Consider the following 126,403-nt stretch of genomic DNA (forward strand, 5'->3'; position numbering starts at 1 on the left):
TTCAAGGCCAGCCTGGTCTACATAGTGAGTTCAACCTCTCAAAAAAAGTCTTCATTAATTTATTAATTACACATAGTACTGGGCTTCAATTTATTATTTCAATATATGTATTTAAAATATTTTTAATTGCTTTGTATGGAGATGTTCCCCTTTTTTTCTTTCTTTCTTTCTTTCTTTCTTTCTTTCTTTCTTTCTTTCTTTCTTTCTTTTTTTTTGAGACAGGGTCTCACTGTATAGACTTGGCTAGCCCAGAATAGAAATCTGCCTGCCTCTGCCTCCTGAATGCTGTGACTAAAGGTGTGGGCCACCATACCTGATTTAATTATACTTTTTTATCTGGGTGTGTCTGCACATGGAAGTGAGAAGGTAACGTTCAGGAGCTGGTTTTCTATTCACATGGGCCCAGGGGATGATGGAACTCAGGTCATCAGGCTTGGTGGCAAGCACCTTTCCCTGTGAACTCACCGACCCAACGTTGCATTTTGATCATATTCATTGATTACCCTTTAGTGTCCCTTCCCACTGCTCACTGCTGATCCCTTCCTCTTCACAGCTATCCCTCCTTCTATGCTCATGTCTTTTCTGGTGTATGTGATCCGGTGAGTTTCACTGGGTTGCTTACAGGAACACGGACACCTTACCAGTGGCTAGCGACTGAGCAAAATGACCCTCCCTCCCCCAACCACCATTAACCACCCACAGATCCTCAAGCAAGCTTAGGCCCTCCTCAGTCCCTCCATCTTCCATAACAGTACGTTGATGGTTCTAGTCTTGTGAAGACCTTGAGCAGCTAGCTAATCATAGAGGCTCAAGTGGGGAAGGCCATATCTTGGGACTGGAGAGACGGCCTCAAATGCACAGGGATCCACCTGCCTCTGCCCCCTGAGTGCTAGATTAAAGATGTGCACCGTCATGACTGGCCTCTTATTATTTTTTTTTTTAAATTATGCCAAATTGTAATGCCACCCTATTCTTTTTGTTTGTTTGTTTGTTTGTTTGTTTTTTGGTTTTTTGGTTTTTCGAGACAGGGTTTCTCTGTGTAGTTTTGGTGCCTGTCCTGGATCTCACTCTGTAGACCAGGCTGACCTCGAACTCCACCTGGCTCTGCCTCCCGAGTGTTGGGATTAAAGGCATGCATCACCACCACCTGACTCACCCTATTGTTATATTGTTCCTTGATGTTCCCACAGCCATGGAGGGAATTAAGCGGTCTTGATGTGTGATCTGGTTGATACTGTCTCGGTTCTGTTTCTGCAAGAAGATTGAAGTCCTTATTGTTGAAAGGGACCATTCCCACAGCTAGATCCTTCCTGCTTAGGAGGCAGAACTTGTGGGAAACTCTGGGGATGCTAGAATCCAAGCTGACTGCTGGCTTAGGATAATGCCTGGAAACCTTCAGGATCCTTTTAGGGGTCTGGACCGGGAATTGTAGACCCTGACAGGAAGATGCCTTGGTGGGGATACTTTTACCGGTGCACTCTCAGCCTTGAAGAGGATGAGGTAGTTGGGTGTTTCCGGTGTTTAGACACCCTTACAATAGTTATCATGTCCGCGTGCAACTAAGCGGGTGATAGATCCAAAAGTAAGAGAGATGGACGTACGAGGAGGCAGGCTTTACCCCTGCTTTTTGTTACCTCTTGTGCCCAGGTGAGAAGTTAGAGCTTTGGAGCGGAAGCAGCTTCTAGGTGCCTGTTACCCAAATGCACACAGACCAGCTTCAGTGAAGAATCAGTGTCCGGGTGGCATGGACAGGTGATCTGAGGAACCGCCAGCCCAAGTTCCTGTTGAAACTTCAGGGCTGGGCTCCTTGTAAGGGACAGTGACATCCTGTCTCAAAAACAAACAAACTAGAACCTCATGGGCCCTCATTCACCAGAAGTTCCCTAAAAGGGACCTTATTTTTGCTAGGGGATGGAGGCTTCCCAGGTTAAGTAACTTACCCCAATCACAGGGCTGGCACTCAGCCAGTTATGTGTTGGCTTTGTTGTGAAATGAACAGGTTGGGCTAAGGGACTCGTAAAGGTCATTCTTGTAAAATCAAACATGTTCAGAATGTACAGAGGCGATATGCAACATAGATGCCTCTGAGCTCAGGGGCTGGGGCTCTTTTGTCACAGGAAGAAAACACTAATTAAGGCCTGAGCCCTGGCTCACTGATTTTTTTTTCTTCTTTCTGTCTGCCCTGCAGGGTTCAAACAAAGCACAGCCGTGGTTTAGCAGCTGCGGAATAGGTCAATAGTAAGATACCAACTGCAAATACCTCAGCCATCTCCCCGCCCCCACCCTGCATTAAACAAAGGGCAGGTCCTCAGGCCTGCTGTTAAGGCTCAACCAGGTGGGTGGATGGAGTATACAAGCTGGGTAGATGTTTCTAGGCAGATGGTTTCCGGCCCCCAGGAGCTCCCCATGCTGCCTCCACAGTGGAGCAGCCCCTTACCCAGACCACATGCAACCCTGCTTGCTTCTGCTGCTCCATTAGTTCTTGGTTTTTCCTGACTAGACACTTCTAGAGTGTCCTCCCACTGAACACAGCCCCAGGAAAATTGATAATGACAATCATTTGACTCTGTGCTAAGAAGCTTTGTCAACTAATCTCTTTTCATCTTATTTGTACCGTGGCAAAGTGGATGTGATATAAAATTTACCATTGTAACCTTTTCTTTTTTGCATGGTGTGGTAGTGTGAATGTAAATTGGCCTCATAATCTCATAGCGAGTGGCACTATTCAGAGGTGTGGCTTTGTTGGAGTAGGCTTGGTCTTGTTGGAAGAAGTGTGTCACTGTGGGGGCAGGCTTTGAGGTTTCCTAGGCTCAGGATACCACCCAGTGTCTCGGTCCACTTCCTGTTGCCTGCAAGATGTAGGATTCTCAGTTCCAGCTCCAGCACCACATCTGCCTTCATGTCGATATTCTCCTTGCCAGGATGATAATGGACTGAATATCTGAACTGTAAGCGAGCCACCCCAATGACATGTTTTCCTTCAGAAGAGTTGCCGTGGGGCTGGAGAGATGCCTCAGCAGTTAAGAGCACTGACTGCTCTTTCAGAGGACCCGGGTTTAATTCCCAGCACTGACACAGCAGCTCACAACTGTCTGTAACTCCAGTTCCAGGAGATCTGACACCTTCACACCAGTGCACATAAAATAAAAATAAAAATAAAATAAGAGTTGCTGTGGTCATGGTAGCTCTTCCCAGCAATAGAAACCCTAAGACACGTGGTACCAGGGACTGAACCCAGGGCCTTGTGAATGCTAGTTCTGTGCTCTACCATAAGTGTTAGGATCCTGCCCTCACTCCTGCTATATGCGCAGCTCAGGGTCTTGCATCTTACATCATCAGGGGGTGCTGGTGACTATGTATGTGCGGCGTGGTCGCGCAATCTGCACCTTAAAAAAGCCGGACTCGGACCCCACTCTCTCTCTGCTCTCTGCTCTGCTCCTGCCGTCTCTCTCTCTCCCCGGGCTCTCCTCCCTCCTATCCTCTCCCTCCTTCTAGTAAAGCTCTCTGTAACTCTGCTAGTCATGGCCGTGGCTCATGACTTTTCCGCCGGTAACCAGGGCTGCCACCAGCACTGTTCATCCTTTCAATAAGTACTCTCCAACCTTTTTTTTTTCCGCTTCATTTCTGTGTGTGAGTGAGAGAGAGAGGACTTTTGAGAATCATTTCCTGTGTTCTACCTTGTTGAGGTAGAGTGTCACTTGTTTATGGTGCTGGGCTGTGTTTGCTACACCAGCTGGCTCTAGACCACAGCATCTATGCTCTTCCATCTGCTTCCCATCTCCCCTTCGCCTGGTTTCACTTGAGTTCTGGGAATTCCAACTCAAATTTTCTTTTTTTTTTCTTTTCTTTTTTTTTGTTTTTTTTTTTGTTTTTCGAGACAGGGTTTTCTGTGTAGCTTTGCGCCTTTCCTGGAATTCGCTTTGGAGACCAGGCTGGCCTTGAACTCACAGAGATCCGCCTGGCTCTGCCTCCTGAGTGCAGGGATTAAAGGCGTGCACCACCACCGCCCGGCTTCCAACTCAAATTCTAACTCAGGTCCTCATGCTTGAAGAGCAGCTGCCTACTCACCGAGCCAGCTCTCCAATCCCTAGCTTTTTATTTGAGACGGGATCTCACCAAGTTGCCCAGGTTAGCTTTGGACTCACGCTGTATTCCAGGCAGGACTTGAACTTTTATATCCTTCTGAATCAGTCCCTAGTAGTTGGGATCCACCGGCCTGTCTCATTTTGACCATTTTGAAGTGTACAATTCAGTGGTATTAGGTACATTCATGTTACTGTACAATCAGCTACTGGTGGCTTTCTATCTTGTGAAGTTGCCTCTTGCAGGTACCTGTTTTTTTTTTTGTTTGTTGTTTGTTTTTGTTTTTGTTTTGCTACTTGTTTTGAAACAAGGTCTCGTGCATCCCAGGCTAGCCTAAAACTTAAACCCCTCCTGCCTCAGCCTTCCAAGTGGATTGCTAGAATCACAAGCATGCACCAACCTGATAACCTTGAGCTCCAGACCCTCTATCTTCCTCCTCTCGAGTGCTGGGTTTCTAGGCACTCACCACAGTGCCTGACTCTCCCCTGTGGTTTGCATATCTGTGCAAAATCGAAGCGCACCATCCCAAAGCCCAAGCCATTCTAACACTACAAAGTGTTGTGGGTTTAAGCACTGAATGAAGCCAAATGAAGGGCTATGAAGCAGGGCAGCTGTCTGTCCTTTCAGAATTTACAGTCTAGGTGAGGGGAAGAAAGACATTAAGCAGCTAACTCCACAGAGGCATTCAGTTATAGCTGTGGCGAGTGCTTCCTTAGATCTTCCCTGGGTTCCCCCACAGCTGACCACCAAGCCCTAGAGCTGCCCTACAGCTCTCAAATCCCAAGGCTGCATCCACCAGGAGGCTCTCCAAATGCGTCTCAGATCTAGTAGTATCTTTCCAGCTTATTCTTCCCACCCAGCCACCCTGCTGCTGATTTGATTGAGAATTCTCAGTGTCTGCCTGAAGGCCTCGAGGAAACGTGTAAAATGGTTCACATGTTCCTGCTGCCTTTCATCTCTCCATGGTGGTCAGAATGAAGCCTGGGACTTACAGATCCCCATTACAGGCTCTACCCAGGGGTTCTCTGCCCTAATGCTATGTACATTTGGGTAGCATCTGAAGCACAGCGCTGCTCTGTGTACTGTGAGGTGTCCTGCTGGACACGGGGTATCATGCCTGTGACTGTACACTGATCATGAGTTTGAGGCCAGCCTGGACTACGTATCAAGTGTTTCTAAAAGCAACCAGAACAGTCTTGAGGATAACTGTGAGCCCTACTTGGCTGGGAGGGACAATGCTATAACTGATCAGCAGTGTTGGCCTCAGCAGTTGATTATGGGGAGTGCAGTAGCCTTACTGCTCCTGGGCTGACACGCTTAGTCCTCCAGCATCATCGGCTGGAATCACTGTGGAGGGCAACTCAACTGAGTCCCTCTGCAGGATTTGTTCTTAACTGGACAGAGTTGACATGCCTGTGCATGAGAGAGAGGCTCTTCAGTTGGAGAAAACTCAGCACAGGCTCCCCAGGGACTTTTCTTACAACTACAGAGAAATTCAACTTTTCCCTCTCTGCTCAGTCCTGTTTCCTCTCCTCCCTAGAGCTGGTTTGTTTGAGTTTGGTTTTGTGTTGCATAGGGTCTCCTGTAGCTCAGGCTGGCCAAGGATGACCTTGACTCCTGATTCTCCTTCCTGCACCTGCCACACGCTGGGATTTCAGGCCGGATGTGACAACAAGGGGCACTCCTGGGGTTCAAACCCTTCCTTTCTTCCTTGCTTCCTCCTTCCCTTTGTCTTGTTCCACTGGAAGCCGTGCCTCAGCCTCCCTCCTCCCTGAGTGCTAGGAATCAAACTCTGGTCTTCTGCAAGAGCAGGGCTCTCTCTTTAACTGGTTGTCAGGTCCAAAGGGAACTCCAATTTCCCAAACTCCAAAAACCAGTCCGTATAACCAGAAATGAACTCAACCTGGATTATAAGAGGATTTCTGGGGGTTACATACAAGCCAGCCTTCCTCGGGAACTTGTGAAACCTGTTCTCATCTGCCAAGGAGTCACTTCCCTTCCCTGTGGCAGAAGGGACATATGGTAACCTGTGGCACCTATCGGCACATCAAAGCTCTTGCTGGTCTCCAAGCTCCCTCAGTGTCACAAATACCTGTTATACATTTTAAAGTCCACACTAGCATCCCAGCCCTTCTCACCTTACTAGGCTTCTCCCAGATAGCAATTTGTTTTCATTATGATGGCAAGATTCCCCTCTCACCCCCTCACCCCCTCACCCCCTCACCCCCTCACCCCACCCCTGCTCTGGCTGTTCTCACTATGCTTTCTCTGTTCTCTAGCTATGGCTACTCTCTTTTCTCTTACAGATAGCCCTGGCCATGTCCAGGCTGTTTCTCTTTCTCTCTCTGCTCTGGACTCTTCCAGATGCCTCTGGCCATTCTCTGTCTCTGTCTCTCTCTCATGTCTACAATAAAAACCTTGCTGGTAGTTTTTTTAATTGTGCCCCCTCTCATACTCTGGTGAGCTATCTCTCTAGCCCTTGACTTTTTTTCTCTTATTTTGAGGGGTTTGTGGTTTGTTTTTGTTGTTGTTGTTGTTTGTTTGTTTGTTTTGTTTTGTTTTTTCTTGTTTTTTGGTTGTTGTTTTTTTTTGAGACAAGAACTTATGTAGCCCAGGCTAACCTCAAACTTGCTGTGTAGACAAAGGCTGGCTGTGAACTCTTGTTCTTCCTATCTCTGTTTTGAATTATGAACATGCAATTACAGGCATGTGCCTTCACACCTGGCTCTCTTTCTGTGTGTGTGTGTGTGTGTGTGTGTGTGTGTGTGTGTGTGTGTGCACATACACATGGGGGGGTGGGGTGGGGTTGCATAACTAGAGACTGAATTTAGAGCTTTGACATGCTAGGCAAATCTTCTACCACTGGACTATATCCCCAGTGTGCTCTCTCTCTCTCTCTCTCTCTCTCTCTCTCTCTCTCTCTCTCTCTCTCTCTCTCTCCCCTGTATGGGCATATGCACATGCGTGGAGGCCAGAGGACAAACTCAGGTATTATTGTCACTCCTCGAGAGCCCTTTATTTATTTATTTATTTTTGAGAGAGTCCCTCAGTGGCCTATAAATCAACAAATAGTCTAGAGTGGATGGCTAGCAAAGTTGTAGGTTCCATCTTTCTCTGCCTTCCTCATGCTGGGTTTACAAACCCCTGTCACTACACCTGACTCTTTTTTTTTTCTTTTGTAACTTGGGTTCTGAGGTATGAGTCTTTCTCTGACCTGCTAGCCAGCTCCCAAATAAAGACATGGAGACTTCTTATTATGAAAGCTCGGCCTTAGCTTAGGCTTGTTTCTGACTAGCTCTTATAGTTTAAATTAACTCATTTCTGTTAATTTACTTTCTGCCTCGTGGCTTTATTCCCTCATTCATCTCTATACTGCTCACCCTGCTTGCTCTGAGTCCCCTGCATCTCTGTCTTCTTCTTCTCGGCATCCTCTCTGCCAAGAAATCCTGTCTAGCTATTGGCCATTCAGCTTTTTATTAAACCAATCAGATTGACACATCTTCATAGTGTACAAAAAGATTACTCCACAACACTGAGGATTGAAATCAGGAAACTGTTCTTATGGGGCAAGGACTACTCATGTAGTCCAGGTTGGTTTTGAAGTCATGTAGCCTGGACAGGATTTGAACTATGATTTTTGGCTTTAGGCTCCCTAATAGCTGGTATTATAGGTTGGTGCCACCAGGTCTGGTTAGTGCTCATGTTTTTTTTTTTTTAATTTATTTATTTATGTATATGAGTGTTCTATTTGCATGTATGCCTGCATGGCAGAAGAGGGCATCAAATCCCATTATAGATGATTGTGAAATCCCATTATAGATGGTTGTGAGCCACCATGTGGTTGCTAGGAATTGAACTTCGGACCTCTGGAAGAACAGTCAGTGCCCTTAACCACTGAGCCATCTCTCCAGCCCCCATGTCCATGTTCTTATAGCTCCCATTTCTATTCTGATTACAAGCCTAGAGGTTCAGAAGTAACCCAGAACAGAGTTGGGTAGGCCTTAGAAACAAACCAATTCAGACATATGGCTAGAAGATGCTACTTTGTAAGTACTACTTTGGATCTCGTGGTGGTAGACTATGAGAACTATGAGTTCAAAGGGACGCTGAGGCTGGTTACAGCATCAATAAGTGATACCCACTGTGGTAGGGATATGGGTGTTAGAATGCTTCAGACATCTCAGAACATCCGTATGTATCACTTCACAGGTAGAAAAACCAAAGCCCCCCCCCCAAAAAAAATGGGTCCCAAGTAAGATACAGAGTTGGCTGGTAGTGCCGAACCAGGACCAGTGCAGGACTCCAGTGCAGTGATCCTCTTTTTGTCCACCCCAATCTGACTCAGATCCTGGTGCCAGGGCAGCTAGCTGACTTAAGCTCAGCCATACTTAGTGGTTAGGAGTTAGACTGATTCCCTAATAGGCAGGCAGATATGGAGAGGGCCACGACTAGGTACTTAATGAAGATGGTGAACTTCCAAGATTCCTGCCTTTTCCCACCTTCCTGATCTGAGGCCAAAGCCTGGAAGTTTAAAACACAGGCCTTGTGGGCTTTTTCTCCTACAAGTAGGGTCCCCTGACAATGAACGGGCTTAGCAAGTTCAAAGCCAGACCAGGGCATATTCACACTACAGCTGCAGGCCAACCGCCATCCTGTCTTTCCGCAAACCCAAAATTAGGGAGGAAGACCCTTCAAAGACTTTAAAACACCCAGACCTCAAGGAGAGGCATGATTTCAGCTTCTGGAGTGCTCCCTCTACTTTGTGGACAGTCTTTCTCTCCATGTGTTCGCTGTATATGTGTGTTTCCTCACCCCCAGTAAAAAGTCTTTTTAATTTTTTTCTCTTTGTTTTTATTTATTTATTTATTGAAAATAGATTCTGCCCATGGGTGGTGGTAGTGCGTGTCTTTAAGGCCAGCACTTGGGAGGCGGAGGCAGGCAGATCTCTGTGAGTTTGAAGCCAGCCTGGTCTACACAGCTAGTTCCAGAACGGCCAAGGCTACACAAAGAAACCTTGTCTTGAGCCCCACCCCTACCCCAACAAAAGAAAGAAAATAGATTCTTCTCTCATCCAATACATCCCAACCACAGATTCCCCTCCTTCTCCTCCCAGCCCCCGCCCCATTCCCCCCCATCCCCCCCTTCCCCAGATCCATTCCCCCTCGGTTTCCCTTGAGAAAAGAGCAGGCTTCCTTCCAAGAGACAACCAAACTCAACAACCCAAGATGCAACACCAGCTGATTGTATGTGCTGCTGTCCACTGTGTTTGAGATTCCTCACCCCCACCCCTGCTGGTACCTGTCACGCTCGAGATTTGTCCTGCCTTTGAGTTCTTCAGCTGGCAGAGAAAACAAACCTGATCAAGACCCCTAGACGGTAACAATCCCCTCCTCTGGTGGCCTTCAGATTGGTAGTGAGCTCTTGGGAGGTGGGTGTCCCCAAGCCCCCTGTGTCGCCTTGATTGCTGGCTCCGCTGCTGAGGAGTTCCTCAGAGGGAAAGCCATACACCTATGAAGAGACTCAAGGGACCTTCTACATGCAGCGTGACTTCCCTCCAGCCCCATCAATGAGCAATTTTATTTCTCATCTATCAGTCAGGTAGATATAGAATGTTGTATGGGAAACTCCCAGGGATTTGGGCCAAAACTATCTATTTAGTTCATGGCTCTATGAGGAAACAGATATGTCTATCTGCAACTGATGAATTGACTGCTTCATTGCCGCGAGGGGAAACGGTATTTACTCTCCATCCCACCCATCAGAAAGATAAAGGGGAGATAGCAAGAAGAAGTTTCACAAATCGCCCACATGGGCAAGGAATAATGTGATGATATAGGCAATAACTACTCTGAAAGTTGGGGCTGGGGGACCACAAGTTCAAGGCCTGCCTAGATAACGTAATGAGACCCTGTCTCAAAATAGAAAGTAAGAAGTAAGAAGGTGGCTGGCGTTGTAGCTAGGAGCTGACTGGCTCCGAAGAGGCTGCTGTTCACTGTCTCCACATCTCTCCCAGTCTTAGGCCCCCACCCAACTGCTTTCCATCTCAGTGGATTTACATAGACAGAACATTCATTTGAATGGTGCAGTCAACCCATCCATTGTGGGTTTTTTTTTTTTTTTTTTTTTTTTTTTGGCTGTTGTTCTACAGCCATCCAGTAGGTATACTGTCTCCTTGTAATTTTCATTTGTATTTAACTGGCGGCTAAAAAAGATACAAGTATCCTTTTGTATTCTCCTGGCACTAGTGTTACCTTCTGCTTATGGCAGATCAGGCACCCCCTCCCCACCCCCGAAGTCTTTTAAATTAAAAAAAATAAAATCCACCTCTAAAAAGGAATCTTTGAACTTCTTTTTCCTTGAGATGTGTTTGTCACCCCCTCAGTTGTTCTATTTGTTCCTGGCTGTCCTGACATAAAGGAAGACCTTGGGGTGGGTTTGGTCTGACAGTAGGCTGAGTAGGATGCAGATCAGTCACCTCCCTCCCCTGCAGTTACAGGAAGAAACCACTTTCAACTCTTCCAATAATAGAAACCACTTTAAATCCACTTCCCAATGCTGATTTACACACACATCTTTACGTGATCTCCCCAGTCGCCTTAGGAAGCTCGTTCTGCTGGTCTCAGGAAAGTTAAATAACTTGTGTAATGTCATACAGCAAGGAAATAACCACATCAGCCTAGAGAATCCAAAGTCACTGCCTGGATGAGTAAGCTACCGAGACACTCCTCATCATTAGTGAAGAATGGCACCACAGCCCATTGTGATCATGGGAGTGGGAGTCTGAGGAAGGAGTACCAGGAGTTCAAAGCCAGCCTGGGTTACGGGCGATACTTCTCTCAAAAACCAAATGAACAAACAAACAAACAAAACAAAACAACAACAACAACAATAGCCTTAGGCTAGGCCTAATGGCCTGTAATCCTACCACCCAGGAAGGCAGAGGCAAGACAAAAGGATTTCAAGTTTGAGGCCAGCCTGGGCTACATAAGAAGACTGTCAGGAAGAAAAAAACATATTGTGAAAAAGCCTTACAATACTTCTTTTTCATCCCCCAAAGTGTGTGTGTGTGTGTGTGTGTGTGTGTGTGTGTGTGTGTGTATTGTTAAAGATGTGTGATTCCCATTTGTTCCTGACTCCAAATCTCGAGTTTTGTTTTGCGTCTTTTGTCTGTTTGTTCGTTTTTTTTTTTTTTTGGTTTTTTCGAGACAGGGTTTCTCTGTGTAGCTTTGTGCCTTTCCTGGAACTCACTTGGTAGTCCAGGCTGGCCTCGAACTCACAGAGATCCGCCTGGCTCTGCCTCCCGAGTGCTGGGATTAAAGGCGTGCGCCACCACCGCCCGGCCTGTTTTTGTTTTTCTGTGGCTATGTCTCAGAGTGTTCTTTTACATGTGGACACATGTGCAGATATGTGTGAGCATGTGCCTATGGAGGCCCAAGGTTGATCTCTGGAGTCTTCATTGATTGCTTTCTACCTTATTCATCAAGACAGGGTCTCTCAGTTGAACTCAGAGCTCACAGATACTTTAGCTAGCCAGCTTGCTCTGGGGAATCCTTGTCTCTACCTCCTGAGCCCTTAAGTGGGCATTTAAGTGGGTTCTGGAGATCCAAACTCTCACAGGCAAAATGCTTTGACTGCCGAGTCATTGCTTCAGTTTATATATTTTCTTTTTGTTTAAAATTTTAAGATTTCTTTTTTAAGTGTGTGTGTGTGTGTGTGTGTGTGTGTGTGTGTGTGTATGCTTATGAAGGCTAGAAGCATCTGGGCCTCCTGGAGCCACCTGATAATGGGTGCTGGGAATCAAACACAAGTCCTCTAGAGGAGCAGCACTATGCTCTTAAATACTGAGCCATCTCTCCAGCCCTCACACCCACCTACTTCTGAGACAGGGTCTCATGTATCCGAAGCTGCCTCCACCTCAGTAGCTGAGGATGACCTTGAATTTTTAATCCTCCTAAACCTCCCTAATGTTGAGATTACAGGCTTGACCTGCATCTTGACCCACGGTGACATACAGTTAGTTTTCTCATTTTAAAAGAACATTATCATTTTTAGAATTAAATGAGCTAATTCACTTGCAAATTTGTGTCAGATGTGTGGGTCTTTGGCTACAGAAGTTCTAGTTTAGGCCATGAATGAAAGGCTTATGATCTGATTGCCACCAACTTCAGTGATAATCCTGGTAAGTATGAGCCCAGCTTGGCACAGAAGGCCAAGAGCCAGGCAATCTGCAGGGTCCTGTGCGTCCATGGTGACCAAATGCAATGAGAAGTAGGCCAGGGCTCAGGGCTTCTGCTTCAAACCTGGCTGTGCCAGAGCTGAAAGCCTTGTAACAGTCCACTTTTCCTCTAAACGGAGGGGCTGGGGGACCCAGAGGCAGGTGAATTCCCTGCCAGCTCTGACCTTTTCCCCTCTGCCCAGTAGAGGACCGCCTTATCCTCCTGGACCCACACTGCTTACAGGCCCCATTGCATTAGTCTCCTGTCTTCCAACGCCTCTGGTACTCGCTTCCCCAGTGGGCGGAGAACTCAGGGGTGGTCTTATTATGAATGAATATGAAGCAATAGCAGCAGGGTTGCGGCTTCAGAATGAAGTCACTATGGTGACCAAAGCTGAACGAAAGAGTACAGCTCCAACAGCTCTCCAAGGTCTCGTCTCTTTCATTCCAGAACTCTGCAAAGCTCCCCATGATAGCTCTGCTGAGTTAACTGCCTCAAGGTCAAGGAAACGTTTAAATCTGATTGTCTGTTCCTGGCTTCCTCGGCATCCACGGATTGGGGAGGGCTAGTCCCCGTCTGGAAAGAATATGCATTTTGATACAAGAATGCAAGGGCCAGTTTCTCGAGAAAGGGGTTTGCATCTGAAGGATCCAGGGGGTAGGAGAGAGGCAGTCTCCACAGCAGCCTGAAAGAGACAGTCAAGACCCAAGCCTTGCCTCTGCAGGAAGGGAAATGCTCTTTATGAATCATTTAGAGTCCTTGCGAAGCTATTCTGGGACATGCTTCTCTCCTTCCTCCAGCAAACATACCACAGCAGGGAATGTATTGTGAAGCCCAGAAATGCAAGGGCAGGCTGCTGGAGCCCTGGGCTTCTCAGATAGGGTCTTATGTTTCTCAGCCATCAGATCAAGGAGGTTCTGGGAATCCAGTCACCCTACCCGGAGCTCTGTACTTCTTATTCAGGGACCAGGTTTGGTATCCTCCACTATAGTTGACCTCAATGCCTCCCCCGCACCCCTCACCTTTGTTTTTGAGACAGGGTCTCTTGTAGCCAGGGCTGGCCTTGATCCTCCTACTTGTAACTCCCAAGTGCTGGGGTTTCAGGCAAACCTAGCCCAGGCCCAATTTTCTCCACTTATTTTACTTTTTCCTCACATCCTCCCAATCTTCTCTCCCCTCTCTTTGTTTCTCCATCTCTCCCTTCTTTCCTGCCTTGCTTCCTATGGGAACCAGGGCCAGAAGCACACCAGGTAAATTCTCCACCACAGAGCCACGCCCCAAGCTTTCTCTGTATTTTCTCCCTAAGAGATCCATGTTCACTGTAGAACAGTTAGAAAATTAGGATAACTGGGACATGGATCTGGACAGAAAGAAAGCCCACAGTGATATACTACCTAGAAATAATTATTCATTTATTCAGTCAATTGTTAATGCTATAAATGTGTTTTTTTTTTTTTTTTTTTTCTCAAAAGCTTCCTGTTTGCCAGCCAGGCTCTCTACTGCCTGCAAGGGGTGCAGTGGTGACCAAGACAGATTTCACAGGACTTTTTTCCTTTAAATAAAATTTACAGTTTATGCTTAAAGTTCCAGGGAACTCTTTTTCTTTAAAATTTCATTCTATTTAGTTTGTGTGTGTGTATGAACATGCATGCATGAGCATATACATGTTGTAAGTCAGATGATAACTTTCAGTTATCATCTCTCCTTCCGCCATGGCTTCTGGGGATGGAACACAGGTCCTTAGGCTTGTGAAGCAAGTACTGTCATCCAGTAATCCACCCTACTGGCTACACAGGGATCTTTGTAGAACTGTTTGCATATAGTTTTTTTGTTTGTTTGTTTGTTGTTGTTTTGTTTTGTTTTCGAGACAGGGTTTCTCCTTGTAGCTTTGGAGCCTGTCCTGGAACTCACTCTGTAGCCCAGGCTGGCCTCGAACTCACAGAGATCCGCCTGCCTCTGCCTCCCGAGTGCTGGGATTAAAGGCGTGTGCCACCACCGCCTGGCACATATAGCTTTTTATTTATTTAATTTCTTTCCTTTTCTGAGACGGGATCTCATTTAATCCATGATGGCCTCACACTAAGTAGCTGAGGTTAGTCTTAAAACTCCTGCCTCCATCTACTTCCTGAGTGCTGGGATTACACACATGGGCCACCAACAATTCCATTTATCTGTCTGACTGTCTAATCTTGGTAGTACTAGAGAATAAACCTAAGGCCTCATGTGTGCTAGGTATTTTCTACCACTAAGCTACAGCCCCAGTCAACAGCATCTCAGGCAAACCAAGTGGGCCAGTAGAGACACCAGCCCCCCAGAGTAGGACCTTTGTTGTCATACAAGAATAAAACACTACTCTCACTTCAAAGAGGGTAAGAAATAGTTTATTATGAAGCCAAGTATGAGTGGCTACAGTGTGGGAACATAGATTATGGTCACCCTAGATTCCATGTTCCAACATGGTAATAGTTTGATGAAGGTTTTATAGTAGCTGAAGGGAAAGTCATGCATCTGGGCACTTTACAAATCCATCGGTGGTAGTTTCTCTGGTGGTCTAGTGGTTAGGGTGCAGCACGGTCATAAATACGTTGGTAGAAACATTAAGTAGGTGGGTTATAACACAGCAGGGACATCTCAGCCATAGGTTTCTGTTGTTGGTTGTTTTATCTCTTTTGGGGGCCCAACACCCAGCTCCCAAGTAAATCACACACGGAGGCTATTCTTAATTATAAATGCCCGGCCTTAGCTTGACTCATTTCTTGCCAGTTTTTCTTAACTGAAATTATGCTCTCTATCTTTGGCCTGGGGCTTTTATCTTTCTTTATTCCTGTATACCTTTTCTTTCCTTCTTACTCTGTGTGTGGCTGGGTGGTTGGGCCCTAGCATCCTCCTCTCCTTGTTCTCTTGTTCTTTCTTCTTTCTTCCACATTTCTCCTTCTATTTCTTCTCTCTGCCTGCCAGCCCCGCCTATTCTTTCTTCTGCCTCACCATTGGCCATTCAGCTCCTTATTAGACCATCGGGTGTTTTAGACAGTCAAAGTAACACAACTTCACAGAGTTAAACAAATGTAACATAACAAAAGTAAAATAATATTCCCCAACAGGTTTCAGATGCTGTCCTATGGCATTCTTAGCTTTTTGGCTGATGGAAACTAGGGTTAAGTTAATACATTCTAAAAGGTTTTATCTGTTAGTCATATGTATTTTAGGTTAGATACAGAGGTAGGCAAGGGAAGTCTATTTAGGGGGCCAAAAACAGCTCAAGATAAATTGTAATTAAGTCTCTAGACTTGCAACATTCCAACCTCTCCACAATCATTTAAGTTTGTCATTTAAAAAATATTTGTTTACTTCTGTTTATGTGAATGAGTGTTTTGTCTGCATGTATATGTATATGTACCACCTGTGTGTCTGTCTCCCAAAGAGGCCAGAAGACAGTGTGAGATCCCCAGAACTAGAGTTATAGATGATAACTGTAGAGAGTTACCATGTGGGTTGTGGGAACTGAACCCAGGTCCTTTCTGTAAGTAGCTAGTGCTCTTAACTGCTGTCATCTCCTCAATGCCATCATTGAAGTTTTAATCAGTTAATCAGCCTTTTAGAAGGTTCACTGGAAGGTACAGCTTCTTTCCAAAACTTCTGTTCAAAAAGTCAAGTTTAGCCGGGCGGTGGTGGCGCACGCCTTTAATCCCAGCACTCGGGAGGCAGAGCCAGGCGGATCTCTGTGAGTCCGAGGCCAGCCTGGGCTACCAAGTGAGTCCCAGGAAAGGCGCAAAGCTACACAGAGAAACCCTGTCTCGAAAAACCAAAAAAAGAAAAAAAGAAAAAAAAAAAAGTCAAGTTTAAAGCATCTGCAGGTGAGGGCTGGAGAGATGGCTCAGCGGTTGAGAGCATTGATTGCTCTTGCAGAAGATTTAGGTTCAATTCCCAGCACCCACATGGCATCTCATAACTGTCTGTAACTCCAGTTCCAGGGATCTGAGACCCTCACACAGATAAACACGCAGGCAAGACACCAATGCACTTTAACAACAAACAAACAGACCAAAAATTAAACAAACAAAAAACCCCAACAAACTATTATTTGCTGGGTGTGGTGGAGTATGCCTTTAATCTCAACACTGGGGAGGCAGAGATAGGCAGATCTCTGTGAGTTCGAGGACAGCCTGGTCTACAGGGCAACACAGAGAAACCCTGTCTCGAAAACCAAAAACCAACCAACCAACCAAAAACCAACCAAACAACAACAAAAAAGATCTGTCGGCGAAAACACTCATATACACAAATTTAGGTAAATCTAAAAGCAAGCAAACAAAAACTGCATGAGGGGATGTAAAGGTGCCTGTTGACAAGCCTCAGCCCGAACTAAATCCCCATGCAACACAGGATGGAATGAAAGAACCTACTCTTGCAGGCTGTCCTATGACCTCTGTACAGGCAGCATGGCATGCATCAGCTCCCCCTTCGCACATGTGCACACCCACTCACACACCCACCCACCCACCCCCCCCCACACACACACACAAATAATGTGGTGTTTAAAATAAAAAGTTATGTTGACACAGCAGTCACACTGAGTATGGTGGCGAATGCCTACAGACTTAGTTGAACCCAGAAATTTGAGATGAGCCCGGGTCACACAGGAGATTACAAAAGTACATGTGTGTGTGTGTGTGTGCATGCGTGTGCGCACACAGACAAAGCGGGGCGGGGGGGGGGAGCAGGAGGAAAGAACACCTATGAAGGAAGATGTCTCAGGAGAGTGCCTACAGTTTAAGGTGCTTGAGTCCCCAAGCTCACCTGGTTACTGCCTCTGCCTGGCACCCCACCGTTATGGAGAGTGTTGTCAGTTTCCTATGGGGTTAGTCTTTGCATTGTGTTGGCCCTTTTCCAGCCGCTGGTCTGAGTGGGGCTCTTAGCGTAAGCAGAGGTTTGGGAAGAGGGCACTCAGAGGAGCAGCAGCTCCTAACAGTCTGCAGAGGTTTGTGTGGGGGAAGGGAACTGGACATAGCCTTCCTCATGTTGTTTAGACCTTAAGCCAGGCAGCATTTGCTTCTGAAGGGATCTTGGTGAGCTCTGCCCTGTGCTCTCACACGGTCCCTTGTGAGATCCTCTCCCCTCTCCTGGGACTCTGGGACTAAAGTGACAGGCTTGTGAGACAAGGGTACGAAAACGTGGCTTCTCTGTTACTCACATCTCTTTGTTAGCCCTCTCAGCTCGGTCTTATGAAGCAAGCTCTCACTTTAAACTGTCCTGTGGGGCAGACTTCTGTGGTCATTAGCGGAGAGCTGCCTCTGGGCATCACCAGGGAAAAGGATGCAGTCAGTATTCGTGTTAGCTTGCAAGTGTCTGCATTAGTCAGAATTCTCAAGGGGAATGGGACTGATTTGGGCTTGGTGGTTCATGTCTATATCCCCAGCATTGACACTGAGGTAGCAGGATCACCAAGAGGTGGAGGACAGCCTGGGCTACATAGTGAGCCTAGGCCACAGAGTGAGACTCTGTTTCAAAAAGATAAAACGGGGGGGGGGGGGGGGGGGCTGGTGATATGGCTCATCAGGTAAAGCTCTCGCTTAGCAAGACCGACAGCCTGTTCAATTCCCAGAACCCACATAATATTTGGAGGGCACCAACTCCATGAAATTGTCCTCAGACCACTACATCCACATGATGGTACCCAGGCACACATACAAACAGTAACAATAATGACGATAATGACAAAGACAGTACAAACTGGGCATGGTGGTGAACTTCTGCAATCCCGGTTTGGGAAGTAGAGGCAGTAGGACTAAGGGGTTTGGAGTCATTCTTTGCTCTATAAGGAATTTGAGGCCAGTCTGGGCTACATGAAATCTTTTAAAGAAAAAGATAGCTTGTTTGATTTTGAGGTGAAAAAGTCACCCTTGCCGGACAGTAGTGACAGCTCATTCTTTTAATCCCAGCACTCAGGAGGCAGAGGTAGGTAGATCTCTGGGAATTGCAGGCCAGCCTGGTCTACAGAGCGAGTTCCAGGACAGCCAGGGTTACACAATGAAACACTGTCTCAAAAAACAAAAGCAAAACAAAACCAAAAAAGTCACCCTGACCTGCTGTCTGTAAGCTGGAGACTTAGAAAAGGCAGTACTGTTTGTACACCAAAGGCCTGTACACCAAGGAGGGAGCCGCCAGTGTAAATGCCGCCAGCCCAAGGGCTGAAGAAGACTGGCATCTCAGTTCCAGCAAGCAGGCAAGCAGCAGAAGGGTGGGTTCTTCCTCTCTTTGCCCATGGAGCCTTTGAAGGACGAGGTGATACCCAGCCACACCAGGGAAGGCTGTCTTCTGATGCTAATCCCTTCTGGAAACATACTCACTGACACATCAGAAATGTTGTTCAATCTGGGCTCCCTGTGGCTCAGTGACACATAAATTAACCACCACATGGCTTCTTCCCTAGCCGAGCTTTCAGAAAGGACCACAGTCCCTGCTGATGCCTCGCTAGCAGCTCTGTGCAAGAGGACCCAGTTAAGTCATGTCTGGGTCCTGACTTAAGTCATAAAATACATGACTGTTGCTTAAGAAGTGATGGCACTGGTAGTTATAGGCAATACAATTTACCTACAGAAGCGTACACAGGGAAGCAAAGCTGGCATTAAAAAAAGGCGAACATACCTGTGTAACCAGTATCCAGGCCAAGGTACAGAGACCAGGCTTGGGAATGGCCACTCACATTTCCTGTTAGTGCCTTGGCCTCCCAAGCTCTGGGATTACAAGTGTGAATGCCTGGCTTTGCTGTTTCTATCTTATCTTAAATGGGTTCATACCATGTGTGCAAAACAGCTTTTGCAGACTCTCTGATTCCAAAGTGCACTGAGAATCACCGAGACACAAAGAGAACCAGTGCCTGACAAATTTGCCAGGAGTTAACCTTTACTGACTCCATCTGGGAGCAGGCAGACTAATTCTAGAACAGAAATCCTGGCTCCTAGACAGAAATTGTCCCAGAACAGGAAGAACACCTCATTTGACTCTTATGTCCCACGAGTCTTTAAAGCCACCCCCCTTACCCTAGTCTAGGGTTTGGGCTTTTGTTTTCAGAAGTCTTTCGAAGGTTTCATTATTAGGGGTCAGTAGCAACCAAGTATGATTAATACAAGACACAGCAATCAGACTGAGTTTCTGGACCTAGTTGCTAATAACTTAGTACTCTTGAAAACAACTCTTACTATGATTGGAGGTCTATGTTATACATGTAATACAAGTTATGTAGCCAGGCGTGGTAGGATAGTTCTGGGATCCCAGCACTTGGGAGGCAGAGGCAGAAGGATCACCAAAAGTTTCAGTTTGGCCTGGATTACATGGTACATTCCAGAGTACTTTGCCTCAAAAAGTCAAAAGAAAATATATTTGTTATGTCATTTAAAAAACAAAACAAATAATCATAACAAAAATCAACTCCTATAGGGCTGGAAAAATGAGTTGGTGTTCAAGAGCACTTGCTCTTGAAGAGGATCTAGGATCAGTTAGTTCCTCAGTTCCCAGCATCCCTATGGTAGCTCACACTCAAACCACCTATAACTACAGCATCGGGGGATCAGATGCCCTTCTCTGACCTCTGCAGGCTCCAATACTTCCACTCTCTCTTGATCTCTGCATGCTCGTGGTGCACAAATAGACACACAGACACACACACAGAGACACACAGACGCACACAGACACACAGACACACACACACACACACAAAGTAAATAAATAAACTTAAAAAGAGTCCCCAAGCCAAATTCTCTTGGTAGGTAGTTACTATATGAGATTAAACAAAACATACAGGGGCTGGAGAGATGGCTCAGTGGTTAAGAGCACTTGCTGTTCTTCCAGAGGTCCTGAATTACATTCCTAGCACTTGTGTCAGGACAGTTTCTAATTCCAGCTCCAGAGGATCCAGTGCCTCTGGCTAAACACACATGCCAAAACATAATTTAAAATAAGTCTTTAAAACAAAACAGTATTTAGTGGGGTGTGGTGGTGTATGCCTTTATTTGTTTTATTTTTGGTTTTTCAAGACAAGGTTTCTCTGTGTAACAGCCCTGGCTAATCCCAGCACAGAGGCAGGCAGATCTCTGTTGAGTTTGAGGCCAGCCTAGGCTACAAATTGAGTTCTAGGACAGTGAAGGCTGTTACACAGAGAAAACTTGTCTCAAAAACAAAACAAAACAATAACAAAACAAAAAACCCAGTATTTATAACTGAAGAAACAGAAGTTAAATGATTTAGCTGACATCATGGAAGTTTTGTACAGCTGGAGAGAGAGGCTGACTGGAAGCAGACACAGATTTAGTCTGGAGGTTTAAACATTCTTGAGGCTTGTCCATTATTGTAGCACCCTGAAGAGCTTGAAACTAAAGTCTGTGACAGTCAGGACCACGTGGGGTGCCAGGCAGAGCTTTTTCCCCTCTCTGACATGGGGTCTCACCCTGGACCCTAGCTTAGCCTGGATTTCAAACTTGTTGAAATCCTCGTGTCTTTGTCTCCTGAGAGCTGGTATTACAGATGGGAGCTATGAGGCCCTGTTCTATCTATCTGGGCCTTCTTTTTGCTTTTTATCCTATACAGGGCCTTATATATTACAAGTTGGCCTTGAACTCTGACCTTCTGATCTTTCTGCTTCTACCTCCTGAGTGTTGTGTGTGTCACCGGGCCAGGCTGGTTTCTCTTTCTTTTTCTTTTCTTTTTTTGAGAAAGGGTCTCATGCTTGACATGCTGGCCTTGAACCCAACATGAAGTGAAAGAGGACCTTGACTTCCTGATTGCACTGCTTCTAGCTCTGGTATGATAGGCATGAGCCACCATGCTCAGCTCCAGTTCTCTCTCTGTCTCTCTGTCTCTCTCTGCAATAGCAAGGATTCTTATTGTGAATACAGGAGATAACACAGCTAGATAAATTTTGATGACAACTGTGGACTCCAGCACTTCTCTGTGAGAAGGTTAGCCCATTATGTAAATAGACTACTGCCCAAAACAGAATCCAGCATTCAGGACAGTGTTCAAGATGGTGGACTGTGCATGGTGAGGAAAAAGAAAAAAGGCATTTCCTTGCTCTCTCTCCTCAGTACGATGTGTACAGCATGCAGCTCATCGGGTGGAAAATGTTTTCATTACAGAGAAGATGTGAATTTTTCCTCTTCCTCTCAGACACCAAAATCCCAGGCCTTGACCTGAACAAGGAAATCCAAATAAGGTGATTTCAAGTGAACCTCAAGTCTACATACTTATCTGCCATGTTTACTCTTGAAAACACATATCCAGTAACCAGATGTGGAGCTTCGTGAGCCCATACCTAGCATGAATGAGGCCCTGGTTTGAGCTCTAGTAATGGGAAAGACAAAACCGCAACAAGCCCATTTAGGATGCATTTACCAATATGAATTTAGTAGGCTTGGTTGTCTCCTGGAGGACGTTTTTGACCAAACTGGAGTTGAGCTAATTTCACTTGCAAGAGAGGCCCTGCGAGACTAGTATTTGCCCTGTGACATTTAGTAGCGAGGTGGCCCTCCAACTGCAGAGGCTCATTAGGCTAATACAAAACACATAGTCTCTAGCTTCAGTGTGGAGAGCCGGGGTCCTCCCAAGTCTGGCTGTTAGCTGTACCCAGCCCTCAGACAGGTTCAGCCCTGCTGACAAGGCTAGAAAATGTCAGGAGGTCACAGTTTTCCAGGTTAGTGGGTGCACATCTCTATTTGTCAATGCTTATGTTGGTCACGGGGAAAGAAGCAAGGAGCCGAGGTTTGGGAATTGCTTAAGCGTTATTTACTCAGGAAGCAAGGATCAAAGTCTTTCTCTAGCACAAAGGATACAAAAATAGGTCACGAGGTCCCCCAATCAGCACAGCTAACATTTTTTAGCTAACATCCAACTTTAAAGCGGTGCTTTAAAGCAGAAGTTTCTTTCACAGAAAGATAATCGCTGAACTAAATGTCACTCAAGCCTCCACTTAAAAATACCACGTCCGGGCTGGAGAGATGGCTCAGAGGTTAAGAACACCAGCTGCTCTTCCAGAGGTCCTGAGTTCAACTCCTAGCACCCACATGGTGGCTCACAACCACCTGTAATGAGATCTGGCACCCTCTTCTGTGTACATAATAAATAAATAAATCTAAAAAAAAAAATACCACGTCCTTATTTCAGAGCCAGGATTAAAGAACAGGGTCCCTGGGACTCCTCGAAGCATTCTAGAAGGCAATGGGCATGAACGTGTTCAAGTCACGGGGTCTGAGCTTATGGGTTCATGGTGTTTGCTTTTTCCCTGCTAACTGGGACATCCATCTTGGGCAACTTGAAGGTGGCTGGATCTTTACCTACTTGGGTGGCCGGGACAAGTCTTAGCCCCTGAGAGAGAGCTCTGGGCTCTTTTGTAGGGCTAGATGGCAACACCTCCAAAATAGACCTACGGATCAGTCTTGGTCCAAAGAGGCTCCACTTACCTGCTGAGTTCTTTTCAGTCCCACTTCCACGGCCCATGGTGTTAGGATTTGGGCCAGGTAAAGTTGTGAAGGAAACAGATGTGAAGCAGCCTGTGGGTATCTGCTTATTGGATGAGTGAGAGGGTGTTCTCTGTGCTGGGGTGAACATTTTGCAGCTTTAACTTCTGGACTGCTTCAGCCACTCAGAGGTACCTAGTCTCTTCAGAGGGAAGGCCCTTGCGGCATGTGTAGGCAGCATCTCTCAGTCCTGCCTCTTCCTCAAAATGCCAGATGCTCTCCTAGGTCCATTTGGTGGTGAGGGAATTCGTGATGACATGGGAAGCTCTAGCTTTCACCGTAGGAATTTTGTCCAGTGTCAGTAGCTACTGATGGAGTCTCACTGTAGGGAGGTGACAACTGGCTTCTCCTCACTCTGCTTGATGAAGTGCTGATATGTGCATTCTGGAATCTCTGGCTTCCAGGGGATGCTGCTCATGTCTAGTGGAGAAGGAGTCATGGGTGCAGGGTCCTCGAGGCCATCATCATACCTGGATGCCTGACAACATAGCTCCATGGGTAGAGGCATCTTGTCTAGATGCTCATTGGGCCCAAGAACATAGTGAAATGATGTTAGACTATGCTGATGGATGTTACATGGGGAACACTATCCAGTGCCGCACATTAACAAAGCTTCCATTTAGAGGTTCTGCACACCTGCTGCAATCTGGCTACCAACCAGGCCAACCAGGCTGGAAGATCCAGATCTCCATTAGGGGCAGCACAGAGCCAAGCCATTATGAAAGTACAACATCCACAGTCCACACTACCCCTCTGGAGCAGTGCTGGATTTCTTATTCTTCCCATCCATACATGTATCCAACCCTCCAACTGTCCATCCATCCTGCCACCTCACCAGACCCATATATCACATGGCTATCAATGGTCTCTCCATGTCAATCCCATGCCAGAAGGAACCTAATGGTGGAAGTACCTAGGGTACAGCAGTAAATATAAGAGCCAGGTTCTCTACTAGATCTGGGGTTCCTGGAGGGAGAATCTCTCACTAAGCATGATTTAGGTCCTGTTTTCCTTTCCAATCTCATTTTACCTACTCATTCTCTTGCTCCTTGTCTTCAACCACCAATGGTCTTCCTTCTCTTTTTGATCAAGCCACGCCCTCTTTGGCCTCAGGACTTTAAGCAACTGCTGTTCTTTTGTGACTTGAATGTTCAGCCAGCAATGTAAATAGCTGGCTCTATCTGTTCCTTCGCATCCTAAAGAGTCCTGTCTTCAGAAGGGCCTTTCTATACCCACCTTCTTTAAAGGGTGCATTCTTCTGCCCTGCCCATTTACTGTATTACCTCACTCTGTTTATTTCTCTTATAGAATTGCTCAGAATCTTTCATCATCTTATTATTTTATAACTCACCAATTAGAAAAAGTAGGCCCAAGTGGGCAGTTACCAAATCTTTTATATTCTTTATGGCATGCCTTCTGCTTGTTTCAATGACTGATCACAGTTACTGATGCATAGTAGTCCTTCAATGTTTGTTGAATGGATGAGAGAAAGGTGCATGAGTAGACTTTCCTAATATTAGAGAGATTGAATATTGGTAGAGAATAGACTCTGGAAGATAGGACAGGATTAGAGAGTCTTGACAGCAAAGCAGAAGAGCTGACTTAATGTGAACCCAGGATGAGTAGAGTCTCTTGAGCGGCACAAGGAAAACAGTGGCTTAGGAGGATGCCTTGTTATGTAGGCCGCCATCTGTGATAAATTAGAAATTTAAACTACTCACTGCAGAATTTTGTAATTATCTTGAGAAGTAATGAGGTCCCAGAACCCAAGGTATATTTTCCTCCCTGTGGGAATTATACAGCATGGGAATCCAGAGTGCCATGGCTTTATAGACTATATGTTATTGTTTAATTAGCTGATTATGGTAAACTATAGACATAGTGTCATAATGAAAATTCTGTAAGGCAAGACCCATATATGTTCAATGTAAGCATATAGCCCATAAGAGAGTTTTTTTTTTTTTTTTTTTTTGGCTTTTTTACTATGCCAGGTATCAAAACCAATGGTGTTTGCATGTTAGCAAGCACAGACTTTTTGAAGAAGGCTCAGTTTCTTCATCTGTAAAAGAAAGCTAAAACATAACAGTGAGTTTTAAAAACTGACTATTGAGATAGGGTCTTATTATGATAGATGCCCTGGCTGGTCTAGAACTTGCTATATAGACCAAGATGGCCTTGAACTCATACAGATCCACCTGCCTCTGTCTCCTCTATTAAAAGCATGGACCACCATGCCTGACTTTTACTATTTTTAGTTATTTATGTATGTGTGTGTGGGTTTGTGTACAAGGAGGCTAGAGGGCATTGAATCCCCTGGAGCTGGAGTTCAGGCTGGTGAGAGCCACCTGATCTTGGTACTGGAACCAAACTGGCATCCTCTGCAATAGCAGTACATGCTCTTCACTGCTAAGCCACCTCTCCAACATCTATAATAGGTTTTTAAATGAGAGGTTATGGGAAAAATCAGCAGTACATAGTGATCACTATGTGAACTCACCCCCACTCGTTATCCTTAAAGGAAGATTCTGAATTCTCCTTGACTGGCATCTTCTATTAGACTTTTAAATTGATGATGATGATGATGATGTTTTTTGAGACAGGGTTTCTCTGTGTAACAGCTCTGGCTGTCCTGGAACTAGCTCTGTAGACCAAGCTGGCCTAGAAACTCACAGAGATGCGTCTGCCTCTGCCTCCTGAGTGCTAGGATTAAAGGCATGTGCCACCACCATCTGGCCTTCTATTGGACTTTTATTTTCCTGAGAGTTGCTAGACTTGAAATAGACAGATCATTGGTTAATATTTGCTTATTGCCATGTTCTGTTTTCTGTGAAGAAGCTGTGTAATTTACTAGCTACATGACTTTAGAAACCTCTTTTTGTCTCAGTTTTCAAATAAAATGGATACAATAGTACTTGTCTTCTTGCAAAGATCATGTGTTGTGGAATAATCTTTCTGTACACTGTGAAGATGTGTCATTCTCATTGGTTTAATAAAAAGCTGAATGGCCAATTCAGGCACATAGGAAACTGGGGAGAAGAAAGGAGGAGTTGCCAGACAGACAGAGAGGAAGCAGCATGGGCAGTACAGAGTAAAGGTAATAAAGCCATGAGACAAAAGTAGATTGATAAAAATGGGTAAATTTAAACTGTAAGAGCTAGTTAGTAACAAGCCTAAGTCATTGGCCAAGTTCTCATAATTAACAAGAGGTCTCTGTGTGGTTATTTGGGAGCTGGCAGGCGGGGGGAAAAAACTGCCTACAATCATGTAAGATTGTACTAGGGACTGGCACATGGCATTCAATTAGTCTTCAGAATTTCATTCTTCCCGCCACATTGGAACTTGCCTTCTTTCTCTGTAGGTGTCTGATCTCTCCTATAGGAAAGGGCTGACTGAGGAACAATATGGAAGAAATGGGTTCAGTAGCTCCTTCTAGACTTAACGAGAAATTTAAAATACTTTAGCTGTTAAAAGAGCAAAACAAAACACCCAAAAGAGAAAAACAAGAACATTAGGATACTGGAGAGACACCCTTCACCACCACCCCACCACCCGCCTCTTAATTTTTTGCCTTGAGACAGGGTCTCATTCTGTAGCTCAGGCTGTCTTGAAACTCAGAATGAAGCCTTTGTTGGCCTAGAATTTTTGCCATTTCTGCCTATGCCTCCCAAGTGCTGGGATTACCCCATGGACAGCTATGCTTGGATTGAGGTTTTTCCTATACACAGAAGGCTAGGAATGAAAAAGGCTTCAACAGTGAACTCTTTCCAGTGGATCTAAGGGGAATAAGTAACGTGGCCGGACTTCACTCATCCTAGCACGCCAGTTGTCTTTCTTCTCATTAGAATTTTCCTTCTTTGAAATTAACAGGTCTCTAGAAAGCAGAGATTAGTCCTTTGTTTCTAAAAAGTGAAGCCAAGGAAAACACTCTTCGTGCACATGCTGGAGTTCCTGTCATGTGGTTATGGAGAATGTCTTGTCTGTCTTTCCTATTCCCAGCACCTCCTAAGTTGACTAGGAGCATAGGCACCCAAAAAGTGTTCCAGAATTATTTTAGAAGTTTAGTTATCTTTCCCACAGAAGCCGGTGGTGCCCACACTCGGCCACAAACAAGTCCAGGCCTAGAAATAACATTCATTCTAAGGATCTCTGCGCAAAGGTTCTTGGGAAGCGGTTCCCAGTCTGCATTCTCCCGCTATTCCTCCCTTGGGTCGTCTTTGAAAGAACTGGCACGACTCGCGTTTCCTTCCCTTCTCCCACCTCCGAAGAAGCGGCCGAGAATGGGCAGGAGCACAGACCAATCATAAAGCTGTATTTTTCTTCCCAACCAATAGATACAGGCGGCAAGTCTAGAGCTCCGCTTTTGCCACCCTTCATCCCGCCCCTCTCACCTCCTTTTAGATTCGACACTTGACAACTCATCCCACCAATGGGAAGTTCCTACTGTGAGCGAGGGGGCGGAACCAAGCCCGCGACAGACGTCTCCTGCCGACCAATGGGCTGACAGAAGTGCGGGAGGGGTGGAAGGCGGAGCCAATGGCGCGGTGCCAATCACGAGCATCAGGGAAAGGGCGGGACGACAGTGTTAGCGGGAGGGAGGGGAAGGCCTCGGGAACCCAGCCGCGCTGCCGCCGCCGCCGCCGCCGCCGCCGCAGCCCGAGTCGGAGGAGGGAGAGACCAGTGAGAAAATGGCGGCCGTGGCTGCTGAGGCGGCGGCGACCGCGGCGTCCCCCGGGGACGGGGGCGCCGGCGAGGCTGAGCCGGAGCTGGAGCCCATCCCCGGCAGCGAGGCCGGCACCCCCCTCCCGGTCACGGCCACCGAGGCGGCGGTGCCGGACGGCGAGGCCGACGGGCGCCAGTCCGCCCCTCAGGCCGACGAGCAGCCGCTGCCGCCGCCGCCGCCGCCGCCGCCTCCGGGGGAGCTGGCGGGTAGCCCCGAGGCTGAGGCGAAGCCTCCCGAGCCCGCGGCCGCCCCGGCCCCGCCGCCCGAGCAGCCCCCGGCCGCCCCCGAGCCGTCCGAGGACGTGCCGCGGCCGCCGCTAGCTCCGGCGCTCGTGCCGCCGGCGGGCGGGGACTCGGCGGTGTCGCAGCTCATCCCCGGCTCGGAGGTGCGGGTCACGCTGGACCACATCATCGAGGACGCGCTCGTCGTGTCGTTCCGCCTCGGGGAGAAGCTCTTCTCCGGGGTCCTCATGGACCTGTCGAAAAGGTACCGCCGGCCCCCCGACAGCACGCCGTCCGCTCCGCCGCGACGGAGAGCGCGAACCCCGGCTGCTCCCGCCCCGCCCTCGGGTCCTGCGCGCCGCTCGCTGGCTCGCTCGCTCCGTGGGGCGCGCTCCGCGTGGGGCAGACGCGCGCGCGGCCCCGGAGGGCGGGCCCCGACCCCAGGTGTGCGGCTGGGGACGCGCGCGGGTGCAGATGGCTGGCGTACCCCGCCTCCTCCTCCTCCTCATCTCCGGCCCTCTGCGACCCTGGCTCGCACACTGGGGCAGATGGGTTAATGCAAAATGCAGATGGATCCCCCCCCCCCCCCCGGAGGAGGACCGGGTGCCGGGCGGGGGAGAGGTGCTGCTGAGGCACTTGTCTGTCCTCAAATCAACCTTTAACTTTAGCGGGGTTGAAGAAAGGGGTGTGTGCATTGGGCTTCCCTAAAGGTTACCTGTCACTTGTTAAAGAGAGGAAGAAGAGCCTGGAATTAATGAACCTTTTTTTACTGTTATTCTCACTGCTGGAAGTAGTTCCCCGGAGGGTAACTCTTCAAAAAGGAGGCACATTTTGCTAATTTTACTTACAGCTTAAAGAAATATGTGAAGATGGGATGAGACCCTTGTTTTTTAAACCTTTAATTTCAAAGTGGTGGGTTTGAATGACTGTTTCTTTGACAAGTGCTAGGGATTGACTCTCAAATGACTTCTGAGACTATATTTACATTTACATTTATGTTTTGATTGGAAGGTTGAATTCACCTACAAACCTCTGTCTTAACCAGTATATTTTCGTCTTTTGTATAAAATATTCTGGGCACTGCTTTAAACAAGTAAAGAAGATAATCTGTTCTCAGTTTTAGAGTTAACCTTTTTATTCTCTTCTTTTGCAGATAGGAAGTGCAGAGACTCCCATTCATGGCTCTCCATTCTGTTTCCTGCAACAGCACACACACTCTGGTGTCTCACCTGTTTGGAAATGGTTTATTAGTGTGCTTGGTGTGTTACGTATTTATTTGATTTCTGTCGCTGTACTGGGGATCGAACCCAGAGCCTCCTGCATGCCAGGCAAGCATCTTGCCATTGAGCCACACACACCCCAGCCTTCTCCCGCCTGTCTTTCTTTTATTTTTGAGACATGGTCTGGGTTAAGTTGTCCATGCTTGCCTCAAACTTGCAATCTTTCTGACTCAGCCTCTCCCAAGTACTGGTATGACAGGCATTTCCCATCATACCCCATATCTTGGCTTATGCTTTACTTTTAATTCCTTGACCTCCCGTCAAGACACAGGAATCGTTTTTTCCATTTGGGAACAACTTTTAAATTCATACTGGAATATGGTGGTTTGGTGGGGGGCAATGGGCACCTGTTCTGTCAGTCTGTACACTTTGCTAGTCTTCAGGGGTTTTGTTTTGTTTTTATTTTATTATTATTATTATTATTTTTGTAATTTTGGGTTAGTGCTTTCGTTAGTGCTTTAGTTTTCATAGTTAGAAAGCTGCTTAAGACAGTGCTTTCTGCTGGTGTTTTTAATAGCAAGAGAGACACTCTAATGTGTATGCTATTGAATCAAACAGAAGAAGAGGCCAGTGATTGTGTGAGAATCTGAATTTCAAATCTGCAAAAGAAAGGTGCAAAAAGGTAAGTTTTTGGCAATAGAGTGGCTTGTCTTTTCTCATGTCCAGGTGCTCATTGTATCAGTTTTAGAAAGTTGGAATTCCGAGTTTTGGTCTAATTTGCTAATAGCACTTCTTATAGTCATTTCTTTTCCTGGAGGAGCTGTTTTCCCTTTTGAAAGGTGCAGAGTCTTAGTCTCTCTGTTTTGACCTCTTGGGTTCAAGCTGATCCTCTTGTCTCAATTTCCTCCTGCCTCAGCAGCCACAGTAGCTGGGACTGCAGTCTGTGTCCCACTTTTGAGCTATATATCCAGCCCAGGAGATACTTTTTATCCACTGTGCTCAGGCCATGGCTACACTGTATTCAACAGACACTTTAAAAATAATTTGTATCTTATTTGAATTGGCCACTGAATTATACTTCCTGATGAAAATAGCAAGAGCTCCCAATTGGATGGCAGACATTGTATCACATAAGTTAGAGTCTTTTTAACTCTAATGGTGGCATTTCATTTATATGGGAGGCAATTGAGGCTTACTTAGTTTGGCCAGTTAGCTTATGAGTGGCAAAGTAAAGATTTAAATGTAAGTGAAAAGTTGGATGGGGTAGCAAGTTTTCTTTTAAGCAGGAAGTAAAGAATTGTATATTTTTAAAGAGTCAGTGCTTTCTTAATTTTTAGTGGCTGTGCAGAGTGATGCAAAGGAATCCCGGGTGTTGAAGCCAAGCAGAGTACTCCGTTAATAGGCTGCTGCTCTGGAGTCTTTACTTCCTTCCTTTGAATATAGGAGAGCACGTATAATAATTTCTGAAGCTGGAGTTCCTGCTTATCCAGTGAGAAAACTGGGAATGTGTCAGTGTGCTTTTGTTTAGTCTTCAGGAGGGTTAGTTACTGCATTTATTTAGTTTTTTTGGATTGAATAAGGGTTAACTCCAAGGCCTCAAACATTCTAAACATGGCTTCTACCCCTATAGTTCTTTTGAGGGTCATTTGTTTGTGGCCAGTTGACATGAATACAGACAAGCATAATGCATATAAATGCATAAGCTGGTGTCAGCTTACCAGAAAGGACAGACCATATTGTTAACCAACTGTTCTTTTGATGAGGACTTTATCATCCTGTGACTTCATAGTTCTCTAGTTTGTAAAGTGTAAACTATGATGTTTTCAACAATGGCATTCCTCAGAATTTACCCTTCCTATAAGCAACACATCAGTTGTACTGCCCCTTATTTCTCGAGATCTTAGCCATAAATGACATATTTAGCCTAAAATGAGGGTAGTTTGAATATCTAGTTAAAAACAAATTTTGTTGATTATAGCTTAAAAAAATATTGAATACCTCTAAGTGAAGCATACAGTTTACAGTTCATTTACTCTAGCTGTTGTTTTTATACCCAGCCCCCTTAGCTTGTTTAAATTACTTGTCTATTGCTGAGGTCATTAGCATTGTCTAATGACAAAGCAATTAGCCTTACACATGAATTTTATTTTTTTCTTATTTTCCTCATCAATCTCAGTTTTTCTAATTTTGGCATATAATAAGCATCCTTTAGTAAACTGATTATTTTAGACAATAATAAATACTGATGTACTTTTTATCATGGGGTATGTCTGTATGTATACACTGCCCTGCTTCAACATTTATTACAGTTTAGCTCTTGGAAAAGATACGGGTTTTAAAAAATAACCATACTATCACTGTCATTCCCAGAGTTCTAGCATTTCCTTTATATTGATTCAAATCTCTGGTCAGTGAATGTTGTCATGAAAATCTCAGGATTGTTTTGTTCAAATTGGACTACAAATAAAGTTTATACCTGCACATAATTAATTTTCCAGGCTTCTGTTCATCTGTGGTTCTGCCATTATATTTACCCTTGCGATTTGTTTATTCTGGATCTTTTTCTGATTGATACAGTTTTGTTACCTTTTTTAGTAATTTAACCTTTATAACAGATTGAAGGGCAACATTTTCGTTCGGGTCTCCTCAGGACCCTTTTTATGTACCTGGTTATCTTTTACTTCCCTGTAGCCTTTCTCAGTCCATACATGAAGGAACATTTTCTATGCAAGTTTTTGTTTTTGAAACACAGTCTTATGTAGCCCAAGTTGGCTTTGAACTCTGGATCTTCCTGCTTCTACTTCTCTAGTGCTGGAATTACAGGCTGAGCCACCACATCTGGCTTTTCTTTTCATTTTTTTAAAAGAAGAGGTCCTGTGTGTAGCCTCGACTGGCCTTGGACTAGTTGTGTAGCTCCTCCTTTTGACTCCTGTTAGGACTCTAGGAGTGTGCCATGTCCAGGGGATTATTTTATTCATTATTATCTTAAAAATAATTATAAAGCTACTTTGAAACCCTGAAAAATATTTCTGAATCCCTGAATTAAGGAATCGTGAAATAAGCATTGGTACTTAAAAAGGCTTGCATATTTTAACTTTATGGCACATGCATATTACTGTATTTTTACAAGTATAATATTCTGTGTATGGGGGGCTGTTTATTAAAAATTGAAATGATTTCTTTTGAAAACTTTAGCATTTACTGTTTAGGATCTTAAATTTGTAGAACATTTGTTTTTAAAGGAAATATAAACCAAGACAATGATTTCTTTTCTTTACAGAGACCATGAACGTATGGTGCAATAGCCCTACTTTTGGTGGGAAAAATATACAGCCATTCTGGTGGAGCAGTGAGTAGTGGTGTCAGTAGTGTGTCCTAAAGCTTGGAGGTTGAGGACCTAGGCCCTCTAGTAGTATGTGTGAAGGCTGGGTTGAGCTGTACATTCTGAATTTATTGGTGATTATATCTTATCTTGAAAGGTGCTAGAGGGCTTGTAAGAAGAGTAACAGAGGCAAGTGCCAATCCCTTCCTGATCCAGACAACTTCTGGGATGCTCACTACTGTACTGAGTTCCTCCATTGTATGTTGCTCCAATCTGATTGTTTGGTTGGCACAGATACTTAGTTGTTGGCAAATAAAAATCTAGTTTGAATCTGAAAACAAAGAATTGTGGTAATTTTTTGCTTTGAGACAGGATTTTACTGTGTAGCTCTGGCTGGCCTGGGGTTTGCAATCTTTCTGCCTTAGCCTCCTTAGTCCTGGGATTACAGGGATGTGATTGCCTAGCCCCCAAATAATTTTTATCAATTTTATTAGATGTATTTTTATATTATATATAACACTCCCCCCCCCCCCCCCCCAAAAAAAAAAAAAAAAGTCTCTTTGGACAGGCTTCCCTATACCCATGCTGGTCCTGAACTCAGATGTTCTTGCCTCAGCTTTCTGAGTGCTGGAATAACAAGCCCGTGTCACCACATCGAGTTATAAATATTGTATCTTAGGTAATTGGACGTATTATACATACACTATTCCAGACATGCTTTATTGCACTTGAAGCTTTTCTTTCTTTGAGACAGGTTCTTCTTATTCTGTGGCCCAGGTAGGCTTTAAACTGTCTATGATCTTTTCTGTCTTAGCTTTTGAGTGCTGGGATTACAGGCAAGGCCATGCTTGGTGGGAGTTTCTAATAAGGTTAATTTTCAGCTTTTTACATGTAAATAAGACCATACTTTACTGTGTGCTGTTTTAAAGTCATGATAAAACTATGGGATGGTAAGGCAACTTTTTTGGGGGCTGCTGTTAAGTAGCTTGAGTGTTAATGTTTATCTTCACTGTTATAACTGATTTCAGATTGTAAAAGGTGAAAGATGTTCTTAGTTATTTGGCCTGCCAAGTAAGTACATATGTAATTTCTTAGTAGCTTAGTTCTCCCTAAACTCCTACATTAAGATGCACATCACCAGAAAGAAGCTTGCTGTAGTGGCCGGCAGATAGAGAAGTAAGTGAAGATTTTGTTAAATTTTGCCTGGATTTAATGCAGAATAACTTTGCTAAATACAGTTTAGTCAGTGGTTCTCAAAAGTGTATAGATTTCTGGGGTTGCAGAGAGGGCTTAGCTCTTCCAGAAGATATGGGTTCAGTTCCCAACACATACAAGGCAGCTCATAACTGTCTGACTCCTGCTCCAAGTGATCCAACCCTACTGACCCCCAAAGGTGCCGCACACATGTAGTTTGCATAAATGCATGCAGGCAAAACACCCATACATATAAAATATTTTTGAAAATACATAGGTTTCCTGCCCCATCAATTTGATTTTCACTCTGGTTCCGGAGCAGTTAGGAGATAGTTTAGCTCAAACAGAATTACTTAGAATGGACTATAATTGCAAATTAAGCAATGCATTTGGAGAATGTACAACTTGAGTAGCAGATCCAGATTCTTGCTCTAAAGCTGGTACGTTCACTTGGAAGTGGTTTCTTAAATTTAGCTTCCTGTCAGGTGTAAGTTGTCCATAATTTTTGTTTTCTTCCCTTTGAACCAGTTTATATAGTTGCCTAACTCTGTAGTTTCACTTCTCATATGTATCACTTAACAGAGCTGCTAAGCTTTACTTTCTGGACTTCATAATAACTACTTGCACTTGCCATTTTTTTTCCCCCTTGAGACAGGGTCTGTAGTCAAAGGCAGGCCTCAGTTACTGTGTAGTTGAGGATGACCCTGAACTTCTGATCTTCCTGCCTCTATCTCTTGAGTGCTACAACTGTAGATGCATGCTACCACCTCTTGCTTTTACAAGATGTTGGGGACCCAGTCCAGGGCTTCACCTATGCTCCGGAAGTATTATTACCAACTGAGCTACTTTGCTAGCCCTACAGTTGCCATTTCTGTATTGTATACATTGTTTCATTTCACTCTGAAAGGATTTTCAGGTTAAATTTGTAGAAATAGTGCCAGATTAAGTAAATTGCTTAAAATTATAAATGATAGGTATTAGTAGGGATATATAAGATGCCTGTTGTTGGAGACAGCGAGGCCCTGTGCCCTGGCTGGCCTTGGACCTTGAGACTTCCTGTCTTAGCCTTCTGAGTCCTGGAATTGCAGATATTAACACCATATCCTAGCACCTTTTATTTTTATCTATCTATCTATCTATCTATCTATCTATCTATCTATCTATTTGTTTGTTTATTTTTGTTTTTCGAGACAGGGTTGCTCTGTGTAGTTTTGGTGCCTATCCTGGATCTTGCACTGTAGACCAGGCTGGCCTCGAACTCATAGAAATCCACCTGGCTCTGCCTCCCGAGTGCTGGGATTAAAGGCATGTGCCACCACTGCCCGGCTCACCTTTTAATTTTTACTCTTTTCTTTTATGCTTTATTCAGTCAGGGTCTCAAATCTAGGCTTCCTTCAAACTTGACAGCTAAGCCTGGCTTGAAGTCCTGACCCTCTGTTTCTATTCCTAAGGGCTGGGGTGGCAGGGATGTGCTGTGGTTCCCAGGTAATTTTCTTTTGCCAATATTGGGGATTGAATCTGGGGCTTCATGCACGTTAGAGGAGAGGAACACTCTGGTGACTAATTTGAAGCACTGTTGATATGTTGCCTAGGTTGGCCTGGAACTTGTGGTCCTCTTGCCCTAGCCTAGCCAGTTGCTGCCCCTCACCCCAAGAGTCACAATGCCAGCCTACTGTCCCTATTCTAATTTTATTTTATCTTGTGTTTTGGAGACTGAATCCAAAGGACGACTTGTAGGATTTAGTTTTTTTCTCTTTTAACATGGTGATTAAATTCAGGTTGTTGGCTTGGTGGCAAGCACCTTTACCCACTGAACTGTGAACCATCTTGCACGGTCTTTTGTTTGTTTGTTTGTTTGTTTTTGAGACAAGGCCTTGTTATTTAGCATTGGTTGGCTTGGAAACTCACTGTGTAGACCTGGCTGGCCTGGAACTTATGGAGATCTGCCTACCTGTGCCTCCCAGGTGTTGGGATTAATGCCTGTGTTACCATAGCAGGCTGTGACCCTCTTTTTTTTTTTTTTTTTTTTTCTCTTTGAAATGGTCTTATGTATCCTAGCCTGCCCTAGAGTTCATTATGTGGGAGCAGAGTCTTGAGCTCCTTACCTTCCATTTTCTTTTTTTGTTCTTTTTTTAAGATTTATTTATTTATTATGTATACAGTGTTCTGTCTGCATGTATGCCTGCAGGCCAGAAGAGGGCACCAGATCTCATTACAGATGGTTGTGAGCCACCATGTGGTTGCTGGGAATTGAACTCAGGACCTCTGGAAATACAGCCCGTGCTTTTAACCTCTGAGCCATCTCTCCAGCCCCTCCTTCTATTTTCTAACTCTCAAGAATTGGAATTATAGGAGCACCACCACACTCAATTTTATGTCATGCTGGGGACTAAATCCCAGAGTTTTCTGCATTCTAGGGGTAACATTTGGCCAACTGGCCTGCATCCTGAGCCCTGTTTTTAACTTACCTTTCTTTACTTGTTTTAGTATGCGTGGGCACTCACATGAGTGTAAACATGTGCATGCCATGGTTTATGTGTGGAAATCACAGAACTGCTTCTGGGAATCTGCTCTCTCATGTTGCGGGTCCTGGGGATCAAACTCGGGTCGTCAGATTTGGTACATAAGCACATTTACTGGTTGGAACTGTCTCACTGGCCCTCAGTTTAACAGACATTTGTTTGTTTCCTCAGAAGCTTTGGTAGAGTCAGATGTATGTAGCTGGGTTAGGGAGAACATGTTCTAAAGAAAATATGGTTTTGGTGAAACTAAGATGATTTCTTTGGCCAGGCAGTGGTGGTGGTGGTGACAGTGCATGGCTTTAATTCCAGCACTCGGGAGGCAGAGGCAAGTGGCAATTCATTTCCGTGAATTCGATGCTAGCCTGGTCTACAGAGCGAGTGTAAGACAGCCAGGGTTACACAGAGAAACCCTGTCTTGACCCCCCTACTCCCCCCAAATAAAACAAAGATGCCTTTTTTTAGTGTGTATGACATTAAGGATTGTATTTAGGGTCTTGAACATGTTGAGTACATACTCTATCATGGTTACATTTCTAATCTTTATTTTTAAATTTTATATGTATGAGGAGGCAGGAGGGGGGAATCTGTGGTTGGTATGTAGAATGAGTAGAAAATTTCTTAATAAAGAAAAATAAAAAGAAAAAAATTTATATGTATGAATGTTTTGCCTGCATGTGTGTCTGTGCACCATTTGTATGGCTGGTACCCAGGGAAACCAGAAGAGGATATTGAATCCCCTGGGACCAGAGTTACAAGTAGTTATAAGCCACTATGTAAATGCTGGAAATCAAATCCTGGACCTGTGGAAGAAGCATCCTGTGCTTTTAAACCCTGAGCCATTTTCTCTAGCCCCAGGATTGGATTTTTTTTTTTTAAAGATTTATTTATTTATTATGTATACAGAAGAGGGCGCCAAATCTCATTACAGATGGTTGTGAGCTACCATGTGGTTGCTGGGAATTGAACTCAGGACCTCTGGAAGTGAAGTCAGTGCTCTTAACCTCTGAGCCATCTCTCCAGCCCTGGATATTTTTAAAAAAACTATTTATTTTCATTTTATGTGCACTGGTGTTTTACCTGCATGTATGTCTGCCTGAGGGTGTCAGATCTTAGAGTTACAGGCAGTTTTGAGCTGCCATGTGGGTGCTGGGAATTGAACCCAGGTCCTCTGAGAGAATAGCCAGTGCTCTTTTTCTTTTTTTTTTTTTTTCTTCCCCTTTTTGGTTTTTTGAGACAGGGTTTCTCTGTGTAGTTTTGGTGCCTGTCCTGGATCTCCCTCTGTAGACCAGGCTGGCCTCGAACTCACAGAGATCCGCGGGCCTCTGCCTCTCGAGTGCTGAGATTCAAGGCGTGCGCCACCACCGCCCGGCCTACAGCTAGTGCTCTTAACTTCTGAGCCACCCACCTCTCCAGCCCCAAGATTAGATTTTTTTAAAAACCTATTTTTTTTTTAAAGATTTAGCTATTTATTATATATACATATTTTCATTACAGATGGTTGAGAGCCACCATGTGGTTGCTGGGAATTGAACTCAGGACCTCTGGAAGAACAGTCAGTGCTCTTAACCACTGAGCCATCTCTCCAGCCCAAAACCTATTTTTAATGTACCTTTGGGAGGGAATTATCTATCTAAATGGTGTATTAATTGAAAACATTTTTCCTATAATACTATAGTAAATGATGATGTGCGTTTACACACCCATAAGAGCATATGCTTGCGTGTATATACACACATGTGCTTGCAGGTGCATATGGAGGTCAGATGTCTATTTCAGGTGTCATTCCTCATGAATTGTTTCCCTTGTTTTGAAGTTTTAGCTTTGTTTTTAATTACGTCTAGGTGTGTGTATCTGCATCTGAGTACAGGTGATGAGTAGGCCAGAGGTGTTAGACCCCCTAGAGCTAGAGTTACAGATAGTTGCCAAGCCACCTGACTTGGGTGCTGGAACCTGAGCTTGGGTCCTTTGGAAGAACAGCAACTGTCATCTTTCTAGCCACTCTGCCTTGTTTTTTGAGACAGGTTCTCTCAGTGGAAGCTGGGGCTTGCAGTTTAGACTAGGGTGGCTGGCCAGTGAGCTCCAGGGATCTGCCTCCCTCAACTTCCTCGATACTGGGATTACAAAGGGTTCTGGTGGTCAGATTGCCTTCTGTTGCCAGTAAGGCAGCACTTCACCCACTAAGCGATGTCCCCAGACCATGTTACTACAATTAAATCTATTTTGAAATTTTATTTTCTTTTTTTTCCGTTTTGTTTTGTTTTTGAGACGGGGGCTCTGTGTATTATAGCTCTGGCTGTCCTGGAACTCCTTATGTAGACCAGGCTGACCTCAAACTCAGATCTGCAAGTGCTGGAATTAAAGGCTTGTGCCACTATACCCATCTTTTTCAATCATTGTAGAGAACTCTTGTAAAGTTTTTACCTTGGGTCTTTAATTTGTGTGTGTGTCTCTCTTCCCAAGATCTAATAGCTTAGGCTGGCTTGGAACACAGTATGTAGCTGGGGATGGCTTTGCACTGATTCTCTTGCCTCTTCTTCCCAAGTGCTGAGATTATATAGGCATGCATCATTATACCCAGATAGTCACTAATTTTTTAAACTTTGCCCCATTGCTTTATCATTATTTTTTTTGTTTTATTCTTTTCTTTAAAAAGATTTTATTTTTTTAGTTTGTGTGTATGAGTATTTGCATGTATATATATGTTTACCATGTGTGCACTTGGTGTCAAGGAGGCCAGAAGAGGCCATTGGATCTCCTTGATCTGGAGCTAGACAGTTGTAAGCTGCAGTGTGAGTACTTGAGCCTGGGTTCTCTATAAGTGCTACAAGATATTCTTAACCACTGAGCCATCGCGCCATCCTGTTTTATTTACCATTTAAAAAAAGATTTATTATTAAGAATTGTGTGTAAATCTATAGTGTGTATATATGCATGTGTGTGCAGGTGCCTTAGGAGGCCAGAAGTGGAAGAATTCTCCCTAGAGCTGGAGTTACAGGTAATTGTGAGCTACTTGATATGAGTAATGGGAACCACACTTAGATCCTTTAGAAAAGCAGCACCCATGCTTAACCATTCAGCTATCTCTCCAGCCCCTGTTGATCATTCTTTGTTGTTGTTTGTTTTTCAAGATACAGGGTTTCTTTGTGTAGCCTTGGCTGTTCTAGAACTAGCTCTGTAGACCAGGCTGACCTTGAACTCAGATCCCCCGCCTCTGCCTACTGAGTGCGGGGATCAAAGACGTGTGCCACTATTACCTTAACTTTTCACCATTAGGTTGAAAACATCATTCTCAGATGTATTTGTCTGTACATATACATATATATCTATTTACTTTTGAGTTTTTTTTTTAAAGATTTATTTATTATTATACATAGAGTGTTTTGTCTGCATGTGTCCTTGCAGGCCAGAAGAGGGCACCAGATCTTGTTATAGGTGGTTGTGAGCCACCATGTGGTTGCTGGGAATTGAACTCAGGACCTCTGGAAGAGCAGTCTGTGCTCTTAACCACTGAACCATCTCTCCAGCCCTACTTTTGAGTTTTTAAAAACATTATTATTGTTGTTATGTATAATGTGTGTGTGTGAGTTCAAGCTCACATGTTCTAGAGTGCCTCTGTGGAGGTCAAAGAACAACTATGAGGAGTTCATTCTCTCTTTCTACCTTGGCTTCTGGAGATCAAATTCACATTGTCAGATTTGGATGGCAGCTTGTACCTGGTGAGCCATCTCACCTGTCTTATTTTAAGATGGGCTCTTGCTATGTAGTATGTAGTATATGTAGTATGAATTCAGGCTGACCTCAAATCCACTCTCTTTTTGCCCCAGCTTCCCAAATGCTGGGATTGGGCTTGTGTTTACATGATTGTATTTAGTTGCAATCTGATTCAGAAATTGTAGGGACTGTTTCTCAACTTGGATTTGTCTGATTTACTTCTGGACCATATAAAGAAATATAAATAAATGTTTTCAGGGTTCCACACTTGAAGCCCCCAGGTGCCATCATGTTTCCCCACTGAGAAAGTATTATTTTCCATGAACTAATAATATCAAATAGGATGCTTTTCACTGTATTTCCTATAAATAAAACAAATATAAATATAAATATATTTGTTTTATTTGCTTGTTTGCTTTTTGAGATGGGGACTCATATAGCCAAGAGTATTCTTGAATTCTGTCTAGCAGCGATGACCTTGAACTTCTGATCCTTCTGCCTCCATTTCCTAAGTGCTGTTACAGGCATATGCCACCATACCTGGTTTTTGCAGTGCCTAGGGCTTTGTACATGCTAGGTAAGTACTCTGTCAATTGAACTGTATTCACAGCTTTTGTTCTGCTCTTTGACACCACGTCTCATACTTAAGGGAAGGCTGGCCTGGAATTCACTATTTAGATCAGGATGGCCTCAAACCTGTGGCAGCCTTACTTCAGACTCCTGAATACTAATGAGCCACCAAGCCAGCTTCACATTAATTCTTTTTTTTATTATTAAGATTGATTTATTATGTATGCAGTATTCTGTCTGCATATATGCCTGCACATAAGAAGAGGGCACCAGATCTTATTATAGATGGTTGTGAGCCACCATGTGGTTGCTGGCAATTGAACTCAGGATCTCTGGAAGAACAGCCAGTGCTCTTAACTTCTGAGCTATCTCTCCAGTCCCCATTTATTTATTTATTTATTTTTCAATACAGGGTTTCTTTGTGTAGCTTTGGAGCCTATCCTGGAACTCGCTCTGTAGACCAGGCTGGCCTCGAACTCACAGAGATCCAACTGCCTCTGCCTCCCCAGTGCTGGGATTAAAGGCGTGCCTGGTGCATTAATTCTTTTTTAATGTAAAAAGTACATGCACTGTTTATCATCTTAACTGTTGAATGTACAGTTCAGTGATGTTAAGTGTGTTTACATTGTTGAGGCAGATCTCCCATCTTGCAAATTAAAACTTGGTAGATAACAGACCCCCTTTTCTCCTTCCCTAGTCCCTGGCAACCACCATTTCTACTCTCTGGTTCTGCTTGTTTTTGTTTCTAGGAATTTAAGTAGAGTAGTTACTTCTTCCACAAGGCCACATGTATATGGACCTATGGGGGCCATTTTCATTCAAATCACCACATTACACTCCCTGGCCCCTACATAGGCTTGTAACCAGTCATATCATAATGCAAAAATGCGTTCAGTACAACTTCAAAAGTCTCCATAGTCTATTACAGTCTCAACACTGTTTAAAAGTCCAAAATTTCACCTGAGATTCATGGCAACCTTTTACTGTAACCCTTGGTAAACTCAAACTCAAAAGGTACACCACATACTTTCAAAATACAGTGGCACAGAATATACATTACCATTCCAAAAGGGAGGAAATGGAGCATAGCAGACCAAAGCAAGACTGAAAACCAGCATGCAAACTACAACTTTTGCATCTCCATGTCTGATGTCAAAGCACTCAACTCAGTTCAGCTCCTCAACTCCTTTCAGCTTTGTTGACTGCAGCACACTTCTCTCTTGGGCTGGTTCCACACTGCAGACTGGTTCTCGTCTGCAGCATTCTTTGGCAGATATCCCAAGACTGGCATCTCCAACATCTTGGGGTATCCAACACAGTCCAGGCTTCTCATTCACAGCTTCATCTAATGGCCTCTCTGAGCTTCCTGCAGGGACACCCCAGATACACACACCTGGCCTCAGTGACTTTCCTTAGAGGGAGACAGACTATCCCTGACTCTGAAGCTAGAGCCGCGTGGCCATGACTGAAGCTGCCAAGTTCTATGCTTGCTAGGTCTGGAACTTGGCCTCCATTTTCAATGACATTTGCATTCAGCTGTCTGTTGATGGTTCCCTTCACTGCTTAAGCTTTCCTTCAATTCTTTTTCACAGGTTGTAAGCTTAGCTTGGAGTGGGAGTCACAACCACTTCCTTTATTCCATTTAGCATCAGGCTTGTCTTCAAACTTTTTATCTCCTGAAGCATAAGACTTAACTCCAACAAAACATTTCTGGGTGCTTCTTTTCTCTTCAAACTGTACCTTTTATATTTCTTCTTGCCCCCTGGTTCCTTTTCATTGTAGGTCTGCATAAGTGACTACTAATAACCACATGACACAGTCAATGCTAGGCTGTTTTGAAATCTTCTCTGCCAGTGCTATTAACCCAAAACTCTTCAATTAGCATCAGGTAGGTTTTCAGGACAAGGGCAAAAGCAGCCACCTTCTTTTGCCAAAATATCACAAGAATGATCTCCAGGCACCACATTAGTCTTCCTCTCTGAAACTTTTTTTTAGCTGGGCCCTAAGCACTCCAAGCACCACCGTTTTCCATGCTTCTACTAGGAAAGTCCATTAAGCCCCCCCTCAGAGCATTCAACTGTTTTTCTAGTCCAAAGTTCCAAAGTTTTACGTATTTTTCCAACAAACAGTATGGTCAGACCTGTCACAGCAATACCTCACTCCCTGTTACCAACTTGTATCTTGGCCACTATGAAGAGACACCATGACCAAGGTAACTCTTATAAGAGAAAGCATTTATTTTAATTAGGTGGTTGCTTATAGTTACAGAGTTTTAGTTCATTATCAGATGCATGGCAGCATGCAGGCAGGTGCTGGAGCAGTAGCTGAAAACTATATCCTGATCAGTAGGCAGAGAGAAGCACCGGGGTCTGGCATGGGCTTTTGAAACCTCAAAGCCCATCCCCAGTGATAGACCTCCAACAAGGCCATACCTGTATGAGCCTATGGGGCCATTATATTCAAACCACCCTACCAGTGGGTTCCTGAAACTGAAGTCCATACAAAATTGGCTTTTTTCTTTCTATAAATACTTTGTTGTTGTTGTTGTTGTTTGGGTAGTGACCCAAAAGTCTTTCAAGTTTATGTGATTTAAAATTCCTTGGTAAAAAGCTAATTTGAAGTTAAATAAAATAGATATGTCTTCACAGCTGTCACTATTAAGTATAACTTAATCAGCTTTATTCTGTTTTGGGCACTAATTAAGCTAATAATTATTCACTACTTTATTTAACAGCCCAGGGCATAGTGGCATGCGCCTGTAATCCCAGCACTCCTGAGGCAGGAGGATCATGAATTCAGAGTCGGCTTGAGTTATATAGTGAGACACTGTCTCAAATTTTAAAAATTACAGAGTTTGTAGATGTATTCTAATTAGGTCACTTATTGTTTGGGGGGATGTTGACACTCAAACAGGGTCATGTGCATATTGGGCCCTATCACTGAGTTAAATTTAGTGCCCCTAATCAAGTTATTACTTTGAACACTCCAATGCTAATTATAATTTACAATGATCCTACAAGTGGTTTTCATAGTCTTCTTGATAACTTACTTATATTCATACTACATTAGGTAGGAGGTATTTTAAACATACAGATCTACAAATACTAAAATACTAAAATGTTAATTATTGAACACCAGTTCAAAGCTTCATGTTTCTTGCATTTCATTTTTACAGAGAAACTAAAGACCTTTGAATTTGTTGATAAACACTTTCTGCTGTACTGTTAAGCTGGTCTATGAGCAAACTGATGATGATACAGTAGTAAATGGTCCAAAGTAGAGAATGCTAGATATAATAGGTTATAATTTTCTATTTCCTAGGTATTGCTGGAAATTAAAAGGTTACTTAGGGTTATTTTATTATTGTTGTTGTTGTTGTTATTATTATTATTATTATTATTATTATTGAGACTGGCCTAGGCAGCACAGGCTGGTCTTGAACTTGTAGCCAAGATGTGTGTGTGTGTGTGTGTGTGTGTGTGTGTGTGTGTGTGTGTGTGTGTGTGTGTATATGTATGTGTGTGTGTGTATGTGTATATGCTTTTCCCTCCGTTACAGAACTATTAAATACAAATAAGAAACACTGTTAAATATTAAATAACAATATGGACTTTGGGGGTTTGGGAGTAGAGGGATTCAGGCAATAGTCAGGGTCTGGCAGTGTGGGCTCAGTCGTGGTAGGGGGTCAGGCTATGGTCATCTTGAGAGGATGGGCTGCAGCTACTTGCAAAGTCCTCTCAGCTTGGCCAGCAACTCCTGGATGAAGTCCTCTGTGGGATTCCTGCAGGACTCCAAGAGTCCCTGGATTCTTTGGCTTCTTTCCTCTTGACTGTTCAATTCCAACAGTTCATAAGTGTTGACTTCATCTGGTATATCTGATTCTGCCATAGTACAGCTTCTCCTGGTATCTGTCCATTTGCTTTTCCACATCCCATTGCAGCTGCCACTGGTTGTACTTGACACTGACTTGTGTGCTAACTCATGCACTTGCTGTTTCTGCAGCCTGATGGAGCTGACCACCCAACTCCAGCTTGCTCAGCACACACTTGCCCAGCTGCTATGCTTCCATTGCTCCTTGACCCTCCATCTCCCCCCTCCCTTTTTAAATCATGTATGTGTGTTGCTGTGTGGGTAGGTGTCCACTTAGGCCAGCGCTATAGGATCCCCTGGAGCTGTAGTTAACACGAGGTTCTGAGTCACTTGACATGGGTCCGGAGAATCAGATTCAGGTCCTCTGGAAGGGCAATAATGATCTTAACCACCGAGCCATCTCTACAACCCCAGCCTTGATTCTCTTGACTATCTCACAAATTCTGGGATTTGATTACATGCATGTGTACCATGTCTAGCCTAAAATTATAATCAATAAATTATTACAAAGTTTTATTTTTGAGAAAGTAAAGATTTATGATAACTAGGACAATATACTGTAACAGAAATTACTATGTGTGCCACTGAAACTGGAAAGTGACCTGGGTATGGGAGGCTGCTTTACTTAATAGCATCCTGTAAGTAGAATTGAGTATGTCTTTGAGGCTCATTCTTGGTGTAGTGAAGTGACATGGTTTATGGTGTTTTTGTTTTTTTAATTTATTTATTTTATGTGCATTGGTGTGTTGCCTGCATGTATGTATGTGTGAGGGTGTTGTATCCTCTGGAACTGGAGTTACAGACAGTTGTGAGCTGCCATTTGTGTATTGGGAACTAACCCGGAGTCCTGGAAGAACAGTCAGTGCTCTTAACTGATGAACCTTTTGCCTTTTAAGTTAGGCTTCATGTGGCTTTTTAAATCCTGGGGTTTAGGCATGTACTTCTGTTCCCAACTGGTAATTCTGTTTTAAAAGGAATGGATGTAATTTTGTTGGTAAAATTTTCTATTGCATTTACATGCTATTGAATTAATTTCATTTGTCCTGATTATTGACCTAACCAAATTTCACGAAGAAATATGAAGCAAAATAAGCTTGCTTTATACTTTCCTGTCTTTATAACCTAATCTGTTGCTTATTTTAAGGAGACACAGCTTTGTGTGTGTGTGTGTGTGTGTGTGTGTGTGTGTGTGTGTGCGCGCGAATGTGTGTAGAGGCCACAGTTCAACCTCAGATTCATTCTCAGGAGCTGTCTACCTTGTCTTTTTTTTCTCCTTACCTTGTGTTTTGAGACAGGGTTTCAGTCTGAGGACCTGAGACTCACTCATTAGCCAGCAGGCCCAAAAGCCACATGGATCTACACATACCGTCACACCCAGGGTTTTACGTGGTGCTAGAGATTAACCTCAGGTCCCCATGTTTCTGCCGCTTCAGTTTACTGAGTGAGCTATCTTCCCAATGCCTGGAGAGGTAGTTTCTAAACACATCTGCTGGAAATAAAATAAATCTGCATATTATTTTTCAAGTGGTTAAGCATAATTTTTTTTCCTGTCTGTAGGAGGAGACTTCATTTTTGCCTTCTGTTGACCTGTTTGCTGGGAGGGTAGTTGGGTTCATGCAGAGCACTTGAACCTATTTCAGCTAACTCTCCTGAACTTTTCTCTGAGTGATTAGTTTCTTCCAACTCCTTTGCTTGTCTACAGACTCTAATACCTTTGCATTTCTATATTTTTGCATATAACTTTTAAGAGAATCCCTTTCTGCATTTACTTGGCAAGAATTGGAGCGGGGTAAATGAGAATCAGTTGTGTTCAGCTGAACTGCTCTAAACAGAAGGAAAAGAATTATTGAGGTCAGAAATGAGCTGATTGAGGGTGCTGGTAAGTTCATACAGATGAACACTGCCATCATTAAAATGAACAAACTGAACTTTCCAAATCAGAGGTAAGAATTAGAAATACAAAGAAAGCCAGATGTGGTGGCACATGCTTGTAATCCAACATGTTAGAAGGTCACATGTTAGAAGCCAGCTCGAACTATATACATAGTGAGTTCCAGGCAAACCTGGGCTACAAGACTCTACCTTAAAAAAACTCAAAATTAAAAAAATAAATCCAGAAATATACCTGACTTAAAATAGTTGTTGGTAAACATTCAGTTAGGTTTCAAGTATGAAAATTGTGAGTAAAATGATGAATAAAACTCCTATCTTAAATGGGATCCAAACCCTAGGATGAAATAAACGATTTCCTGCTTTGGGATTTTGGAACAGAGTCTCTCTCACTATGTAACCCAGTTAGACTCCAGAAGATCTCCCTGCTTCTGCCTGACCTAGTCTGGGATAACTGGTGTGCTGCCTGCCATTCCCAGGTCAGAAGATCCCTTCAACCATCATTCATTCCTGGAAGTAATACAGATTTGTTTGTTTGTTTGTCAGGGTCTTTTATGAACTTTGGACCCTCCTGCCTTCACTTCCCATGTATGCTGCTGGGTTTACTAGTGTGAGCCAAGTGTGAGCCACTATGCCCAGTGTTTGCATTGCTGGGACTCGAACCCAGGGCTAGGTGAGCCCTCTACCAACTGAGCTACGTCCCTAAACTAGACTGAGGCTTCTTCACTGATAGCTTTTGTCTTGACAAAAAATGTTAAATACCAATATCCTTCTCTTCTCTTTGGCATTTGCTAGTTGTTCAGAAGACTGGGTTTTGAAATCCATCTTAAATAATTGTAGCCACAGGAAGTGCAAAGACAGTACAGAGGTCTCTTGGATCTTTACCTGTTTTTCCTCACAAACAGGATTCTTTTTTTTTCTTTTACTTTTATTTATTTATTTTGTGTGGTGCTAGGGATCTATGCCAGGCATGCCTAGGCAAGCGGTGAGCTATAACCTAATGTGCCCATTTAGTTTTGGGTTGTGTTTTGTTTTTGTTTTTGAGACAGACTCTTGCAATACAGCCTAAGATGTCTTGGAATCTAGATGCTCCTGTCTCAGCCTCTGGAGTGCTTGAGTTATAGCCATGTACTGTGTCTGGCAGAGCTCCTTCCCTCCCTCCCTTCCCTCCTCCCTCCCTCCTTTGTGCTGAAGATTGACTCCCTTGGGCCTAGCACATGCTAATGCATGCCCTGTTGTTCAGCAGTGCCCCTAGTCAGACTCTTTCTGTGGTCATTAAAGACTGAAGATGGGAAAGGGTTTGAATGAGTCACCAGTGTCAGAGTGCTGTGGCGCACGGAGGGTGAAGATACTCAGCATACCACCCAGCTCGTGGGGCTTTTCAAGCAGTTCTTAAGAGGAAGCTTGTGAGGAGATGCCATTCTGCCTTTCATCTGCATACTGCTCCTTGACATTTTCCTCGGCTGAGGCTGCTCCTTGGTTAGCACTGATGTGGGACATAGATGTTTGCCTTAGTGAAACCTAAGGCAACAGTGCTTATGGAAAGTTCAGATTATAGTTATATATAGAGAAGATTGAAGATTCTGTGCCTCCAGGGGTTTGTGATGAACATTTTATTGACTGTACTTAAGATACGAGGATTTAAGCTGGGTGGCAAATGCCTTCATTCCCAGCATTTGGGAGGCAAAGAGGCAGGTGGATCTCTCTGAGGTCAAGGCCAGCATAGTTGAGTTCCAGGACAGCCAGAACTACACAGAGGAAACTATGTGTTGAAGAAATTAGGATTGAAACAGACTGTAATTAGGTTGCTACTTTATTTTTCTTTGGCAGTACTGGGGATCAAACATGGGGCCAGGGCTCCACCACTACACAGTATACCCAGTCCTTTGCTTATTGAGATAGGATCTCACTGTGTGTTCCAGGCTGGTCTCAGCCATGTGCTCTCCTGGTCAGCCTTGATAGTCCTGGGACTGTGAGTGTGTGCCATTGTCTAGCTTAGTGCTGCAATATAGTCTTAGTAACCTTTTGGTGTCTTAGGTTAATGGCTTTTAAATTTAGGCTTAGTTAAAAATATGTGTCTTTGTGGGGAAGGGGTGGTTGAGACAGGGTCTCATGTATCTGGAACTGGCCTTGAACTCCTGATCATTCTGCTTCACTTCTCAAGAAATACTCATGTCTGATCATCTACACATACATGAAACAGATATACTGCAGTCATGAGTATTACTCTCATTGTTCTTAGACACAGATTTTGATTTAATCATAGTGTCACCCTTGAAATTGGTTTTATAACTAGTGTCTCACTGTCCATGTGGGGTAGCAACATGATGAGTGAAGACATGTGATCTCTTTTTTCTCTAAAAGTGATTTATTTTTGAGGTAATTTTGTAATTATTTAAATATTTTTGGGGCCAGGGAGATGTTTCTTTTTAGTGGTTAAGAGTGCTTACTGCTGTTCAGTCTAGATATAAGTAATTGGTGAGTAAGATATGAGAATTCTAAGTTCTACATTAGTAAAATATAAAACTATTTAAATGAAGTAAAATTTATGCCTAATATTTGTTGATGAGTTTGTTGAGGATTACTATCCATGAGCTGGGAACTAACCTTATTTTATACATGCATAACTAAAATGTACAGTTGATAAGAGCTGAAAACTTCACTTTAGATCAGCTGGGTATGGAGACATATGCTTGTCACTCCAGCCCTTGTGAGGCAGCAGGAGGGTCTGATTAAGGCCAGCTTGTACTATATAGCAACTTCTAGGCCAGCCTGGAATACACTGTGAGACCCTATTTCAAAAAAAATTTTTTTGAACTTTATTTAAAAAATGAAATCGCTAAGATTATTATGTTTAAGTTCTCCAGCCCCAAAGATTTATTATTTTTTAGAGAGGATCATTAGAGGCTATCTTTTTTTTTTCTGTTTGTTTGTTTTTGAGACAGGGTCTCTTTCTCTAGTCCTGGCTGTTCTGGAACTAGGGAACTCACAGAGATCTCCTGTCTTTGCCTCCTGATTGCTAAACTTAAAGGCATGAGCCACCATGACTGGCCTTAAGCCATGACTGGTTACAATGTTTTCGTAACCAGTTATTCTGAACCATTGGAGAGCATTTAAGAGGACAGGCACATAAAAAACAAAGGAAAAACTAAAAACTTGTTCTTGGGGGAAAATTGACCTATAGAAAACATTTTCATTCAGTTTACAGGGTTCTACCTGTCTAGCCTGCTTCTGACCTTGGGTTCTCGTAACTTTGCCTCATAAGACTGGCATTAGCATCATCTTGTGCCAGCTGCTACCATTTCAGTGTTTAGAATAAGCAAGCTGACATACATACGCTGGCATACACTGAGATTACTTGGAGTATGGTTTCATTTTTATATGAAGGCAATGAATACAGCAAATTTAATTTAACGTTTCTGTATTTCAGCCCCAGTGCATTAAATCAGTTAGATTTCTAGGTTTGTATGAGAAACGGTTTTCACTGATGCCCTCTTTTCTGCACATTCCCATTATGTACAGAACCTGGGATCGAGGCATGTACACCTGCTGTGTAACTGGTTTTTAAATTGGATTACATTGGAAAATACTTTTCCTTTCTTTTTTTCTTTAGTTTTCTCTTTGAGACAAGAGGTTTTGCTGTGTCGTACAAGTTGGCTTTGAACTCAGAATCCTTTGTCACACTCTTTCTTGGTACTGCCACTACAGATATGTGCTACTCTGCCCTGCTGGAATTATTTCTGAATGTAGTATGTGTTTTCAAAAAGTTTGAAACTCCTGGGGTACGGGGGTGGCGATGTGGCAGGCAGTGAAGTGATGACTCATCAGTTAAAGACTGCTTTTCCAGATGAACTGGGTTCAGTCCCCAGCACCTACATGGTCCCCAGCTCACAATAGTTTGTAACTCCAGTCCCAGGTACTCTCTTCTGGCTTCTGAAGGTGCTTGCACTCATGGTACACATAGATATTCATGAAGCTAAAACATCCATACATGCAAAGTATTAAAAAAAACAAACTTTGAGCCAGGTGCTGGTGGCACACGCCTTTAATCCCAGCACTCGGGAGGCAGAGCAAGATGGATCTCTGAGTTCGAAGCCAGCCTGGTCTACAGAGCGAGATCCAGGACAGGCATCAAAAACTACACAGAGAAACCCTGTCTGGAAAAACAACAACAACAACAAAAACCAAACAAACTTTGAAATCACACAGCTCTATTCCTGTCAGCATTGGAAATAATTTGAATATCTGAATTGGCCTGGAACTTGAGATCTTCCTGTCTTAGCCTCTTGAGTATGGGAATTACAGACAGGTACCACCACCCCTGTCTTTTATTAAGCTTTTGAGAGGAAAATTATTATATCTAATGTATGATTGCATTTACTAAAAATGTTCATGGTTCAGTGAGTATACTACCACATGGCATTTCATATTAATCTGTCTGATAACAGAAAGGTCTCTTTTAAGTAAAGCTAGCTATTCTGGTATTGTTTAGGGTAACCATTTAGGTTATTTCTGGTTTTCTCTAAAGTATGGAACCAAAAGAAGTGGAGATTTTCATTACTTCGGCGAGAGCAGTGGTATATTTTTGACTTTTATTGTATAGATACTTACAAAGTTGACTACATTTCAGACGTTGAGTTACAGATGTCAACTCACTAGCTTTCTTTTGTTCTTCCATTTCCTTAAAGGTTTGGGCCCCATGGGATCCCTGTGACAGTATTTCCCAAAAGGGAATATAAGGATAAACCGGACGCCATGCAGCTCCAAAGTAACACATTCCAAGAAGGGATAGAAGTCAAGCGGGAAGTGAATGGTGCTGTTCCCGAGGACCTTTCTCCAGTCCCTCCTCCTGAGCGCCTGTGGACTTCCAAACCACCTCCTCTCTTCCACGAAGGAGCACCTTATCCTCCCCCCTTGTTTATCAGGGACACATATAACCAATCAATACCTCAGCCACCTCCTCGCAAAATTAAGCGACCCAAACGAAAAATGTACAGGGAAGAACCCACTTCAATTATGAATGCGATTAAGCTACGGCCCAGGCAAGTCCTGTGTGATAAGTGTAAAAACAGTGTTGTTGCAGAAAAGAAGGAAATTAGGAAGGGTAGCAGTGACTCTTCTAGGTATGAAGATAAAAAACGGAGAAATGACAGTGTAGCTACTGTGAACAAGAAACTGAAAACTGACCATAAAGTGGATGGGAAAAACCAAAACGAAAGCCAGAGAAGAAACGCTGTGGTGAGGGTTTCCAACATTGCTCACAGCAGAGGCAGGGTAGTCAAAGTTTCTGCTCAGGCAAACACGTCAAAAGCTCAGTTAAGTACCAAGAAGGTGCTCCAGAGCAAGAACATGGATCATGCAAAAGCTCGGGAAGTATTGAAAATTGCCAAAGAAAAGGCACAGAAGAAGCAAAGTGAAACCTCCACTTCCAAAAACACACACTCGAAAGTCCATTTCACACGTCGCTATCAGAATCCTAGCTCAGGTTCCCTCCCACCTCGGGTGCGTTTAAAACCACAAAGGTACAGGAACGAAGAAAATGACTCTTCTCTGAAGACAGGACTGGAGAAAATTCGGAGTGGCAAGCTGGCCCCTAAGCCGCAGTCTCGCTGCACCTCCACCCGCTCAGCAGGTGAGGCCCCTTCAGAAAATCAGAGTCCCTCAGAAGGCCCGGAAGAGGCCGCCAGTGAGGTTCAGGACACAAGCGAAGTGTATGTGCCCGGTGAGCAGGAGGATCTGCAGACGGTGGGCCAAAAGGGCAGCAAAAGCAATCTCTCTGTTTACCTGACCCTAAATCAAGAGAAATCTGACTCTTGCAGTGCTTCAGTGTGTAGCATTGATAGCATGGATGATGTGAAATCCTCCAACTCGGAGTGTAGCTCTTCTGAGAGCTTTGTCTTTCCTCCAGGCAGTATGCGTGCACCTTCCACTTCCTCCTCTTCAAAGGAGGAGAAAAGTCTCAGCAATTCCTTGAAAATGAAAATCTTTTCCAAAAATGTCTCTAAGTGTATCACACCAGATGGCAGGACCATATGTGTAGGGGACATTGTTTGGGCCAAGATATATGGCTTCCCATGGTGGCCAGCCCAAATTCTTACCATAACTGTAAGCCGGAAAGATAACGGCCTTTTAGCCCGACAGGAGGCCCGTATTTCATGGTTTGCATCTCCAACAACATCTTTCCTTGCTCTTTCACAACTCTCCCCCTTTCTAGAAAACTTCCAGTTACGCTTTAATAAGAGGAGAAAGGGTCTGTATCGCAGGGCTATCACAGAGGCAGCTAAGGCTGCTAAGCAGCTGACCCCTGAAGTGCGGTCTTTGTTGACACAGTTTGAAACGTGAACATGGACAGTAAGGTAGGCGAGAACCGCTGGAGCGGCGCAGTTCCCTGGCTAGTTAGAAATCCTTTCCACCAGCTAGCTTGGCCAAACTGGAAAGAAGTTGCACTCAGTTGGCTTTTTATACTTATATAGCCATTTTTAGACTAAGAAGCTGAAAACTGAACATGCTGTCAAATTTTCTCTTAAGGAACTGAGATTTTTTAGCAGTGTTTTCCAGTTTTGAAATCTAAAACCATCCTAAGGCACAGAAGCCATAGCCTCAAATGAAACTGAATTTTTGCAGGGACTGTTAATTGCCATTTTGTACCTATTGTATATACACACACATATAAACTATTGCCTGTCACCATGTGACACAGGCTGCATATGGGGGGTTTAGTAAGGGCTGGTGAGCTGGGGACAGTGGATATTTAATGACTGCTTGTTTAATAATTAGTGAACATGTAGACTTTCTATGCACATAATGGTATAAACATTTGATATTGGGTGTTGGGTGTTGGACAAACTGAGATGCTTGCTATGACAAATTGGGATGCTTGCTGTTTAGTTGTAGACACATTGTCCAGTATTTAGGGTTAAAACTATTAAGACTGAACAGGCTTGAGTCACCACACCACTCTTGTCTAATGGGAACATAACAAACTTCAGACTTTTGGTTGGGAAGTTTAGATAGGTTTTGTTTGGGGTATGTGAGTAGTTGAGTGAACATTTGGTCAGATTTCTCCTGACTGGCTGGTCCTAAATTTTTAGGACAGAGCCTTAGTAATTTACACTTTGTGAATTAATGTCATGTGTAATTGTTGCATTTTGGATGTACCTAATTTGATAATTTTTAAGAAGCATTTCCATTTAAGGTAATCTGTTTGCAGGTCAGAAAATGAGAAAAATGTAATTGTGTAATGCATTGAAATGTAAAAAAAAAAAAAAAGCTGTAAATAAAATCAACTAAATCCAAATTATTTGTGTGTGTTTCTCAAAAAGCTTTGAACAGTTTCAAAATAGTAGAAAATTATTCAGGTGAGAAATCAAATTTAGCTTTCTATTTGCCCTGTTAGGGAATACTATCTGAGAATAGGTAAAATTCAGATAGCAAGAGGCTCTGTAGTAATGCCATCTGATAGAACTCTAGTTCCCAACAACCTCTTAGGAATGCTTTTTAATTTTTTTCAATTTTAGCCTTAATAAGCGATCACATGCTATAAAAACGAGGTAATCATAGTTGGTCTGCTCTATTTGGTCTTCTGCCTCAGCACTGCGTTTGGGGCTAGTGGTCCGACTAAAATGTGCTTTTGAGGGAGTCTCACTCCATCACTCTGGCTGGCCAGGCTGATTGAGCTCAGAGTCATGCCTGCCTCTGTGTCTGCCTCCCCAGTGTTGGGAAAGTAGTCTGCCTGTGGAGGCAAGAGAATCTCAGAAATTAAGTTGCTTCCAAGCTTTTTTAATTTTTGTTTTTTAAATTTGATATAATTTCAGTTTGGTACTTACTTGAAATATAAAAAGGTGTTTTTTTTTTTTTTTTTTGTGGATTTCTAAAGTAATCCAGTATGAGATATATTAGTTACTATGGAATTAATAAAGATTAATGAAATTTGGAAATTAGCTTCCTTAAGCTTGATACCTGATTATTTTTGGGAAAAAAAATAGAATATTTTTTGGGGAACTTAGTCAATGCTTTTTGATTTTAATAAACACACAATAAAAAAAGATGCATATTCTTTCCTGCAAACAGATACTGTTTAAAATGATCTGATTATGACAGGCTGAAAGTTCACCATATGATGGAGGGCTTATAAGGGAAATATCTTTTTAGGTTTTCTGAATATTTGTTTTAGATTAAAATACTTACTTATTTGGGTATCTTTGAAAAATTGATTTAAGCAAGAGTCACCTAAAAGGTAATTTTAAAGCTTTGTGTAGTGATCTGGGCTGTTTTGTTGTAATAGTGACTTTGAAAGTAGGTGTTGTTAATATAGTTAGATGCTTTGGCAAATGTATCTTTATGGCATAAACCATTTGTGTTATTTCAGAAGCTACAAGGGAAATATAATCTGTGTTTGTGGAGTATGGAAATAACATTCAGCTAGGTGTGGTGGTGCGTTCTATCAATCCTAGCATTTGAGAGATGGAGGCAAGAGGATTTGAGTGAGTTTGAGATCGCCCAGGCTACATAATGAGTTCCTGGTCAAAAAAATAAATGTACTTGGCAGTGTGTGCTGGTGCACATCTTTAGTCCTAGCAGACTGATCATGTCTCTGAGTTTGAGGCCAGCCTGGTCTACAGAGTGAGTTCTAGGCCTGGTTCTAGTTCTAGTTCCAGCCTGGTCTACGTAGTGAGAGACTTTTTTAAAAAAATATTTCAATAGAGTTTCCCAAGCAAGGTGACCGTCTAGTGGCTAATGCAAGTGGAGATACAAAGTTTTCTCTGAGAAGATAAAGGGCACTTTTTGTATAGTGGTAACCCAAGTGGGCATTTTTTGGTTTGGTTTGTTTTCTCCCTGCAGAGAGAAAATTGGCTTAGACAAATCTCCAAGGTAAGAAAATTGGCTAAAAGACAAGGATGAGCAAGGGCAGAAACCAAGTGAGCAAGTTGTAAAAATGGTGTCTTTACAGTTGTGTAGCTTGGTCTGTCTGTGAGGCCCCAGCAGTGGGATCAGCACCTGTCCATGGCTCATGAGCTGGCTTTTTGGAACCTATTCCCCGATGCCTCACCCAGCAAAGGGGGTGGGGTGGGGGGAGAGCTTGGTCCTGTTTCAGTGCAATCTGACATGCTTTGTAGACTCCCATGGGAGACCTGCCCCTTTCTGAGTGGAGAAGGAGTGGATGTGGGGGATAGATGGGAGTTGGGGGAGGGAAAGGGAAGAGAGGAGGGAGGAGAAAAAAATTTTTTTTAAATGGTGTCTTTAGAAATTTAAAAACCTCAAAGCTGTGTTTTTCTTTTTTAGAATTTGGGAAACAGGAAGTGTCCTGGTCTTTAGAAGGTCTTTAAATTCAATTTTAGTTTATTCCCACAGAACAAGAGACCTGTAGGAAAGTCTTGTGAAGGAGTTGGGGAGACTAGGATTCACTGGTCTGAAATCTATGACTTGATTTGTCCCTAAATGTTTTGTTTTGTTTCATGTATCCCAGGCTGGCCTTCAGCTCACTACCTCCTGCCTCACTCTCATGCTGGGATTCTGGTGTTCACCACTACACCCAGTTTATGTGATGATGGGGATTGAACCCAGGCTTTTTTTTGTACTAGCCAGGCATTCTGCTAACAGCTTCATCATCTCCAGTCTCCTAAGTAGTTTTGACAGATTTTTCTTTTTCTTAAAGTTTGGAGCAGGATCTTACTACATAACCCAGGCTGGCCTTGGGCTCTTCTGTTTTGGTATTATAGGTATGCACCAACACATGTGGCTGGGAACAAAATGTTAGTGATGGTGATTGTAGCTTAGTACTAAGTGGAACAAACAGGAACTTTGCTCTGAAGACATTGTAGGTAGGCAACATGGGACTGATACTAAAATCAGCTTAGATGAATGTCTTAATAGGTCTGAGTTTTACTCCATTAAGAGAGGCTGTGCCCTTCTAAAGTTGGTTATTGAAGGAAACATATTCAGACATTGCAAAGGACCAGTTTTCCTCTATACGGAATAACTGAGCAGAAATCAGAAATTTACAGTATACATTTAAAGTTAGATTTTCTCATCTAATTTGTGAATGTTCTATGGTTTGTGCTGAATTGGTGGTACACTGACATGTCTAGAAAAGTTAGTAGTGAAGGTTTTAGTTCAAGGATTTATGGTAAGTGATCCTTTCCAATAAGGAATTGGCCAGAGACAGTGAAGGTCATTTTCTTTCTTTCCTTTTTTAAAATTTTTTGTTTCCTGTTTTTTTTGAGATAGACTTTCTCTGTGTAACCACCCTGGCTGTCCTGGAACTCACTTTGTAGACCAGGTTGGCCTTAAACTCACAGAGATCTGCTTGCCTCTGCTTCTCAGTGCCAGGACTAAAAGCATGCACCACCACCACCTGACTGTGCAGGTTGTTTTCTAAGGAGGAACGAATCAGTTTTTGCTTTGGGGCTGTGCTAATACAGCTGTTGACACTAATGTAAATATCCGGAATTGAGAGCTACTGTTGGGCTGGTACCTTTCCATTTCCTGCCAGGCCGCAGTAAGTGGCCAAGCTGCCTTTACTATTTCCACCTGGTTCGGACTTGAAAGGCTCTTACTGTGCTTCTACAGGTTATGTACGATTACTGTATTCAGGCTTTCATTCAGCCACAATTGCATTAATTAAAAAGTCACAGGGATAAATTATAGTTTTAGCAGAGTATTTGGGTATTTTTTCCATGATAATAGATTCCATAGTCAAAAAGGGGCACCATTTCAATTTGTCTTTGTGATGCTCCCCAGCTGGGATTTCCCTCTTACTTCCCCCGTGTCTTTAGTTAAAAATAACTTTGTCTTATTAAAATGAATTATAATTTTATACATATTTAAATAGACATGACCTAAAATTTACCATTTTGGGGGCTATTTGCTTCTTAGAGGATTTTGTTCTGTGGTCCAGGCTGGTTGGACAAGCAGTGTGGTTTTTCTGCCTCAGCTACTTGAGTATTGGGATCCTACCATACCAACTCTGAAGTTTTACCTTTTCCTATTCGTTAGATAGGGTCTCATTGTGTAGCCTTGCTAAGTAGAGCATGTGTGGCCCCTGCCTTCCATCTTAAAACCATTTTAGTCATACAATTAAAAAAATAATTTGTGTGTGTGTGTGTGTGTGTGTGTGTGTGTGTGTGTGTGTGTGTGTATGCATGCCACATGTACAAATGCCTTCAGAGGGTAAAAGGGTGTTAGAACCCCTGGAGTAGGTCGTTGTGAGCCACCTGATGTAGGTGCTAAGAAAGCCTTTGGGACTCTAAGCCATCTCCTCGGCACCCAGGTGTACAGTTTTAAAAGTGGTTAAGTATGTATTGTGTGACCACGACCACTGTCCATCTGTAATCTGGATGTTTTTCTTTGCTTTTTTTTTTTTTTCTCTTTTGTCATTTTGGTTTTTTGAAACTAGGTCACTCAAGCCCAGGCTGGTTTCTAGCCCAGGACAATCATTGCCTCAAATGAGTGGCTTATAATCTTCTAATTTTAAATGTGCTCAGAGTTGGTACCGGGAATGCTTGCTTCCAGTACTCCTTGCTGTGTACCTGCAGTCCTACATGGGGAGATTCTCTAGCTAACCGTGCTAATATGCATTATACTTAATGCCTTAGTAAAAGTTAGGTGAATTAATATGACTACATTCACCTACTAAGTAATTTTTAATTAATTAAAATTATCTTCTTCAAATAGTAACAACTGCTTGGATAATTTTTATGAATAATGGAGCCATTTAAATGACTTTGATAATAATGGAGGTTGGACAGCTGGGTCAGCAGATGAAAGTGTATACTGTACCCAGCACCCACATCAGGCAGCTCACAGCAGCCTGAAACTCCAGTTCCAGGGTACTGGACACTGACTTCTGATTTCTGAAGTATCAGGATTGTAGGCCTGCACTACTGTGCCCAGCTCTAGAGATGTGAAGACAAATTTGCAGTAGTTTCCTAGAAATTTTGTAAAAAGCAGGAATATGAGTCAGGAAGGTAAGCATTGGTTAAATAGGTTTGAGACCAGTCTGCACTACATGGATCTGTCTTAGAAGAAAAAAGGAAAGACAGACCTCATAATTTCTATACAAGGAAAGTTAAGTCCTTCATAGCTGAAGTATATCGGGCATGTTCTTGTTCTCTCTTCTCTCTGCCTTTGTGTGTGCAAGTTTGTTAGGTTTTTTATTGTTTGAAACAAGGTCTCATGTAGCCTAGGCTGGCTTCAAACTTGACATTCTCTTGTCTCCACCTTCTGTCTCCTGCGCCTGAGTGTTGTAATTACAGGCATGAGCTAGCACACTAGGCCTGGAGTGGCTTTTATGGTTACACTTTTTTCAAGAAGAAAAAAAAATATGCTGGGCAGTGGTGGCATACACCTTTAATCCCAGCATTCGGGAGGAAAAAGCAGGCAGATCTCTGAGTTCGAGGCCAGCCCGGTCTACAGAATTCTAGGACAGCCAGGGCTATACAGAGAAAGCCTGTCTTAAAAAACAAAACATCAAATTATATTGTGTGGTAAATTTTAGCCAGAGTGTCTCTAACTGTTCAAGGTATTTTGCAATCATTGCTGTCTCTTATTTAACACTCATGTAAGATTCTCTTAGAAGCTATTAAAGAAGCCTGGTGTGGAGACAGGAGAATCCTGATCTGAGGCTAGCCCAGGCTACATAGTAAGACTGACTTACTTTGTGTGCCCCCATAAAAGCAAAACCAAATCAAACTATCGAAAGCCCGAGGAATGTATTTCCTCCCTCTAGAAAAATGAAATGGAAGCTTTTTGTTGTAACTTACAGAGGTTGTTGATGTAGAAAAGTGAGTGTGCCATCCAGATGTGAATAAAGGAGCTAGTAACAGTTGGATGGCTAACAGTTTGCCATCAGCCCTGCTTGACAGCAGGCCCTTCTCAAACAAAGAATATTGTTTTCCACTTTTTAAAAGTGTGAGCTCTCGAGCCAGATGCACTAGTCTGCTTTCAATCTGTTTCTTACAAGCAGTGCGGTCTTAGGCAGGTTACCTCAGTGTCGTCATCTGTGAAATGGGCAGAATGAGTAGCACCACCTCAGAATTTTTGTCTTTAAAGCAATAGAAGAGTGCCTGGTACAAGGCCTGTGTGTAGCAGAGAATCTTCATTTTGGTAGCTTTTAATACTATCTGTTAAACATTGTACACTTAGCATAAATGGAATGTTTTAAGTTTTTGTAATAGCATGGTAAACTTCATTTTGGTAGCTTTTAATACTACCTGTTAAACATTGTATACTTAGCATAAATGGAATGTTTTATTAAGTTTTTGTAATCACGGTAGCTAGAGGTAGCATATACTCCCTGGGAGTTTGGGTGGTTTTTGTTTTGTTTTGAGATTGGCCTTGAACTGTTGACCTGCTTTTACCTCAGAGTTCTGAGATTACAGTTCTTGCCACCATGTCTGGCGAAACTGGCTGGTTTTAGCTGGCATTTATGGAGGCTAACTATTGGAGGTCATGGGAATTATATATGAGCTATAGAAACCATTATTAAAGTTCACGATAGTATCATATTTAATGTGCTTGAAGACTATCTAGTACTCTCTCATTCTGCTCCCGGTAAGCATAGGCATAGGTAGAAATAAGTTCATCTAGGGCTGGTGAGAAGGTGCAGTGGTCAAAGGAGCTTGCTGCCAAACCTGGCAGTCTGAGTTTGATCTCTGGGGACAAGGGAGAAGGAGAGAACTGACAACTGTAAATTGTCCTCTGACCAGCACACACAGGCTCTTGTGTATGTACACAAAAGAAATGATCATCTCCTTGTAACTGAAGGAGGAAGACTGACTTAGACATGTAAAGTAATCGGTCACCACCTCTAAATCCTCCACATTCCAAATCCTTTCCAGAGGTAGGACAAGAATCTGAGCTTAGGTCTCCATGCAGCAGAGTCCTGTTAGGAGAGCCTTACAAAGGAGCTACAAGCTGCCCTTGTCACTTTGAAGTTGGCCCATCTGCACAGCTTCTGTATGTTCTTGGAGACTTGACATTTTAACAAGTGGACATCAGTTTACACATGTACTGAGTAGGAGACTGAATGTGGGTGTGCCAAGGTCATAGTTCCCAGAGGATAGTCATTGTTACTCATGGTTCATTTTGAGATGCTTTTGATCACAAACGGATGGTCAGTCCTTCCTTCCCCTCCAGTGTGTTTTTAGTGGAGGATCTGTCTGGTAGTGGTACGTCTTGATGTGAGTCCAAGTAACCTGGGAAGAACTCTGTGCTGTTTGTCTAAAGCTCAGACATGGAATCAGTAACTGCTTACAAAACCAGAATGTCTCTGCAAAGAGATGTCACTTCTGCATGTCATTCTTGCTCACATTGCATCATATTTGTATTGGAATTTATGAGTGTTTAGTGGAATCATAGGTCCATGCATATAGTCAGAATCTTTCACTTTTTCAGGCCAAGCTTTGCACTAAGCATGGCCTCCTGTTCCTCGTTTCATTGATTCTACAAGGGTGATTGTGTACTTACCCTCTTCTGATTGGCTCCTTCATCTCTGCTGCCCCTAGGAGAGCACCATTGTGCATGCAGGATTTATCTTAAAGGACAAACAAGTAACTTCTGAGCTTGAGATCGCTGCCTTTTCCTGGGGTACCTTTCCTTTTACTTCATCTCAGGCAGGGTTTCATGGCTCTTCCTAGTAGATAGCCTGTTTGGGTGCTAAGTTTCCAAAGAAAATTTGAAGACCCTGTGAAAGTATTGAGGGGAAGCTCATCTTTAGCATCAGCACCATGCTCCAGGCAGACTGTATTAGAACTGACATGCTGAGGTTTTATGTAGCATTTTAAGAGCTGCAGTGGAAAAAACGAACAGGAAAGGGGAGTCATCCCTGATCTTTCTGCTTCTTGTTTACATAAAGTGAAAGGCCAATTCTCTTTTAAAAGTACAGTTATTTGGGGCTGAAGAGATAGCTTAGTATGGTTAAGAGCACTTGTTGCTCTTGCAGAGGCCCTGGGTTTGTTTCCCAGCACCCATATGTGACTCCAGTTGTAGGGGGGCCAATGCCACCTTCAGATTTCCATGGGCACCAGGCAAGCATGTGGTACACATATGTGCAGGCAAAATGCTCATTCACAAAAATCTTTGAGGAATTCATGCATGCATAGACTATTTTGATCTTCTCCCCCTAACTGCTCCCAGATCCATCTACCAACTTCATGTCCTGTTTTTAAAATTTATTTTTATTTTTTATTGTAACCCTTGGTGTTCATTCACTGGAGCATGATTGACCTACTAGGGCTTTACCCTTAGAGAAAACCGACTGGTTTAGCATGGTGGTGCACCCCTTTAACCCCAGCACTTGGGAGGTAGAAGCAGGCTGATCTGAGTTCTGGGCCAACCTGGTTTACGTAGCAAGTTCCAGGAAAGCCAGGGTCACGTAGAGGGACCCTGTTTCAAGAAACACGCACACACCAAGGGGGCGGGGAGGGGAAACAAAAGTAACTCCCTCAGCGTTTGTCCACTGTCCGTAGTCCTCAGCTCAGGTGGTGGTTGGAAGATGATCTCGGGAGCGTGATTGGGCGTTCCCCAAAGCAAGAGTTAGTGCGTTGGCTCCTTTTCTCCTGTGTAGTTGCTGTTGCTTCAGTTAACAGTGCACTCAGATTCTGATGTAAAACCTTACTACTGTTGAACCTCTAAACTAGAATTCAGAGGTAATTGTCTTTCTACACTGGGCTTTTCAGTGTCAGGACAGCTTACATTAGAAGTTTTTATACTTTACAACTGTACTGCTTCTGATCTGGAATTTGAATTAATTTATTGAGACAAGTCCTCACTGTGTAGCTCTGGCTGTCCAGCAACTTGCTATGTAGACCAAGCTTGCATGGAATGCAGAGATCCACCTGCCTTTGCTTCGGCTGAGATTTAAGGTTATGCATAGTGATGCCCTGCTTGATTGTGATTTCTTTTTTTTTTTTTTTTTTTAAGTTTTTCAAGACAGGTTTTCTCTGTGTATCCTTGGCTATCCTGGAACTCTCTGTAGACCAGGCTGGCCTTGAACTCATAGGCATCCAACTGCCTCTGTCTCTGGAGTGCTGGGATTAAAGGCATGTGCCACCACTGCCTGGCTCTGATTATGAATTTTAATAGTAAATAATAATAATAAGTGAATGATCCCAGAGCTGGCTGTGTAGATAGAAGTAAGTATGCAATCAAATACCTTTAAAAATAAAACTGAAAGCAGAATGTGCTGGCTCATGCCTGCAATCCCAGCACCTAGAAAACCAAGGCAGGAATTTGAGGCTAGCCTGGCCTACACAAAGTTCTAGACCTGCCCCAGGCTGTAGTGTAAGACCCTGCCTCAAAGCAAAACAACAAGTCTTAAAATAGTAGTTTTTCATTTGAATTACGTTCAGCATTTAAGATTCTGTTCTCAGAAAGCTTATCATGTTAAGAAAAACGTTCTTCTCAGCCAGTTAGAACCAGAAGCTATGCAAGGGCGATCATTAATGTTCAAGGAGAAGGGGCTTTTGATGGTCTCAGAGCTTCCGAATGATGTAATATGTGTGAGGTGACAACTTAAGCCCTCTGGACCATCCAGATTGAGACTGCTCCGAGAACAGGCTAGTGTTAGATGCTAAGGTTTTTTTTTTTTTTTTTTTTTCTCTCAGGGACATAAAATGTGAGTTAGCATTTTCTCTTTCATTTGTAGGGCACCTTGCCAGGTTACATTCTGCATCTAATGGGATGTGCACACAAGAGTGCCCTCTCCTGACCATGGTTGGGATACCCACATGGCTATCGAGGCTCTGCAGAACCAAAGCTTTGTTGTCTGAGGCTGGCAAGTTATCCAGAATAAACCCATTAGGAAGATTCAAATTAATTTTGGTCTTTTTAAATTTTTTTTTGTAAGATGGATTAAAAAGAACTCAACTGACTGCTCTATTTTTGTTAACTTGGTTTTTTCTACCATAGGTCTCAACAAATGGCAGCTATTACATCAGACAGTGACGAGTCCTGCTGCTCCCTTACAGTGTCTGACAGACCACTGTGGATTCAGACTGGGAGCATTGAAGTTAACAGTGAAGCGGGCAGGTCTGTCTGTCTTAAGCCCTGCCACGAAGTGAAGAGGGCACCATATCATCACTTAACCATCCCTGAAGTAGATTAGGCTAGCCTTCAAAAGACTCATTAGTTTCCTCCTAACTTTTCATTGACCTTGGTAGTTGGGTATTCTTCCTCTAAGTAATCATTTCCAGGAACCAAAAGCTAGTTTTCTAGAGTGGAGCCTCCTGTGAGCATCTGTATTGAGAGCAGCCTTGTGGTGGGAACCAAACGTTACATTTAGGCTTATGTTAGATGGTAACTGATTGTTCCTGGAAATCCGAGACTTGGTTATTTTTTCAATTTCAATCTTTGTTGCTTTAACTTCTTCATTACTTACTACTGTATGTATAAGACTATAGGGAATGGGAATGTGACTCAGTTGGTAGAGTGCCTTTGTCAACTTCCACAAAGTTCTGAGTTCATCCCCAGCACTGAGTAAACCAGACATGATGACACATGCCTGTTAATCCTAGCACTCAGGAGGTGGAGACAGGAAGATCAGAAGCTCAAGATCATCCTCATCTGCTCTAGTGAGTCTGAGGATAGCCTAGGATACCTGAGAATCCGCCTTTAAAAAGAGAAAAAAAAATGTGTATATGTATGTGGCCAGGCATGATGGACCATGCCTTTAATCCCAGCACTCGGGAGGCAGAGGCAGGTGGATCTCTATGAGTTCGAGGCCAGTCTGATCTACATAGTGAATTTCAGGACAGCTAGGGCTACATAGTGAGACTTGTCTTTAAAAAAACAAAAAGGAAAAAAAAAAAGAACATGTATGTGGGGCCTAGTGTGGTGGTACTTGGCTTTAATCTCAGCACTCTTGGAGGCAGAGGCAGGTGGATCTCCAAGTACAAGGCCAGCCTGGTCTACATAGGGAACTCCAAGATAGCCAGGTCTACATAGTGAGACCATGTCTCCAAAAAGAAAAAGAGACAAACGTATGGATGTGAATGCTTAGTAAATAAATCTTAAAACTCATTTTCATTTACAAAAGGTGAGTCAGAACTTTAAAGGTGGTAAGATAGGATCAAAATGTGGTTGTAATCTATTTCTGTATGTGACTTAATGGACAGTGTATAAAATTGTTTCATTTTAGACTCTTACGTGGTAAGAAAGGTTTAGGTATTTTGGCTGTTCCTTTTGAACTTATCATTTTATGTTTTGTTGTTTGTGTCTGTTACATTTATTTATTTATTTGTGTGTGTGTGTGTGTGTGTGTGTGTGTGTGTGTGTGTGTGTTTGTGTGTATGAGAGAGAGACTATATGCGAGATGTGTGTGCTTGGAAGCCAGAAGAGAGCTTTAAGTCCCCTGGACTGGAGTTACAGGTAGTTGGGAGCTGCCTGATGTGGATGTTGGGAACAGAACTCAGGCTCTTTGCAACAGCAGTAATGTACTCTTAACCACTGAGTTATGTCTCTAGCTCCTAAACCTACCTTTTATTACTTTCTTTGAAAAAGTATTCAGTCTTCTGGATAGGGGATAGACCAGGGTTATTTGACCTGCTGTTTGTGCAGCTTCTGGAGAATTGTATCATTGCATATGAACTGTAGCCTTGATACTGGTTCAAAGTGAGACATTTGACATTGAATATTGTGTAAAAATTTTGGACTCTCACCTAAATAGGCATGGTAGCCCCCTTAATATAATCTGTTGAGTGGGTAGAGCTTTTGGTTTTCTGTACTTCTCATAGGAGTCCTTGGCTTTCTTGTTTTGGTCTTCAACTGAACTTCAGTAAGCCTTACATTAAAACCAGATTTTGAAAGGTCTCCTTTCTCCTTAAAAGGGTACATTGACTTCCGAAGTTCTTTGGGAGTCTGACTGTTAACTGTTGCAGTCATGTTAGCCAGCCATTTTATTTTCAGGAAGTTGAATTTTCAATCAGCATTAATCATCCTTATTTTCAGAAGCAACAAATACATGGGCCCTTCACCTTGAGGTTTGCAGTATTTTGGCTAGAAGTCATTTTTCATTGCTTGAAAGATGCATGACAGAATGCCCTGTGAAGTTTATTTTATAGGCCCTGACCCAGGGCCTACATGATCAGAGCAAATGAACCAGGGTAACACTGGGAAGTTAATATAAAATCAAGTCTGTCAAACCATGGGAAAGATCTGACTTTGATGCATGTGATAAATATTGGGAAAGATAAGTGCTTTTTCTTCTTTCTGTATTATGTGTTTGTTTTATTATTCCATTGAAACAGCATTATCTTTGGTTTAAAATATATTTGATTCAAAGATCATCTTTCCTGGGTCTTGAGCTCCAGTTTTGAGGGCATAGCTAAAGACTGGAGGGTAGTGGGCACCCACTACTTTGCATGTTAACTGTTTGCTAACTTTGGGCAGTCTGACCCTGCTGCATGGCAGTTCTTCCTATAAGCCACTATGTCTACCATTTGTGCCTGGGGTCCTGCCTTTGCTCAGAAGTCTGCTAAAGATTGCCTTGTTGGTTGCCAGGTGTAATAAAGGGCACTACTGGTCAGTGCACTGAAGTGGTCTAGTAATAAAATAGTACTTTTGTTGCCTTCTGATGTGTCTGATAATGGGGAGGCACCCCCCCCCAGTCTCCTCATGGCTTTGTGTAAATAGTACACGGTTCTATAGCTGATTTTTAACGCCACTTGATTCTGTGTCTAAATTTGCTTAAGACTGAGCAACTAGCTTTGATGGTGTATACATTAATCCCAGCACTCAGGAGATAGAGACAAGGAATATCAGGAGTTCAAGGTAAGCCTTGACTGTATAGTGAGTTTGAGGTGATCCTGGGCTACAAGAGACCATGTCTCAAAAAAAAGGGAAAGGGGGCGGGGCCTTTAATCCCAGCAGGGAAGGCACAGGCAGGCAGTCCAGACAAGGCAGAGTTCAGACAAGGCAGAGTTCCATGGTGAGACCTTTCTAAAAGAATATTTCAAAGAGACTGCAGGGTAACTGTGCCAGGGAAAATCAGGTGTGTCCTAGGAGTCTATCTCTGCTGCTTTGATGTATTGTAACTTAGAAATAGCAACATGTATTTTAATTTAGAAATAGCAACATAAAAAAGGTGGTCCACACCTTTAATCCCAGCACTCTGGAGGCAGAGGCAGGTGGGTCTCTACGAGTTGAGTTCCAGGACAACTAGGGCTACAAAAAGGAACCCTGCCTTGAAAAAATAAACAAACAAAAGAAAAAAAAAAAAAGTCAAAATTCTCCTGCAAATATTCCTAAGAAAAGTAAGTACTCAGGTGGTAGCCATGTGTGCTGGAATTTGGTCAGATGTGCTCAGATAAAATACACAATGCTTCTGCTGGTCTAGATTGGCAGTAAGCTGTATTTAAAAAGTCAAATATCTGATTTAAAAGTAATGTGCTATGATCCCACGATCTGTAGGGCTTCTTTTTCCTACATGTTACCTGTGCTTAACTGCATTTTCTTCCTTTTGTTTTTTGTATTTCAGCACAAAGACATTAACAGACTGCTGCTTTCTTGGGCGTGTACTACAGTGACAGAACAAGAGCATCCGGACTGGATGAGATTGGAGTTTGAAGCTGCACTAAGAAGTAAAGGTTAAAGCAGTGGCTCACACCAGTCATCTATACGGGGCACTTGCAGAGTAGACTGAATGCAAGAAAAGGTATTAGGGAATATTTTATATATGTAAAAGAAACAGACTGCTGCAATAAATTATGCATGAGGCGAGGAGAGAAGTGATATGAACATGTGCAGGATGCACTCGTGTGATGCGGAAGAATCACTGACAGTAGCTTTTTTTGAATGTGAACAGTAGTTTGGACAGGCCTGCCAGGCATGGGATGGTGCAGAAATGTGGAATTGTTTTGCATACTTAACATTTGTGCTTTCCCCAAGGATTATGTTTATCAGTTCAGAAGTGAGCAGAGGTGTGTTTAAAATGGTGCTCCTGTGAAACAGCATGGTCACATGTGCTGAGGCCAGTGTTTCCTTCAGGTGCCCTAGAAACAAGAGGAAGATGAGCTGACATCCTGCTGAAAGGATGGCTAAGTGCCCCACCCCACCCACAAGTCAAATGTGGATCTTCTCTTTCTTTTAATAAAACAGGGCTGTATTATCTTGAATATATGTTTGCTTGTTAGAGCATATTAAGATGTATTTATTTGCCACTAGTATTTAACATTTTGTGCACATTTCCATAACTACTTTCTTACCTTTTCATATTTTGACTCCCAAGTGGATAGGCTAGTGTTGATCTTGGAATGAAATCATACACTCCCAAGAACTAGCTCATAATTCTCCTGAGCTGGACAGGCTTTTATTATCGCCTCTCCCTTGCTGAGTGGTGCTGTTCAGAAAAGGTGACAGCATCAGTGTTGATCTGGACCTCTTTCCACAGGAAGAAGCCCTCACTTCTTAATGCAGGATGCTCTCCAGGTGTCAGGGAAGACTTGGCCCTGGGGGACAAGTGGCAGAAACAGATCCTTGAAAACAACCTAAACTTTTGGTGCATGGAACATGAATTCTTAATAGAGACCACAGATTTTCCTTGTCTTTGCTTAAATACATATTATGAAAATCCTTAATTTTTCTTGTTTAATGAATGGAGAACACATGAGAAAATCAGATGGACCTGTTAGTACTACATTTTTAAAGCATTTTATATTTGATGGTGCCGTAATTTTAATAATAAAACTGAAGATTTTTAGTGGCAATACTGATTTATTTTTTAAACCAGAAAGATAACACCATATTGATTACTTACTACAAAAAGAAAAAAAGAAAAAAAAAGCCAAAATAAAAAAAGAAACTAACTCACAAAACTCATTCAAAGTAACACAACAGATGAACGAGCACTTGGCTCAAGAGTTCACTTTCTGTGATCTTTCTGTTTGGGTGAGATTACCCAACAGTCCATTGCTCAGGATTAGCAAATGCTCTGGGTGGGATTTTTAGATTGTTTAATATTACCTGACTGTGATTTGATTTATAACTTAAGAAGAAAAGCCGGGTAGTCTGGAGTCTAGTGAGCTTAATTGAGATCCTAACACACTGCAAGTGCTGGGAAGTCCTGACTGCATTTTACAATAATCTCTTTGGAGACTTCCACATCATGACGTCATCTTATCAAATGGGCTCAGGAACTCTAACAGCAGGGAGCTGTGGAGAAGACTTGAAGCACGGCTCCAGGCTCTGGGGTCATCTTGTCTTAGACCCCCAACACCAGCAGTAACTTTTATGCTCACTCAGGAACCAGGTGTCTCCCAAGCCATGTGGAACATGCATGGGTTGTATCAGGAAGACCTTTAAGCTTTAGAAATATATTTGTAGAGTGATGGAATTGACCAAAAAAATAATAATATTAAGAAGGCAAAAGCACTGGGAGAGATCAGGTTTTAAGAATCTACATATTTTTTTCTTCATGACAAATCCTTAAAGGCATTTTATTACAAACTAGATTTTCATTAAAAAAAAAAAAAAAGACACTTGGTGGTATTTAAAATCTAGACCTACCATGTTGCAACTTCATTTTTACTGCTTTAGTTGCTTAATATTTAAGCTCTGCTTCATGCTACCTTTTGTCTGTATTTCCAATCTTCACAGGCCTATTTCATTTGTAGACTTGAACGATACATTGTTTCTCACCTTCCATCTGCTCAGAGTTAAATGTTCAAGAATGTTGTGTAACGTTATCCAATAAAGTCTTTGATTTTTTTTATTTAATTATTTAAAAACTGTTTTACTGTGTAGGGGTTAGCTTTTTTGTTTTTAGGGGTTACCTTTAAAAGTGGCTTTTGTGTTTTCTTTAAAAACAAAAACAAAACAACTTTAGAATTCAGCGGAGTTTTGTGTTCTGGGAAGAAGTACTGCTTCCTAAGAAGGATCTACAGGTTTTGGTCACTAAGAGGCTTTTTATGGGTCTCTTCTGCCCAGAGCAGGTTTGATAGGCCTGCGCACAGTAGACTGCTTTTCTGAGGGAAACAGTCTGCCTGAATGGGGTAATGACACAGTATTGGTGGATTTCTTTGATGGCACACATGGCCTGCAATCTCAGCACTCAGGGTTAGAGTTCAAGGTCATCCAATACATATCAAGTTCCGTTACCCCTCCCTCACCCCCCTTCAGGTGGAGTCCTACCCAAACACACTGATATCTACCATAGCCTATAGGATTGACCTTGGAACCAGAAACTCTTGGTTGTCAGGAAAAAAAATTAGTTTCTGAAAACCTGTCAGGCAATTGAGATTTTGTGTGTGTGTCTGATCTGGACCTCCCCATTTCAGTACAGCAAACTCTAGAAGCCTGCCTGGACCACAGAGGGCAGATGTAATCTTTAATGTCCAACACTGTTCCAATTCAGTTGAGCTGAATATCCACAAAAAGGAGCCACTGGAGTCTGGATCATTTCATGAGGCAGAACTGCTAAGAGCACATTATTCTGGGGGCCTCACAGACAGCTAGCAAAGCTCTTGTCCTCAACACCTAAATACTTCTTTGACCTCATTCGATCCTTTCAGCCCTGGCCTCTGAAGACTGCTGGAACTTCAAGTCCTGAGTTTGTGGATTCCTGGCTTCCAGGTGAAGGCACTGACTAGAAGCTGCGTTTTGTTAGTTAGCTCATGATGTGGCAAGTGTGAGCCCAGGTGATGGCCCGATCGAGCATCAGCCTGGCACTGTACCCGCAGCAGGATGCTGCCGTTCTTCCAGTGCGGCTGTTTCAAGTGCTGTTTCCTTCACATCTCATGACCACCTAATGGCCTATGACTCTCAGGGCTTGATAGCAGTTGTAGCAAGGGGAACTAGCAGCTGTGCCTGAGGAGTGACCTGCTTACACAGTCACTGTCACAAACTGCTCTCTGTAGACTGCCATGGCAGCTGTTGGGGGGGTGGGGGGGTGTAGGTCCTGCTATTCCCCGAGTGGGAAACACAAGTTCTCAAGTTTCTCCTCAAGTGAATAAAGACGCAGGGGACGTTTGTATGATGAGGTTTAGTCAGAGCTTGTAGGCCTTGGAGGGGTGGAAAATTGAAAGTAATATTTAAGAAGTTACAGCCATCTCAAAAGCATTGTAAAGGTGGAGGCTGGTGAGTTCAGTGGCTCAGCAGGGGAAGGCATGTGCCACTAGGCCTGACTATTTGAGTTCAATCCCTGTGACCACATGATTGAGAAAACTGACTCTCTGACCTCAGCACGTGCTATAGCAGGCATGTATGACCATGCACACACACACAACTAACAAAAAGTGTGACGTTCTTGATGCTCTGAAATACAAGAAGGGGATTTTTAACCCTTGGAGGACTTTAGGTAGTCATTATGTTCTAAGGCTAGTTTAGTCCAGCTTCTCGGTCCCAACTAGACCATTTTTCTAATTTCAGGACCACTTATGAACTCTGGAGTGTGCTCAGGTCAGCTGTACACTTTAAACATTAGGTTGATTAGATTAGAAATGACTAGTAGTCCCTGTACGGTATACCGAAGAGACAGACTCCAAGCTACTTCTTGGAGCAATGAGACGAATTCACTGTAACTCAGGCTAGTCTCCACCCTGAGCCAGTCCTCCTGCCTCAGTCTCCTAAGTTCTAGGATTACATCGAGAGCCACCATGTCCAGTTAAGGTGCTATTGTGTATATATATATATATATATATATATATATATATATATGTAGTGGCATACACACATAGCATTTGTGATATTTGAACTGACCATAGGGCCTCATACCCACGAAGCAAACCTCCCATTGAGCTCTAGCCCTAGCAAAACTTCTTAATTATTTAGATTTTTATTTATTTATTCTTGAGACAGAGTCTTACTAAGTAGACCAGGCTGTCCTCAGCTTAGTTCCACCTGCCTTTGCTTCCTGAATGGTGTAAAAGGAATATGTCAACATGCCTGTCATTAAATATTTTTAAATTTTATATGAATGAATATTTTGCCTGCATGTATATATGTGCTATACATGCATGTCCGGTTCCCACAGAAGTCAGAAGACATTAGATTCCCTGAAATGAGTTATGAATGGTTGTGAGCCATCATGTAAGTTCTGGGAATTGAACTCGGGTCTTCACCAAGTGCAACAAGTGTTCATAACTGCTGAGCCTTCTCTCCAGACCAACCCTCCAACTTCCGTTTACATTGATTTTTTTTTTTTTAAACTATATCTTGGCTGTTCTGGATCTCTGTAGACCAGGCTGGCCTCAAACTGACAGATCTCCCTGCCTCTACCTCCCGAGTGTGGGATTAAAGGTGTGTACCACCTAGCTCAGCCTCTAGCTTCCTTTCCTAAAAGGAACCCAAATGATAGAATTGAGCTGATCAAGGATGGAGTTGACAGGCTGAAAGAGGTCACAGCTACCAAATCAAATTCAGGGAGATTTTGCAAGGGTTGTGTGGGTGCACAGGACTGTCACGGAATTCATTACTTTAAGAAAGGTAGGGCATGGTGGCACACGCTTGAGTATTTGGGAGGCAGAGGTAGGTGGATCTCTGAGCTTGAGGCTGTCCTGGTCTTCATAGTGAGTTCTCGGCCAGCTGGGACCACATAGGGACCTTATCTGAGAAGAAAAAAAGTGGGAGGGCTGGGGCTGGAGAGATGGCTCAGAGGTTAAGAGCACTGGCTGTTCTTCCAGAGGTCTTGAGTTCAATTCCCAGCAACCACATAGTGGCTCACAACCATCTGTAATGAGATCTGATGCCTCTTCTGGCCTGCAGGTATACATGCAGCCAGAACACTGTATACATAATAAATAAATATTTTTTTTAAAAAAGTGGGAGGGCTTAGTAAGAAAAGAGACAGGATAAAGGAGTGACCACAGACCGCCAAAGGAGCAGAGAGGTACAGGTCTGGCAGCCGCCTCTAGATGTAGGCTAACAAGACTGCTGCATTGTATTGGGACAGCTCTGTTGAACTCCAGCAACTCTGGCTGTGCTTTTGATCCCAAGGAGAGGTTAGAGGAAAGCATACGTCGGAGGAAAGCACCACTTTTTTGTCTGTGTGGTATCTGACTTGTACTGTGGTCTTGGTTACCTTTAACTGGACAGTCTCCTTTCAAGCGCTTAGCCATGTCCCAGCATTCAGGAGGCCGAAGCAGGAAGTTGTTGAGTTTGAGGCCAGCCTGGGCTACAATACAAGTTGCTATCTGAAAAGCAAGCGCAACAGGATAGGAAATTCAGGGTCATCTTTAGTTATATAGTAAGCTCAAGGCCAGTCTGGGATACATGAGACCCTGTCTCAAATAAAGGTCCCCGACCCCCAGCAAATAAAGCTACCATTAACTTGCACGGCAGTCTCAACAGTGCCTCCTGGGCTCCAATCATACTCTTCCACTTTGACATGGCAGCTCTCGCTAAGCTGGTTGTAAAAAGCAGGGTTTTCAGGCCAGCTTTAACACTGAGGATAACACAGCCTCTGCAAAAAACGTATCTTTCAGGTTTGTGTTTAACACTCGCTGTTCACTCCCACCTGCTGTCTTCAGAATGCCTCCAAAAAGCCCCTATCTAGCTTGAGTACTGTGTGAACTGACAGCAGTAGTTTTAGAGGCAAGATCAGGAACTCATAGCATGAAAAAAAAAAAAAACCCAAAAACCAAAAACTTATCAGGCCAGCTTACTTCTTTTTTTCTATTTTTTTTTTTTTTCATTTTACATACCAACCACAGTTCCCCTTCCCTCCCCTCCTCTCACCCCCCCCCCCCCCCTTGCACTCCTCAGAGAGGGTAAGGACTCCTATGGGGTGTCAAAGTCTGGCACATCAAGTTGAAGCAAGACCAAGCCCCTCCCCCCTGCATTAAGGCTGAGCAAGGCATCTCACCATAGGGAATGGGCTCCAAAAAACCAGTTCCTGCACCAGGGATAAATCCTGGTCCCACTACCGGGGGCCCCACAAACTGCCCAAGCCACACAACTGACCCACATTCAGAGGGCCTAGTTTGGTCCTATGCAGATTCCCCAGCCATCAGTCCAGAGTCCATGAGCTCCTACCAGCTTGAGTCAGCTGTCTCTGTGGGTTTCCCCATCATGCGCCCCCCCCCCCCTATAATCCCTCCTTTGACTCAACTGGACTCTAGGTGCTCGGCTCAGTGCCTAGCTGTGAATCCCTGCATCTGCTTCCATCAGTCACTGGATGAAGGCTCTATGATGACAATTAGGGTAGTTACCAATCTGACTGTAGGGGAAGGCCAGTTCAGGCACCCTCTCCACTATTGCTAGGAGTCCCCAGCTAACATTCTTAAATAAGGTCCACTACCTTATCTATGCCAAGACAAACACAATGTCTTGTACCTGAGCAACTTGGAAGAACCAATGGCTTGGCATTCTGCTGAAGATTGGATGTAGGCCCACTACTGTGACATGAGTCACTAGGCCAGGCTAAGCAACGGCCCATCCTCTGTAGCTGGACGTAGTGTGATGTGTCCAGACTGGCTGCAGTGCTGTGAAGACAGGCACATGCAGAAGAAAACAGATTCGAAGCATGACTAGTGTGGTTCGGGTATGTCACCTGACACTGAGGTAGGAAGATCACAAGTTGAATGTTATGCTGGGCTAGAGAAGTCTATGTAAGCTGCCCAAGACACAAAAGCCTTAGGGGTATAACTCAGTGTTGAGCCCTTGCCTAGTATGTCCAAAGCCTGAGTTAAACCCCTAACACAGGGTGGGGGGCAGTCAGGATTCTAAGAGTGGAAGGTGAATATAACTGGTATAAATCCACAATGTAAGTAAAAAAAAAAATTAATCTATGGTGAGCTGTATAGAGACTCACATGAGTATGAATTTACTGTATAATAGCCCGAAGTATGGCCAAGCCTCTGGAGACCCTCCACCAGTGGATAAGTACCATATGGTGTGGGTGTAGATATGGTGGAAATATAACCAGAGGGTGGGAACACTGAAATTACAGGACAGCTGGGGATTTCTCAAAGTCTCAAGACAAAGTCTAAACCGAGATGTGAAAACTTAAAACCAGGAGACAAGCACACAGCTGAGGATATTCTACAGACTAAGATAGAGCAGAGCTTGGAGCTGCTTCATGGGTCCAACTGCTGGACTCACTGCTGAGCAATCCTAGTGGAGCCTGCCACGTTTGCCAGAATGACAGGGGGGCCATGCCTTTATTTTTGAGATAGGGTCTCATTTTGTAGCCAGGATTGGCCTGGAACTCAGTATGCCTCTGCTTCTAGGGGGCTGGGACTAAAGGCTTGTGCCACCGTACCCAGCTAGTTAAGTAGGATCATAAACACCAGGGTATCATGTCCTTTCCTGACCACACATAGGGAAAAACAGATCAGTCCAATGGCCTTTCACTACCTCCCCTTGACGTTTGTGGAACATGAAAAAAGCACACACCTTCTAGACTGACACTGGGATTACTTTCTAGCTCTTTAAGATGGGTGTAGTGGCACATCTGTCATCCTGGCATTTAAGAGGTGGAGGCAGGAGGATCAGAAGTTCAAGACCATCTTTGGCCACATAGAGAATCTGAGGCTAACTTGGACTGAGTTCCTGTCTTAAGAAAGCCAGCTGGGCAGTGGTGGTGAATCCCTTTAATCCTAGCACTCAGGAGGCAGAGGCAGTCAGATCTCTGAGTTCCAGGCCAGGTAGGGCTACACAGAGAAACCCTGTCTCAAATTAAACAAAACAAAAACAAACACAAACAAACCAACCAACCAAATAGCCATCATGAGGTACAGGCAGGTAGAATTCCTGGAGAGATGACGCAGAAGTTAAAGAGTGCTTGTTGCTCTCAAAGAGGACCCAGGTGCCTTACAACCATCCATGACTCCGGTTTCTGGGGATCTTCTGTCCTCTTCTGTCCTTTGGGCCCTGCATGCACATGGTGTATGTAAACTCACACAAACACACACACTGGACTTGGTCCTGGGTCTCTTCCTGAAAGCCTAGGAACTTAAGTGAGGGGAAGGTGTGCAGGGTCGACTTGATTTGCCCAGCCTGTCTTCCAGATGGAGACTTTATCAGCCTGGAACTTGTGGTGACAACTGTACCTTAGCCTCCCAAGTGCTGAGTTTACAAGTATTAACTCCTACACTCAGCTTTGCTGTCTACCTGCTAAATCTGGCATCCAGTTTCTCCAAAAGGGTATGTGTGAAAAAAAAAAAAATCATACAAGTTGTACAGAAACCCTGGCCAAAAGGTATTTGGTGTCAGGTGCTTTTGGCCAACCTAGGCTATAGTGCAAGTTCCAAGGCAGTTGTCCTACACAGCTCACAGAATGACATGGCAGCTCATCTCCACAATAAAGTGCACATGTCACTGTGACACCCAACTGAGAACTAAAAGCTCATTAGCATCAACAAATGCCCAGGGAAAACAAAACAAAAAACGAAACCAACAACAAAACCTCTCCTTGAAACTTCTGCTTTCATGCAGTCTGAACAGGTTCTGTTTGGATACACACATACCATTCTCAGTGAAGCTATTTAAGCTGAGTTGAGCACTGATGCTTGGTCAGAACCACTAATTTCACAACCTTACAAAGCTGAAGGTTACCCCAGATGGCTTTGAGGCAGGATTTCTGAATTCTGGCACACTAGGTCATTTATTCAAGATAGAGTCAAACAGCAAAAACCTTCATTAGACTTGTGGGTTCAGAATCACTGACCTTGACTGAAACCAGAATTGGTTCCGAATGTCATAGAATCTGCTTCAGCTGCTGTTATGGGAACAAAATTAACACCGTAGCCCCCGACTGTCACCGAAAGCTTTTATTAACACAGAGGAACTCAGGAATGCTGAAACCCCTGCAGTGCAGCCTCTGAAAGAGGATGAGCAGGGAGGGGCAGCAGGAGGGACCGTGTCCAGCATGTATGGTCATCATCCAACTGACAAGCTTGCATGGTTAGGGAGAGGCTTTTGCTGGCCAGCACATCTGTGTGACTCTGAGAGGTCAGCCTTGACAAGCAGGCTTCTCCCAGACTGGGAAAAAAAACCAAAAAAACAACAACAAAAAAAACCAAAAACCACCAGCCAAATCCAGGGAGAGCAGCTGCACAGACACCACCTTAAAATGGAAATTAATGAGGCTCATTACATCAGGAGGCACATTCCACCCTGATCCTAAAACAAGAGCAAGAAGGTGGCTCGGGCCCTACTACACAGCCTTTCTTAGATAGGATGCTTTTAAACATTGAACACCTGCAGGGGCTTGCCCCTTGTGAACAGTTCCTGGCCTCCCAGTCGGCCTTTATGACTACTGTTATTTCTGTTATCTATTATTATTGGGATTTTGAACAAAATTGATGGAGTAGGAGCCAGTAGAAGAATCCTGCTTGATCTGGAAATTTTCCGTAGAGAGCCCAAAAGGTCGCAGAACCAAGTTGCCAAGATCTTTTAGTTTACCTGCAATATAAAAACAACTCGGATGAATGCTGGAACAAACAAGCAGGAAGCTATCAGTTGACTTCGCCTTTGTCACTAGTTATAGCTATGCTTGCTTTCAGTAACCTGACACTTTGTGGGAGCCTTTTCTCAGAGATGCTATCACTCCACTGCCTGAGTGACACTGGAGCTCCAGGTCCTTCAGGCTCCTGTCAAGCTGGCTAGAATTACCAAAGGACAGGGACTTCCATCCTGAGTGCTGGGTGAAGGTGCTGGCCAAGCCTGGCCTTCCAGGCTGTGAGGACAGCAGCCCCCAAACTCACCTACCTGCTCTCAGGAAAAATGGCAATAGCCATCTGCTGAATTCAATTAAACATGGCACATTTCTACTGAGCCTTCCGCATTTCCAAGCACACTCTTACTTAGCCTCCTACTCAGCCGTCATAAGGCTCCTGGTATTTCTTGGGGGGTTGGGAGGAATAAGATCTGTTGATTTGTATAGCCCCATCAACCTCAATAGTTCAGTGTCTACTGCCCCAGCTTTACACTTTACTCATTTATCACTTAGGTAATAAAGATGTACCATAAATAAGGATTCTCATGCTGCTCTAAGACAGAAGAGGTCCATGGAGCTTGTGTGTTAAGATGGAACTTCCAGGAGATCTTGGGGATTTATAGAGTAGTGGACAGAATTTTTAAAACCAAGAGTGTTTGGAAACTCCTGACTGGGATGGAAGAACATAAAGCTTCAATGCCTTCTAAGTGGTAGTAATAATTTCCAGGTCTGTTTCCAATGGAGATAAGAGTGAGGGCAGATGGGGAGAGACAGCTTAGTCCTCAGAGCTACATGCTTCTCTACCCAGAGGCCCCAACCAGAGTGAAGACCACGTGAGGAACTCGTGAAGTCTCTTCACAGTGGGAACTTCTGGACTTCATCTGCAGAGCCCGTCCACAGAGACTTAACACGTTTGAAGAAGAGTTAGTTAATTCATTCTTGGAGACAGCTCCCAGAACCTAGGATGATCACTGTCTTGCAGGTGTCTCAAACTGACATCTGGAGCACACATGCTCACTGCTGCTATCTTTGAGCATCGCTGACACAAACCTTGGGTACCTACACCCCAAGCAGCCAGAAGGTGAGGAACGCAGCCATAGGGACAGATGTTTGGGTGGGGACACCACAGCATACAAAAATCAAGCCAGGTCTCCTCAGGGAAACCTGAACCACCAACAGTCCCCTAGAACTCCAGTAGCCCATTCTGAGGCTGTTAAAGCGGCAAGGAGAAAAAAAGCCACCTTAACACAACAAAATGTCACTAGTGGGACAGGTGTGACGGTACATGCCTGTAATTCCAGCACTAAGAAGGCTGACGCAAAAGAACTGACATGAGTTCAAGCAAGCCTGGGCTATAAAGTGAGCCAATGGCATGCCATCATGCTCTACAGTGCAGTGTTCTTAGCACCAATGATTTGTTTTCAGGCTGGTCTGGACTGAAGGAAATGTGTTCTTTGAGTGCACAAGGACTATCCCAAGCTAAGAGTGAAATATTCAATCTTCTCTGGGTACTCATTTTGCCCAGCTGGCTGAAGGACCTGCCTGCATGAGGGCCTTTAAACCCCATGCTTCTCCAAATGCAGAGGAAACGAAAATCTATCAGCATGCTAAAACCAATGCCAGCCCACCTATGGGCTGCTTAGGCATGTAAGGATGGAGCAGGTGGAGGCTACTCAGGCTCCTGGTGGCTTTGCTGACCTGCAGTGGAAGACCCTCTTGATCTGACAGGTAGAGACACAGAACAGAACAGGGCCTTCTGATGGATTAATTCACTTAACATGTGCAATGTACATGTATGCAGCTCTGTCTGTAGAACAGATGAAGTGAAAATGTGCACATGTGGTCTACCCAGTGACTTAGGAATTTGGTGGAAGGTAAGACATACGCAGAGATGGTGAGCCATGCATCCAATGAGTGGGGAAGAAGATGGGAAGCTACACTCTGTATTCAGGTTCTGAGCCAGGCCTTGTGGCCAGTGGCTGTTAGACCACTGGAGTCCACTGACAGCTTGAAAACAGTTCCAAAGTTTGACACTTTTGGTGGCAAAGTGACCCAAAGAGGAAAGCTTAAGGGTGCTCTGGAAGCTAATTTATTCATGGAACAAACAGCTCTATGATATTTGGTGAAGAGTCTGAAGCTAGAACCCAGCAGGGTGACTCCAAGGAACACAACATACATGGTGGACTCCAGTTTTTAGTGTCTGAAAAAGTCACCTTTTGCTGTCCGTGATGGTGGCAGAGAAGCAGCCACTTCCATGAAGACTGTTTAATACACCCAATCACACATACTTTCCTGTTGCTATTTAGACCACTGTCAATATTCAGAGGCTAAAAGCAGCCTCCTCATCCCCAAGGCCATCTGCCATACTTGTCCCTGGCTGCTAATGCTATTCTCTCTTACCTTGGCAGCAATAAGATTTCCTTATTCCCTCCTGTAGCAAACTTGGCACCTCCAACCTGAACACGCCAACATGTCCCTTGTAAGTTAGAAACTATTGTACTAGGATCTTATGGCAGTGAAGCGTTCAAACCTGCTTGTACTGACAAGGCTGTTTAGTACTAGAGATCCAGCTGACTAGTCTTAGTTTCTCTGACTCAAAGCAACATTCTATCACAACACCCCAAGTGAGTCATTCTGTAAACATCCCTTTGAAGAGCCTGACTGTGTGAGACAGTTTACCCCAGCATAAACAGCAATGCTTTTCTTTGCTGTGGCCACAGCACAAAGAGGGAAGAGATGAAACCTAGTGACTAACCAGCTGCTGTTCAGGAGATGCCTCTCAGCTGAGCCAAATTTCTGGCACTTCTGTGGTATGGCCACACCCTACTCTGGCCCGCAGGCTTCACCTGAGCTGCCTCTAGCACATCCCCCTCCCGACTGTGCAGTCCTATTCCCAAGCAGGGACCACTAAACATGAGCTGTCAGAACTCGGACTGCTGGGCTCCACTCCAATTCCACTTCAGTATGTCTGGAGGGGACTGAGCATTTTGGCCACTCTCCAGGACGATGGTCTGTGTATTACATTTTGAGAAACAGTCCCCAAAGGCAACTTCCTTTTGCAGTTATTGAAATCTTGAGACACTGATGAAAAACTAAGTGTAACCTCCCATCTCTAGTACCAAGGGGATACAGCAGATTGAACAGTTCCCCTGGTGTGAAAACCAGCCAAGGAGCCCATTACCACAGGTAATGAATGACTCTGAGATTCTGGAAGAATGACGAGCGCAGAGTTTTCACAACTCTACTTGTCTGAAAGGTTTCCCGGCTGGAACAGCAAATGATAACAAATGTCTATTTGTATCAGATAGTTCTGAGACTTACATTAGCATCATTGTCTGGCCACTAAGTATAAATCTCTTTCTTACCCTCCCAGTAAGGTGCCAAGCCTGGCTCACATCATGCAATCCTGCACTCAAAGCAACCTGGAAGCAAGCACTCCTATGAGGTATGACAGCCTTGCTCACCAAGCAGCTACCTAAAGCTGGGCAGTAATGCTAGGCATTTATCCTTGCTCTCCTACAGTTGAGCTTCAGGCATCCTGAAACGTCTGACCAGTTTCACTTTTATTTATTTATTTTAGATTATGTGTGCACAAGTGCCTGAATAGACTCAGATTCAAGACTATTGTATGTTATGAACTGCAGTAGTTTACTGGACATATGAAAGCTCGCTCGCTTTCTTGCTTTCTGTCCTTCCTTCCTTCCATCCTTCCTTCCTTCCTTCTTTCTTTCTTTCAAGATTTATTTATTTATGATGTATACAACTGGACATAGGAAAGCTCTCTTTCTTTCCTTCCTCTCTTCTTTCTTTTTTTAATGATTTATTTATTTATGATGTGTACAATGTTCTGTCTGCATGTGTTCCTGCATGCCAGAAGAGGGCACCAGATCTCATTACAGACAGTTGTGAGCCACCATGTGGTTGCTGGATATTAAACCCATCTTCTAGAAGAACAGCCAGTGCTCTTAACCACTGAGCCATCTCTCCAACCCCACTTTCTGTTTTCTAAGACAATGGTTAATTATTGGAAAAGACAATTTTCCTACCATCACTCCTCTGCAGGTTTAGTGTATCTTTGGATTTTGTTGTATTAGAACGTTTGGTTTTAGAAACTGTATTGTTGACTTGATTTTCATTTTAAAAAAATTATGTGATTTTTGGTTTGATATTAGGGTAGAATTTCCCAAATGTCCCTAAATATACTTCTGCCACTTTGCAGCATGTATTTATGTCAAGTGGCATTCTCAGAATTGATAATTATAAAACCAAAATATTAAGCAGCTCTGAAAACAACAAATAAACTCTATGTCCTACAGCATCAGATATTCTACCTAGATTTAATCATGCAAAAATAATTTCTCATTACCATGTAAATCTGCTCCTGTATTTAAGAGGTGAGAATGGGGGGTGGCTGGGGGGGAAGGCTGAGAGGGTGGGAAAAGAGAGGAGGAGGAAATCTGTGGTTGGTATGTAAAATGAATAGAAAATTTCTTAATAATAAAAGTTTAAAAAAAAGAAAAAAACATGGTAAATTATGTTAAAGACTAATCATTTTTGAATATTAATTTTATGTGTGTGTGTGTCTGAGTGTATGTATATGCACCATGTGCATGGAGAAGTCTGAGGTCAGAAGAAGCGTGGATCCTCTGAAGTTGGAATTACAGATGGTTTTGAGCTGACATGTGGGTTCTGAGAGCCAGGCCTGGCTCTTTGCAAGAGCAATAAATGCTCTTCACTGCTGAGCCATCTCTCTTGCCCCTTAAAGAGTTATTTTAAATGAAGTTCATGATTTGTTATCAATGAATGTTTGATATATACATACCTGTATGCACAGGATCATGTAAAAATTTCGTGGGCAAAAGGAGGTTAAGAGTGGAAAAAGTCAGCAGAGCAGTGGTGGCATACGCCTTTAATCTCAATGCTTGGGAGGCAGAGGCAGGTGGATCTCTGTGAGTTAAAGGCTACTGGTCTACAAAGTGAATTTCAGGACAGCCAGGGCTGTTACATAGAGAAACCCTGTCTCAAAAAACCAAAAAGAGTGGAAAAAGTCCATTATTTCACCTACCTGAGTGATCTACTGGAAAGTCTGTTTGAATTCTCTAGGTATTGATGATAAGCCATATAGGGCTAAACTAATGTATTTTATATTTTCTTTTAGGCCTATTCCCTTGCAATGCACATCAAAGATTCAGAACGTTATTCATAAGGAAGATGTGGCAGCTCTTGAGCAGGATGCACGAGAAAGGTTAAACAGACATTGCAAGGTTGGTCTAGAAACCCCCAGGTCTTTAGTAAAGAGGCTCTGATTCCAGCTGGGAAATGTTTCTGTCAAATATGAGAAGTAACTAAACAACGGGATAAATGAGTCCACTGCCCCACTTTTGTGTGTGCATGTGCACAGGTGTGCAAGCAGAGACCAGAGGTCAACCCTGAGTATCCCCTACCCCTGTCTACTTTTTCAGACACGGTCTCTCATTGAGCCTGAAGCTCTCTAATTCAGAAAGAGCAGCTGGCCGTTGAGGTCAAGGGACCCCCTGTCTCTGTCTCCCCTGTGTTAGGATTACATATGGGTAGTGGGGCTCTGAACTCAGGGTCTCTGAGCACTCCTCAGCCTCTCCCTTAGTATTTATTTCACATACTTCTCATGTCTTCTCAAGCACTAAAGGGATATTTAGTGTATTTTCAAACAAAAACCCCTTTATTCTGACACTACTAGCTGTAATGACTACACATTAAATGAACTTAAAACCTTAAGGGGAGATTATGCAATGGAGAATTCAACTGTTTTATGAAATTATAACATAAAAGACAAGGAAGAAATTTGGAAGAAGTTTTGTTCCTGAAAAAGCTGATCCCTTCTCAAAAGCCGTATTGCACTTCCTGAAATAAAAAACAGCTGAGCAGGGCCTCATTCTTAGTATTGCTGTAAAAAAGTGCGTATGTGCACACACACACACACACACACACACACACACACACACACACACACACGGCTCAATGATATACATGCACATATGAGCACACACCTCAGAGAACACCCGTGTTCTCTAAGCCAATAAAAACACTGATGAAACCGGGCGGTGGTGGCACACGCCTTTAATCTCAGCACTCAGGAGGCAGAGCCAGGCAGATCTTTGTGAGTTCGAGGCCATCCTGGTCTCCAAAGCGAGTTCCAGGAAAGACGCAAAGCTACACAGAGAAACCCTGTCTCGAAAAAAACAAAACCAAAAAAAAAAAAAAAAACAACCCACTGATGAACCTACCCAAGTTCTCCTAGCTGTTACGATCAAGAAAAAGGATAGGAAGCAAACTTACCTAACATCTCTTCTTTTAATCTTTCATTCCGTTCTTCAATTTGCTTAGGTAATCTCTGAGGAAAAAAAGGAGGAAAAAAATAAGTGTTCGGTAAAAAATTCTTATTTAAATCTGAGAAGTGTTTAAAAATATGATGTAAAAACAAGAGTAAGTTAAAGAAAAAAAAAGCACTGCTGTTGCAAATGACTACAAGAGAGGAAGTCTGGTCTGGTTTACCACTGTATTCTCAGTTCATTTTTTTTTTTTTAAGATTTATTTATTTATTATGTATACAGTGTTCTGTTTGCATGTATCCCTGCAGGCCAGAAGAGGGCATCAGATCTCATTACAGATGGTTGTGAGCCACCATGTGGGTGCTGGGAACTGAACTCAGGACCTCTGGAAGAATAGCCAGTGTTCTTAACCTCTGAGCCATCTCTCCAGCCCCTCAGTTCATTCTGTAAGAGTTTTCCTTTGAGATAAGGTGTTGCTCAAGGCTGGACTTGAATTTATGGCATTCTTCCTGCCTCAGACTCCCAACTTCTAAGACCACAGGCGTGTGTGTGCCAGAACACTGGGAATGTTTTATTAGGGTAGGTTAGTTAGAAAAACTAATGGATTGTATTTTAAAGTACTTTGACCATATTCACTTTTAATTACCCTTTCCCCATTTTCTGATGTGTTGGTAAATAAGAGCAGTAGCTTAATAATAGAATGAATGAGTCCATTTTCATAAGCCTCACTCCCACTCATCTCCCATATTCTCAGTTCTCTTAAAAAATAATAAAGATTTATTTTCATGTGTATGTGTCTATGCCAGGAGGCCAGAAGAGTGTGTGAGATCCTCTAGCTGGAGTTATAAGTGGTTAGGAGCCACCTGCTGTGGGTTCCGGGAACTGAACTGGGTCCTCTGAAAGAACAAGAAGTACCATAACCACCTAGTGATCTCTTTAGCTCTCAGTCCTTTTAAAATTGTGTGTGTGTGTGTGTGTGTGTGTGTGTGTGTGTGTGTGTGTGTGTATCAGAAAACAACTTTCTAGAGTCACATGTGGGTTCTAGGGATCCTTCTCTAGAGTTTATCTCAGGGCACCAGGCTTGGCAGCAAGCACCTTTAACTGCTGAGTGGTCTCATCACATTCTCAGTCCTAACAGTGTCTAGAGCAAAGGAAGACCCCAATAAAAGTTGGTGATAAGCCAGCTGGTGCACACACCTGTAACCCCAATCCTTGTGAGACATAAGCAGAGAGATCACTGAGAGTTGGAGGCCACTCTGGTTTATGTAAAGAATTACCAGCTAACCAGAGCTACATATTACAACTTTGTTTCAAATACCCCAAAATAAGGGGTGGCAAGATGATGAGTTTGAGGTCAACTTGTGCTAGAGCAAGACACTATCTCAAACACAAAAGGGTAGTTTATTATCACCCAATAACTCCACTTCTAGGGGCTCTGATGCTTTCTTTTGACCTCCACAGGCACTGAGCACCAAGTGGTACACATACTCACATGCAGGCAAAACACTCATACATACTAAATAAAATTTAAGAAGATGCACTCACTAAACTGTGTAACTATAGGGAACAAAATATCCCTGATGTAACAAAAAAGCTTACACAGGCCACTTATTCTGTTATTTAATTTGTTGAGATAAGGTCTTTCTATACAGTCCAGGTAGCCCCAAATCTATGTTTCTTTTGCTCCTGTGCTGGGATTCCAGGAGTGTGCTGTAATGCTGGCTCATGTCACTTTCAGAGTGGACATCAAATGGTACATGGTCCCAGTGAGTAAGTAGCCATCACAAAGATCCATCTCCCATATATTTTGGTAATTATAAAAATAGAATTTAGTTGTAATCCAAAAGACTAAAAAGTCACTGAGTACAAAGCAAAAGAAACAGAAAAATAAATTGGGGGAGGACGGAGAGACACAGGGTTTCTATTACACAGCTCTGGCTGACCTGTAACTGCTATATAGTCCAGGCTGGCTTTGAACTTGCAGAGACCCACATGCCTCTGCCTCCTGAGTGTTTGGATTAAAGGCATGCACCACCATACCCAGCCCAAGAAAATACTTTAAAATTTGTTTTACCATACAAGCTTCTCTTGCTTGATGTACCGATGGATCTTTTTCTACTATCAATTTATAATCTTCCAGTGCTTCATCTAGTTTGTCTGTTTTCTCATACAGCTCCGCTCTCCTCAGTATTGCACGGATGTAGCTGGGGTTTAACTGAATCGCTAAAAGAAAAGAAACTGTTATCACAAGAAAGGGTCCTGAGTACCTTTGGAGAGCCCTCACTCATTGCTGCTGGTGGTGCGAATTAATACAGCCACTATGGAACTCAGTTTGGAGATTCCTCCAAAAATTAAAACTAGAACTACCACATAACCCAGCTACTCCACTCCTAGGAATATACCCAGAGAGCCCCATATCCTACCATAGAGACAGGCACATCAGTATCTATGCTTCTCTATTTATGAAAGCATAGACAGAGAACTAAGTTAGAAGCCCATCAATGGACAAATGAGTATTAAAAATGTGGTACATATACAAAGTGGACTATTATTCAGCTGTAAAGAATAATTTTAGGAAAATGAATGGAATTAGAAAAAAAACAAACTGCATGCTCTCCCTATACGAAGATTCTAGCCTATGATGCATACATGTAGATATCTAAACAGCTGTGAGTTATGAGTTCAGCAACTAAGATCCTCATGATCCTCATGAGTCACAAAGGCAGGTAATTTGAAGGCTACAGGAGGTAAATTCCGTTCCACACTTGAGCTCTGCTGCCAAGGTAGCTTCAAATGTTTCCTCATATTTACTACTATAACAGGCTGAAAATCCACTTGAAAGCATGCTTACTCTAAGAGGATGCCTACACGGTGCCTCTGAAAATGTCATTCCATAAAACTGCTTCTTTAAAAGCCCCAGTGTGAGGGGACACTTGCCTGAGTACACATGCAAACCTGTCTGTCTAGCTGAGGCAATGCTCTTTTTAGTCAACATAAGTTTTACCTTTGCTGCAGTCATTGATGGCCATTTCTTTCTTGTCCTGTAAGGAAAGATGACATTAACATATTATATTGCTCAAGTTTCATCTCAAGGGCTCACGTGCCCATTACTATGATCTGATCATCGGGGTTGAGTATAAAGATAAAGAATGTGGGCTTGGAAAGACAGTTCAGTGGTGAAGATAAGAGCACTTGCTGTTCTTGCAGAGGACCCGAGTTTGGTTACCACTACATGGCAGCTCTGCCTGTAATTAGAGTTCCAGGAGACGAGACACCCTCTTCTAACCTCTGAGAGCATCAGGCATGCATATGGCATACATGCAAGTACTCCACACACAAAGTAAAAGCAGATATTAAAAAAGAATGCTGTTCAAGGAAATCACATGAAAATACATGTTATTTCCAACATAAAATTCAAAGTTCATGTGAGCTTGTCTCTGCAAGCCTCTTGGTAACAAATGTAAACAAGTGCTTTCTTTGCTCATCTAAGATGTCAGCAAGACAACTTACAGTAGAATGTCAACAGAAAACTTTGTAGTATTCAATAAACAAGGCTGACTGACAGAATAATGAACCAGTCCTCTTCAGTAGCTAGCTGCTACACTATTACATCTAAAATGGAACCATCAGGTCCATCTACAGGGGCACCATGTCTGTTGCAAACTTTAACTTACCTACTGATAACAAAAATATCAAGTCAAACAATGCACCTGATTTAGCTTCTGAATCTAGAAACACACAGCTATGTCAAGGGAACTGGATTCTGGTCCCAGCTCTGATGTGGCCATGTTACTTTCCTTCTGTAGGGCTCAGTTTCTCATGTAAATTACTAGCAGGCTGAACTGAATGCTGCATCACATGCCTTCAACTTTAAATGTTTTTTGTCCAAATTAGTAGTACAGTATCATGGAAAGAGGTTGCTTTACATAACTGTTCTACAACTGTAATGACCATATTAGCAAATATTGAATATTTTACAGAACATTCTAGAGCAGCATCTAAACTGTGTTCTAGGATGGCTGAGTGACTGGTTGTTAAGTGTGAAGTATTCTTTTAGAGTCATGGGAGTTCTGGAACTAGACAGTCATGATGGCTGTACAATGTTATAAAAAATCTTTCATTGTATACTGAAATCAGTAAATGTATAAACATGTACAAATGGCCTGGGTTGCAGTCCCAGCTTCATATAAAACCAGGTGTGTTTGAGTACATCTTTTATGCTAGGCTGAGGAAGGAGAATCTTGAGTTTGAAGCTACTCTGGGCTACAAAGGAAGACTGTCTGGTTGGTTTTGTCCCTGCCCCTGCCCCCATCAACAAAGCTATTTTATTTTTAAAATGGTCAGATATTTTGGTAAGGGATATCAGTATATTGAAATTGTAGAACTTAAGCTGCAATTTAACACTGACAAGCTTAAAACACCTGTGAATGAAGAGAAAGCCTTTAGATGGGAAGAATTACTACTTAAGTGGAAAAAGCTAGTTCAGCATATCTTCTTTTGCAGACTTGGAGTTCCTGAATAACTGCTGTCATCCTGCTTAAGGTTGTCATTTCAGTTGCTTCTGACACGCTGAGCTTTTGGGCTGTCACACTATTCTGGGCTCCATGTTTGCATTCCTGCAGCTATTCTGGGATGTGCACTACTTGGCCCCCGCTTCACTAACCTGCCCTAGTTAGTGGGAACTTGTCGGCCTGTCTTCATCAAAGTATTCACCCTGCTACTTTAATAAGGAATGTTAACATGAGCCTTAGCCAAGTTTTTCTAAGTATTTTTCTATACACTTTTCACCAGGGAAATGCATGGTAGAAAAAGAATAGCAACTTGAAGGCCCTGCACTAGTTTTGGAAAGAAACGACCCTAGGGACACTGGAAGATCATGTATGACCCTAGGGACACTGAAAGATCATGTATGACCCTATGGAGCACTGGAAGGTCATGTATGAACCTACAAGCACTGGGGATCATGCACTGAGGAAAAGGGCCAACAGCTCATACCTGTTTCATCCTTGCAGCAGCTCTATTTGAAAACAGAACAGACCGATCTTTCTGGAAACAGGATGGGCACCTCTGAAGGGCCTGACTGTAAGAACTCTCAGCTTCTATGTAATCTGAGGATAAATAATACCATAAGATGGAACAGTCATTATGATTTTACTTTGTCAGATCTCAGTGCAGTTTCCTACTCACAAAACCAGAGTTTCTAATAAAAGACAGCCCTAGGTTATTAGGTTTTAAACATCATTTCCCCCTTTCTTCTCTCTGTAAAGAAATAGTGCCTGCTCTTTCCAATGGCACCAGGCATGTGTTCGTGCTGAACATGCTGTCAGTCAAGAGCCCTCAATGCTCAGAGCAGCCACACGCCCTAGTTGCTCAGCTTTCATTTGGTTCAGCAATCTAGAAAAGAATTTCCCAAGGGGCTTAAGGAACTGGATAGGTGAAAGACTAAAATTCAAGGTCCATGATTCAAGGTGCAGAAGACAGTTCTAAGGTGTGGGACACGGCTCAGTGATGGAATGTTTGACCAGTGTACGTACAGCCTTGGCCCAGTCCCTAGCACTGGGGGTAGGAGGGAGGAAACTAAAAAAGTAAACCAGGGCCAGGCATGGTGGCGTGTGCCTTTAATCCCAGCACAAGGGAGGTAGAAGCAGGTGGATGTGTGAGTTCAAGGCCAGCCTGGTCTACATAGTGAGTTTCAGGACAACCAGGGCTACAATCTAAAAAAAAAAATCAAAATAAACAAAAAGTAAACCAGCTTGGTGTGGTGGCACATACTTTTATTTGCATTGGTATTTTGCCTGCAAGTCTGTATGAGGGTGTCAGATCTTGGTGTAATAGTTAACTGCCATGTGGGTGCTGGGAATTGAACCTGGGTCCTGTAGAAGAACAGTCAGTGCTCTTAACCACTGGGCAATCTCTCCAGCCCCTGGCACATACTTTTAATATCAGGAGAGACAGGCCAGCCTGGTTTGCATAATTAATTCTAGCCCAGCCAAGGTTAGATAGCAAAACCTTTTCTTAAGGGAAAAAAAAAAAAAAGGAAATCATAAGAAAAGAAGAACAAAAACACCTAACCTAAAAACCATGAGAGGAAAACTTGAGAGCCCTCCATTTCTTAGGCATGTGCACTTTGAAAATGTGACAGACTGCATAACACAGTATGTTACTGGAATGAACTCCTAAAGTATTCTGAAACAAACACAGAAGATGGAAAGAAAGAAAGAGCACTGCTTGGGTTTTAATGTAGCTCAATCCTCCAATGTTTCATGCATTTCTGCAAAAATAAGGTCCACTGGCAGGTCCTTAGGTGAGTGGTGGTGCTGCCCCAAGAGGGGAAACAGGAGTAGTGGACCGCGGTGAGTTTGCAGGACAGTAAGTTGCTACAAAGCCTGAGCCTCACCCCAGCCCTCTCCCCCACTTCCTGTGTGCTTTGAGATGTTAGCTCTTCCTCTTGCACACATTCCTGCCAGCCGGCATGGGACCCTCACCAAAGCAGCCACCGTGGTTTCTGACTTTTAGCCTCCAAAACTGTGAGCTAAATAATCCGGTTTCCTTTATGAAGTTAGCCTGTCTCAGATATTTGGTTACAAGAATTAAAATCTAACCAACAACCAGAGAACAAGGCACATGAAAGAAAGGAAGGAAAAAGGTGGGTGTGGTGGCAATGTTTACAAGCTCAGTTCTTGGGAGGGCCAGGGAGGAGTATCACAGCCTGGCCTGGCCTGGAGAGTGTGGTCTTGTCTCAAGAGAAAAACCAAAACCAACCAACCAAACAAAAGACCAGAAAGGAAAACTACACAAACAAACGAATACAACAACGACAAAAATGTCATAAATTCCCTCTTGCTGGAAGGTAGCAAATGGGGACTGCTCCTTTTACAGCAATCCATTAAGGTTAGGGTTTTCCAAAGCAGGAGCTACAGTGCTTTCCCCGATTTCCGGATTAAAAGCTAAATCACAGAAAAGAAAGGTCATGCAGTGCAAGAGCCTTGGCTACTGTTCCGGTGTCTGGACTGAGACAGGACAGGGGTCGACGAGCAGACCCCAGCACAGCGCAGACCTCACCTCCTCTCTTAAACTGTTCATTCCCCTCCTCCTTCAGTTTGGCACTCTCTTCTCTTCTTTTCTGAAAGAGATCAAATAGTTACACAGTTTCTCACAATATTATAAATGAAGTGTGGCTCATTTGGGAATCCCAGCATTCAGGAGGCTGAGGCAGGAGGATGATGAGAAACTGAGGCTAGCCTGGTTCATAATTGAGACCCTGTGTCAAAAGTCAAAACTTAAACTTGAGTGTCCCTCCTCTCGGCCTTTAATAACTTCAGCAATTTATCCAGATGGCTTCACTTCACATTTATCAACCACAAAGGCAGAACAAATGCTGGCCTGCAGCAGAGCAAAGATGGGACACACTGCATCTGCTTCCTTCAGGGGACAACCTGACACTCTGGTTGCAACAAGGCCAACTGGAAGAACCACCTGGAGGCCTGCTTCCCACCTCTGGACAGTGTTCTGTCCAACCCCACTTCCAAAAGCAAGCAAGCAAACAAACAAAAACCACACACAGAAAGCCCTCTCCCCCATCTATTTAATCCTGAAACATGATTAAATAAAAACTTCAAAGGGAAAGAATAATGGAAGCAAGCTATTTCACGTACAAAAGAACCTTAAAACCTAAATAACTGGTACTCTCAAGATTAGGAGCCATTCCTGGTGGTGGTGGCGGCGGCGGCGGCGGCGGCGCCGGCGCACACCTTTAACACCAGCACCTTGGAGGCAGAGGCAGGCAGATCCCCAAGTTGGAGACCTGTCTGGTCTACAGAGCAAGTTCCAGGACAGCCAGGGCTAAAGAGGGAAACCCTGTCTTGATGAAAAGATTAGAAAATAAGACAAAAATCTTACTTCTTTGGAGAAGACCTGTTAATGTATTACTGAGGTCATGTGTTGTTAGATGCTGGATGAAACAGAACACTTGAATCTCTTAAGGATGCTAAAAGGTAGGTGTAAACTGACACCACTCTTTATGGCAGCTGCTGTGCGCCAGACCCAAATATCAGTATGTGTACACCAGTAATTCATTTCGGGATCCAGCATGCCAGTAGCAGAGCATGTGCCTAGCACACTTGAGGCTCCGGATCTAACTGCCAGCACCAAAAGTAAAAAAGCAAACACACCCCTTTCCCATAGGAAACCACATGTTCCCAGAGTATGCAGCTAAATGGGTGGAGTGATGATAAAAGAAAAAAACTGCAACACTAAGATCGTATTTTCCCAATACACACGAGAGATGATTAGATTGTAACGTTCTCTAGTGCACTGGCCACAGGTTTAGAACACCAGAAAAACACAATCCTAAGCAAAATATATTAGGGAGTAGATTTATAGAACGATCCCAGGAACTCAAATATTAGCTTCAAGTACAGGCCAAAGAGACAGAGCGCAAAGCGACTCTCCTGATGACCAGGGCAGAAAATGCTTAGTCTAGCCAAGACAGGCTGTCAGAGCAGAAAACAGAAAGTTCTAGTTACCTCCTGTCTTTGTCTCACTTGATCTAGATTCAAGGTCTTGATCGGAAGTATCCAATAAGCCATACACAGGTTCCCTGCCTCGCTTGTTAGGAAGGGCAATATAGACACAGGCTGTAGCCACTCAACTTGATGGCAACCTAAGAGAAGCCTGCAAACAGGAATGCAGGTTGGATGCTGAAGCCACGAAAACCCCCGAAGAAATGTAGATAAGTCATTTTAATGCAGAAATCTGTCAGCTTCTGTCCAGCTTTTAGGGTCTTTCAGTTTCCTCGTTTTAACTCTAATCTCAACCTCCTTTCACGCCCGTTCTCCAGAGGCAACTCCTAAGGGTGGTTCTACAGGTTCAGATTAAGCAGCCAACCAGATGAGACTCTTGAACAGAGGGAGAAAGACACAGGAGACCACTCATTCCTTGGTAAATTTAACATTCAATTTCAATGGGCAAAGATGAGAGCCTTAACATGTCTACAAAGGAATAGACAATCGGGGTCAGCCTGAAAAGTTTTTACCAGTTCTTTCTAACTAGGAGAACAAAAAGTTAAACTGCCAAAGAGCTCTGGAATATACTTATGAGGTCATTATAAGGTCAATTACTCTATTCTGGCTGATAAATTGTAACCCAATGACCTACTTTGCAGCACAGTGGAAAGAGTCACCGTTACCTGCTCCACTGATGGTGTAAACTGAGGGAGCATTAATGCAATTATCAATACCATGTTGACTGTCTCTATGGAAACAACTAAAAACAGCACTTGGAGGAAAAAGCCAAACTATCTCCCAGTTGTGCCAAGAGACGGACTTGATCCCAAAAACAAAGACAGGGGTTTATTCTGTGGCTTGAGCACACTTTCTTCAAAGGACAGTCCATGAACCCTGTGATGTTCCTGAAACTCAAGGACAGATGTCATCGACAGGTTGGCACCGGGAATCTCTCATGCTCATACAGTAGCACTCAGGTACAATCTTCCCAGGTCTTGTTTTATGAATAGAAGTTTCCCATGTGTACAGGAGCCCTCTCACACACCTCCACAATTCCCTTTAATATGTTCTAGAGAAGCCTCACAGGTAACATCTGCTCGTGAATTCTATTTTTGCAGAAATTGGAACCAAGAAATCTTACCAAGCTTTTACTTAGTGTGAGCACAGAGAATTTAGGGGAAACAGTGACATTGCTCTGTATTATAAAGCCATCAGAGAAACTGGCAAGGAAAATCCCAAAACTTCATGAGTGATCAAATTTTCTTTCTTTCTTTTTGACTTTTCAAGACAGGGTTTCTCTGTGTAACAGTCCTGGAACTCACTCTGTAGACCAGGCTGGCCTCGAACTCACAGAGATCCGCCTGCCTCTGCCTCCTGGGGGCTGGGATTAAAGGTGTGTGCACCACCACCGCCCGGTGGTGATCAAACTTTCAACAGTTAAGTTCTGCCCCTGCTCAGAACAGAATTGCCCTCTAACTCCCAGCAATCCTCATGCCCTAGCATCACAGTGTGCTAGGATTACAGGCTGAACATCACACCTGGCTCCAAGCTGCACCCTTCCCTAGAGCACTAAAAACTCAGCACATCTTACTAATACAGCACGTCTCTGCTCACTGTCTTCTGTCACACACATCAGCTCATTTGTGCTCCCAAGATGAGAGGTGAGCATGGAGCTCTTTTTACAGATAAGAAAAGTCAAGATTCAGAAATCTCTTGTTTTTGCTGGGGCTGGTTGTACAAACCTGTAATTTCAGCTTCTTAGAAGGTGGCTAAAAGAGGAATATGAAGTCAAAGTCTCAATGGACTAGTGGCACATTCTAATCCCAGCACTGGGGAGGCAGAGGCAGGCAGATCTCTCGAGTTCGAGGCCAGCGTGGAGTACATAGCAAGTTCCAGGACAACCAGGCCTACACACAGAGACCCTGCCTCAAAATAAATAAATAAATAAATAAATAAATAAATAAATAAATAAATAAATAAATAAAAATAAGATAATTCAATTCTCCAAGGCATGCCTGGAGACCCACCTCCTAGGTGATTCTGGATTCTGTCAAATTTACACTTAATATTGACTATTACACATTTGGGTATGTTCAGTGGTTAGAGAATATACTCTAAGACCTTAAGTTCAATGTTATTTTCTATATTTTAAGCATGTGCAGCAAAGAATTATCGATTTTTAGCTACCAATGCTGTGTCTAGCTCCATTTGTTTCACCTGAGCATAACCTATTGACTCTACCATTGTACCACATATATATATATATATCTACCCTTGATGGCCTGTGTAGTTCCATGGGGGCTGATTTTTTTTGTTTTGTTTTGTTTTTGTTTTTATTTTAAGACAGGGTCTCATTCTGTAGCCCAGGCTAACCTAGCACTCATACCAATCTTCTTCATCCCTTAATCTCTGAGTATTGAAATTACAGATGTGAACTACCATAATGACTGTTTTTGGTGGTGGTGGTGGTGGTGTGTGTTTGTGTGTGTTGAGACAGTCTCATGCAGCTGAGTCTGACATTAGCCAACTCCTTGTCCTGCTTCCATCTTTCCAATGCTGAGATTACAGGTAGTCTTTTAAGCAGTTTCAGATCTTTGGCTTTCCTCTTTTGAATAGCTGCTTACAAGTCTGCTAGCTCTAATGTCTGAAAATACTGAGAGAGGCAGATTTTGGGTGTGTGAGCATGTGGTGTGTGTCTATGTGTGCACTCCTGTGTCTGTTGAGAATCAAACCTGGGCCCTAGACAGAGTTATACCTCCACCTGAGAGATGGTTTTTATTGACTGCTTTTTATCTGGTTGTGGATCAAGTTTCTATCTTCTCGAATGTGCACACACAATTTGTTTATATTTTGATAGTGTGTGCCATCACTGCCTGACGAATTGAATTATCTTTATCATATTAGCTAATGTGGGAATACTCATCTTAATGTGGGGGGGGGGGGTACCGTTCCCCAGGCAGAGGATCACTGACTGAAGAAAAAGGGAACAGGAGCTAAGCACAGACACCCACCTTCTACTTGACTGTAAATAAAAACATAAATGTAATAAAATTTAACATTTTTCTTTGCATTTTTATGTCTATGAGTGCTTTGCTTGCATATATGTCTGTGTACCACACATGGGCCTTGTGCCTTTGGAGGTCAGAAGAGGGTGTCAGATTTCCTGGAACTGGCATTAGGAATGGTTGCACGGATTGCACATAAAAAGAATATCCAGAGCTTTACTCAGCAAGTTAGTTTCCAGATCATTCTATCAGAGGTGCTCTGCCTCCCGCTGCAGCTTTATTAAGTAACTGCTGCACAATACACAGCATAAACATTCATTCAAGGACAGGACCCAATCAATATGGAATGCCATTTCAGCTTTTCTACCTCTGTTCCTGAGCCTAGAGAGATGGATTAGTAGTTAAGAGAGCTTACTGCTCTTTCAGAGGACCCTGGTTCAATTCCCAGCACCCACATGGCAGCTCACAACCACCTGTAACTCCAGTTCCTGGGATCCAACATCCTCCTCTAGCTTCCTAGACACCAGGGTACACAAGTGGTCCACAGACATACATGCAGGCAAAACACTTATAAACACTAAAAAAACAAAACAAACCTAAAACAAAAAAACCTGGGTGCAGTGGTGTACATCTGAAATCCCAGTGCCAAGGAGAAGACAGGAAGATCCTGACAGATCCATGGGGCTTGATGGCTAGTCAGCTCAGGGAATCAGGGAGCTCCAAGTTTGATAAGATTCTGTCTTTAAAGATAAGGCAAGTAAGGAGGACCAGATCTTGCTGTCATCTACACATGCATACCACATACATAAAATATTTGAGTATCTGTATTCCATTGAAATGATACAGCAATTTAAATTCCCAATATTAGTACAAATTTCTGTCATCTTCTTACCATCAATATTTTAATCTTTTCTGCGATTATAATCTTTTATTCCATTGATTTATTTATTTACTATGGGAGCATATGTGTGTCATGGGTCTGTGAAGGTCAGAGGACAAGGTGGGGGAGTTGGTTCTCTCCTTCCATCAGGTAGGATCCACTCAAGTCATCGGCAGTAAGTGCATTTATGGCTGAAACTTCTCAACTGGCCTAAAGTTTTTGTTTTAAGAAAAGGTGCTGCTCAGGCTGTCCTCAAGCTCATAACTCAGCGCAACTCTCCTGCCTCAGCCTCTCTTGTGTTGTGATTACAGGCATGGACCAGCACAAATGACTATAGACATGTTTTCATTTGCGTTTTAAAATAATTAGATTAAGGCTGAAATTTTCACTTTTTGGCTTATCACAGTTTTTTTCCCCCAGTTACAAGATCTCCTTAAATCAGGTATGATGCTCTCCTGTTCCCAATAATCTACAAAAATCAACCATACATGCACTGAAAACATTTCTTCCAGCAAAATAGCTGTTAATGAGAATTTCACAAAAATTCTTATAACACTAACACGAAAGAAACAGAAGCTAATAGAGTTGGGGTGTGACTCAGTGGGAGAACACTGGTTTAGTGTGTGTAAGGTCCTGGGTTTACAGGCACACACCACTGTGACTGTCTACTAACTGCTTTCTTTTTTGTTTTGTATTTTAAGACAAGGTTTCTCTGTGTAGCTGTCCTGGAACTCCCTTTGTAGACCAGGCTGGCTTCAAACTCAAGACATCTGCCTGCCTCTATCTTCCGAGTGCTGGGACTAAAGGACTGGCTTGGCTACTAACTGTTTGATACAGATGTTAGCTTAATGTTTCTTTAAGAAAAGAAAAAAGAAAGAAGAAGAAAAAAAGCCTGCACTACTGATATAAATTGAATCCTAAACTTACTTTCTGGAAATTTGTTTCTATAATGTTAGATGTACTTGATTTAATTTGCTGAGTCATTTTTGTTTAGGTAGTTCATGAACTTGGTTGTTTTTGCTCCTTAGTTCTCTCCTGCTAAAACACACTAGCAGGAGATGTAACACCTTAAGCTGGACCTGGTGAGCGACCAGAAGTACAGGTCATCTTAAGCTACAGTGTCTGTTTGAAGCCAGCCATGGCTACCTACCGCATCTCAAAATCCTCTCTACCCTACCCCTCAAAGATAACTTTCATGTTAAAACCATTTTATTTCATAGTGAAGTGTCTGTGAGATACATCTAGCAATACATGCATGCAGGAGGTTGAGGCAGAGGGGTGATGAATTCAAGTCCTGGGCTAGATTCCAAGGTCTTGTCTCAAGAGCAAGCAAACTAGAGTACAGTAGCTTACGTCTGTAATCTCAGTGCTTGGGAAGCTGAGGCCCAGGGATCAGCAAGACTGCCATAATTTTAAGCCAGCCAGGGCTACATCTTAAGATCCCATCTCAAAACAAGCAGACCACCTCAAAGAAGGGGGAGAAACGAGTAAGAGATAAACTAAGGGCGCTTCTTGAAGATCACAGATGATGTGGCAGTAAGGGAATTAGTCAGACCCCTTTGTTGCTCCTCCAGCTGTGGCTGTGAGAACCCAGAAGCTCTGAGGTGGGGGAGGGGGCAAGAGGATTAGAGTCCTGCCACCCATGCCCATGATGACCTGATATCCTATCTAGTACTTTTGCTAAGTTCACAGCACATGGTAGTATCAGGGCATGCTCATCTTGTAGTAAGGCCATACTAGTCAGACACCCCTCACTTCTAAAAGTACATAAAAGTAAGGAATTTCCTTGTTCTGTCTGTTGTTGCTGGATCTCTTCTCACCTTTGCTAAATGATACTTCATGTGAAATCCATTTTAGTGATTCTTTATGGAACTTGATTCTGCCACATGAGTTATCTCAACCTATTCCTTTGGTGTTCTATCCCAAACACCTCACCAAGTAGCTCTTGGGCAGCATAAACTACAATCTTCATTCAAGCTCTTTGCAGATAACTCAGACACCACGGTAACTTGTCGACTACCTGGCTTGTCAAATAAGAAAGGAGGGCACCAAGAGGGCAGGCAGTTCTGTCTCCAAAAGAAAACCTTGCCCAGATGGCCCAAGGGCAAGGAAGCTGAGAATGATGTTTTATTATTAAATGCTACATCATACTTTGGATTTGGGTCAAGGAGACCTGAGTTGGAGGAATCTGTTTTGTCATTTATTAGGTATGTGGTCTTGGTCTTACCACCTGCCCACACACACATGAACTTAAAACAACATTCTGGCTTAGTGGCTGGCACGAGGTAAGTTTCCTTCACAATGTGTTCCTCGACACTTATTGTGCTCTGCAGCCACAATGCCAACAAGGTATTCAGGACTCACAAGTCTATTTTGTTAGTAAGTGATTAGCGAGAACAACTCATAACACAGTTCTAAATAAGCTTACAAAAAGTTCATTACAGAAATTTCAGCAACTTACTTTAGGAGTAATCATTTAAAAGACAAAGTAGAAGGTAGCAATGAAGATGCAGTTTAGTAGTAGAGCACCTGCCTGACACTGATAAGGACTTGGATTTGATCTCTAATGCCACAAAAAATATCCCTAAACCTATACATATATGTGTAGATACATGTTATAAGCGTGTTACAGACCCCTAAGGTAGAAGACAGAGTTCTAAATACAGAGGGAAAACCCAGCGACTTCTTTGTTAAGCTCAATGCTTTCCTGTGCTACTGCCTCATCTTAGATCTGTCATTGTGAAAGCAGTTAGGACACAATGAGAATCCTTACAGATCAGGTGGGCTATTACACACTTTCATTCTCAACCATTTTTTTTTTTTTTTTAAGTCAAGGTCTCCATATGTTTCCCAGGTTAGTCTCAAATCTCTGGAACACTGAGATTGCAATCGTGTGCTACCATGCCAATATTGTATCTATTTATATTTAAGGTGGTTTGAACCAGGCTTTGGTTGTGCATGCCTGTCATCACAGCACTAGGAAAGTGAAGGCAGGAAGATTGAGAGTTCAAGTTCAGCCTGGGCTATGTGGTCACACTCTCTCTTAGAAAACAAACAATAAAAATGAATTAAAATTTTAAAAGAGTTTTAAGCTAGGTAGGCATGGTGGCTCAGGCCTATAACCACAGCATTTAAAGAGTAGAGTCAGGAGGATTGCTACAAGTTCATTCTATATATTGAGTTTCAGTCCAGCCAAGATGACACTGAGAGACCATACTCCCCCAAAGCAACAACAAAAAAATGTGGCTTAAGAGGCAGATTATTATGCATTGCATTTACCTGTTTCTCTTCTTCCGGCATGTCTTTTTCCAGTTCAATTAGGTATTCCTCATCTAGTTCAGAAGAACTAGAATCACCAGTGGCTTTGTCCCCCGACACATGTGCCCCTGGCTGCTCCTCCTCGAATGAGGCACTACAGTCATGAAAACATTCCTCTTCTCCATGGTCCTCCTGGGGATGGGCTCCATCATCCTTTAGTAGCTTGCTCTGGGAATGCTGATCCTTGAGATCAGAAACCTGGGGGCTGGCTGACTCTGCTTCCTGAGGATCTGTAACTTTCAAACCATTGAACAGATCTTCAGGAACGTTACAGTCTCCTGACTTCTCGCCCATGCTGAGTTCAGGGAGGGAGGTAAGGCTAAATGTCTGGGAAAAGAAAAAAAAATGTGTTATGTAATGATGGTTATATATGTATCTATGCAGTCTTTAATTCTGTCTCACATCTATCTAAACAAACCTCTGCATCCAATCCCCAAACACAACTTAACTTTCTCTGACTGGGAGTCACTATTTTTAAAAACAGTATATCACCAAGTGTGGTGGCCCATACCTACAGTCATCACTTGGGAGATGGAGCCAGGAAGTTCAGAGGTTCAAGGTCATTCTTGGCTACACAGCAGATTAAAGGCTAGCCTAGGCTACGTGAGACCTCTGTATTAGCCCTTCCCCCACCCAAAAATAGATTATAATAAACTTATACTCAATGCCAATTATCATTTTAACTGATAGCTTTTCCTAGTCAAATGCAGTATCAGTCTTATAATGAGACGATATCCCCACTTCCCACCGGTGCTGGAGACGGAATCTCAGACCTTGTGGTGCTGTAATCCATCGTTTTAACCACTGAGCCACACCCTCAACCCATACCCTAAATTAAAAGGCTGATTTTAATGTGACTCTTCCACATCCTGCTGTTTGCTGGGTAGCAAAAATTAGGCGGCAGCCAAATACAGTGGCAGGAAAAAAAATGTTCTAATCCTTGTTCAGAATAAATGACCAAGTCGTCAGTTGGAAGCAATAAAGTCCATCTGGGCTATCATCACCACCGGAAGCCGAAGAAGTTTCTTGTGGAGCCCAAGATGAATTCTGTACCCAAACCCTGCCCATCAACTTCATCGAAAACGCAAGCGGTATAGCCTAGGTAGCTAATTCTGGAATGGGAGCCTTTGCGCAGGAGTTCTCACAGGGATGCTCGAGGGGGTCAGAACCAGGCATCGGAAGGGCTGGTTCTCAACCCTCGCTGCGGAAACTCTGCTGATATTATTGGTCTGCAGTCGGGCCAGGGCCCTGTATTTATTCTTTTTGTTTGTTTGTTTGTTTTTAAGTGACCTGACTGATTTTAACCTGCAGCCTATTAACCAACGCTGCCCTAGAAGCTGAGTCAGAGCCTCCGCGGTGCCACACCTCTGGTCGCCGCAAAACCACGCCAACGACCCAGCGGCGCGTTAAAGTCCGACTTCGTCCTAGCCCGTTCCAAGAAAAGTTAAATCGGAGGGTCAGGAATGAGCAGGCTTGGCCGCGACGCGGATGTCGCTCCCCTCCCGGATCTGAGTCAAGGAAAGCGCCTCCCCGCGCGATCCTGCGCCTGTCCCCCGGCCACACTCCTCACCCCACGCCGCGAAACCCACGACGTTCTTCACAGACTCACAGCTCTGCTCTCTCCACCACTCGGGCCTCCGAGACCTTCTACTTCCCATCAGTCAGGTGCACTTCCGGCCGCGCTGACCAATGGCGTCGTCGTTGGCAAAGCACTCTGGGAAATGTAGTGGCCAACCCGAAGAGTGAGCGGAAGTAGCTCTGTGACGTCACTGTACAACTCAGTACTAGGAGCCACAGCGGCCAATCCTGAGTTATAGCAAAACCTAATCAGCACAACTTTTTTAAAAAGTGAGTGCTTGTTGTTTTAAAAAGTCACTCTGGCGTTCCTTGTGCTAAGAATGTGTAGAGGAATCCGAAAACAAACTTTATCCCCAAATAAACATTTCTCTGCAGTGGTTTCCTAAGTGCCTTTTAAGAGGTCTGCTAGGAGAGCAACAGTTTTATAACAATATTACGTACGTTTTTCACTCATTTTCTCATGGTTGTACAGTGTTTTCCAGAGGCTGTCTTATGATATACTGCTACAGAAGGAATGCAAAAACATAGGTGATTTAGGCTGCTAGGTAAGCCCCTCTATCTGCGAGATAAGACTTTCAGACCTCCAACTGTTCTGTATTAAGCCAGGGATTTGTAAAAATTGAAACAATGCCACTTTTCTTGAGACAGGATAGCAGAGATGGAGAAAATTAAAAAGACGTGGGGAGAGAAAGTCTGGTTGAAGTCTCTCCTAGGCTGAGTCAAGAATTTCCACAAGGGGCTAGAAATATGGCTCAGCGGTTGAAAGCCGTGGCTGCACTTCGGGAGGATCAGGGTTCACAACTGTTGGTAACTTCAGTTCCAGATTTAATACCCTCTTCTGGTCTCCATGGGTACCATGCACACACATGTTGCACAGACATACATGTGGACACTCATACACACAAAATAAGTAATAATAAAGAATTTCCTCAGAGCCATACAAAATTTCATAGACAGAAACACTATTCCTTTTGTTTTTTAAAAAATGTAGATGCAAGTTTTAAAAATGAAACATGCTTAAGGTTTAATTATACCCAATGGTTCATGAACCATATCTCTGGCTCTAACCTGTAATTCTGACAAATGAGATTGTGAGGGGCTGGTGAGGTGATTCAATGGGATAAGGCATTTGGCAATAAGTTTGGTGGCCAGAGTTTGATCCCTAGGACCCCCATGGTAGAAGGAGAGAACCGACTCCTGCAAGCTGTCCTCTGACCAGTATGCCAAGCATTCAAACACCTGTACTCACCTCTCACTGTCTTTCTTCCTTTTTCTAGCTCCCTCAAATACTGAATAAAATAAATAAAAGTATGCCATTCCAGTGGTGTGTTTTCCAGAGTTGTTTATGTAATCTGGTTCACTTGGTATGATGTACTAATGCTACTAGCTTAGCTTAAAATTTTCTGAGTAAAGCTGGGCAGTGGTGGCACACGCCTTTAATCCCAGCACTCGGGAGGCAGAGGCAGGCAGATCTCTGTGAGTTCGAGGCCAGCCTGGGCTACAGAGTGAGGGCCAGGCCAGGCTCCAAAGCTACACAGAGAAACCCTATCTCAAAAGAAACAAAACAAGCCAGGTGGCGGTGGTGCACGCCTTTAATCCCAGCACTCAAGAGACAGAGCCAGGTGGATTTCTGTGAGTTCAAGGCCAGCCTGGGCTACAGAGTGAGTTACTGAGTTACAGAGAAACCCTGTCTCGAAAAACCAAAACCAAAACAAACAAAACAAAACAAAAAATTTCTGAGTAAATATTTCCTATATGATAAAAAAAATTAAAAAGTATACCACATAACTTTTATTTAGTCTTTCAAATTCTTTAAACAATGTAACTTTAAAATCCATCAAAACAGCTAGATGAGGTGGCTCATGGTATAATCCCAGTGCTTGGGAGGTGGAGGCAGGAAGATCACAGAAGTTTGAGGCCAGCCTGGGCTATGTAGTGAGTTTGAGGTCAGCCATAGCTACAGAGTGAATATCTGTCTGAAAAAAAAAAGTGCTAGCTGGCAAAAATGTATTCGTACGTTAGCTATTGAGACATTTTGCTATGCCTGCTGTAATTCCAGCTACTTCCATGAAGGCAGAGACAGGAAGGTCGGAAGTTTCAGGTGAGCCTGCCTGGGCTATTGAAAGTTCACAACCAGACTTAGTGAGACCATGTGTACACAAAACACAAAGTCAGAAGTGGACTGAACTGAATAGTGCTTGCCAAGCATGCATGAGGTCCTAGGTTTAATTTCCGTCACTGAAAAGAGAGGGAGTGTGGGGGAGGAAGAGAGAGGGGAAGCAGGAAAAGAAGGAAGGGGAAGAAAGAGAGAAAGTATGGTTTAGATGTTTAAGCAAGACTTCTTCAGAAGCCCAACTTAACTATATGGCACGTAAGTCTGTCTTTTTTTTTTTTTTTTGAGACAGGGTTTCTCTGTGTAGCTTTGTGCTTGTCCTGGAACTCACTCTGAAGCCCAGGCTGGCCTTGAACTCACAGAGATCCGCCTGCCTCTGCCTCCCAAGTGCTGGGATTAAAGGCGTGTGCCACCACTGCCCAGCATGCCTGTCATTTTTTTAGGCACCCCACCTTTGGTTTCTTTCCTTTGAGACAGGGTCTCACTACGCAGCCCTAGCCAGCCTGGAACTTGCTGTGTAGACCAAGCTGACCTCAAACCCACAGAGATCTGCTTGTCTCTGCCTTCTGAGTGCTTGGATTAAAGGTGTATGCCACCATGCCTGGTCCAGCCTTCCCTCTTAATGCCCATACTTAAAAACATATTAATCCAGATGTGGTAACTCTTGCTGAAATCCCAGTATTTGCAGGACACTTGTCCTAAATTGGACACTGCTTGGACTACAGGTGAAACCCTATCTAAAACAAAATTTTAAAGTGGCCATTACGTTTCATAGTGGCTCACTCTAAAATTCTCTTTTGAGGAACAAGATAAGAATCCAGCTTCCAGGGGCTGGAGAGATGGCTCAGTCTCAAAACAAAACAAAACAAAACAAAACAAAACAAAACAAAACAAAACAAAACAAAACAAAACATCAGGGGCCAGTGAGATGGCTCAGTGGATGAAGGCCCTTGCTGCCACAGCTGACAACTTGGGTCCAACCCCCAGGATTCACACTGTAGGACAGAATCAACGTCCTGAAGCTGTCTTCTGGTTTCCATACACACATCAAAACGTGTGTTGTGCGAGTGTGCACATGCATGCATGCTCGCACTAACAAACAAACACACACACACACACACACACACACACACCATCACCACCACAAAATAAAAGTTAAAAAACCCCAGAACTCCAAACCAATAAAACCAAACCCTTGACATGAATCACATACAAATTTTAACCATTTTACTGTAAAAAAAATTTTACATAACTTCCTGTCCATCTTGGCTAGAATAAAACCTGAAATTCCTTACTGTGACCCCCTAGACCGCTGTGATTCGGCCTCCTCCTCCTCCTCGGTCTCTGACCTGTGTTGGTGTCACTTTTCCTTAGTCACTCACTAGTCCTGACTTACAGTCTTTTCTCTTCTCCAGGCTTTTGTCACAGTTTCCTCAGTGACACGGGTGACAGTTGCTCCATATCTTGCTCACACTTTTTCTTCAGCTCTTCCCTTAAGGCCTCTTAAGTGTATTACTCTATCACATGGCCTCCTATATTTCTAGCTCCATCTGGAAGAGTCTTGACTATTTACTTAGTTGATTAGTATGCCTCCCTTCCCCAGGACGTCAAGATCCATGAGGACATGTCTGCTTCATTTCCCGAGCAGTATCCCGATTTCCAGCTTTTCCTGGTATCCAGGACAAAATAGGAACTCAAATATGGCTTTTTAATTAATTTTTTTTTGGTACAGGGTTTCCTGTGTAGCCCTGGTTGTCCTGGAACTTACTATGTAGACCAGGCTGGCCTTGAACCTGGAGATCCCTTGCCTCTGCCTCTCAAATGCTAGGATTAAAGGTGAGTGCTACCACCACCTGACCAAATATGGCTTTTTAACCTACTTCAGTCATTCATTAATTCACTTATCTAAGACAGGTTCTCATTTTTCCTAGTCTGGCCTAGAACTCAAAATCTAGCTGACCCTGAACTTCTGATCCTCTTGTCTCAACCTCCCCAGTGCTGAGATTACATTCTTGTACACCACACCTGGCTTTATTCAGGGCTGGGGATTAACCCAGGTCTTTAAGTATTGGAGGCAAGCACTCTATGAGCCATATCCCCAACTCCAGAACTCAAATATTCATGTGTAAACATATAGAATCAGTAGGTACTATGATTACAATGTTAAGACAGAGGCTCAGAGAATTTCAAAGTCCGTCCTCACCCCCACCCACTCCTCAGTTACAGACAGCTGGCAAAACAGAGTATTCCTTTAAAGTCTGATCTAGCCAATATATGTTCTTCTAAAGGACTAAGACACTGGACAGATAGAGTAACTTTAACTGAAAAAATAAGAAGAGACTTTGAAAGTCATTTATACCTACAGTAATATTTGTAGGTGTATATTTGGCAGGAAAATCTTGTAATTGTTCAGTTTTAGGCAAATGGCTCAGAGCCTGGTTGCAAATGAGATCTTTGTGGCTGGTGATGGATGGATGAAGATGCCATGTGTAATGGAGACTGGCAGTCTTGGAAGGAGTTACCCAGGAAGGTCGGCATCCTGCTCCCAGCTGCCCAGCCCCCATTTGCCCTCAACCTTGGTCATTTGGCCAAAAAAGGGACGTTAGAACTGCCACTATAAACAGAACAATGAGCTTGCACATTTGCCCTCCCCTAGGGATTCATCAGCCGGAACAAATAATTTATTCTGAGTTATGAAACACATTTTCAGCCTCTTATTATATTAAATATTGATGCCTATGTTAAAGCATAATGCATTGTGTGCATTTTGTACTTTGTAAGTTCAGGCAGGAAGCCAATTCTTTCTTTTCCTTTTTTTTTTTAATTTTGAGATAAGGTCTCACTGTGTAGTCGTGGTTGGCTTGGAACTTACTATGTGGCCCAGGCTGGCCTTGAACTCACAGAGATCTGCCTGCCTCTGCCTCCCAAGTGCTGGGATTAAAGGATGTGCACATGCCTGATGTTTTAATCTAACTCTTTCATAGTAGTCTTCTCTACTAGAGGAAAAATTCTACTATAGTAGAATTCTACTATAGTAGAATTTTCCAGTGAGGATTAGAAACATTCCTACAAAGGGCCAGGCCATCAGTAGTTCAGATTTTATGGGTCACCTATTCTCTGACGCAGCCACTCATCTGCTACTGTCCTGAAAAGGTAGCTCAACAACCCTATAAATGAGTAAGAATGTCTGTGTCTCAATAAAGCTTTATTACAAAAACAGGCATCAGAGGCTGATGAAGTGGCTCAGCAGGTAAAGGTGCTTGTTGCTAAGCCTAATCACCCAAAAGCTTGATCGATGGAACCCATGTGGTGGAAGATCTCTCATCTCCAAGTGTTAGGATCATGGGCATGTGCCACCACTCATTCCCAGCTAGATTGTACCTCCTAAAACTTCCATCACCTCCCAATAGTGCCACAATCCGGTGGCTGAACCTTTAAAACCTGGGAGGTACCTCACCCAAACTACAGCATTAACCCCTGACCTTCTCTTGAAGCCAGGAGAAAAGGGCAGTATGCGTTGTATAAACCGGACTTCTTCCCTCAACATAAACATCTCACAGTTTCTATGAATCTCTGGGGAAATGATTGAGAACACCAGCTTCTTTTTTTTTTTTTTTCCAAGAGAGGGTTTCTCTGTGTAGCTTTGCGCCTTTCCTGGATCTCGCTCTGTAGACCAGGCTGGCCTCAAACTCACAAAGATCCGCCTGCCTCCCGAGTACTGGGATTAAAGGCATGTGCCACCACCGTCCAGCCAAGAACATCAGCTTCTTTTAGGCACTTTTAATTATTAGTTACTTTTACATTGCTGTGATAAAGCACCACGACCAAGACAACTTATAGGAGAAAGATATAAATGATGTCACCCTTTGTAACCTCAAAGCCTACCTCCAGTGACATACTTCCTCCAGAAAGGCCTTACTGGACGGTAAAAGGGCTAGCCAAAGAAATATACCCTGGCCCTGAAATCAGAGCCAGTGAAAGAAACACATTTTGACCCTGAAACCAGAGCCAAAGAAGCATACTCTGCCCCTGACCAATCCAGCACAGAAACCAACCAATCCCTGAGCAGGAAAACCAACCAATCTCTGAGCTTCTCCAAGCTCAGGGATTGAAATCTGACCAATTCCTACCCTGAAACTCTTCACCCTGGAAAAACCCCGTCCCTAGGAAGCCCTATATAAGCCCCGTGCCTGGTCAGTTTGCTGTTCCCTTTTCCCACCATGGCAGAGGCAGCCACCCTTCTGGATTTTTCCCTCCCAATAAATCTCTCTCTCTCTCTTTTTTTGTTTTTGTTTTTTGTTTTTTGTTTTTTCAAGGCAGGGTTTCTCTGTGTAGTTTTGTGCCTTTCCTGGAACTCACTTTGGAGACCAGGCTAGCCTGGAACTCACAGAGATCCTCCTGTCTCTGCCTCCCGAGTACTAGGATTAAAGGCCAGCACCACCACCGCCCGGCCCAATAAATCTCTTGAATGAGGTTTGGGTGAGACCTTCTTTCTCAGGAGTGGAGTGGAGCAGAGAAGTAACAACTTGGAGCCAGAGCAGAGCAGAACTGTAACACTTGCCCTGGGGAAGCCTTCCCCTAGCGAGCAGAGTTGTTACATTGGGGAAACCTTTCCGTGGAGCAGGGTTGTAAGCAGCCAGGCTTATGGTGACTTCGTGGTATTCCTTGGCTCCGGACTGCCAGGATACCTTTCCACCAGAGCGACAATGCTTACACTTACCTCCTGTCTTAGTTAGGGTTTCCTTTTGCTGTGAAGAGACACCATGATCATGGCAACTCTTATAAAAACAAACAAACAAACATTTAATTGAGCGTAGTGTAGCAGGAATCTTAAAAGTTCTTATTAATAAAATCAAACCTGAGCCAGGTACTGGGGTGAACTGGAAGATCAGAGAACCAGAACAAGCCACAGCTACCTCACCTTGCCGGATCCTCAGCTGGTCTTGTTTCCTCAGACTGGAGGCCTCTGAGTCCTCATCCAGAATGGGTCTCAGCTGAACTGCTGCTCAAAAGCCTGAATGCTTAACCAGGCCAAATGCTTCTAGTTTCTGGTCCTCACGCCTTATATACCTTTCTGCTTTCTACCATCACTCCCTGGGATTAAAGGCTCGCTTTCTGGGATTAAAGGCGTGAGTCACCAAGCTTGGCTGTATCCTTGAACAGATGGATTTCTGGCTCAGGAATGCTAGGATTAAAGGCGTGTGTGCTACCACTGCCTAACTAAGTATCTAGGGGCTTTTCTGTTCTCTGACCCCAGATAAGTTTATTAGGGTACACAATATTTTGGGGAACACAATACCACCACAGGATGGCTTGCTTACAATTTCAGAGGTTCAGTCCATCATGATCATGAAGGTGAGCATGGCAGTATGCGGGCAGATGTGGTGCTGGAGCTGAGAGTGCTACATCATCTTGACTCAGAGGCAACAGGAAGTCACTGACTGTCACACTGACAGAAACTCAAGAAAAGAGACCTTAAAGCCCGCCCCCACAGTGACACACTTCCTCCAACAAGGCCACACCTACTCCAGCAAGGCCCACCTCCTAATAGTGCCACTCCCTTCGGAGGCCATTTTCTTTCAAACCTCCACACCTCCTAAACCTAGCTGAACATCACCGCCCACTGGGGACCAAGTATTCAAACATCTGAGCCTGCGGGACGTTCTCGTTCAAGCCCCGACAGCTGCTTTTGTGTTGCTGTGACTGAAATGACAGCAACAACAACCGTCTCAGGGTTCCAGAGGGATTTCAGTCTGTTTGGGTTGTGAGGGCATGATGGAGTGGTTCTGTCCCTGAGAGCAGACCAGGAAACGGAGAAAGCGGGCTGAAACCAAGTGTGGGTATCCCCTTCAAAGGCCTTCCCCTAGTGATATACTTCCATCCACCAGGGCCAAGCTTTTAAAGGCTCCACAGCCTTCAAAAATAAGACCTTAAGATGGTAACTAAGGATGCAAAGCAATAAGCTATGGGGAACTTTCCAGGTGCGTTCCGCCACGATGGAGTAAGAAGCCCTCTCCAGAAGATGTGCCACCTCTCCGACTTCTCAGCCTTAGAGCATGAACTAGATAAACTTCAATTCTTTATCAATTAATCAATCTTCGGCATTTGGTTACAGCAGCAAAAAACGGACTAAAATATCATATCCTGGGCTGCATACCTTGAGATTTCTTAGATGAGAATGAGAGAGCAAACGAGGGGGTAGGGGATGGAATCCCAATATTCACGTCGAGACACTCCCTCAGTGACCTGACTTATTTCTGTTAGGTCTCCCCTCCTTTTAAAGATTCATGAAACACTTGGCATAGTGAAAGGCAGACAGTATTATTCCTGTTTTGGTCAATCTTAGTCCGATACTCTTTTTACTGAGTTGAGTCAGTTTTAAACCACACACACATTCCCAATTCCTTAAGTCCCTCTCCCCATACCCCCCATTTCATTTCTGCCACACAGACCTCACATTCAGCCTCTGTTAAAGGCTAATGATACCCCACAGGAAGGAACAGTTATGAAAATGCTGACAGACTCCAAGCATCTAATAATTAGTGGCTAACGACCACAGACAGGGAGGCAATTAGGAGGCTTGTATTCATTCAGGGGTTAGAGCAACTTCATATTCCTTCCTCAGATTTCATGTATGAGCCCTGATGCACTCTTTCTGCAAACAGAACTAAAGAAGGCTCCTTTGCCAGCATGAGCATCTTAAGTGGTACTGAGGTCATCAGTGCTATGATGCCAGAGGAAGGAAATGGACTGAGTAGAGAAAGCCCCAGATGCCCAGTGTGCTGGTGCACACCTGTCTCCCCTACAGGGGGTGTAGAGGGGGGAAGATTGGAAATTCAAAGCCAGCCCAGGCCATCTTCACAGTTGGCCATTCTAAAGCGTCTAGGAGGGGAGGAAGTGAAATCTCTAGGAGGTGAGACCTGATGGAAGGAAATCAATTCACTGAGTGTCCCTGGAAGTATACAAGAAAGGTAAGAATTTAGTGTCCTTTCTAATTAAAACATCTCTGTCATAATCACTTTTACTTTTTTTTAAAGATTTATTTATTTACTATGTATACAGAAGAGGGTGCCAGATCTCATTACAGATGGTTGTGAGCCACCATGTGGGTGCTGGGAATTGAACTCAGGACCTCTGGAAGAGCAGTCGGTGCTCTTAACCTCTGAGCCATCTCTCCAGCCCCATAATCACTTTTATTAAAGTAAGACTTTCTCACTTTTTTTGAGCTAGAGTCTCACTGTTGTACAACTCACTATATAACCAGGGTGGTCTTGACCTTGTGGTGATTCTCCTGCTTCAGGCTCCATGTGATGGGCTCTATAGGTGTGTGAGCTACCACAACCAGCTAAAATAACAAGTGCTTGTTTGTTTTGTTTGTTTTTAGTTCAAGAAGAGTAATACTGAGCCGTAATATCTTTCCCAGATTGTATATTAGCAACAATTACGCCAGTGACCTTCTCTATTGGTTTAAAATGGCCTTCCCTCCCTCCCTTCCTCTCTCCCTCCCTTTTTATCCCCTTCCCTCCTTCCTTCCTTCTTTCTTTCCTTCACTCCTTCCCCCTCTCTTTCTTTCTCCCTTCTTTCCTCCATCCCTTTTCTTTCTTTCTTTCTTTCTTTCTTTCTTTCTTTCTTTCTTTCTTTCTTTCTTTCTTTCTTTCTTTCTTTTTTTCTTTCCACATCCATATCTGAATGCAATGGCAGAGGTCATAAAGCCAGCACAGCTGCTTGACAAAGATCCAGCAAAACTGAGCCGCATGATGGCTGCCATGCTACCTTTGGTTTTCATCTCCACCTGTTACATACTTGGGGTACTTTTAATATTTGTACAATTTGGGGATGTTGGATTGATGTAAAATTCCTTATGAATCATGTATGCCTTCTCCCAGGAATGCTGCTTCTAAGCTTCCCCAGGAAAGCCCTGAACATACTATTCCCCTCCCCCCACTTGGAGAGAGATATCCTTATCTACTTGAAGGTCTTCCTTATGCATCGGAGGTTGTGACAGTAAAGAAGCCAGAGGTCTCTTCATGAGGCTATGAGACACTCTTGAAACATCTGTCCCTGTACTTAAACAGGAACAAGATATTCAAAATAAAGTAAACTTAAAAAGGTCAACAAGATTCAGTGGGCTAGAGGAATTGTCCACAGTTTAGATTACAAGTCTCTTTCCACTGTACACTCAGACAATTACGTGGCATGCAACTCTGCCCTACATAGAGACATATTGATAAGTAAAGTATGGAGTGGAAAGATGATGAAAATATGAGATGTTAGGACCTCCCTCTCTTAGAAGTTAGCTCATGTGGAGCCACTATAATGTCATATGACCAAGGAACAACAGAATGCCAGGATTAGACATATAGACCAATTCTTAAAGATATAAATGTGAACATTGATTATATTATGCCAGAATTTGAATAATAACTGCAGCAGCTTTAGTCTGAGGATTTTTTCTGGGCACTCTGACCACTAAGAGTTAATAATACACTGCTTGGGACATGGCAAAATGCCCAGGGTGATTGAAGATTTTTTTTGGTCTAATGTCCTTGAAGCAACCAAAGCTGCCAGCCTGAGAACAGGCTGTCATATGCCCCTAGATTCTCAAAAATTGGGTTATGGGGTTAATGAGTAAGAATGATAACTCTTTATTAATGATGTCAAAACTTGAGGGGAAATGATTGGAAATGACAACTTTGTTCTGTCATAGTTTATTAATTATGACAAAAAGATGAACAAAAGGAAGTAAAACACATGTCCAAAAACAAAAATGATATGATCTATGTTTTGGAACATCATGAATGTATCCCTGCTAACTAAATTCTGTATAAATAAAGAAGCACTCTGGCTGCTAATCAGTCAGGCTGCAAGATTCTCCGGACCACCATGGCCTCGCTCACTTCCTTCTCTCGCGTACTCCTTACACCCTCTGCAGGACCTATTCACCACCAGATGGCTCCCCTCTTTCTTTCTTTCTTTCCTTCCTTCCTTCCTTCCTTCCTTCCTTCTTTCTTTCTTTCTTTCTTTCTTCCGTACTCCAGACTGCCTCAAACTTGCTGTGTAGGTCAGGATGACATTGAACTCCTGATCTGCCTGCCTCTACCTCTTGAGTGCTAACATTATAGACATGTACCACTATACCTGGCTAGCATTTCCTATAAATTCCCTGCCCTGTCATCATCCCCAACCCTTTTTACCACATGGTCTAGTTTGCTACTTAATTCAGCCATCTATGTCGAAATGTGGGAGTTTTCAGGGCATTAGCTTAAAAGATACTAAATGTTCTCTCAGATTTCTAATTAGACATGAACATGTACCACTGTGCACATGGGGAGGCCAAAGCACAACCTCGGGTATCCATCTTTGATTTCTACTTCATTGGAGACATGTTCTTCTTGTTTGCTGCTGCTATAGATCAGGGTAGCTGGCCTGTGAGCTTCCAGGGGTTCTGTTTCGGCTTCCCATCTTGGGGCAGGTGCTGGAATTACAGTCATGTGCTATCACATCCATTTTCACATATGTTCTGGGGATGCAAACTCTGGTGTTGGTATTTGTGCGGCAAGCATCTTACACAATGAGTCATTTCCCAGCTCTCTATTTTCTCGTCTCGGGAAATTTTGCAAAGGGCTAACTACAAGAAATTGTTTTTGTTATTCTTTATAAGTAATAGCCCTGTAGATCTTAATTTTTTGTTATCACGTGTGTGTTTGTGTGTGTGTGTGTGTGTGTGTGTGTGTGTGTGTACTTGTTCATGTCACTGTGAGTGTGTGTAGAAAAGAGGACAACTTTGGAAACACCATGAAGGTCCCGGGGGTTGACTTCAGATCATCAGGGTTGCTGGCAAACGCCTCTACCTGTTGAGTCACCTCACCAGCCCAACTCTTTAGATCCTTAGACCTGTGCTTGAGGATGAATTTCTTGGAAATCACTGCTTTGAGGGGCTCCTGGATACGATAAGAAGAAATCTGAGGACCCTTAGGTCATTTAAGCCACACTCGGTTTTCAGAGGAGCTGACTCCATCTGCAGCATCCTCCTAGAAGAGTGTGAGTAGATATCATGAAAGACAGTTTCTGGAACATTCTCTCACCTCAGGAAGGTGAAGCAGAAACTGGGAGGCTGTAGTATTCCCTTTCTCCCAATCCCCTTTGAGAGGATTCTGTGACATAGTCACATCAAAGTCCCCATTTTCCCTCAAGATCAGCACAAAAGGTCTTGGACCAGAGGCCAGCTCCTCTGTCCTCAGTGATAATTTCCAGACCACAGACTTCCTTCTGACTCACTGTGACAGTGACATAGGGACAGGGCTAGGATTGGACACCGCTGGTAACAGCCTGAGTTTTAACCAAAATTTTATCCACAGAATATAATTTTATGATCTTGAGGGCTGTAGCTTCTGTTTTCAATTCCTGAGAGCTAACATCAATTATTGGGTCGTATACTGTTTCTGAACCCTCAGCAGTTAGGTAGGGTACCCATGGCAGGATCTATGCTGTCTCTATAGTTTTATACTATTTAAGTAAAGTTCATATCATCACTTTCCCACTCAATACAACTGATTTCCTTTTTCTTCTTGAATTCTGAAGTTAGGTCTAGCTATGTAGTCCAGGTTGGCCTAGAACTCACCTCATAGCCCAAGCTGGCCTTGGAATTGTGGCAATTCTCTTACCTTAACCTCCCAAATACTAGGATTATAGGCAATCCAACACCGTCTTCTGCCTCCTCGGTACTTCACTCCTGTGGTACATACACCCCCAGCTTGAGGGATGAGCACCTTGTTGGGGTGTAGGGGATAAACACACGGGCAGTTGTGTTGTTAGCCTTTCTCAGTGCACCTGATCAATATAGGTGACATCTTTCTTCCTGTACACCTGGACTACGCCAATCTGCTGACCTCTGCAGTGACCACGTACAACCCCTGAACTTCACCATCCACTCAAAGGTGCACAGACTGAACATTTTACTTCTGGCTCAGCTCTTTGGAAAGAGAGGAAGCCACGATCTTCCTCGGAGTGTGAGAAAGTGCATTGAAATGCCTTTCGTGGTTCTTGCTGCGATCAGAAGCCACGAAGGGATTGAACATTTTGGCAGCCACTGCTCCACTGATGGAGGCTAAAGGGAAAAGCTCTGCCTTCTCTTTAAATAGAAAAGTTACTTATATGACATTAAAAAGCATGAGCCAGCCAGGCAGTGGTGGTGCATGCCTTTAATCCCAGCACTAGGGAGGCAGAGGCAGGTGGAGCACTGTGAGTTTGAGGCCAGCCTAGGCTACAGAGTGAGTTCCAGGACAGGCATCAAAACCACACAGAGAAACCCTGTCTTCAAAAACCAAAAACCAAAAACCAAAAAAAAAAAAAAAAAAAAAAAGAAAGAAAAAGAAAAAGAAAGAAAAGAAAAGAAAAAAGCATGAGCCAAAAATAAAGGTATTAATAAATTATACTTTGACAAAATTAAATATGCCTGCATTTCAAAGGACATGATTAAAAAGGATACATGGTATCAACTAGGAGAAAAAATTTGTAAAACATACACATGCATACACACACACAGAAACATATAAATGGAACTGCATACAATATAAATAAGGAATATTTTTATTTTTACTTATGTGTGGATATGTGTACTTGAGTGTGGATACTTGCAAAGACCAAGAGAGGATGTCAGACTTGGATGCTTGGAATTGAATCTGGGTCCTCTGGAAGAGCAGTAAGTGCTCCTAACAGCTGAAATATTTCTCCAGCCCCATAAATAGATATTGCACCCCCCGCTTGAAATGGTACATCTTACTAAGATGAAAATATCTAATAAAAATGAGCAGTCTTGGATACACCATCAAAAATGTATGGAGGGCAAATAAGCACGTAAAATGATATTTGACATTACTAGTCATTAGGGAAATGCAAGTGGAAGCCCTTGGGGAGTACCAGCAGCCTATCAGAAGGACTACAATTAAAGCAGACTAATGTGCCTGGTGCTGGTGAGGAGGCCGAGTTAAACTAGCTATCTTATGCCTTGTTGGCAGGAAAGCAAATTGGCCCAGCAACGTTAGAAACAGTCAGGCAAATTTTGTAAAGTTAAATGTGCATTTACCAGACACCCTAGCAATACCACTCTTAGGTATTTACCCAACAGAAAGTGTGTGTGTGTGTGTGTGTGTGTGTGTGTGTGTGTGTGTGTGTGTGTGTTTGTACACAGTCCATAGCATTATTAGTCAGACTTAGGAAAACTACTTCTTTTCCAGAAAAATGGTCAACCCTGAACAATATTTGGAGGGTTCCTTGAAGCTAACACACAGATCCTAGGTTAAGTAATCTTAACCTAGAATTCCAGAACATTCCCTCAACTGGGAGCCAGGGGAAGGGTGGCAGAGAAGATCCAAGCTGAGTTGCAAAGCAACGTTTTCATTCACGTCCTTTATTCTCCTTGGACAACAGGTGGCGCGCCCGCCTGCCTCAACGGCCCGCTGGTCGCATTCCAAGAACCTGTTGGTGCGCGAGGGGGCGTGGCGCAGTGCTGGTCACTGTCTCCCCTAAGGAACTGCTTCCCAGTGTTGCATGCACGTAGGAAGGATGCCCGGTGGTAGGCGGTGAGGGGCAGCCTCGGGGGCCTTATTCCTTCCTAGCGGTGAGCTGTAGACTTGGCGTAACCGGCCTGCTAAGCGCGGTGGAGAGGCCTGCGCCGCTGGGTGCGCAGGCGTTCGCATGTGATGTGCCAGCAGAGCTTCTGGTAAGAGCATAAAATACAGAAACCTGACTGCAAATACTTCCACATGTAAAGGAGGACACTGGAATCTTTGTATTATTTAAAAGGCACGAAAGCTGGAGATGTAGCTCAGTGGTAGACTCTTGCCTAGCTTGTGTGAGTGAGGAGGATTTAGGTTCAAATCCCTTGTACCGCAAAATTCGAATAAAATAAAACAAAAACGAAACGCATCAAAATGACTACGGTTTGCTTTCTCTTACAAGACAATCTCTTACAGGCCATCTTTCGCCTGCACACCAGCCTTCTTCCTCATTGTGGGGAAGGGTGTACATGTAAACCAACCGGGAAGCTGGACTGGCCAGGCATGGGGCTATCCCTGGTTCTAAAAAGCTGAAGGGTAGAAGTTAAAACCTGGAAAGCAGCAAAGCTCAGCCCGGGGAGGGAAGGAGAGACTCTTCCAACATAGTGCTGGGGAAATGGGTCTCAGAAGACAGTAGGCATTGTCAGGCTATCCAATTAGCTGACATGTATATACTTCCTTACAAGGATCAAGGTGTCTGATGTACAGGTAAAACAGTGTTTTGTAAGTGACTCAGGGTTTCCAAAAACCAAACAGCGGTTGTTTTCATGGGAGGTGCAACCTAGCCCTGTTCCTAAGGCAACGAATGATGCTTCAGAGCAATGCTTTTCAGCAGGCATGGTGGTAAACACCTGTGATTCCAGCGCTGGGGAGGCTGAGGCAGAAGGATTACCTGGTGTTCAAGTCCAGCTTGGGTGAGTTCCAGGCCCACCTAGGCTAATATGTGATGCCCTGTTTCTGGAATAATAATAATAATCTGGTCATGGATCAACTGTAGATGTAACCAACCGTCTTATTAAATAAGAAACACAGAGCCGATTCAGAGAAGAAAGCCAAGAGGTCAGAACTAAGAGCCTTACCCTTCCTGCTTCAGCTATCCTGCTTCAGCCAAGAGAGCTCTCCGAAAAAGAGGCCTACTTCCTGTGTGTACGTCTTTAAATACTCTAGATGTTCTGCCTTCTCATTGGTTGTAAACTAAACACGTGACTGCCTTGTCATTGCCTGTATGTACCGCCCTCCAGGTCCTTAAAGGCGTGCGCCACCACCGCCACGCACTTGCTATGGCTCTATAACTCTGACCCCCAGGCAACTTTATTTATTAACATACAATTAAAATCACATTTCAGTACAAGTAAAAATACCACCACATTTCCCCTTTTCTATTTTAATAAAAAGAAAAAAAAGAAAAAGGTTATAACTAACAAAAGAAAAACTATATACAAAAGTACAATAACTATATACAATATATACAAATAATAAATGTCTAAACAATGTCTAGTCCATTTGTATTTGACAAATTCAGAGATGATAATTTCATTATCCTATTTTGTTAAGTCCAAAATGTATCCAATTCACTTTCTATCCTAATTAATCTTCAACTAACTAACCTTCAACTATAACTAACTAATCTTCAACTCCCTCAGAGACCCAAGAAGGAAATAATATTAGCTAACAAAAATAAAAACAGAAAGTGCATGCAAGCAACTTCCAAAAAATTTGTGAGTTGACAGGAAACAGCCAACTGTCTGGACAGTCACCTGAGGTTTCTCCGCAATGCTGGGGCATCATCTTCAGCCTATATAGGCTTAGCATATTTGACAGACTCATTTGTGAAGTAGGATGTACACAAGGTCAACAGTTCAACCTCACATTGGGTGAGAGCAGTCCATGCACCAGAAACACCTGAATTCCATTAATGTCATGTCATGATTCAGGATTTTAAATTCTGGAAAATGTTGATGGTTTTTTAGTTCAGCTCTCCATTCTTCTTGGCTGTGTACATATGGCTTCATCTCAGCATCCCGTTCTTCTCCACATCTCTCTATCAAATGCCAGTCTACTATTGAGAGGCGTGAGCTTAGTTACTCTTCAAGAATAACTGTTTCAGCTGCTGTTCCATAGCACATCAGAAGCCATCGGCCCACTGCCTGTTCAGCTGCCTTCGAAGAAAAGGGCACTGTACCTTTTCCGAGTTGCGAAGGCCACGTCAGGGATGGTGCCATATTGTCCTGGCCTCAGAAGATGCCTTTTGATAAAGCCATAACCACGCTTGTTTAGGCAAGAATCAGTAGTCCTTTGTTTCATGTCCTGTCTGTCCATTTTGTCATCAGTTGATTCGAGGATACTTTGTTGTCCAGTGGCTAACTTTTGCCACAATGAAAGCTAACTCCATACGCAGTTTCTTCAATGCCCATATTTTCTCTGAAGTAGATTGGTACTGCCAGGAGCCGACATGTCTCATAGTCATAACAAAAAAGAAAAATTTTCTAAGTTATTAAAACATTTTAAATGCCATATTCTGTAGATCTCTGAAGGGTTTGAAGATGACCTATCTAAAATATATCTGCTCAATTTTTAAAACATATCTAATATGACTACAAGTTCTATTGTAATGTCTAACTACTAACTATCATTTCTTTATATCCTAATGGTAATAATAACATTCAAGGATCAGAAAATTGCATTGTTAAATGAACGATATAAGTACAATTAGAAATATACATATAGAATTTTCTAACAATATCAATTTCAATATATATATATATAATTTATATACAATATAAAACAATCCAATCCAATGTAAAGTATTTAAAACTAGTAATTGTCTTTTTCTTCTTCTTTCTTTCTCTCTCTTTTTTTTTTTAAATAAGAACCTTAAATCTAATTTGCTTAGTCTTTTTCTTAACCCTTGACAACAACTTGTAACCAACCCCCCTAAACAATGAAAATTATCCCAGACCCAAAACCCATTAAAAAGACCAAAAAACCACCCACCCCACACCACCTCTTTGGGAATGTGGGCGTCGTATTCTTAAAATTGCTTCCTGCTGGGTATGGGCGAAGTTATCTTTATCCTGAAAGAAAAATTTTAGGTTAATTGTCAAATTCTAGGAAAGGTAACTATATCCTTCATTATCCATTCTGTGTATAATGCCAAAGTTCAGGTTTTATCTCAAGTCCTTATTCAAGTAGTCTTTGAGACTGGATCATCTCAGCTAGTCATCTCAAAATTGCTCTGAGCACCTTGTAGTTCAAAGCTGATCTGTAGATGATGTTTGTCAGCTTAGTGATGTTATTATTGTCCACGTGGAATTGTTGTTGTTGTGGGGCCCCAACTTCTTCCTGGAGACTTCAGTTGATGTTAGGCCTGGCCGTGAATTCCTGCAGAAAACTGATAAGAGACTCGAACACAAAGACATATATATGCAGCTAATTGAAGCCTTTTTTTTTTTTTTAGAATTAATCAGTACTCTATATGACCATTCATATCTTAGCGAAGTTTAAAATGTATATCTATATATCTATATATCTATATATATTAATCTTGTAAGTTTTGATATAAAATTTATACTTTAAGAAAAGTTTAAAGAATCAGAATAGAATCAAAGAGTTGAGATTAGTAATAGAATAGTCCCTTAATTAATCTGGCTTTTCTCCTGTCTCATAGCAGAAGATGGCTCTTTTATTCTGGCATGATACAGGGAGTTTGCATTTTCCTTTTAACAACATGCTTGAGTTTAAAGAAGGAGAGAGCCATTCTCCAACTCCAAAGTCAGCTTTAAATTTTAATTGGACTGGGACTATTAGAAGACCAATAGTGTTAAATCTTTAGAGAAAAGCAGAAACAAACATTTAGGAAGACATAAAATTTTTTAGATAATATATACCCATACGCCATTTCACTCTGCTTCCTGGGATAGATGATTTGTCCCTTTTCTTCAGTTGTCTTATTTGTTCAGTGTTCTTCAGATTCCTTAACCTTCATTCTCCTAAAAGACAAAAACAAAAACCTTTTCCCAAGACTAATTTTGGGGATGTTCCTTTTTGGCAAGTTATTATCTGATTAAATGAAAAGACATGTGTTACTGGTATAAGTTAAATTGGATGTTCATGTTGGTTGATGAGCTATCACCTCCTCTAATTAAGAGGTTTCTCTTGTTCAAATCGAACCTTTATCAATTTTGATGGTACCCACAACTTATCTTCTCCTGTAGAAACAAAAGCAAAACCTCGTCCCCAATGTAACACATACCCTGGTTTCCATTCTGAGGTCAGCACATCCTTAAAATATATAGGCTGATTTAATTCTGTAGTTTTTTCTATTATCCAATGTCTCTCTGCAGCTGTTGTTCCTTTCTCATTGGCATTAAGAAAATTCAAAGTTAATAAAGCATTATGCAGTCTATTTCTGGGGGTTTTTGTTGCCCCTTTCTGTTTATTTAGCATATCCTTTAGAGTTCTGTTTGATCTTTCTATAACTGCTTGACCTGTAGGATTATGTGGTATGCCTGTAATATGCTTTATATTGTAATAAGCAAAAAACTGTTTCATTTTAACAGAGACATATGATGGAGCATTGTCAGTTTTGATTTGTGCAGGTATACCCATGATGGCCATAACTTCTAGCAAATGAGTGATTACAGAATCAGCTTTTTCAGAACTCAAAGCAGTTGCCCACTGAAATCCTGAATAAGTATCGATAGTGTGGTGTACATATTTCAGTTTTCCAAATTCTGCAAAGTGAAACACGTCCATCTGCCAGATTTCATTCCTTTGAGTACCCTTTGGGTTACATCCTGCTGGTAATGGCGTTTGATTGTAGAAGGAACAAGTAGGACATTTCTTTACTATTTCTTTGGCTTGTTGCCAGGTTATGGAAAAATCCTTTTTTAAACCTTTACTATTGACATGATGTTTTTTATGACATTCTGAGGCCTCCAGCACATTTCCTATTAATAACTTATCAATCTCATCATTGCCTTGTGCTAGAGGGCCTGGCAGACCAGTATGGGATCGAATGTGAGTTATATATAAAGGATGACTCCTTTTCCTGATTGTATCTTGTAATTGAATAAATAATATATAAAGGATGACTCCTTTTCCTGATTGTATCTTGTAATTGAATAAATAATATTTTGTGTAGTCATTTGATCAGGCGACTGCTGTATGGTTACTGGACAAACTAAGGGTGACTGTGTGAAAACAGGCTTTCTTTCTGTAACCCTATGATCCAATCTTGAAGCAGCTTCACTGTTAGTTTCTTCTGTCTGAGTTTTTACAGGTTTAATAGGTTTTTCTAAAGCTGTCATCCTGGCACTTAAATTGACTATCTTTTTAAATAGTAAAATGAGGATAAACATAGTAATAAAATGCATAATTCGATCAACAGTAATCTTCTCATATAGCTGTTCCATTGTCAGACTGTCTAAAATTGCAAACAAATTTTCTTCCAATGTACACAGAAAACCCATTTTTTTTTTAATGTGGAAAAATTTTTTTTCTTTTAAATAGTTTTCTTTAAAATATCTGATATGTTAAGTGACTTACCAAGTCCTTGTAGAACAGTACCAATCCGAGGGAATTTCAAACAGCCACCTAGTGTCCGAGGTGCGAGTCCAGAGAGAGAGAGAGAGAGAGAGAGAAAGAGAGAGAGAGAGAGAGAGAGAGCAAGCAAGCGTAGCCACAAGTTCTGCCTAAGAGCTTGAATCCAGCCACGTGTTCCCGCTTGAGCCTAGTCAAGCCTTGGCTCTGGCTACCTTAAGCTCCAACCACGTGCGCGTTGGTTTTACAGGCAGGGGCCCTGTTCGGCAGGGCAGGCCTGAGTTGTTTGTAACACTGGCTTTAAGCAAGTAGCTCAAGGTTAGTCCGGCCTGAGGCCAAGCCGACCTGGGCCCGGGCTAGGGAGCCGGCTGCCCTGGCGGGAAACCAGACCTGCCGGCCGCCCTGGCGGGAACCCGGACCTGCCGCCAAGCCAAGTTAAGTGGTTTTAATGGATTCTTGTCACGTTGGGCGCCAAATGTAGATGTAACCAACCATCTTATTAAATAAGAAACACAGAGCCGATTCAGAGAAGAAAGCCAAGAGGTCAGAACTAAGAGCCTTACCCTTCCTGCTTCAGCTATCCTGCTTCAGCCAAGAGAGCTCTCCGAAAAAGAGGCCTACTTCCTGTGTGTACGTCTTTAAATACTCTAGATGTTCTGCCTTCTCATTGGTTGTAAACTAAACACGTGACTGCCTTGTCATTGCCTGTATGTACCGCCCTCCAGGTCCTTAAAGGCGTGCACCACCACCGCCACGCACTTGCTATGGCTCTATAACTCTGACCCCCAGGCAACTTTATTTATTAACATACAATTAAAATCACATTTCAGTACAAGTAAAAATACCACCACAATCAACTGTAATAGATAGACAGATCAGGTGCCTAGATCTTCCATTTGCTAAAGCAGTTGGAAAGAATGGGAAGTGGGATATGTCTTTTTTTTAAAATAAGCTTTCTGAATAATGCTTCTACTCTCCCTGTTTTTGTTTGTTTTATTGTTTTGTTTGAGACAGGGTCTTGCTCTTTAGCTCAACTGACCTGGAACTCACTATGTAGCTCAGGCTGGCCTTGAACTTCAGATTCTCCTGTCTCCATCTCCCAAGGGCTGAGATTGCAGGTCTGCACTACCACACTTGGAAACGCTCTGAGTCTGAGAACTATAGCCTTTTGGTAGTTTAGACAAAAGAGCCACGTTCTGAGTACACACCTCCTTCCAAAGTTGATTCTCTATTCCAAACCATCAGATGTGGCCCTGTCATCCCAGCTCTTGGGAGGCTGAAGCAGAAGGACTTGGTGATTTGGAGGCTAACCTCGGCTATATACTAAGTACCAGACCTTCTGGCAAGTTGACTCAGCTGATAAAGATGCTAACCACCGAGCTTGACATTTAAGTTTGATCTCCGGGACCCACATGGTGGAAGAAGAGAGGGAATTCCTGCAGATTGTCCTCTGGCCTCCATCCACTCACGATAGCATGTGGGCTGCTCCCATATATACAGTAAATAAATAAATGTAAAAAAAATCACAAATAAACAATAAAAACAAAACAGGGCCAGGAGTATGGCTAAGTTAATAGAGAGCTTCCTAGCATGTATGAAGTCTTGGGTTCTTTTTTTTTTTTTTTTTCTTTTTTTTCAAGACAGGGTTTCTCTGTGTTGTTTTGGTGCCTGTCCTGTATCTCGCTCTGTAGACGAGGCTGGCCTTGAACTCATAGAGATCCACCTAGCTCTGCCTCTCGAGTGCTGGGATTCAAGGCATGTACCACCACCACCGGTGAAGCCCTGGGTTCTTATCTCAGCCCTGCATAAACCAGACATGGTGGTACACTCCTGAAATCTTTGTAAGGTGGAGGCAGGAAAATCAGCAGTCCAAGGTCATCTTCTATTACACAGTGAGTATCAGGCCAGCTTAGGTTACATGAGAACCTCTCTCAACACCCTCCCTCTTTGGTGCTATTGGTAGTGCTGACCTATCATTAATACCATTGGATATTAATTAGCTGTGTGTTTCTAGTATGTTTCATATCTCCCTATTTCCTGCATTGGTTCGTTGATCTCTCATCCCAGTGGTGTATGGAAGACTATATAGTTACTTCAGTTTTATCCAGGAAGCTCCAGGCTCAGGAGCCTCAGACCTCAACCAAAACCAAAACCAAAATCAACTAACCAACCACAGCAAAAACCACCGAGACTTGGGAAAGGTGTCCAACTAAAAAGAGCTAAATTTGTGACTTTAAAAGTTTGAAAGGACAGGTGCAGGAATAGCATGGGAAATCTCCCAGTCACTTTTCTCATCACTGTGACCAAATGCTTCGAGGAAACAACTTAATGGAGGGAGGATTTTTTTTTTTTTTTTTTTTTTTTTTTGCTTATGATTTCAGAGCTTCTGGTCATGGCTGCATGCCCTCATGTAGTCACTCAGAGCACCACTGCGGTGTAAGTGTGTAGTGAGGCAGTTATTCACTCCCTGATAGATGCAAAGTAGAAAAAAAGGGAGAAACAGGAAGAATCTGAGTCAAGATGCAGCCCCTCCTCACATGATCCCAGTGTTTTAGGTCCTGCCTCCTTCTTTTCACCGACCCCCCCCCCCCCAATAATGCCATACATTAAGAATCCATCAAGGGATTAAACCATACACTATTTTAGAACCCTTATGGTCTAATTGTCTCCTGGGATGCCCTCACACACACAGCCAGAGATGTGTCTGGCTAATCTCCTGTTTCTTAGTCCTTTTCATCACAACACTGTATAAAGGTGCAAACTCTTCCAAACCCAGTGCTCCCTACACCATGGGTCAACTCCTTCCTCAGAGTCCAGAGCCTTATACTATGCCATCCTCAGTGGAAGATGATGCTTGATTCTGAGGCCTAACCACTGAGAATGAGAGTGGCCCATCTGCCCCTGGGACTCACTTGATGTGGCAATTGCTGACCCAGTATGTTCTAGCCACACTGACTTCCCTGAGCCTGGATCTGGGTCTTGTTCTACATTACATTTTCAAATCGGACACAGGCCAGGTCCATCATTCTCATTGCCTTCCTCTGTGGATTTAGATTCTCCTGTATTTTGATGGAATTAGATTTGTTGAGAAATCTATAAGCTGATTTTCATGTGCTCATCAGGAGATTTAAGGCATATGAATAAAACATGAAACTAGGCTTACTATGCTTATTTTTCCATTAGCTATCATGAGACTATTTAAAAATTAAATTTTTTAGGTTTATTTATTTTATGTGTATGAATATTTTGCTTGCATGTATGTGTGTGCATCACATTTGTACCTGGTGCTATTGGAAATCAGAAGAGAGTGTCACATCCTACAGGGAGTTTGGGGTGGTTGAGAGCCATGGTGTAGATGCTGGGAACTGAACCAGGTCCTCTGAAAATCAACAAGTGCTCTTCACCACTGAACCATCTCTCCAGCCCCATCAGATTATTATTATTATTATTATTTTTAAAAGATTTATTTATTTATTATGTATACAGTAAGCCTGCAGGCCAGAAGAGGGCACCAGATCTCATTATTGATGGTTGTGAGCCACCATGTGGTTGCTGGGAATTGAACTCAGGACCTCTGGAAGAGCAGCCAGTGCTCTTAACCTCTGAGCCATCTCTCCAGCCCCCCCACATCAGATTATTTTAAGAATAAATGTTACTTATTATTTATTATTATCAGTGCATGTATGCCATGCCCATGTGTGAAGATCAGAAGACAACTTTTGGGAGTTGGTTCTCTCCTTCCATTGTGGACTCCAGAGACTGAGTTCAGGCCATCAGGCTTCTATGGAAAGCACATGTACCTGCTGGTCCATCTTTTGAGACAAGATCCCACGTAGCTCAGGCTGGTCTTGAACTCCCGATCTTCCTGTCTACATGTCTCAAGTGTTAGGATCACAGGCCTATGCTACCATGCCCAGATATGTCATCAGATAGTTAAAGAAGCTGCTGATGTGGAAATATTGAAAATGGCTGGATGGAGGGCATGGGGGTACATGCCTGTAATCCCAGCACTTGGGAGACTGAGGCAGAGGAACTGTGAATTTGAGGCCCACTTCAGCTACACAATAAGTTCAAGGCAATGTGGATATGTGGTAAAACCCGATCCCCCAAACCAAACCAAAACAAAAACGAGATAGTGCTGATCTGTGCAAACTCTTTTGTATTTTGTCTTATTTATTCCCCATCCTAACCTTGCGGAGTGGGTGCTAAAAGATCCTCAGCTTACATGCAAGCCTTTCAGGCTCAGCACATGGGTACCTGGTCTGCATAGGAACACTGACTCGAACCCCAGTGTAGACTTGCTGCTGTCCTGTGTGCCCTTCTTCAGCTCCTCACCCATAGGATGTGCTGTTTGAGATACCCAGGCTTCCTTTTCCCAAACATACTCTTGGAATAGCAGCAATTTGGTGTGCATGTGCACATTTGTGATTTTGTGTGTGTGTGTGTGTGTGTATGTGTGTGTGTGTGTGTGTGTGTGTGTGTGTGTGCGCGCGCGCATATATGCAACAAGCAGCTGTGCTCACCTGATGCATGTTTATGTGGAGGCCAGAGGTCAACATCGCCGTCTTCCTCAAGCATTCTTCACTTACTTTTTGAGACAGGAGCCCTCACTGAACCCAAAGCATGCCATTTTGGTTGGACTGACTGGCCAGCAAACCCCAGGATCTACCTGTCTTCATCTCCCCAGTCCTAGGGTTAGAGATGCACACTATGGTCCTGGCTTAAAATTTTTTTAATTAAAAAACATTTTTTGGAGAATCTTGTATGTATTTATATCATTTCCACCCATCTCTCTCCCCACTTTTACTCCTCCAGTGTTTGCTTCCTCCACTCACTCTCAAATTCATGATCTCTTCTATAATTGTTATTGTTACACACACACACACACACACACACACACACACACACACACACACACACACCCACACACCCTATTGAGCCCATTTATTATTGCTCTTACATACACGTGTTCAGGGCTGACTACTTGGGCTTAGATAATCTATCAGGGGGTTCATCACTAGAGAAGATTGATTGCCCCCCTCTCAGCAGACATTGATTGCCTGTAGCTCTTTTTCTAGGGGTGGGACCTTGTGAACTCTCCCCTGAGTTGGCATGTGGTCTAGGGTTGTCTTTAGGCAGGTCTTATTTAGATAGCCATACTGTTGAGAGTTCATGGGTATGGCATCCCTGTCTAGTCTAGAAGACAGTATGTAGCAGCAGGCATCCTGGTCCTCTGGCTCTTACAGTCCTCCACATCCTCTTCCTCTATGTCCCCTGAGCCATAAGTACAGCCATAAGTACATCTGCCTTGCAGATGTAGATGGGGGCTGGTGCCCTGCTTGTTCTATGGGTGCTGGAAATCCAAACCCAGATCCCCATGCTTGTGCAGGAAGCACTCTATCCACTGAGACACCTCATCATTCCACCTGCAATACTTTATTAACTTAAAAATCATTTTTCTTGAAAAAGCTTAGAGTTGCAGAGGGTGGCCTTGAACTCCTTATCCTCCTGACTCACCTCCCAAGTACTGGGATTACAGGCATGCTATACTAGTCCAACTTTTACTAATGTTTTAAAGTTTTATTTTTACTTTTATTTCGGCCTGGTCTCTTTGAGTAATGTTTCTTTAGGCTTCTTCAGGCTTCAGGAAACCACACACACACACACACACACACACACACACACACGTTTTAAATTTGTTTGTCTTAAGTTGTCTTAAGACAGTATCTCACTTGGTAGCTCAGGCTAGCCTCAACTTCCTGAGGTTGCAGAAGTAAGGCACCAGTTCTGGCCCACAACATTTTTTAAGTCTGTGATGAATTTTTTTCTTTTCTTTTTTTTTTCTTCAGTTTTTCGAGACAGGGTTTCTCTGTGTAGCTTTACATCTTTCCTGGATCTCGCTCCGTAGACCAGGCTGGCCTCGAACTCACAAAGATCCACCTACCTCTGCCTCCCGAGTGCTGAGATTAAAGGCATGCGCCACCACCACCTGGCGAACTTTTTTTTTTTTAAAGATGAACTCTAGCAAGGCATGGTGGCACACACCTATATGCCCAACACTTGGGAGGTGGAGGCAGAAGGATGCTCCTGGACATATACCAAGACCTGTCTCAAGGAAGGAATGAGCAGAAAGAATCCTGCAAAGAAGTGAATCTCGAGGTCTAAGGCTCTGAAAACTGTGA

General features: G+C 43.2%; 2 protein-coding genes and 1 pseudogene across 5 annotated transcripts; 1 reads left to right on the top strand and 2 right to left on the bottom strand.

Moving 5' to 3' along the window:
- Positions 1–22,390: 22,390 nt before the first annotated feature.
- LOC131915960 (putative monooxygenase p33MONOX) lies at positions 22,391–24,312 on the bottom strand (annotated as a pseudogene).
- Positions 24,313–27,226: 2,914 nt separating this feature from the next.
- On the top strand, positions 27,227–68,757 carry Pwwp2a (PWWP domain containing 2A). 3 transcript variants are annotated; one of them, XM_059270367.1, is made up of 4 exons: positions 27,267–28,013; positions 50,736–51,679; positions 62,956–63,075; positions 66,521–68,757. In XM_059270367.1, the coding sequence occupies exons 1-4, from the start codon at positions 27,493–27,495 to the stop codon at positions 66,532–66,534; spliced, it is 1,599 nt and encodes a 532-aa protein (XP_059126350.1). In that variant the 5' UTR covers positions 27,267–27,492; the 3' UTR covers positions 66,535–68,757. The 3 variants fall into 3 exon arrangements, with proteins under 3 accessions (XP_059126349.1, XP_059126350.1, XP_059126351.1); XM_059270368.1 differs by lacking the exon at positions 62,956–63,075 and having other exon boundaries at positions 27,269–28,013; XM_059270366.1 differs by lacking the exons at positions 62,956–63,075; positions 66,521–68,757 and having other exon boundaries at positions 27,227–28,013; positions 50,736–53,304.
- A 7,483-nt stretch (positions 68,758–76,240) lies between these two features.
- Ttc1 (tetratricopeptide repeat domain 1) lies at positions 76,241–100,147 on the bottom strand. Of its 2 annotated transcripts, none has more exons than XM_059270371.1 (8): positions 100,042–100,147; positions 98,394–98,759; positions 89,788–89,848; positions 87,721–87,833; positions 85,730–85,766; positions 84,800–84,948; positions 82,733–82,787; positions 76,241–76,383 (listed from the first exon to the last, which is right to left on the bottom strand). In XM_059270371.1, the coding sequence occupies exons 2-8, from the start codon at positions 98,724–98,726 to the stop codon at positions 76,250–76,252; spliced, it is 882 nt and encodes a 293-aa protein (XP_059126354.1). In that variant the 5' UTR covers positions 98,727–98,759; positions 100,042–100,147; the 3' UTR covers positions 76,241–76,249. The 2 variants fall into 2 exon arrangements, with proteins under 2 accessions (XP_059126354.1, XP_059126353.1); XM_059270370.1 differs by having other exon boundaries at positions 100,003–100,139.
- Positions 100,148–126,403: the final 26,256 nt, after the last annotated feature.

The sequence above is a fragment of the Peromyscus eremicus genome, chromosome 8a (assembly GCF_949786415.1).
Source record: "Peromyscus eremicus chromosome 8a, PerEre_H2_v1, whole genome shotgun sequence".
Lineage (NCBI taxonomy): Eukaryota > Metazoa > Chordata > Mammalia > Rodentia > Cricetidae > Peromyscus > Peromyscus eremicus.

Coding starts and splice junctions, on each gene's coding strand:
- Pwwp2a (XM_059270366.1), top strand. CDS start 27,493: ATGGCGGCCGTGGCTGCTGAGGCGGCGGCGACCGCGGCGTCCCCCGGG. Junction 28,014..50,735: donor CTCATGGACCTGTCGAAAAG/GTACCGCCGGCC, acceptor ATTTCCTTAAAG/GTTTGGGCCCCATGGGATCC.
- Ttc1 (XM_059270371.1), bottom strand. CDS start 98,726: ATGGGCGAGAAGTCAGGAGACTGTAACGTTCCTGAAGATCTGTTCAAT. Junction 85,767..87,720: donor CTGCTGCAAGGATGAAACAG/GTATGAGCTGTT, acceptor CTTTCCTTACAG/GACAAGAAAGAAATGGCCAT. Junction 82,788..84,799: donor AAGCAAGAGAAGCTTGTATG/GTAAAACAAATT, acceptor TTTTTTCCTCAG/AGATTACCTAAGCAAATTGA.